Source organism: Salmo salar, unplaced genomic scaffold (assembly GCF_905237065.1).
Source record: "Salmo salar unplaced genomic scaffold, Ssal_v3.1, whole genome shotgun sequence".
Lineage (NCBI taxonomy): Eukaryota > Metazoa > Chordata > Actinopteri > Salmoniformes > Salmonidae > Salmo > Salmo salar.
Window position 1 is genome coordinate 98187 of NW_025548882.1, and position 144179 is coordinate 242365.

A 144179-nucleotide genomic window follows, 5' to 3' on the forward strand; every position below is an offset into this window, starting at 1 on the left:
CACATCACCACTGTAGATGTCATGTATTGTCATGTCATGTTCTCTATAATGAAACATCACCACTGTAGATGTCATGTATTGTTATGTTCTCTATAATGAAACATCACCAAGTGAAATAAAGTTGATCAGATATTCTTAATAGACATTAAATAAAAAATGGTTGTTCAGAAATCATTAATTATCATGTTGCTCTGATGAAATGAACTAAATATTTCACAATCATTACCACTGCTGATATTCACAGAGAATAATTACAAGGATCATATTTCACAATCATTACCACTGCTGATATTCACAGAGAATAATTACAAGGATCATATTTCACAATCATTACCACTGCTGATATTCACAGAGAATAATTACAAGGATCATATTTCACAATCATTACCACTGCTGATATTCACAGAGAATAATTACAAGGATCATATTTCACAATCATTCCCACTGCTGATATTCACAGAGAATAATTACAAGGATCATATTTCACAATCATTCCCACTGCTGATATTCACAGAGAATAATTACAAGGATCATATTTCTCAGCTGCATTGACCTGCAGACATCAGACGCCACCTCTCCCTTATGCACATGTGACTGAAATGGAACCAATCACAAAAATCCCTGACACAGCTTTGATGGCCCAATAAAAACGAAACTGCACGTTTCTGCCAGCCAATGGGATAATTCCAGTGCAGTACATGTGTAGAGTGATAATTCCAATTCAGGAAGTTCCTACCGTTTAACTTTTTGTCTGAACATTATAATATACATTTTACTCAACTGCGTTACCCACTCCAGTCAGCAGATGGCGGTCTGGGAATGTAAGGTAATGCTGTTGGTGTGACGTATAATCTAGTGGACGGAACGCTTCTTTCAACAGCAACAACAGTTATTCAGCCACCTCGGTAGCTTGCTAGACAAAATAGCCAAACCAATAAAGCTCTTTAGATGCTTTCGTGTATATTAGCCACTGTGTTTTAAACCCTCTTCTGTCGTCTAGTTAGTTATCAGATTTAATTTCATATTTACGGTGTTGTTGTTATTATTCAGCTAGCGGGCTGGTTAAGTTATCATTAGCCTAGCTAGCTAACATCTCCGACCATGCGGTCACTGAGCTACTGTCCTGCTAAAGAAGAGGCCTGCTGGACGGAGAAAGAAGCTCTTGTGAAAGAGGAGGAGGAAGAGAAAGATGTTACAATACAAAAACAAGTGGAGGGTGAGGCTGTTACAGTGAAAGAAGAAGAGAAAGATGCGTTCAGAGTAAAAGAGGAGGAGGATGTTACAGTAAAAGAAGAGGAGGAAGATGCAGTTTATGGAGTGGAAGAGGAGGGGGAGATGACTGTCACATCGAAAAAGGAAGAAGAGGAGGAAACTGTATATCTGGGCCCGGTTTCCCAAAGGCATGATAAGGCATCCAATGGTTTTAACAATGAACGGGCCCTGATAAACACTAGTAAGTACTGTCTTAAATACAGAGGCACAAACTCTGCAGTTGTTGAACTGATGTGTGGTGTTAAAGGGGAAATCTGCAATTGCTACATCCATATTGTGACTTTATAATTATTAATTTATAGCCATTGATTCTTGAAGAATATACCACATGCCTCATGAGCTTAGTTCAACTGTTGTACCCCATCAGAACCACCAAAGAAACTTTTTTTACTCCAATGTTTAGAAACAATGTAAATCAACATTGTATAGCCTCAACATGGTTAAAACTATAATGTTGATATCATGGATGGTCAGTCCTTGCATCCATAGGTCTGTCTATGAATTTGAAAGTAGTTACATTTCTCCAACCCCATAATCATCTTATAACCAAAACAGTGGTGGAATGACAGCTTTGTTGTTGTATGAACTGCAGATTGCTGGGTTGTGTGGGTTTTTTAAAACAGTAACAAAATGGCTGCCCAGAGGCTTGGTTTGGTAAACAGCTGAGGGATGGGGGAAGGAGAAATGTAACCACTCTCAAATTCATAGGGACCTCGTCAAGAAGTTCAGACATCTTGGCGTAACAGTTATAAGGTGTTGGCTTGACAGTCACTGGACCCAGGTTTGAGTTCAGCTCAGGGCCTCCCCCTGAATTCACTACACTATGAATACAAGGACTGGCCATCCATGATGTCATAATGATAGTTTAACCAGGTTTCTAGGCTATATAGTATATTCTAGAATTCATCCATGATGTTATAATGATAGTTTACCCTGTTTGGGATAGGGGCAGTATTTTCACGTCCGGATAAAAAACGTACCCGATTTAATCTGGTTACTACTCCTGCCCAGAAACTAGAATATGCATATAATTAGTAGATTTGGATAGAAAACACTCTAAAGTTTCTAAAACTGTTTGAATGGTGTCTGTGAGTATAACACAACTCATATGGCAGGCAAAAACCTGAGAAGATTCCATACAGGAAGGCCCTGTCTGATAATTTGTTGTCCTTCTGCATCTCTATCGACATTACAGCATCTGTGCTGTAACGTGACACTTTCTAAGGCTTCCATTTGCTCTCTAAAGCCACCAGAAAGTGGAATGGGGTGTCTGCTGTCTCTGGGCAAAGTACAGCAGCTCTGTTTGTGATCAGTCAGCCTGGGGACAGTGAGACTGAGATGCGCGTTCACGAGAATTCAATTTTTTTTCTTTCAGCCTTTGAATGAATACAACGTTGCCCGGTTGTAATATTATCGCTATTTTACGAGAAAAGTAGCATAAAAATTGATTTTAAACAGCGTTTGATATGTCACAAAAACCAAAACCACAGCTAAATGCAGCACTAACCTTTGATAATCTTCATCAGATGACACTCCTAGGACATTATGTTATACAATACATGCATGTTTTGTTCAATCAAGTTCATATTTATATCAAAAACCAGCTTTTTACATTAGCATGTAAAAAGCCCATAGAGGTTAACCTCTATGGGCTAGGTGGGACGAATTCGTCCCACCTACGTAACAGCCACTGGCAGCCTGTGGCGCGATTTTCAAAACGTTAAAAATCCTATTACTTCAATTTCTCAAACATATGACTATTTTACAGCTATTTAAAGACAAGACTCTCGTTAATCTAACCACACTGTCCGATTTCAAAAAGGCTTTACAACGAAAGCAAAACATTAGATTATGTCAGCAGAGTACCAAGCCAGAAATAATCAGACACCCATTTTTCAAGCCAGCATATAATGTCACCAAAACCCAGAAGACAGCTAAATGCAGCACTCACCTTTGATGATCTTCATCAGATGACAACCCTAGGACAATATGTTATACAATACATGCATGTTTTGTTCAATCAAGTTCATATTTATATCAAAAACCAGCTTTTTACATTAGCATGTGACGTTCAGAACTAGCAAACTTCCGGGGAATTCGCTAACATTTTACTAAATTACTCACGATAAACGTTCACAAAAAGCATAACAATTATTTTAAGAATTATAGATACAGACCTCCTCTATGCACTCGATATGTCCGATTTTAAAATAGCTTTTTGGTGAAAGCACATTTTGCAATATTCAGAGTACATAGCCCAGGCATCACGGGCTCGCTATTTAGACACCCGGCAAGTTTAGCACTCACCATAATCATATTTACTATTATAAAAGTTTGATTACCTTTTGTTGTCTTCGTCAGAATGCACACCCAGGACTGCTACTTCAATAACAAATGTTGGTTTGGTCCAAAATAATCCATCGTTATATCCGAATAGCGGCGTTTTGTTCGATGCGTTCCAGACACTATCCGAAATAGTAAAGAAGTGTCGCGCATGGCGCAATTCGTGACAATAAAATTCTAAATATTCCATTACCGTACTTCGAAGCATGTCAACCGCTGTTTAAAATCAATTTTTACGACATTTTTCTCGTAGAAAGCGATAATATTCCGACAGGGAATCTCCTTTTCGGCAAACAGAGGAAAAAATCCCAAAGGCTGGGGCGGTCGGGGTCACGCGCATAAGCCCAGTGTCCCTTGATCGGCCACTTGAGAAAGGCGATAATGTGTTTCAGCCTGGGGCTGGAATGACGACATTCTGTTTTTTCCCGGGCTCTGAGCGCCTATGGACGACGTGGGAAGTGTCACGTTAGAGCAGAGATCCTTAGTAAATGATAGAGATGGAAAAGAAGTTCAAGAAATGGTCAGACAGGCCACTTCCTGTAAAGGAATCTCTCAGGTTTTGACCTGCCATTTGAGTTCTGTTATACTCACAGACACCATTCAAACAGTTTTAGAAAATTTAGGGTGTTTTCTATCCATATGTAATAAGTATATGCATATTCCAGTTACTGGGTAGGAGTGGTAACCAGATTAAATCGGGTATGTTTTTTATCCAGCCGTGTCAATACTGCCCCCTAGCCCTAACAGGTTAACAGATCTTGACTCTACCAATAGCACGGTTCCCTGCAAACTACCATGTTGTCTTGAACAATGTGTGCCATCATTCCCTATTCAATGGGAGTGACAGCTACATTTCATTTGGTCATTACATCACGTCCCAGCAGGTTCACAGTTTGGATATCAAGACAGGGACGGTTGCCTCCCCTCCAGACTGCTCATGTTTTAAATTGATTGGTGAGGACAACCTTTCCATGAATTGATGTCCTGAAGCTGAGCGAACTATAATCTTTTCCCCATATATTCTTACTCCCTCAGGTTTATCAGCAGCACAGATCGCTGCATGGCATGCTCCTTTGTCACAAAGAAATTGTATTTTCTTTCCCATTACCGTCAATATCAACTGTGGTTTCTGTTCCTGTTGTAATGCCAAATCAATGGTTGCCAATTCAAACACTTCACAATTTGGTTCTGTTACCCCCTCGTCTAGTTCACTCAGATCTTCCCCCTCCTCTGAATCTAGTCATGCCTCATCCTCTTTTTCCTCCTTCCCTGAATCGGGCTGTGGGCGCCTATTGTTCTTCTCTCCTTTCCCACCCCGATTGTCACGCCTGCCTTTCCCCTTATGTCTGCAGATACGGTGATTGTGTCCTACTTGGTTACAGTATTTGCAGGGTGTTTTACAGTCCCTGGCGAAATGTCCTGTTTTATCACAGTTAAAACACCGCTTCTCTCCGTCTCTGTCATCGTGTTTCCCTGTTTTTCCCCTCCTGTCTACAGAGTCTCTGCTCCTCCCCGCCATTTCCCCTAGGGTTGCTACCAGGTACTCTGCTCTTTTCTGTTCTTTTATCATTCTGTCGTTTTTCCCCATCCTGCTCATAGTGAACGGCATATTTCTTTACCTCTGCCAGAGTTGCTGTTCCCTACCCTACTAGAGTCTTTTTATGGTACGACTTATCTCTGGGCGCATTCCACTGAGGAAAGCTATTTTCAGTTGTTGGTGATATGCTGTATCGTTCCCCTGGGCTACTGATGGCTCTATTAACCCACTGTTGGCATTGAAAACATATTTCAGCCTCTCTAGGTACTGACTTATGGTCTCACTGTCTCCCTGCTTACATTCGTGGACCTTGGAAAAATCGGCATGTCGGTGATAGTGTTCCCTCAGATTATTACACAGCTGTGCTATTTTGTCGGCATATGGCCCATCTGCTGCCCAGGGCAATACCACCAAATCATTATGTCCAGGTACCCACTGTCCCCGGACTGCTGCCCAGTCCTTCCCCACCAGCTGTCTTACTGCTCTCTCAATCTCCCCTGTGTCTAGCTTAAAGCTGGCTGCTAGACCTTCCAGATCTCTTCTGAACCCTTCTATACCTGTTTTAGGATGCACTACACCTTCTACGGCTCGGACCACATCTCTCTGTGTCCATGCCCTGTATACATCCAGAGTGGCCAGTGCCCCATCATCCCCAGCCCGTGGGTTTGGCAATGCTATCATAGGGTACTGGCCACTCTCCCCATCCTCCTCTATCCATTCTGAATCTCCCTGGCTTCTTTCTCTCCCTGGACTCTGATTATGGGGATCCAGTCTACTGAGGGCCTTAGGTCTTCCACACTTATGTCCTAGTCCCCGTCTATCTTTTTCCCATTCTTGGGTTAATTTTCTGAACTCTCTATCCTCACTCTTTCTCCTTACTAGCTTAGTACTCTCCTCTCTCAACTTCAGTAGTTCCTCTCTCTCCTTTCGCTGTTCTTCCAGCAGCCTTCTCAGGGCTTTGACTGTCCTGTCCTCTTCACTATCTTCATGTCTATGTTTTACCATTAACTCTAGCTTTTCTACATCTAAACGTCCATCAAGTTCGTACTTCTTTCTCCATTTTGGGCCAAAATAAATGTTCCTTTTATCCTTGGATTCCATATACCTCTCATCCCCGGTTAATTCCGGGACCTCCTTTGAGGATTTACCACCCATGTTATTCAATTACCTTCCTTGTTATTATGCTTATTCTCACAATCTATGTGTGTGCTTTTACTGTTTTTATACTTAAATCTTACAATCTATATATTTTAACTTGTCCCAGACAACTTCCCATATACTTTTACTAGTCCCAGATGACTTCCCATATACCCCTAATAGTCCCAGACTATTTCCCATATATTTTGAATAGTCCCAGACTACTTTCCATATATTTTTAATAGTCCCAGACTACTTCCCATATACCCCTAATAGTCCCAGACTATTTCCCATATATTTTTAATAGTCCCAGACTACTTCCCATATTCCTCTAATAGTCCCAGACTATTTCCCATATATTTTTACTAGTCCCAGACTACTTCCCATATTCCTCTAATAGTCCCAGACTATTTTGATACGGGGTAGTTTCTTTTGGTAATGGCCTCAACTACCTTGAGACATTGCGGACCCAATTTTGTTCAATACTCAGCCCCCCGTTTTATATTTATCTAGATACTTTGTTACTTTTGAACTTTCTCTATATAAACTTTTTTTTAAACGGTATACTGAATATGAATCCTCCTGGACTTTAGTAATTATCACCTTACCTACACAAGATTTATACCGATGTATACGTCTAATGCAAGTTTAGATCCTACCCCCAAAATCCATGAATAAAGACTACTGACCTTATTCTTGCAGCTAAAAATTAAATGTAGGTTGGATCTTGTCACCACCTCTGTCGTGTACCAGTTCACCACTGGCCTGAAATAAACCCTCAATTCAGAGGTCAGGTCTTTGTCTTACGGATCCTGGATCCACCCGTGCACAGTTTCCAGCAGTTCCTTGGGACGACAGAGGCAGGTATTGAGATCCGGCTCGAAGGACCAAGTTGTCACGAGAATTTTCATCCCAATGTTATTAACTCAAAACTCACTATATGCTTTGACCAATTCCCCGGGGGTTGTAAGGCCCCGGTTAATAGAAGAATTCGACAAAGTCCCAGAAGTCAGCAAAAGGTTAGTTCTTTATTGAGAGAGCTCTTAATATCATACAATGTACACAGCCTTTTATACCTAACATTTGGTCATAACATACGTCATACTCCTTACAAATGCCCCTCCTCTTCTTTAACCTGTCTGGGATAGGGGGCAGTATTTTCACGGCCGGATAAAAAACGTACCCGATTTAAACTGGTTACTACTCTTTTCCAGTATATTCGGATATAAAATACTCCAAAGTTTCTAAAATTGTTTGAATGGTGTCTGTGAGTATAACAGAACTCATAGGGCAGGCCAAAACCTGAGAAGATTCCATACAGGAAGTGCCCTGTCTGGCCCATTCTTCTGCTTCTGTGGCATCTCTATTGAAAATACAGCATCTCTGCTGTAACGTGACAATTTCTAAGGCTCCCATAGGCTCTCTGAAGGCACCTGAAAGTGGACCGAGATCTCTGCTGTCTCTGGGCAGGGTCCAGCAGCTCTGTTTGTGAGTGGTCAGGCTGGTGGCTCAGAGACAGGAGATGCGCGGCCCCGAGAAGTGGCCATGTTTTTCTTTCAGCCTTTGAACGAAAACAACGACGGCCGGTTGGAATATTATCGCTATTTTATGAGAAAAATAGCATAAAAATTGATTTTAAACAGCGTTTGACATGCTTCTAAGTACGGTAATGGAATATTTTGAATTTTTTTGTCACGACATACATCATATGAATCACATAAAGTCATATGTTTGAGAAATTGAAGTAATAGCATTTTTAAGGTTTTTCGTATTTCGCGCCACTCAATTCCACTGGCTGTTGACTAGGTGGGACGATTTGTCCCACATACCCGAGAGAGGTTAACCTGTCTAGGCGATGGTCAACAGCCAGTGGAATCGTGTGGTGCGAAATACAAATACCTCAAAAATGCTATAACTTACATTTCTCAAACATATTACTATTTTACACCATTTTAAAGACAAGACTCGTTAATCTAACCACATTGTCCGATTTCAAAAAGGCTTTACAGCGAAAGCAAAACATTAGATTGTCAGGAGAGTACCCAGCCAGAAATAATCAGACACCCATTTTTCAAGCTAGCATATAATGTCACAAAAACAAAACCACAGCTAAATGCAGCACTAACCTTTGATGATCTTCATCAGATGACACTCCTAGGACATTATGTTATACAATACATGCATGTTTTGTTCAATCAAGTTCATATTTATATCCAAAAACCAGCTTTTTACATTAGCATGTGACTTTCAGAACTAGCATACCCACCGAAAACTACCGGTGAATTTACTAAATTACTCACGATAAACGTTCACAAAAAACATAACAATTATTTTAAGAATTATAGATACAGAACTCCTTTATGCAATCGCGGTGTCCGCTTTTCGGTGAAAGCACATTTTGCAATATTCTGAGTAGATAGCCCGGCCATCACAGGCTAGCTATTTTGACACCTACCAATTTTGGCACTCACCAAACTGAGATTTACTATAAGAAAAATTGGATTACCTTTGCTGTTCTTCGTCAGAATGCACTCCCAGGACTTGTACTTTACACCCAATGTTGTTTTGGTTCCAAATAATCCATAGTTATATCCAAATAGCGGCGTTTTCTTCTTGAGTTCAAGACACTATCCGAAGGGTGATGAGCTGGCGCGTATCGTGACAAAAGATTTCAAAATATTCCATTACCGCACTTCGAAGCATGTTTAAAATCAATTTTTATGTGATTTTTTCGTAAAATAGCGATAATATTCCGACCGGGAGACATTGTTTTCGTTCAAAGACTGACAGAAGAAATGGTGTCTTCATGTGCACGCGCGCACCCGTGTCATTGTTCTCAGATCGACCACTATCCAAATGCGCTACTGTTTTTAGCCCAGGGACTGCAGAGTCAACATTCAACATTCTGGCGCCTTCTGAGAGCCTATGGGAGCCTTAGAAAATGTCACGTTACAGCAGAGATCCTCTGTTTTCGATAAAGAGGCTATAGAAGGCCAAGAAATGGTCAGAGGGCACTTCCTGTATAGAATCTTCTCAGGTTTTGGCCTGCCATATGAGTTCTGTTATACTCACAGACACCATTCAAACAGTTTTAGAAACTTTAGGGTGTTTTCTATCCAAATCAAACAATTATATGCATATTCTAGTTTCTGGGCAGGAGTAATAACCAGATTAAATCGGGTACATTTTTTTATCCGGCCGTGAAAATACTGCCCCCTATCCATAACAGATTAACAAACCTACAAATGAGCTTCAATGCCATTCAATGCAATACCAAACTCCTTCTGTGGCCACCAACTGCTCTTAATTGCTAGTAAAATTAAATGCATGCTCTTCAACCAATCTTCTCTGCACCCGCTGCCTGACTAGCATCACTACTCGACGATTCTGACTTAGGTATTTGTTGTTGTCCACATATTCTAAGTGTCTGGTAAACTCTCCTTCCAGACTCATATTAAGCATCTCCAATCCAAAATTAAATCTAGAATCGGCTTCCTATTTCGCAAACAAAGCCTCCTTCACTCACACTGCCAAACATACCCTAGTAAAACTGACTATCTTATAAATCCTTGACTTCGGCGATGTCATTTTCAAAATAGCCTCCAACACTCTACTCAGCAAACTGGATGCAGTCTATCACAGTGCCATCCATTTTGTCACCAATCCCCATGTAGCACCCACCACTGCAAACTGTATGCTCTCGTCGGCTGACCCTCGCTACATATTCGTCGCCAAACCCACTGGCTCCAGGTCATCTATAAGTCTTTGCTAGGCCGCCTTAACTCAGCTCACTGGTCACCATAGCAGCACCCATCCATAGCACGCACTCCAGCAGGTATATCTCACTGGTCATCCCTAAAGCCAACACCTACTATGGCCGACTTTCCTTCCAGTTCTCTGCTGCCAATCACTGGAACAGGAAAAAAATGTATGAAATGTATGCATTCACTACTGTAAGTCGCTCTGGATAAGAGCGTCTTCTAAATGACTAAAATGTAAAAAAATGGAAGGAATTGCAACAATCGCTGACTTTAAAGACTTATATCTCCCTCACTAACTTTAAGCATCAGCTATCTGATCAGCTTACCGATCGCTGCAGCTGTACACAGCCCATATGTAAATAGCCCATCCAACTGCCTACCTCATCCCCATGTTTTTATATACTTTTTCTTCTCTTTTGCACCCCAGTATTTCTACTTGCACATCATCTGCACATCTATCACTCCAGTGTTAATTTGCTAAATTGTAATTACTCTGCTACTATGGCCTATTTATTGCCTTACCTCCTTAATCCATTTGCACACACTGTATATGGATTTTTCTGTCGTGTTATTGACTGTACGTTTGTTTATCCCACTTGTAACTCTGTCGTTGTTTGTGTCGCACTGCTTTGCTTTATCTTGGCCAGGTCGCAGTTGTAAATGAGAACTTGTTCTCAACTGGCCTACCTGGTTAAATAAATAAATAAAATCTGAACTTTATTGACAACACCCAAATGGATACTGTCATTAACGCAGTTCTTCAATAATTACACATAATTCTTAATGCTTTAGCAAACATTTTATTAAACAGGACATTCAAAAATATCCTTACAATTATAATCCAAAGTAGTGTGAAATGAACTCATCATCAACCTGGAAATGGAGGTTACTCCCCTGAGTTTCCCCCATTCACATTCAGAATACATTGTGAAAAACTAAAATCTTTGCTCACCATTTTTGCTCCAGGCAGATATAGTACATCCGTAACTATCGGTTTCCTCATTAGCAGGGAGGAGTTTCTGCAATCAAATTGCCCTCGTGCTGCAATTTTAGAAAACACAGAAAGGGGCCTATATTGGAGACCAAAAGTCGTCTGGCACACTGCTTAGAGTTTCAACAACATGAATAACTTATTTCTAGCCTACAATCTTAGATGTTACTACTAATGTGAAAACAAGACAAAATATGACTATTCTTGCTCATTTTAAGGCAAATATCAAATAATTTTAACATTCATTACAGACGTCAATTGTTGTCCAACATCATGGCTCCGCTGTTGGCATCACCTTTTACAGTGGATTACCGCTGTTGTGGACCTTTAATCATCTGTCTGACTTTGTTATTCACACAGGAGAGAAACTTCACTATTGTGGATCCTCTGGGGCGCCTCAACAACATCATGATGCTGAAGAGGCAGAGAAGAGTCTCTCCACATCAGAACACCTCAAGAAACACCTGCAGAGATCCACAGGGAAGAGAACTCACTGCTGCTCTGACTGTGGGAAGAGATTTACTTCCTCATCAGGCATTAAAATTCATCAGAGAACGCACGCAGGAGAGAAACCTTATATCTGTGGTCAATGTGGGAAGAGTTTTAGTCAATCTAGCTATCTGACAATGCACCAGAGAAGGCACACAGGAGAGAAATCTTATAGCTGTGGTCAATGTGGGAAGAGGTTTGCTGCATCTAGCACTCTGACTCAACACCAGAGAACACACACAGGAGAGAAATCTTATAGCTGTGGTCAATGTGGGAAGAGGTTTGCTGCATCTAGCACTCTGACTCTACACCAGAGAACACACACAGGAGAGAAACCTTATAGCTGTGATCAATGTGGGAAGAGTTTTACTACATCTAGCACTCTGACTCTACACCAGAGAACACACACAGGAGAGAAACCTTATAGCTGTGATCAATGTAACAAGAGATACTCTGATAAAAGACATCTGATCAAACATCAGAAAATTCATGAATGAGTTGTTTCATGATATCAATGAATTAATGTCTCAATGTAGAATGTTTTAACATTGTAGAAGGAGTATTTTAATGATGTCACAATGTAGAACCCTAAACGTTTGTCCCCTGTTCTATTGATTTCAACATGATATGGATATTAGCCTCAGGGGGAAAATCCAGGCTCTGAAATGGAAGAGTTACTATTTATGTGATTTAACAAAAAGTGACTAACAAAAAAAGAGTTGTGTTATACTTACCATGTTGGTGACCCACTGGAATCAAAATGCAACACTTCAAAATGTAGCTAGCTGTTTTCTACAAATTGTCCTCTAACCAGGGATGTACACATTACTCCCATATTCCATGTGGATTTTGAGCTGTTAGTTTAACAGGACGTGCAACCTCATCTCCCTCCTCTCACACAATTGATTTCAACATGATATCGATGAGTGATGACATAAATGTTGTGTTCCTTTGTTTAGCGACCCCTACATTTAAATGTTTCACTCCAAAATGTAGCTGACTGTCTTCTGCTGGTTGTCCTCTAATCAGTGAGGTAAAAGACATCTCCCATTTCCATGTGTTTTTTAGTTGTGCTAGTTTCAACATCACGTACAACCTGATTTCACCCTTAATCGATATCAGTGATTTATTGCTACTTGTCAAAACAACAGTGTTTCTGGTGCTTGTGCAGTTTATAAGGAGCTTGTTTTTAAAAAGTAATATGATTATTGTGGCAGATGTTTGTGTATGTAGCACATGTTATGTTTAGGTTTTCAATTTATCACAAACTGTTTCTGCATATTGGTTATTGATTTGTACATGTTAAAACTGTGTTTTGACATCGGGGATATCCCACCTAGAAAAATGTCATTGAAAATACCTTGAAAAAAGGACTATGCAACCAAATATTTATTTATGCAACCAACTGACAATTTTTGGTACAATTATATTGACATTGTTGCCCTGCTTTTAGAATATCAGGGTTCATTCTCAGATGTGCCAACCCAAATGTACTAGAGCATGACATTGGGGACTGGGCCCCGATCCAACAACATGCCTATTTAGTGAACCCTGAGAAGAGAGAGAAGCTCGAAATGAGACATGTCCCTGGTAAGGACAACTTGGTTGCTGATTGTGGGCAGTTAATAAGTTTTGCGTTAGCCAGTGCCATTGATTACAATTTATTTTGACTGGTTTTTTGGCGATGAGTTTTATCTCTTATTCTTTTCCGTATTTTTCGTTCCAAGGGGACCAGAGTTCTAGAAGCTAGTGGGGAAAAAAAATATAAAAAATGTGTTCCAGAAGCGAGGTTTTTTTCTTGTTGTTTTTAATTGTTGACAGCCAGTAGACACCATGTTTATATTGTAGAAGGTGAAGCATTGTAGTTGATTATAATGAGAAATGGAAGTTGTTTTCTGTTGGTGGTAAGCATTCTATTAAGGTGTTAGTCTTTGGTTTTTCCATTTTGTTTTGAGGTTGGACTTTAGCACGTCTAGCTCGTTAGCACGTCTAGCTCGTTAGCACGTCTAGCTCGTTAGCACGTCTAGCTCGTTAGCCCGTCTAGCTCGTTAGCATGTATAGCTCGTTAGCCCGTCTAGCTCGTTAGCATGTATAGCTCGTTAGCACGTCTAGCTCGTTAGCCCGTCTAGCTCGTTAGCCCGTCTAGCTCGTTAGCACGTCTAGCTCGTTACCACGTCTAGCTCGTTAGCACGTCTAGCTCGTTAGCACGTAGGACGCACTGATTGGTGTCACCTCGTTAGTCAGTATGTGTTACACCTGTGCTGGCTTGTCCATCTCGTTAGTGGGAAGGTGTTTCACCTGAGCTGGTCCAGGTTCTATTTAAGAGTGTCTGGCCCAGTGCTCCAGTTGTCTTGATACATGTGGAGAGTCAACATCTTTAGTTGCTCCACCTTTTTGGTTTGCTTCCTGTCTTTAAGTTTGGTGTGGGTTTTTCTTTTGTTTTCCTCTTCTTGGGCAGATTTAGTGGGTCTCATGGTGGGTGTCTTTTAGGTCCCAGTTGTTGTTACTAGTCAACTTTCAGTGGACACTGAGAGAGCAAAACTGCAACATTGTTATAATACTTTTATTGCATCAAATGGTGGTTTTATGCAACAGAATAGAGGGTTCTTAGAACTATTGTGTCTGTGTTCTACTGAGGATGGGCCTCTGGGAGAAAACACTGTCAGGAGATTTACAATGTCTTTTGGGTGATAAAACCTAAAGAGACCACATTCCAGAGCATGAGTTAATGTTTCTGTTCTATATGGTACCAGGGAGAGATGACCCCAGGGCCAGACCCTGGTCTCTACACAAAGAGTACTGTTTTTACAGCAGATACTGTCTGCTGAGAATTATAAGTATCTTTCATACAAATCTTAACCTTGTGACCCATTCTATACATCTGTTGTTCATCATGTAGGTTGAAAGGGCTATAAAAGACCTTTGTACTTTTGTCCCGTGGGTCCACCAGCCATCATTATTGTAGGGCACTCAATTGATTCACTTTATATGTGTACGTTATATTGACCTGCTCCCTTATAAGTGAATAAATATTTAGTTTAAGAATAACTCTGACTTGTGTGATAAGTTTGTCTCCTCAATTGATATTAAAGAAATGAACCACCACATTTGGCAATGGGGATGTGAATCTTCACTTGGCTCCTGACGACCTGGGTCAATGACCTGACTCCTGACGACCTGGGTCAATGACCTGGCTCCTGATGACCTGGGTAAATGACCTGGCTCCTGATGACCTGGGTAAATGACCTGACTCCTGACGACCTGGTAAATGACCTGGCTCCTGACGACCTGGGTAAATGACCTGACGACCTGGGTAAATGACCTGACTCCTGATGACCTGGGTAAATGACCTGGCTCCTGATGACCTGGGTAAATGACCTGACTCCTGACGACCTGGTAAATGACCTGGCTCCTGATGACCTGGGTAAATGACCTGACGACCTGGGTAAATGACCTGACTCCTGATGACCTGGGTAAATGACCTGGCTCCTGATGACCTGGGTAAATGACCTGACTCCTGATGACCTGGGTAAATGACCTGACTCCTGACGACCTGGGTAAATGACCTGGCTCCTGATGACCTGGGTAAATGACCTGACTCCTGATGACCTGGGTAAATGACCTGATGACCTGGGTAAATGACCTGATGACCTGGGTAAATGACCTGGCTCCTGATGACCTGGGTAAATGACCTGACGACCTGGGTAAATGACCTGATGACCTGGGTAAATGACCTGGCTCCTAATGACCTGGGTAAATGACCTGGGTAAATGACCTGATGACCTGGGTAAATGACCTGGCTCCTGATGACCTGGGTAAATGACCTGGCTCCTGATGACCTGGGTAAATGACCTGACGACCTGGGTAAATGACCTGGCTCCTGATGACCTGGGTAAATGACCTGGCTCCTGATGACCTGGGTAAATGACCTGATGACCTGGGTACATGACCTGGCTCCTGATGACCTGGGTAAATGACCTGACTCCTGATGACCTGGGTAAATGACCTGGCTCCTGACGACCTGGGTAAATGACCTGATGACCTGGGTAAATGACCTGGCTCCTGACCGACCTGGGTAAATGACCTGGCTCCTGACGACCTGGGTAAATGACCTGGCTCCTGACGACCTGGGTAAATGACCTGGCTCCTGATGACCTGGGTAAATGACCTGATGACCTGGGTAAATGACCTGACTCCTGATGACCTGGGTAAATGACCTGGCTCCTGATGACCTGGGTAAATGACCTGGCTCCTGACGACCTGGGTAAATGACCTGGCTCCTGACGACCTGGGTAAATGACCTGGCTCCTGACGACCTGGGTAAATGACCTGGCTCCTGACGACCTGGGTAAATGACGTAATGACCTGGCTCCTGATGACCTGGGTAAATGACCTGGCTCCTGATGACCTGGGTAAATGACCTGACTCCTGATGACCTGGGTAAATGACCTGGCTCCTGATGACCTGGGTAAATGACCTGGCTCCTGATGACCTGGGTAAATGACCTGGCTCCTGATGACCTGGGTAAATGACCTGGCTCCTGATGACCTGGGTAAATGACCTGGCTCCTGACGACTTGGGTAAATGACCTGGCTCCTGATGACCTGGGTAAATGACCTGGCTCCTGACAACCTGGGTAAATGACCTGACGACCTGGGTAAATGACCTGGCTCCTGACGACCTGGGTAAATGACCTGACGACCTGGGTAAATGACCTGGCTCCTGATGACCTGGGTAAATGACCTGACAACCTGGGTAAATGACCTGGCTCCTGACGACCTGGGTAAATGACCTGGCTCCTGATGACCTGGGGAAATGACCTGGCTCCTGATGACCTGGGTAAATGACCTGGCTCCTGATGACCTGGGTAAATGACCTGGCTCCTGACGACCTGGGTAAATGACCTGGCTCCTGATGACCTGGGTAAATGACCTGGCTCCTGACAACCTGGGTAAATGACCTGGCTCCTGACGACCTGGGTAAATGACCTGACGACCTGGGTAAATGACCTGGCTCCTGATGACCTGGGTAAATGACCTGACGACCTGGGTAAATGACCTGGCTCCTGATGACCTGGGTAAATGACCTGGCTCCTGACGACCTGGGTAAATGACCTGGCTCCTGATGACCTGGGTAAATGACCTGGCTCCTGATGACCTGGGTAAATGACCTGGCTCCTGATGACCTGGGTAAATGACCTGGCTCCTGACGACCTGGGTAAAACCTGGCTCCTGATGACCTGGGTAAATGACCTGGCTCCTGGCGACCTGGGTAAATGACCTGGCTCCTGATGACCTGGGTAAATGACCTGGCTCCTGACAACCTGGGTAAATGACCTGGCTCCTGATGACCTGGGTAAATGACCTGACGACCTGGGTAAATGACCTGGCTCCTGACGACCTGGGTAAATGACCTGACGACCTGGGTAAATGACCTGGCTCCTGATGACCTGGGTAAATGACCTGGCTCCTGACGACCTGGGTAAATGACCTGTCTCCTGACGACCTGGGTAAATGACCTGACGACCTGGGTAAATGACCTGGCTCCTGACGACCTGGGTAAATGGTCTGGCTCCTGACGACCTGGGTAAAACCTGGCTCCTGATGACCTGGGTAAATGACCTGGCTCCTGGCGACCTGGGTAAATGACCTGGCTCCTGATGACCTGGGTAAATGACCTGGCTCCTGACAACCTGGGTAAATGACCTGGCTCCTGATGACCTGGGTAAATGACCTGACGACCTGGGTAAATGACCTGGCTCCTGACGACCTGGGTAAATGACCTGACGACCTGGGTAAATGACCTGGCTCCTGATGACCTGGGTAAATGACCTGGCTCCTGACGACCTGGGTAAATGACCTGTCTCCTGACGACCTGGGTAAATGACCTGACGACCTGGGTAAATGACCTGGCTCCTGACGACCTGGGTAAATGGTGCACGAGGGATCCCTCTAACTTGGGATCTGAGGGAGACCACACTTGGGGAACAGAGCAGATGAACCCACCTTTAATCTGAGTGGATACCACAACTCAAACCTAGTTTTTTTTTAAAGAATGAGGTGAGCAAAACATGCAAGTGCAGGCTCAGAGTGTGTATTCCTGTGTGTGATATATTTAGGCTGAATATCGATATAAGATATATATCCTGATATTTTTTTTTCTGCAAAGTGAGAGCAAATGTTCAAAGTCAAAGCCAGATATGACATGTCTCAAGTAGTTTTATTGAAAGCGGCTATTTCAGTGAACAGTTGAAAAATCAAATGAATAAATAATAAACAGGGCTCTTCACCTGGTTCAGATTAAATGCTCAGCTGTTCAAATAACAACAACATGTAAACATAAACACTGTAGAACAACAGGACGACCTTTTTTTGAAATCAAAGCTCCATAAGGTGAACATTTAAATAAATACAAATATCTTAAACAAAAATAGCCTATAAAATAAAATAGGCCTATCTTTTCTGAAATAAATATTATATATATTTATGAGAAAAGTCAACTTTTTTTAGTTTGACAACTTTAAATGGCTTATTAAAATCAAATGACAGATTTCTTCTCCTTTCTAACAAATCCACAGATGCAAATAACGAACATTACAAAATAATAAAATATGACAAACCCTAGTAAGGGCAGCAATTATATATAAATAAAGAACAAAATAAAGTGCTCAGTTTGAGAAAATGTGTTTTAAACATCAGCCTGAGATTACCATTTGCTTTTTGTTAACTCAATTTCTTATCTGAACAGCCTCAACCAGTTGCACAAGAAACAGACTATCAACTCAATAAACATTTTCCCCCTCTTTTTTACTTTGATAAACAGTAATGCTGTCTTGAGGTAGACATTAGAAGACAAGCGTGTCCTCCTTCGTTTAAAGATTTTGTGCGAGAAACACCAGCCTGTCAACGGCATCCGGCTTCAGAGATGCTCTGTGGCAGGTCACGATATTGCCACTGCAGCTGAAAACCCTTTCGGAGGGTGAACTGGTAGCTGGTAGCAAGAGATACTTTTTTTGCCAGGTGGCTCAGAGCTGGAAAGACAACTTCATGATCCTTCCACCACTTGAGGGGATCAGTGTCACTCTCCACACTTGCTGACTGCAAGTAACTTGACAGTTCATTTTCAATAGCCTCCCTCTTGGTTGGTGGCGCAGTGGTGGTGGCTGTGCGCTGCTTGAAGAAGCTTGCCAGTGTCTTAGCTTTTGGTGCCACTGCTGCTTCTCCATCTGCAGGCTCAGTTGGCACACGTAGGTAAGGCGGTTGACAGCTGCTCTGATCAGCCAGTAGCGTCTCCACCTCCAAGACAGCTCTGTGCTTCAATGCATCAACTTTTTCACTTGGGATATAGGTGGCCCTGAAGCGTGGATCCACAAATGAAGCCATCTCCAATAGGTCAGTAGTGGCTGGGTCAGAATACTTGCGGTTGAGGTACTCAACAATGCTGGTCTTGATCGATTTGCAAAGCTCGCTATCACATGCCAGGAGACTGTCGTTAAAAAGGTGCAGCACAGGTTTTACATATGATAGAGTGACGTACTCCTCACCTGACAAAGCATCGGTAAAGTCCTGGAGAGGTTTCAGGACCTTTTGGACTGCTTCTAGGACCTCTAAGTCCTGCCAGGTAGGGACAAGGTGCCTGGTCTTTTTGTCATTAGACAGGACTTTGGCCAGTGCTCCTTCCTGCTCCAGGACTCTCTCTATCATCTGCTGCCTTGATCCCCAGCGTGTGGCAGACTCGGTTATGAGTTGGTGACTTGGCAGACCCAGCTGAATCTGGACTTCAGCAAGATGTCTCCTTTTCTTCCAGCTGTACCAAAAACAGCTTACAATTCTCTTGCACAGAGAAATGGCCCGGGTGACGCGCTTGTCATTCATGCCATGTCCTGTCAGAATCATAAAAAAACTATTAAACAAATGTGCTTATGCGAGAAAATTTGACTCTGTTTTCACTTTAACATACTCATACAACTAAGTGCTTTCCAAAATCAAGCTTTAGAAATATTCTACATTAATATTTTCTTGTTTCATAGTTTATTTTTTTAAATCAACGCCAGTCCTAATCATAAATATCAAATATTATATTCATTTATTTTGTGAATTTGAATCCTGTAAGTGATTTGTATGTATTATTATTTGTGTATAATTTATAAATGATGACTATTCTGTATGTACATTTACTGATGTTTCGTTCTTGTTGTTGTTCTTAGTATTTATGTTTAGTATTTAATGCTACTTCATATTTCTACTCCACTAAAAACTCCACAATGTTTAGGCCTACCTACGTGTCAACATTAGTTTCTAGTTACTTTGCAGTTGGCTCTTCAATCCAGAGAAAAAACTATAGTCTATCATAATAACTAAATATGTTACCTTGATGATATCAACAGGCTAACCAGCATTTTAAAGTCATAATTACCTCACCTTTACCAGCTGTAACATTAAAGTGGTAAACACATCAATGCATCACTAATTCTTATCCAATAACCTAATAAATATGGTTCTGAAATCTACCATCCTGTATTGTAAGTGATTTTACTTTTAGCACTTTATGTTTTGTGTTTTATTAATCCATTTTTGGCCAAGACAGCAGCATAAAACAAAAAGTTGCAGACAGACACAAAGGAAAATAATGAAAAACTAATATTTTAGTGTTTTTCTTTAAAGTAAAATATGTGAATAGTCCTTAATAAAACACTGCACTCCCCAATAGCCAAGTGTAGTCTGACCGAAGCACTGCATCCTCATCGTTCAGCTCCACCGCTCTGACCACGTCGCTCCCGTTGGCGGTTGTTATAGCAACCGGATGCTTTTCTTGGAGTTTCCCAGCTTGCGTCCTGCGAGGCCTCAGCTATATGCTCACCGGTGTGATCCTGGGGGAAATAACTTGTTTTGGAGACACGACGCTGTTTTCATCTCCCCAGTCGTTGAATGAAGTGAACATGTCACGCTTCATGTAAAGGCTCACATTGTCCTGCTCGACCCACATATCGCTGGTCAACGCCAAAATGGGTCCCGTTAGCGAGCCGGTCAGCAAGGCTCTGCCTGACTTCAGTGGACATTTGTGGCAGTGCTTCTCGTGTAAAGTAGTTGGGAAGCTCATATCTCGGGTCCATAGTTTTCAGTAGCTTTTTTGAATCCGACTTGTTCCACAGTTGCAACAGGGACCATATGTTTAGCAATGTGATAGGACACCGCTGTAGTTATAGTACACCACTTGCCAATTTTCTTTTCATTAGGCTCACTGCGGGAAAATGAAGTTTGCAGTGAGCTTTGTTTCGGGGCTTTTTCGGGTTGTCGACGGCTTGCGGCTGGGGCTTCTGCAGCGCGCAGTTTCACACACTCTTCGTATTGCAGTTTGTGCCACTGTTTTAGGTGGTGAAAAAGATTTGTAGTGCTTCCACCCCTGGCTGTAACTTTTTTTATGGCACTGCCTACATATAACGTGATTTTGTTGCTCATCTGATACTTTGAATCCGAACCATCTCCAAATGACTGAGCCAATGCTTTTTCTTTTACTAACCAATTCCTCGTCAAAACGCTCCGCAGACGCTGTTGCTTCCTCCATGTTTGTTGAAGTGTCTGTTCCTGCCCCTCCGCCCTCTGTGCATGAAAGAGGAGGCGCGGGGAGCAGCGCAGAGAGCTCCGGGTCTGCAGCTTGCTTGGAGCAAGGATCAAAGCGCAAATTTCAACTATATCGATATATGCGAAATGGTCTAATTTCATATCACATTTAAAATATATATCGATATATTTTTTATATCGATATATCGCCCAGCCCTACTGGTAGGCCCATTTAAATACCTTTTTTGGACATTTCAAGATAGCAGATGTTTGAGTTGGGTCTATTAACACAGCTGTGAGTTGTTATTTTTTTCATTTTTTCATTTTTGACAAAATGAGCACTCCTGGAAGTGACAGATTTTGACTCATATTGAGTGATAAGACTGAGCGATTTAAAAACAATTTTTCAACATTTCAAGATAGCAGTTAGTTCAGTTTGATCTTATTAAAGACAGCTGTATCATTTTTGTATTCATTTTGACATATTTTTGGGACCACTTCTTTTGCTCTGTTTGAAGGGTGTCAGCTTCTTCTCAGGAAGAGAATCACTTGACCTTTCGACAAATTTTGGGTTAGTTCGACTCATTTTGGATTAGTTCTCTCAAGAAGAGGAAGGACCTGATCCTAGATCATAATGAATCAGATTACATGGAGAGGGGGGGACCTGATCCTAGATCATAATGAATCAGATTACATGGAGAGGGGGACCTGATCCTAGATCATAATGAATCAGATTACATGGAGAGGGGGACCTGATCCTAGATCATAATGAATCAGATTACATGGAGAGGGGGGACCTGATCCTATATCATAATGAATCAGATTACATGGAGAGGGGGGACCCAATCCTAGATCATAATGAATCAGATTACATGGAGAGGGGGGGACCTGATCCTAGATCATAATGAATCAGATTACATGGAGAGGGGCGACCCGATCCTAGATCATAATGAATCAGATTACATGGAGAGGGGGGACCTGATCCTAGATCATAATGAATCAGATTACATGGAGAGGGGGACCTGATCCTAGATCATAATGAATCAGATTACATGGAGAGGGGGACCTGATCCTAGATCATAATGAATCAGATTACATGGAGAGGGGGGACCTGATCCTAGATCATAATGAATCAGATAACATGGAGAGGGGGGACCTGATCCTATGTCATAATGAATCAGATAACATGGAGAGGAGGACCTGATCCTAGATCATAATGAATCAGATTACATGGAGAGGGGGGACCTGATCCTATGTCATAATGAATCAGATTACATGGAGAGGAGGACCTGATCCTAGATCATAATGAATCAGATTACATGGAGAGGGGGACCTGATCCTAGATCATAATGAATCAGATTACATGGAGAGGGGGGACCTGATCCTAGATCATAATGAATCAGATTACATGGAGAGGGGGGAACTGATCCTAGATCATAATGAATCAGATTACATGGAGAGGGGGGGACCTGATCCTATGTCATAATGAATCAGATTACATTGAGAGGAGGGACCTGATCCTAGATCATAATGAATCAGATTACATGGAGAGGAGGGACCTGATCCTAGATCATAATGAATCAGATTACATGGAGAGGGGGACCTGATCCTAGATCATAATGAATCAGATTACATGGAGAGGGGGACCTGATCCTAGATCATAATGAATCAGATTACATGGAGAGGGGGGACCTGATCCTAGATCATAATGAATCAGATTACTTGGAGAGGGGGGACCTGATCCTATGTCATAATGAATCAGATTACATGGAGAGGAGGACCTGATCCTAGATCATAATGAATCAGATTACATGGAGAGGGGGGACCTGATCCTATGTCATAATGAATCAGATTACATGGAGAGGAGGACCTGATCCTAGATCATAATGAATCAGATTACATGGAGAGGGGGGACCTGATCCTAGATCATAATGAATCAGATTACATGGAGAGGGGGGGACCTGATCCTAGATCATAATGAATCAGATTACATGGAGAGGGGGAACTGATCCTAGATCATAATGAATCAGATTACATGGAGAGGGGGGACCTGATCCTATGTCATAATGAATCAGATTACATTGAGAGGAGGGACCTGATCCTAGATCATAATGAATCAGATTACATGGAGAGGAGGGACCTGATCCTAGATCATAATGAATCAGATTACATGGAGAGGGGGGACCTGATCCTAGATCATAATGAATCAGATTACATGGAGAGGGGGGACCTGATCCTAGATCATAATGAATCAGATTACATGGAGAGGGGGGACCTGATCCTAGATCATAATGAATCAGATTACTTGGAGAGGGGGACCTGATCCTATGTCATAATGAATCAGATTCCATGGAGAGGGGGACCTGATCCTAGATCATAATGAATCAGATTAAATGGAGAGGGGGACCTGATCCTAGATCATAATGAATCAGATTACATGGAGAGGAGGGACCTGATCCTAGATCATAATGAATCAGATTACTTGGAGAGGGGACCTGATCCTAGATCATAATGAATCAGATTAAATGGAGAGGGGGGACCTGATCCTAGATCATAATGAATCAGATTACATGGAGAGGGGGACCTGATCCTAGATCAGCAATCCAACTCTGGGACACTGCCTGTATGAAACAGAACACATAGTTATAAAGTGTAGTTACAGCAGGTATTTACTGCCATCTAGTGGAAGATACCAATAAAACACTTTATTTTCAGGGTGGGGAGACGGCTGATTGAAACCGAAAGTAAAGTTGTTCTTTTGTTCAGGATCCATTTTGAGACGACAGAGCAGAAAACACTACATGGAGATTATTGAAAAATAAAGTAAGTATTTCTGAACAATAATCTATTCTAATGGACAGAGTAAGAGAATGAATACTAGGAATGAGATATTACTAGTTAGTAGAACTGCTACTTGAGCTGAGTTGCTGACAGACAGCAGTTTTCAAAGTGGAAACTAATCAGTAGGTCTACATGTTATCAGTAAAACGTCTGGTAAAGATGGCGGAGGAGCTTTTACATTATATGGTTTTATGTTTATCTCAGGGTTTCTCAATCCTTTTGTTCTTACCAGCACGTACACACCTGATTCAACTAATCATTAAATATTTTATGACAGTTTAATATTTGAGGCATACAAATTAACATTCTCAAATAATTAAAACCTTTTGGGTTTGTAGGCCTGTTAACAATTATTATAGTCCTACAGTAACTCACATTCTGGAGGAAAAAACACAGCTAAACTTGGTTTCCAGTAAATTATATGTTTAGCTAAAATAATGTAAGAGAGATGTCTTGAAGAAACGCATCTGGGTTTAGAACTCTGTGTCTCAGTGCCCTGCGACAGTGGAAAGTTAGTTTTGCATGGCCCGGTGCTACAGGTGAGTGGAGTTTTTCTTTAAGGACCAATGGAATGGTCTAAAATGCGTAAACTCTGCGCACCCGGGGAGCCGGGCAATGCAAAACAAATTCACCCTGTGACCGTTGTTTTATTTCCTTATATGAAACTGAAAGTAACTTTGTAGCCCACGCAGTTACAAAATGTCTGTTGAAACTGTGGCTCATATGTCTCTAGAACGTTAGAACAGTGGTGGAAAAAGTACTCAATTCTCATACTGGAGTAAAAGTAAAGACACCTTAATAGAAAATGACTCAATTAAAAGTGAAAGTCACCCAGTAAAATACTTCTTCAGTAAAAGTCAAAGTATTTGGTTTCAAATATAATTAAGTATCAAAAGTAAATGTAATTGCTAAAATATACTTAAGCATCAAAAGTAAAAGTAAAGTAGTGATAATTTAAAATTCCTTTTATTAAGCAAACCAGACGGCACAATTTTCTTGTTATTTTAATTTACGGATAGCCAGGGTCACACTCCAACACTCAGACATCATTTAAAAATGAAGCATTTGTGTTTAGTGAGTCCTCCAGATCAGAGGCAGGGATGACCAGGGATGTTCTCTGTTTAGTGAGTCCTTCAGATCAGAGGCAGTAGGGATGACCAGGGATGTTCTCTGTTTAGTGAGTCCTCCAGATCAGAGACAGTAGGGATGACCAGGGATGTTCTCTGTTTAGTGAGTCCTCCAGATCAGAGGCAGTAGGGATGACCAGGGATGTTCTCTGTTTAGTGAGTCCGCAGTAGGGATGACCAGGGATGTTCTCTGTTTAGTTAGTCCTCCAGATCAGAGGCAGTAGGGATGACCAGGGATGTTCTCTGTTTAGTTAGTCCTCCAGATCAGAGGCAGTAGGGATGTTCTCTTGATAAGTGTTCAAATTGGACCGTTTTCTGTCCTGCTAAGCATTCAACATGTAACGAGTACTTTTGGGTGTCAGGGAAAATGTATGGAGTAAATAGTACATCTTTTTCTTCATGAATGTAGAGAAGTAAAAGAGAAAGTTGTTAAAAATATATTTCTCAAAGAGATAATGAATGAATGAGAACAATTGACATTCAAGAATTAGTCACTGTGTTGACCACAACCAACATGCTGGATCTCTGTTTAGTTGTCACTGTGTTGACCACAACCAACATGCTGGATCTCTGTTTAGTTGTCACTGTGTTAACCACAACCAACATGTTGGATCTCTGTTTAGTTGTCACTGTGTTAACCACAACCAACATGCTGGATCTCTGTTTAGTTGTCCCTGTGTTGACCACAATCAACATGTTGGATCTCTGTTTAGTTGTCACTGTGTTAACCACAACCAACATGTTGGATCTCTGTTTAGTTGTCACTGTGTTAACCACAACCAACATGCTGGATCTCTGTTTAGTTGTCACTGTGTTAACCACAACCAACATGCTGGATCTCTGTTTAGTTGTCCCTGTGTTGACCACAACCAACATGCTGGATCTCTGTTTAGTTGTCCCTGTGTTGACCACAATCAACATGTTGGATCTCTGTTTAGGGGTCAGTGCTCTAAAATGAGTCTCTCTGGGGAGAGAGAGGAGGGGGGCCCTGCCTCTAAAATGCATCTCTCTGGGGGACATGACACCAAAGCTAAGAGGTAAGATGACAATTTTATGAAGAATTTATTAACTTTATTTCCAAAATAAATAGCTATCTTAAGATGAATGCAGTTACTGTAAATCTCTCTGGATAAGAGCATCTGCTAAATCAGGGGTTCTCAATCCGGGGTCTGTGGAGGTACTGCAGGGGTTCTCAATCCGGGGTCTGTGGAGGTACTGCAGGGGCTCCACGGCACCCTGACTGTACTCGTTGCAATGTAACACATTTGATAGAATTTTCACATGACACGACCACTTTGCCTACTCTTAATTATTGCCTAATATAATGGAATGCATATTTTCTTTACCAATTCTGATCGTTGTTACAAGAAGAATTTTGACAATATTCCCGTTATATCAACACACTCTTCACACCCGTTTAACAACTCTAAATAGCTTTGGCATAGTAGGCATCAAGTCCCTTGCCAATAATGTTGCCTGCAACGTTGCATACAATGTTCATTTTCATCGAACACAGATTACGCCCTAGATGTCTTCAATTGCCCAATTTATAGCCATGCCAAATTTAGGATAATTTTTTTAACAATGTGATGTTGCGCTCCCAAAGGGATAACTTGAAATAACATGATGTAGATAATTAAATAATCAAAAGATAAACGTGTTAATTTTACACTCTTAGAAAAGAAGGTTCCTTATTGAACCAAAAAGGCTTCTATCACTTCCTTAATATATGGAATTACTAAAAGTTATATATATTTAGGTTCAGTGAAGAAGAACCTCTAGAGTTCTGATCAACGAAAGGTGAACGTTTTGAGGATGTGAACCCAGCAGACCTCCAGGGGTCAGATCAATTCCTCACGTTTTTTCCAGCGCCCGGCCCGGGATATAAACCAGCCACCTTTGGACCACAGGTCCAACTCCTGCCACAGCTCCAACTCCTTAGCCGCTGGACGAAAACCTGAGTTAATCTTGAGAAATTAGCATAAATTAATCTGCCAAAATGAAGACAAAACGCTTTGGAGACATACATGGTATCACTTGTTATACATAAGTATTATACATAAATCATTGCCAAAAGCACAAGACATATATTATTTATGGATTGACCATATAGAGATATAAAACATTATTTTTAACTACTGCAAAGCAATTACATGTGGCTCAGGAACCACTGACTCGCTGCATTATTCTATTGTATTATCAAGACACCTGCTGTTAACTCTTAACTACTTAGGACAGCTCACGAGGTGTTCTAAATATCTGCCGACTAGGTGGGACTAGAGACTTCATGCATAGCTTTAATTTATACCCATAAGTGTAACATAAGTGTAAAATGTCTTTATTCTCAGTACTTATACGACCAATTTTCTACTCTGAGACGCTTTGTGGACATGGGCCTAGATCTGAAAATATTGTTATAAAAAAACGTAGAATGTTTGTTTAACATAATAATAAAAAATGAATATTACTAATTTAACCCACTGTAAACATTGGGTTTAGTTGATTGTGTTGCACTGCTCATGTCCACGTTCTGAAACTGCCCGCATCCCTGTACAGAAACAGATCTGTCCGCGTCCACGTACAGTGTGGCGCAAAGCATATTGTACCGGTTACGCGCAGAGTGGGCTGAGGTGATCTTGGGGAATAACGACAGAGTTTGTTACAGTGTTGAAACGCCGAAGTTTTATTGTTCAATTTCCTTTTTTGCTTTACGGTCAGGGACCGTATGAGTGTAGCCAGATCCTTTTCACTCTCTATCCTTGTTTCATTTTGTGGTTCACTGGATTCGTCGTCATCATCGAGATGAGGGACAGACGAACGTCCTGCTAGCTAGCCAAGCTAGTCGGTACAGCTAGGTAAGCTAGCTAGCTACTCTACCAGCAGGATCCTAGTTATCCTAGCTTGTTGGTACAGTTAGGTAAGCTAGCTAGCTACTCTACCAGCAGCATCCTAGTTATCCTAGCTAGTCGGTACAGCTAGGTAAGCTAGCTAGCTACTCTACCAGCAGCATCCTAGTTATCCTAGCTAGTCGGTACAGCTAGGTAAGCTAGCTAGCTAGCTACTCGACCAGCAGCATCCTAGATATCCTAGCTAGTCGGTACAGCTAGGTAAGCTAGCTAGCTACTCTACCAGCAGCATCCTAGTTATCCTATCTAGTCGGTACAGCTAGGTAAGCTAGCTAGCTACTCTACCAGCAGCATCCTAGTTATCCTAGCTAGGTAAGCTAGCTAGCTACTCTACCAGCAGCATCCTAGTTATCCTAGCTGGTCGGTACAGCTAGGTAAGCTAGCTAGCTACTCTACCAGTAGCATCCTAGTTATCCTAGCTAGTCGGTACAGCTAGGTAAGCTAGCTAGCTACTCTACCAGCAGCATCCTAGTTATCCTAGCTAGTCGGTACAGCTCGGTAAGCTAGCTAGATACTCTACCAGCAGCATCCTAGCTAGTCGGTACAGCTAGGTAAGCTAGCTAGCTACTCTACCAGCAGCATCCTAGTTATCCTAGCTAGTCGGTACAGCTAGGTAAGCTAGCTAGATACTCTACCAGCAGCATCCTAGTTATCGTAGCTAGTCTTTACAGCTAGGTAAGTTAGCTAGCTACTCTACCAGCAGCATCCTAGTTATCCAAGCTAGTCGGTACAGCTCGGTAAGCTAGCTAGCTACTCTACCAGCAGCATCCTAGTTATCCTAGCTAGGTAAGCTAGCTAGCTACTCTACCAGCAGCATCCCAGTTATCCTCGCTAGTCGGTACAGCTAGGTAAGCTAGCTAGCTACTCTACCAGCAGCATCCTAGTTATCCTAGCTAGTCGGTACAGCAGGTAAACTAGCTAGCTACTCTACCAGCAGCATCCTAGTTATCCTATCCTCCCTCTCTCGTTGACGGATGCTGGCTACCTCTGTCCGGTTCTCCTCTCTTCACTAGATGGACAGTAACTTTAATGTTTAACCCCTCTGTGTCCAAGGACCAAACTTTTGAATATTATTTTCAGGGCGCCTCAAGTAGGCTGGACATATTCCATTTTTAACAATGTTTTTTTTCTGATGAAAACTAGTTAATTACATGGAGCCCAATTTCATAACATTACCTTATGTCCCTAGTAAGTAGTTCATTCCATCCACAAGAAGGCATAGTGCTGACACAAGCTTTTTGGCGGGGCTGAGATTCTCTACTTTTCTAGGCTACCGCAGGTTAGAGCGCTGGACTTGTAACCGAAAGGAAAGGTTGGTAGATTGAATCCCTGAGCTGACAAGGAAAAAAAAAAATCTGTCTTTCTGCCACTGAACAAGGCAGTTAACCCACTGTTCCTAGGCCATCATTGTAAATAAGAATTTGTTCTTAACTGACTTGCCTAGTTAAATAAAGGTAAAATTATCTAATGTAAAAAACACTATTTCAAATGTTGCTACATACGACCGAATTGAGACGGTCGGTCACATTTGACTGTAAAACCTAGCAGTACTACTGATTTCTCTGACAGTGAGGCAGAGATATATTATTACTGTGTATGTAGCATTTAGAAAAAAACATGATTATTTGTCTCTGAAATGAAACCATCAAGTGATAGATTTTAAACAAATACATGTCTGTCATTGAACAACCCCATGCCATGATTAGATTGTCATAATTACAGCCGTGTTGAAGAGACCAAACTGCAGCAGGTGAAATGTAGATACTCATCTTTTTAATATATAAGAGCAAAGTATCCACGGGAAAAAACAATAAACAACAACAAAAAAAAACGACTAACAGGCTACGTACCAAAAGACTATCACTATCTAACAGGAGCCTATCACTATCTAGCAGTAGCCTATCACTATCTAACAGGAGCCTATCACTATCTAGCAGTAGCCTATCACTATCTAACAGGAGCCTATCACTATCTAGCAGTAGCCTATCACTATCTAACAGGAGCCTATCACTATCTAGCAGTAGCCTAGCACTATCTAACAGGAGCCTATCACTATCTAGCAGTAGCCTATCACTATCTAACAGGAGCCTATCACTATCTAGCAGTAGCCTATCACTATCTAACAGTAGACTATCACTATCTAACAGTAGCCTATCACTATCTAACAGGAGCCTATCACTATCTAGCAGTAGCCTATCACTATCTAACAGGAGCCTATCACTATCTAGCAGTAGCCTAGCACTATCTAACAGGAGCCTATCACTATCTAGCAGTAGCCTATCACTATCTAACAGGAGCCTATCACTATCTAGCAGTAGCCTATCACTATCTAACAGGAGCCTATCACTATCTAACAGGAGCCTATCACTATCTAACAGTAACCTATCACTCGTTTTTATGTTTAACTTTAAATCAGTTAACGGTGTATCAATGAAAATCTGATACAGAGTGGAATGTACTGTTGACCAACCCATATATTTCAGCAGGGAAGTGTTCCTCACACCATCATTTCAAATGGTAGGACATGTGTCCTGTTGAAGCTAACTGGCTGATGGTAGGACATGTGCCCTGTTGAAGCTAACTGGCTGATGGTAGGACATGTGTCCTGTTGAAGCTAACTGGCTGATGGTAGGACATGTGTCCTGTTGAAGCTTACTGGCTGATGGTAGGACATGTGTCCTGTTGAAGCTTACTGGCTGATGGTAGGACATGTGTCCTGTTGAAGTAAACTGGCTGATGGTAGGACATGTGTCCTGTTAAAGCTAACTGGCTGATGGTAGGACATGTGTCCTGTTGAAGCTTACTGGCTGATGGTAGGACATGTGTCCTGTTGAAGCTTACTGGCTGATGGTAGGACATGTGTCCTGTTGAAGCTTACTGGCTGATGGTAGGACATGTGTCCTGTTGAAGCTAACTGGCTGATGAAGTACAATAACCTAGTATGCCTATTTACAGCAGCATATTAGTAACGGTTGTTGCTGTGTTGAATGGACCAAACTGCAGACGGAATGTGGATACTCATCTTTTTAATATATACGAGCAAAGCATCCACAGGAAAAACAATAACTACTAACTACAGGCTAACAGGCTACATACAAACAAAAGACTAGCGGTGTTAGCACAACCACCCACAAACCCAAGTGACAAACATACTCCTAATTATATGACTCCCAATCAGGAACAATGATCACCAGCTGTCCCTGTTCGGGAGCCACACAGACCCACATAGAAATACAACACCCAGAACACACATACAGACATACTCTGCCACGTCCTGACCAAAACTACACAACACCCTCTGCTGGTCAGGACGTGACAGTACCCCCCCTAAAGGTGCCTACCCCGAATGCACCTAAAAAAGAAACCACAAAATCCCCCAAAACCACAAGAAAAACAAATACAAATACCCCTAAACAATAAGGGAGGGAAGGGAGGGTGGCTGCCGTCAACAACGGCACTGTGCTACACCCTCCCTCCCCAACTATCCTGGAGGTGGCTCTGGTTCCGGCCTCCTGCCCTCCAGGTTGTAGGCAGACTCATTGGGGTCCGGGTCGTAGACAGGCTCAATCCGCTGTGGATCGTGGGCAGGTTCCTTCATTTCCACGCTGTAGGCAAACTCATTCAATACACAGTTAGTCACATTCAGTTCTGAGTCGCAGGTAGACTCCTTCAGTTCCGGGTCGCAGGCAGACTCCCTCGGTTCCGGGTCGCAGGCAGACTCCCTCGGTTCCGGGTCGCAGGCAGTCTCCCTCGGTTCCGGGTCGCAGGCAGTCTCCCTCGGTTCCGGGTCGCAGGCAGTCTCCCTCGGTTCCGGGTCGCAGGCAGTCTCCCTCGGTTCCGGACTAGACACTGGTGCCGGATACTCTGGACTGCACACTGGTTCCGGATACTCTGGACTGCACACTGGTGCCGGATACTCTGGACTGCACACTGGTGCCGGATACTCTGGACTGCACACTGGTGCCGGATACTCTGGACTGCACACTGGTGCCGGATACTCTGGACTGCACACTGGTGCCGGATACTCTGGACTGCACACTGGTGCCGGGCTCTTGAGGCTGGGCCGACGCACTGGAAGCCTGGTGCGTGGGGCTGGTAGAGGTGGTACCAGGCTGAAGACACGCACCCTAGGGCTAGTGCGAGGAGCGGGAACAGGCTGAATAGGACTAGGCCAACTCATGGGAAGCTTGGTCCGGGTTGCTGGTACTGGTCGTGCCAGACTGGAGGAACTCACTTCTGAGATAGCACGAGAGGCAGGAACCGGATAGACTGGGCCATGGAGGCGCACAGGTGGCCGTGACCGCCCCACCTGCACAACCCATCCTGGCTGGATGGAACTAACAGCCCTGTACGAGCGGGGTGCTGGTACAGGGCGAACTGGGCTGTGCAGGGGCCTGATGGTTGCCGTGCATAGAGCGGGAGTAGGGTAGCCTGGTCCTAGGAGGCGTACCGGCGACCAGACGCGCTGCGCAGGCATCCTCCTACCAGGCTGGATGCCCACTCTAGCACGGCATCTGCGAGGGGCTGGAATGGCGCGCACCGGACTGTGCGTGCGTATGGGCGAGATAGTGCGCACCTCAGCGAAACACGGCGCCCTCCACTCCATACGCTCCTCCATGTACTCACGGGTAGCTGGCTTATGGCTCTTCCTAGGCCTAGCCAAACTACCCGTGTGCCCCCCAAAAAATTATTGGGGGTGCCTCTCCGGCTTCCTCGCCAGTCATGTACCCCGGTAGCGTTCCCGGTCCTCACCAGCCTTTCGCCCGGGCCCTCTCCGGCCAGAATCTGTTCCCAAGTCCATTTCTCACAAGTGTCCATGTCGAAGTCTATTTCCTCAGAATAGTCCATATATTCAGCGTCCTGCTCCCTTTTCCGCTGCTTGGTCTTGTTGTGGTGGGTGGTTCTGTCATAATTACAGCCATGTTGAAGAGACCAAACTGCAGCAAGTGAAATGTAGATACTCATCTTTTAATATATAAGAGCAAAGTATCCACGGGAAAAAACAATAAACAGAATGACTAATAACATGCTACGTACATCCCAAAAGACTAGCAGTGTCAGCACAACCACCCACAAACCCAAGTGACAAACATACTCCTAATTATATGACTCCCAATCAGGAACAACGATCACCAGCTGTCCCTGATCGGGAGCCATACAGACCCACATAGAAATACAACACCCAGAACACACATACACAGACATACTCTGCCACGTCCTGACCAAAACTACACAACACCCTCTGCTGGTCAGGACGTGACATAGATAGTGAAAAAACACACCAATCTCTTTCATAATTTCTTTAAACAATAAAAGCTAATTAAAGAACATTTCTGAAAATGGATATATAGCGTTTTGGAATGAACCTCTTCTTATGTTTCCCCATCTGAGCTCAGAGTAGATGAGAGATGTGATGTTTGTCTCTGTTGTGTTGAAGCCCAATCAAGCAGGAGAGACCAGCCTCCCCTGTACCCAGCTGTGTGTCCATGAAGAGTGACCGGTCTATGCTGCAACCTATAGCGTTTAGAGAGGGAGACTTTTCTACTGAACAAAGGTAAGAAGAACTCATGGGTCATGGTCAGTGAGTTAAAAAACACTCTCTCTAGTCATTTCTCCCATTTCTCCCATTATTTTTGTTGTTTTCATAATCCATCGGCTAATCCTTTTGTCCATTTTCGATGTCCTAAAACAATATTAAACAAAGACAACATTCCCTCCCTGTGTGTGTGTGTGTGTGTCTGAGACAAACAGTGACACATTTTATTATTATTATTATTGACAGTTAACATAGAGATGAAATGTCACAACTACATGTTCATGTGATGCATTAAATCACCTGACAGTTTCTATGTCTGTTAGTAAATATTTTATTTCTCAAAGAGATAATGAATACATGAGAACAATTGACATTAAAGAATTACTGTGTTAACCACAACCAACATGTTGGATCTCTGTTTAGTTGTCACTGTGTTAACCACAACCAACATGCTGGATCTCTGTTTAGTTGTCACTGTGTTAACCACAACCAACATGCTGGATCTCTGTTTAGTTGTTACTGTGTTAACCACAACCAACATGTTGGATCTCTGTTTAGTTGTCACTGTGTTAACCACAACCAACATGCTGGATCTCTGTTTAGTTGTCACTGTGTTAACCACAATCAACATGTTGGATCTCTGTTTAGTTGTCACTGTGTTAACCACAACCAACATGCTGGATCTCTGTTTAGTTGTCACTGTGTTAACCACAACCAACATGTTGGATCTCTGTTTAGTTGTCACTGTGTTAACCACAACCAACATGCTGGATCTCTGTTTAGTTGTCACTGTGTTAACCACAACCAACATGCTGGATCTCTGTTTAGTTGTCACTGTGTTAACCACAACCAACATGCTGGATCTCTGTTTAGTTGTCCCTGTGTTGACCACAACCAACATGCTGGATCTCTGTTTAGTTGTCCCTGTGTTGACCACAATCAACATGTTGGATCTCTGTTTAGGGGTCAGTGCTCTAAAATGAGTCTCTCTGGGGAGAGAGAGGAGGGGGCCCTGCCTCTAAAATGCATCTCTCTGGGGGACATGACACCAAAGCTAAGAGGTAAGATGACAATTTTATGAAGAATTTATTAACTTTATTTCCAAAATAAATAGCTATCTTAAGATGAATGCAGTTACTGTAAATCTCTCTGGATAAGAGCATCTGCTAAATCAGGGGTTCTCAATCCGGGGTCTGTGGAGGTACTGCAGGGGTTCTCAATCCGGGGTCTGTGGAGGTACTGCAGGGGCTCCACGGCACCCTGACTGTACTCGTTGCAATGTAACACATTTGATAGAATTTTCACATGACACGACCACTTTGCCTACTCTTAATTATTGCCTAATATAATGGAATGCATATTTTCTTTACCAATTCTGATCGTTGTTACAAGAAGAATTTTGACAATATTCCCGTTATATCAACACACTCTTCACACCCGTTTAACAACTCTAAATAGCTTTGGCATAGTAGGCATCAAGTCCCTTGCCAATAATGTTGCCTGCAACGTTGCATACAATGTTCATTTTCATCGAACACAGATTACGCCCTAGATGTCTTCAATTGCCCAATTTATAGCCATGCCAAATTTAGGAGAATTTTTTTAACAATGTGATGTTGCGCTCCAAAGGGATAACTTGAAATAACATGATGTAGATAATTAAATAATCAAAAGATAAACGTGTTAATTTTACACTCTTAGAAAAGAAAGTTCTGATCAACGAAAGGTGAACGTTTTGAGGATGTGAACCCAGCAGACCTCCAGGGGTCAGATCAATTCCTCACGTTTTTCCAGCGCCGGCCCGGGATATAAACCAGCCACCTTTGGACCACAGGTCCAACTCCTGCCACAGCTCCAACTCCTTAGCCGCTGGACGAAAACCTGAGTTAATCTTGAGAAATTAGCATAAATTAATCTGCCAAAATGAAGACAAAACGCTTTGGAGACATACATGGTATCACTTGTTATACATAAGTATTATACATAAATCATTGCCAAAAGCACAAGACATATATTATTTATGGATTGACCATATAGAGATATAAAACATTATTTTTAACTACTGCAAAGCAATTACATGTGGCTCAGGAACCACTGACTCGCTGCATTATTCTATTGTATTATCAAGACACCTGCTGTTAACTCTTAACTACTTAGGACAGCTCACGAGGTGTTCTAAATATCTGCCGACTAGGTGGGACTAGAGACTTCATGCATAGCTTTAATTTATACCCATAAGTGTAACATAAGTGTAAAATGTCTTTATTCTCAGTACTTATACGACCAATTTTCTACTCTGAGACGCTTTGTGGACATGGGCCTAGATCTGAAAATATTGTTATAAAAAACGTAGAATGTTTGTTTAACATAATAATAAAAAATGAATATTACTAATTTAACCCACTGTAAACATTGGGTTTAGTTGATTGTGTTGCACTGCTCATGTCCACGTTCTGAAACTGCCCGCATCCCTGTACAGAAACAGATCTGTCCGCGTCCACGTACAGTGTGGCGCAAAGCATATTGTACCGGTTACGCGCAGAGTGGGCTGAGGTGATCTTGGGGAATAACGACAGAGTTTGTTACAGTGTTGAAACGCCGAAGTTTTATTGTTCAATTTCCTTTTTGCTTTACGGTCAGGGACCGTATGAGTGTAGCCAGATCCTTTTCACTCTCTATCCTTGTTTCATTTTGTGGTTCACTGGATTCGTCGTCATCATCGAGATGAGGGACAGACGAACGTCCTGCTAGCTAGCCAAGCTAGTCGGTACAGCTAGGTAAGCTAGCTAGCTACTCTACCAGCAGGATCCTAGTTATCCTAGCTTGTTGGTACAGTTAGGTAAGCTAGCTAGCTACTCTACCAGCAGCATCCTAGTTATCCTAGCTAGTCGGTACAGCTAGGTAAGCTAGCTAGCTACTCTACCAGCAGCATCCTAGTTATCCTAGCTAGTCGGTACAGCTAGGTAAGCTAGCTAGCTAGCTACTCGACCAGCAGCATCCTAGATATCCTAGCTAGTCGGTACAGCTAGGTAAGCTAGCTAGCTACTCTACCAGCAGCATCCTAGTTATCCTATCTAGTCGGTACAGCTAGGTAAGCTAGCTAGCTACTCTACCAGCAGCATCCTAGTTATCCTAGCTAGGTAAGCTAGCTAGCTACTCTACCAGCAGCATCCTAGTTATCCTAGCTAGTCGGTACAGCTAGGTAAGCTAGCTAGCTACTCTACCAGTAGCATCCTAGTTATCCTAGCTAGTCGGTACAGCTAGGTAAGCTAGCTAGCTACTCTACCAGCAGCATCCTAGTTATCCTAGCTAGTCGGTACAGCTCGGTAAGCTAGCTAGATACTCTACCAGCAGCATCCTAGCTAGTCGGTACAGCTAGGTAAGCTAGCTAGCTACTCTACCAGCAGCATCCTAGTTATCCTAGCTAGTCGGTACAGCTAGGTAAGCTAGCTAGATACTCTACCAGCAGCATCCTAGTTATCGTAGCTAGTCTTTACAGCTAGGTAAGTTAGCTAGCTACTCTACCAGCAGCATCCTAGTTATCCAAGCTAGTCGGTACAGCTCGGTAAGCTAGCTAGCTATTCTACCAGCAGCATCCTAGTTATCCTAGCTAGTCGGTACAGCTCGGTAAGCTAGCTAGCTAGCTACTCTACCAGCAGCATCCCAGTTATCCTATCCTCCCTCTCTCGTTGACTGATGCTGGCTACCTCTGTCCGGTTCTCCTCTCTTCACTAGATGGACAGTAACTTTAGTGTTTAACCCCTCTGTGTCCAGGACCAAACTTTTGAATATTATTTTCAGGGCGCCTCAAGTAGGCTGGACATATTCCATTTTTAACAATGTTTTTTTCTGATGAAAACTAGTTAATTACATGGAGCCCAATTTCATAACATTACCTTATGTCCCTAGTAAGTAGTTCATTCCATCCACAAGAAGGCATAGTGCTGACACAAGCTTTTTGGCGGGGCTGAGAATCTCTACTTTTCTAGGCTACCGCAGGTTAGAGCGCTGGACTTGTAACCGAAAGGAAAGGTTGGTAGATTGAATCCCTGAGCTGACAAGGAAAAAAAAATCTGTCTTTCTGCCACTGAACAAGGCAGTTAACCCACTGTTCCTAGGCCATCATTGTAAATAAGAATTTGTTCTTAACTGACTTGCCTAGTTAAATAAAGGTAAAATTATCTAATGTAAAAAACACTATTTCAAATGTTGCTACATACGACCGAATTGAGACGGTCGGTCACATTTGACTGTAAAACCTAGCAGTACTACTGATTTCTCTGACAGTGAGGCAGAGATATATTATTACTGTGTATGTAGCATTTAGAAAAAAACATGATTATTTGTCTCTGAAATGAAACCATCAAGTGATAGATTTTAAACAAATACATGTCTGTCATTGAACAACCCCATGCCATGATTAGATTGTCATAATTACAGCCGTGTTGAAGAGACCAAACTGCAGCAGGTGAAATGTAGATACTCATCTTTTTAATATATAAGAGCAAAGTATCCACGGGAAAAAACAATAAACAACAACAAAAAAAACGACTAACAGGCTACGTACCAAAAGACTATCACTATCTAACAGGAGCCTATCACTATCTAGCAGTAGCCTATCACTATCTAACAGGAGCCTATCACTATCTAGCAGTAGCCTATCACTATCTAACAGGAGCCTATCACTATCTAGCAGTAGCCTATCACTATCTAACAGGAGCCTATCACTATCTAGCAGTAGCCTAGCACTATCTAACAGGAGCCTATCACTATCTAGCAGTAGCCTATCACTATCTAACAGGAGCCTATCACTATCTAGCAGTAGCCTATCACTATCTAACAGGAGCCTATCACTATCTAGCAGTAGCCTAGCACTATCTAACAGGAGCCTATCACTATCTAGCAGTAGCCTATCACTATCTAACAGGAGCCTATCACTATCTAGCAGTAGCCTATCACTATCTAACAGGAGCCTATCACTATCTAACAGGAGCCTATCACTATCTAACAGTAACCTATCACTCGTTTTTATGTTTAACTTTAAATCAGTTAACGGTGTATCAATGAAAATCTGATACAGAGTGGAATGTACTGTTGACCAACCCATATATTTCAGCAGGGAAGTGTTCCTCACACCATCATTTCAAATGGTAGGACATGTGTCCTGTTGAAGCTAACTGGCTGATGGTAGGACATGTTTCCTGTTGAAGCTAACTGGCTGATGGTAGGACATGTGTCCTGTTGAAGCTTACTGGCTGATGGTAGGACATGTGTCCTGTTGAAGCTTACTGGCTGATGGTAGGACATGTGTCCTGTTGAAGTAAACTGGCTGATGGTAGGACATGTGTCCTGTTAAAGCTAACTGGCTGATGGTAGGACATGTGTCCTGTTGAACCTTACTGGCTGATGGTAGGACATGTGTCCTGTTGAAGCTTACTGGCTGATGGTAGGACATGTGTCCTGTTGAAGCTTACTGGCTGATGGTAGGACATGTGTCCTGTTGAAGCTAACTGGCTGATGAAGTACAATAACCTAGTATGCCTATTTACAGCAGCATATTAGTAACGGTTGTTGCTGTGTTGAATGGACCAAACTGCAGACGGAATGTGGATACTCATCTTTTTAATATATACGAGCAAAGCATCCACAGGAAAAACAATAACTACTAACTACAGGCTAACAGGCTACATACAAACAAAAGACTAGCGGTGTTAGCACAACCACCCACAAACCCAAGTGACAAACATACTCCTAATTATATGACTCCCAATCAGGAACAACGATCACCAGCTGTCCCTGATCGGGAGCCATACAGACCCACATAGAAATACAACACCCAGAACACACATACACAGACATACTCTGCCACGTCCTGACCAAAACTACACAACACCCTCTGCTGGTCAGGACGTGACATAGATAGTGAAAAAACACACCAATCTCTTTCATAATTTCTTTAAACAATAAAAGCTAATTAAAGAACATTTCTGAAAATGGATATATAGCGTTTTTGGAATGAACCTCTTCTTATGTTTCCCCATCTGAGCTCAGAGTAGATGAGAGATGTGATGTTTGTCTCTGTTGTGTTGAAGCCCAATCAAGCAGGAGAGACCAGCCTCCCCTGTACCCAGCTGTGTGTCCATGAAGAGTGACCGGTCTATGCTGCAACCTATAGCGTTTAGAGAGCGAGACTTTTCTACTGAACAAAGGTAAGAAGAACTCATGGGTCATGGTCAGTGAGTTAAAAAAACACTCTCTCTAGTCATTTCTCCCATTTCTCCCATTATTTTTGTTGTTTTCATAATCCATCGGCTAATCCTTTTGTCCATTTTCGATGTCCTAAAACAATATTAAACAAAGACAACATTCCCTCCCTGTGTGTGTGTGTGTGTGTCTGAGACAAACAGTGACACATTTTATTATTATTATTATTGACAGTTAACATAGAGATGAAATGTCACAACTACATGTTCATGTGATGCATTAAATCACCTGACAGTTTCTATGTCTGTTAGTAAATATTTTATTTCTCAAAGAGATAATGAATACATGAGAACAATTGACATTAAAGAATTACTGTGTTAACCACAACCAACATGTTGGATCTCTGTTTAGTTGTCACTGTGTTAACCACAACCAACATGCTGGATCTCTGTTTAGTTGTCACTGTGTTAACCACAATCAACATGTTGGATCTCTGTTTAGTTGTCACTGTGTTAACCACAACCAACATGCTGGATCTCTGTTTAGTTGTCACTGTGTTAACCACAACCAACATGTTGGATCTCTGTTTAGTTGTCACTGTGTTAACCACAACCAACATGCTGGATCTCTGTTTAGTTGTCACTGTGTTAACCACAACCAACATGCTGGATCTCTGTTTAGTTGTCACTGTGTTAACCACAACCAACATGCTGGATCTCTGTTTAGTTGTCCCTGTGTTGACCACAACCAACATGCTGGATCTCTGTTTAGTTGTCCCTGTGTTGACCACAATCAACATGTTGGATCTCTGTTTAGGGGTCAGTGCTCTAAAATGAGTCTCTCTGGGGAGAGAGAGGAGGGGGCCCTGCCTCTAAAATGCATCTCTCTGGGGACATGACACCAAAGCTAAGAGGTAAGATGACAATTTTATGAAGAATTTATTAACTTTATTTCCAAAATAAATAGCTATCTTAAGATGAATGCAGTTACTGTAAATCTCTCTGGATAAGAGCATCTGCTAAATCAGGGGTTCTCAATCCGGGGTCTGTGGAGGTACTGCAGGGGTTCTCAATCCGGGGTCTGTGGAGGTACTGCAGGGGCTCCACGGCACCCTGACTGTACTCGTTGCAATGTAACACATTTGATAGAATTTTCACATGACACGACCACTTTGCCTACTCTTAATTATTGCCTAATATAATGGAATGCATATTTTCTTTACCAATTCTGATCGTTGTTACAAGAAGAATTTTGACAATATTCCCGTTATATCAACACACTCTTCACACCCGTTTAACAACTCTAAATAGCTTTGGCATAGTAGGCATCAAGTCCCTTGCCAATAATGTTGCCTGCAACGTTGCATACAATGTTCATTTTCATCGAACACAGATTACGCCCTAGATGTCTTCAATTGCCCAATTTATAGCCATGCCAAATTTAGGATAATTTTTTTTAACAATGTGATGTTGCGCTCCAAAGGGATAACTTGAAATAACATGATGTAGATAATTAAATAATCAAAAGATAAACGTGTTAATTTTACACTCTTAGAAAAGAAAGTTCTGATCAACGAAAGGTGAACGTTTTGAGGATGTGAACCCAGCAGACCTCCAGGGGTCAGATCAATTCCTCACGTTTTTCCAGCGCCGGCCCGGGATATAAACCAGCCACCTTTGGACCACAGGTCCAACTCCTGCCACAGCTCCAACTCCTTAGCCGCTGGACGAAAACCTGAGTTAATCTTGAGAAATTAGCATAAATTAATCTGCCAAAATGAAGACAAAACGCTTTGGAGACATACATGGTATCACTTGTTATACATAAGTATTATACATAAATCATTGCCAAAAGCACAAGACATATATTATTTATGGATTGACCATATAGAGATATAAAACATTATTTTTAACTACTGCAAAGCAATTACATGTGGCTCAGGAACCACTGACTCGCTGCATTATTCTATTGTATTATCAAGACACCTGCTGTTAACTCTTAACTACTTAGGACAGCTCACGAGGTGTTCTAAATATCTGCCGACTAGGTGGGACTAGAGACTTCATGCATAGCTTTAATTTATACCCATAAGTGTAACATAAGTGTAAAATGTCTTTATTCTCAGTACTTATACGACCAATTTTCTACTCTGAGACGCTTTGTGGACATGGGCCTAGATCTGAAAATATTGTTATAAAAAAACGTAGAATGTTTGTTTAACATAATAATAAAAAATGAATATTACTAATTTAACCCACTGTAAACATTGGGTTTAGTTGATTGTGTTGCACTGCTCATGTCCACGTTCTGAAACTGCCCGCATCCCTGTACAGAAACAGATCTGTCCGGCGTCCACGTACAGTGTGGCGCAAAGCATATTGTACCGGTTACGGCGCAGAGTGGGCTGAGGTGATCTTGGGGAATAACGACAGAGTTTGTTACAGTGTTGAAACGCCGAAGTTTTATTGTTCAATTTCCTTTTTGCTTTACGGTCAGGGACCGTATGAGTGTAGCCAGATCCTTTTCACTCTCTATCCTTGTTTCATTTTGTGGTTCACTGGATTCGTCGTCATCATCGAGATGAGGGACAGACGAACGTCCTGCTAGCTAGCCAAGCTAGTCGGTACAGCTAGGTAAGCTAGCTAGCTACTCTACCAGCAGGATCCTAGTTATCCTAGCTTGTTGGTACAGTTAGGTAAGCTAGCTAGCTACTCTACCAGCAGCATCCTAGTTATCCTAGCTAGTCGGTACAGCTAGGTAAGCTAGCTAGCTACTCTACCAGCAGCATCCTAGTTATCCTAGCTAGTCGGGTACAGCTAGGTAAGCTAGCTAGCTAGCTACTCGACCAGCAGCATCCTAGATATCCTAGCTGGTCGGGTACAGCTAGGTAAGCTAGCTAGCTACTCTACCAGCAGCATCCTAGTTATCCTATCTAGTCGGTACAGCTAGGTAAGCTAGCTAGCTACTCTACCAGCAGCATCCTAGTTATCCTAGCTAGGTAAGCTAGCTAGCTACTCTACCAGCAGCATCCTAGTTATCCTAGCTAGTCGGTACAGCTAGGTAAGCTAGCTAGCTACTCTACCAGTAGCATCCTAGTTATCCTAGCTAGTCGGTACAGCTAGGTAAGCTAGCTAGCTACTCTACCAGCAGCATCCTAGTTATCCTAGCTAGTCGGTACAGCTCGGTAAGCTAGCTAGATACTCTACCAGCAGCATCCTAGCTAGTCGGTACAGCTAGGTAAGCTAGCTAGCTACTCTACCAGCAGCATCCTAGTTATCCTAGCTAGTCGGGTACAGCTAGGTAAGCTAGCTAGATACTCTACCAGCAGCATCCTAGTTATCGTAGCTAGTCTTTACAGCTAGGTAAGTTAGCTAGCTACTCTACCAGCAGCATCCTAGTTATCCAAGCTAGTCGGTACAGCTCGGTAAGCTAGCTAGCTATTCTACCAGCAGCATCCTAGTTATCCTAGCTAGTCGGTACAGCTCGGGTAAGCTAGCTAGCTAGCTACTCTACCAGCAGCATCCCAGTTATCCTATCCTCCCTCTCTCGTTGACTGATGCTGGCTACCTCTGTCCGGTTCTCCTCTCTTCACTAGATGGACAGTAACTTTAGTGTTTAACCCCTCTGTGTCCAGGACCAAACTTTTGAATATTATTTTCAGGGCGCCTCAAGTAGGCTGGACATATTCCATTTTTAACAATGTTTTTTTCTGATGAAAACTAGTTAATTACATGGAGCCCAATTTCATAACATTACCTTATGTCCCTAGTAAGTAGTTCATTCCATCCACAAGAAGGCATAGTGCTGACACAAGCTTTTTGGCGGGGCTGAGAATCTCTACTTTTCTAGGCTACCGCAGGTTAGAGCGCTGGACTTGTAAACCGAAAGGAAAGGTTGGTAGATTGAATCCCTGAGCTGACAAGGAAAAAAAAAATCTGTCTTTCTGCCACTGAACAAGGCAGTTAACCCACTGTTCCTAGGCCATCATTGTAAATAAGAATTTGTTCTTAACTGACTTGCCTAGTTAAATAAAGGTAAAATTATCTAATGTAAAAACACTATTTCAAATGTTGCTACATACGACCGAATTGAGACGGTCGGTCACATTTGACTGTAAAACCTAGCAGTACTACTGATTTCTCTGACAGTGAGGCAGAGATATATTATTACTGTGTATGTAGCATTTAGAAAAAAAACATGATTATTTGTCTCTGAAATGAAACCATCAAGTGATAGATTTTAAACAAATACATGTCTGTCATTGAACAACCCCATGCCATGATTAGATTGTCATAATTACAGCCGTGTTGAAGAGACCAAACTGCAGCAGGTGAAATGTAGATACTCATCTTTTAATATATAAGAGCAAAGTATCCACGGGAAAAAACAATAAACAACAACAAAAAAAACGACTAACAGGCTACGTACCAAAAGACTATCACTATCTAACAGGAGCCTATCACTATCTAGCAGTAGCCTATCACTATCTAACAGGAGCCTATCACTATCTAGCAGTAGCCTATCACTATCTAACAGGAGCCTATCACTATCTAGCAGTAGCCTATCACTATCTAACAGGAGCCTATCACTATCTAGCAGTAGCCTAGCACTATCTAACAGGAGCCTATCACTATCTAGCAGTAGCCTATCACTATCTAACAGGAGCCTATCACTATCTAGCAGTAGCCTATCACTATCTAACAGGAGCCTATCACTATCTAGCAGTAGCCTAGCACTATCTAACAGGAGCCTATCACTATCTAGCAGTAGCCTATCACTATCTAACAGGAGCCTATCACTATCTAGCAGTAGCCTATCACTATCTAACAGGAGCCTATCACTATCTAACAGGAGCCTATCACTATCTAACAGTAACCTATCACTCGTTTTTATGTTTAACTTTAAATCAGTTAACGGTGTATCAATGAAAATCTGATACAGAGTGGAATGTACTGTTGACCAACCCATATATTTCAGGAGGGAAGTGTTCCTCACACCATCATTTCAAATGGTAGGACATGTGTCCTGTTGAAGCTAACTGGCTGATGGTAGGACATGTTTCCTGTTGAAGCTAACTGGCTGATGGTAGGACATGTGTCCTGTTGAAGCTTACTGGCTGATGGTAGGACATGTGTCCTGTTGAAGCTTACTGGCTGATGGTAGGACATGTGTCCTGTTGAAGTAAACTGGCTGATGGTAGGACATGTGTCCTGTTAAAGCTAACTGGCTGATGGTAGGACATGTGTCCTGTTGAACCTTACTGGCTGATGGTAGGACATGTGTCCTGTTGAAGCTTACTGGCTGATGGTAGGACATGTGTCCTGTTGAAGCTTACTGGCTGATGGTAGGACATGTGTCCTGTTGAAGCTAACTGGCTGATGAAGTACAATAACCTAGTATGCCTATTTACAGCAGCATATTAGTAACGGTTGTTGCTGTGTTGAATGGACCAAACTGCAGACGGAATGTGGATACTCATCTTTTTAATATATACGAGCAAAGCATCCACAGGAAAAACAATAACTACTAACTACAGGCTAACAGGCTACATACAAACAAAAGACTAGCGGTGTTAGCACAACCACCCACAAACCCAAGTGACAAACATACTCCTAATTATATGACTCCCAATCAGGAACAATGATCACCAGCTGTCCCTGTTCGGGAGCCACACAGACCCACATAGAAATACAACACCCAGAACACACATACAGACATACTCTGCCACGTCCTGACCAAAACTACACAACACCCTCTGCTGGTCAGGACGTGACAGTACCCCCTAAAGGTGCCTACCCGAATGCACCTAAAAAAGAAACCACAAAATCCCCCAAAACCACAAGAAAAACAAATACAAATACCCCCTAAACAATAAGGGAGGGAAGGGAGGGTGGCTGCCGTCAACAACGGCACTGTGCTACACCCTCCCTCCCCAACTATCCTGGAGGTGGCTCTGGTTCCGGCCTCCTGCCCTCCAGGTTGTAGGCAGACTCATTGGGGTCCGGGTCGTAGACAGGCTCAATCCGCTGTGGATCGTGGGCAGGTTCCTTCATTTCCACGCTGTAGGCAAACTCATTCAATACACAGTTAGTCACATTCAGTTCTGAGTCGCAGGTAGACTCCTTCAGTTCCGGGTCGCAGGCAGACTCCCTTGGTTCCGGGTCGCAGGCAGTCTCCCTCGGTTCCGGGTCGCAGGCAGTCTCCCTCGGTTCCGGGTCGCAGGCAGTCTCCCTCGGTTCCGGACTAGACACTGGTGCCGGATACTCTGGACTGCACACTGGTTCCGGATACTCTGGACTGCACACTGGTGCCGGATACTCTGGACTGCACACTGGTGCCGGATACTCTGGACTGCACACTGGTGCCGGATACTCTGGACTGCACACTGGTGCCGGGCTCTTGAGGCTGGGCCGACGCACTGGAAGCCTGGTGCGTGGGGCTGGTAGAGGTGGTACCAGGCTGAAGACACGCACCCTAGGGCTAGTGCGAGGAGCGGGAACAGGCTGAATAGGACTAGGCCAACTCATGGGAAGCTTGGTCCGGGTTGCTGGTACTGGTCGTGCCAGACTGGAGGAACTCACTTCTGAGATAGCACGAGAGGCAGGAACCGGATAGACTGGGCCATGGAGGCGCACAGGTGGCCGTGACCGCCCCACCTGCACAACCCATCCTGGCTGGATGGAACTAACAGCCCTGTACGAGCGGGGTGCTGGTACAGGGCGAACTGGGCTGTGCAGGGGCCTGATGGTTGCCGTGCATAGAGCGGGGAGTAGGGTAGCCTGGTCCTAGGAGGCGTACCGGCGACCAGGACGCGCTGCGCAGGCATCCTCCTACCAGGCTGGATGCCCACTCTAGCACGGCATCTGCGAGGGGCTGGAATGGCGCGCACCGGACTGTGCGTGCGTATGGGCGAGATAGTGCGCACCTCAGCGAAACACGGCGCCCTCCACTCCATACGCTCCTCCATGTACTCACGGGTAGCTGGCTTATGGCTCTTCCTAGGCCTAGCCAAACTACCCGTGTGCCCCCAAAAAATTATTGGGGTGCCTCTCCGGCTTCCTCGCCAGTCATGTACCCCGGTAGCGTTCCCGGTCCTCACCAGCCTTTCGCCCCGGGCCCTCTCCGGCCAGAATCTGTTCCCAAGTCCATTTCTCACAAGTGTCCATGTCAAGTCTATTTCCTCAGAATAGTCCATATATTCAGCGTCCTGCTCCCTTTTCCGCTGCTTGGTCTTGTTGTGGTGGGTGGTTCTGTCATAATTACAGCCATGTTGAAGAGACCAAACTGCAGCAAGTGAAATGTAGATACTCATCTTTTTAATATATAAGAGCAAAGTATCCACGGGGAAAAAACAATAAACAGAATGACTAATAACATGCTACGTACATCCCAAAAGACTAGCAGTGTCAGCACAACCACCCACAAACCCAAGTGACAAACATACTCCTAATTATATGACTCCCAATCAGGAACAACGATCACCAGCTGTCCCTGATCGGGAGCCATACAGACCCACATAGAAATACAACACCCAGAACACACATACACAGACATACTCTGCCACGTCCTGACCAAAACTACACAACACCCTCTGCTGGTCAGGACGTGACATAGATAGTGAAAAAACACACCAATCTCTTTCATAATTTCTTTAAACAATAAAAGCTAATTAAAGAACATTTCTGAAAATGGATATATAGCGTTTTGGAATGAACCTCTTCTTATGTTTCCCCATCTGAGCTCAGAGTAGATGAGAGATGTGATGTTTGTCTCTGTTGTGTTGAAGCCCAATCAAGCAGGAGAGACCAGCCTCCCCTGTACCCAGCTGTGTGTCCATGAAGAGTGACCGGTCTATGCTGCAACCTATAGCGTTTAGAGAGGGAGACTTTTCTACTGAACAAAGGTAAGAAGAACTCATGGGTCATGGTCAGTGAGTTAAAAAACACTCTCTCTAGTCATTTCTCCCATTTCTCCCATTATTTTTGTTGTTTTCATAATCCATCGGCTAATCCTTTTGTCCATTTTCGATGTCCTAAAACAATATTAAACAAAGACAACATTCCCTCCCTGTGTGTGTGTGTGTGTGTCTGAGACAAACAGTGACACATTTTATTATTATTATTATTGACAGTTAACATAGAGATGAAATGTCACAACTACATGTTCATGTGATGCATTAAATCACCTGACAGTTTCTATGTCTGTTAGTAAATATTTTATTTCTCAAAGAGATAATGAATACATGAGAACAATTGACATTAAAGAATTACTGTGTTAACCACAACCAACATGTTGGATCTCTGTTTAGTTGTCACTGTGTTAACCACAACCAACATGCTGGATCTCTGTTTAGTTGTCACTGTGTTAACCACAACCAACATGCTGGATCTCTGTTTAGTTGTTACTGTGTTAACCACAACCAACATGTTGGATCTCTGTTTAGTTGTCACTGTGTTAACCACAACCAACATGCTGGATCTCTGTTTAGTTGTCACTGTGTTAACCACAATCAACATGTTGGATCTCTGTTTAGTTGTCACTGTGTTAACCACAACCAACATGCTGGATCTCTGTTTAGTTGTCACTGTGTTAACCACAACCAACATGTTGGATCTCTGTTTAGTTGTCACTGTGTTAACCACAACCAACATGCTGGATCTCTGTTTAGTTGTCACTGTGTTAACCACAACCAACATGCTGGATCTCTGTTTAGTTGTCCCTGTGTTGACCACAACCAACATGCTGGATCTCTGTTTAGTTGTCCCTGTGTTGACCACAATCAACATGTTGGATCTCTGTTTAGGGGTCAGTGCTCTAAAATGAGTCTCTCTGGGGAGAGAGAGGAGGGGGGCCCTGCCTCTAAAATGCATCTCTCTGGGGGACATGACACCAAAGCTAAGAGGTAAGATGACAATTTTATGAAGAATTTATTAACTTTATTTCCAAAATAAATAGCTATCTTAAGATGAATGCAGTTACTGTAAATCTCTCTGGATAAGAGCATCTGCTAAATCAGGGGTTCTCAATCCGGGGTCTGTGGAGGTACTGCAGGGGTTCTCAATCCGGGGTCTGTGGAGGTACTGCAGGGGCTCCACGGCACCCTGACTGTACTCGTTGCAATGTAACACATTTGATAGAATTTTCACATGACACGACCACTTTGCCTACTCTTAATTATTGCCTAATATAATGGAATGCATATTTTCTTTACCAATTCTGATCGTTGTTACAAGAAGAATTTTGACAATATTCCGTTATATCAACACACTCTTCACACCCGTTTAACAACTCTAAATAGCTTTGGCATAGTAGGCATCAAGTCCCTTGCCAATAATGTTGCCTGCAACGTTGCATACAATGTTCATTTTCATCGAACACAGATTACGCCCTAGATGTCTTCAATTGCCCAATTTATAGCCATGCCAAATTTAGGATAATTTTTTTAACAATGTGATGTTGCGCTCCAAAGGGATAACTTGAAATAACATGATGTAGATAATTAAATAATCAAAAGATAAACGTGTTAATTTTACACTCTTAGAAAAGAAAGTTCTGATCAACGAAAGGTGAACGTTTTGAGGATGTGAACCCAGCAGACCTCCAGGGGTCAGATCAATTCCTCACGTTTTTCCAGCGCCGGCCCGGGATATAAACCAGCCACCTTTGGACCACAGGTCCAACTCCTGCCACAGCTCCAACTCCTTAGCCGCTGGACGAAAACCTGAGTTAATCTTGAGAAATTAGCATAAATTAATCTGCCAAAATGAAGACAAAACGCTTTGGAGACATACATGGTATCACTTGTTATACATAAGTATTATACATAAATCATTGCCAAAAGCACAAGACATATATTATTTATGGATTGACCATATAGAGATATAAAACATTATTTTTAACTACTGCAAAGCAATTACATGTGGCTCAGGAACCACTGACTCGCTGCATTATTCTATTGTATTATCAAGACACCTGCTGTTAACTCTTAACTACTTAGGACAGCTCACGAGGTGTTCTAAATATCTGCCGACTAGGTGGGACTAGAGACTTCATGCATAGCTTTAATTTATACCCATAAGTGTAACATAAGTGTAAAATGTCTTTATTCTCAGTACTTATACGACCAATTTTCTACTCTGAGACGCTTTGTGGACATGGGCCTAGATCTGAAAATATTGTTATAAAAAACGTAGAATGTTTGTTTAACATAATAATAAAAATGAATATTACTAATTTAACCCACTGTAAACATTGGGTTTAGTTGATTGTGTTGCACTGCTCATGTCCACGTTCTGAAACTGCCCGCATCCCTGTACAGAAACAGATCTGTCCGCGTCCACGTACAGTGTGGCGCAAAGCATATTGTACCGGTTACGGCGCAGAGTGGGCTGAGGTGATCTTGGGGAATAACGACAGAGTTTGTTACAGTGTTGAAACGCCGAAGTTTTATTGTTCAATTTCCTTTTTGCTTTACGGTCAGGGACCGTATGAGTGTAGCCAGATCCTTTTCACTCTCTATCCTTGTTTCATTTTGTGGTTCACTGGATTCGTCGTCATCATCGAGATGAGGGACAGACGAACGTCCTGCTAGCTAGCCAAGCTAGTCGGTACAGCTAGGTAAGCTAGCTAGCTACTCTACCAGCAGGATCCTAGTTATCCTAGCTTGTTGGTACAGTTAGGTAAGCTAGCTAGCTACTCTACCAGCAGCATCCTAGTTATCCTAGCTAGTCGGGTACAGCTAGGTAAGCTAGCTAGCTACTCTACCAGCAGCATCCTAGTTATCCTAGCTAGTCGGTACAGCTAGGTAAGCTAGCTAGCTAGCTACTCGACCAGCAGCATCCTAGATATCCTAGCTAGTCGGTACAGCTAGGTAAGCTAGCTAGCTACTCTACCAGCAGCATCCTAGTTATCCTATCTAGTCGGTACAGCTAGGTAAGCTAGCTAGCTACTCTACCAGCAGCATCCTAGTTATCCTAGCTAGGTAAGCTAGCTAGCTACTCTACCAGCAGCATCCTAGTTATCCTAGCTAGTCGGTACAGCTAGGTAAGCTAGCTAGCTACTCTACCAGTAGCATCCTAGTTATCCTAGCTAGTCGGTACAGCTAGGTAAGCTAGCTAGCTACTCTACCAGCAGCATCCTAGTTATCCTAGCTAGTCGGTACAGCTCGGTAAGCTAGCTAGATACTCTACCAGCAGCATCCTAGCTAGTCGGTACAGCTAGGTAAGCTAGCTAGCTACTCTACCAGCAGCATCCTAGTTATCCTAGCTAGTCGGTACAGCTAGGTAAGCTAGCTAGATACTCTACCAGCAGCATCCTAGTTATCGTAGCTAGTCTTTACAGCTAGGTAAGTTAGCTAGCTACTCTACCAGCAGCATCCTAGTTATCCAAGCTAGTCGGTACAGCTCGGTAAGCTAGCTAGCTATTCTACCAGCAGCATCCTAGTTATCCTAGCTAGTCGGTACAGCTCGGTAAGCTAGCTAGCTAGCTACTCTACCAGCAGCATCCCAGTTATCCTATCCTCCCTCTCTCGTTGACTAATGCTGGCTACCTCTGTCCGGTTCTCCTCTCTTCACTAGATGGACAGTAACTTTAGTGTTTAACCCCTCTGTGTCCAGGACCAAACTTTTGAATATTATTTTCAGGGCGCCTCAAGTAGGCTGGACATATTCCATTTTTAACAATGTTTTTTTCTGATGAAAACTAGTTAATTACATGGAGCCCAATTTCATAACATTACCTTATGTCCCTAGTAAGTAGTTCATTCCATCCACAAGAAGGCATAGTGCTGACACAAGCTTTTTGGCGGGGCTGAGAATCTCTACTTTTCTAGGCTACCGCAGGTTAGAGCGCTGGACTTGTAACCGAAAGGAAAGGTTGGTAGATTGAATCCCTGAGCTGACAAGGAAAAAAAAATCTGTCTTTCTGCCACTGAACAAGGCAGTTAACCCACTGTTCCTAGGCCATCATTGTAAATAAGAATTTGTTCTTAACTGACTTGCCTAGTTAAATAAAGGTAAAATTATCTAATGTAAAAAACACTATTTCAAATGTTGCTACATACGACCGAATTGAGACGGTCGGTCACATTTGACTGTAAAACCTAGCAGTACTACTGATTTCTCTGACAGTGAGGCAGAGATATATTATTACTGTGTATGTAGCATTTAGAAAAAACATGATTATTTGTCTCTGAAATGAAACCATCAAGTGATAGATTTTAAACAAATACATGTCTGTCATTGAACAACCCCATGCCATGATTAGATTGTCATAATTACAGCCGTGTTGAAGAGACCAAACTGCAGCAGGTGAAATGTAGATACTCATCTTTTTAATATATAAGAGCAAAGTATCCACGGGAAAAACAATAAACAACAAAAAAAAAACGACTAACAGGCTACGTACCAAAAGACTATCACTATCTAACAGGAGCCTATCACTATCTAGCAGTAGCCTATCACTATCTAACAGGAGCCTATCACTATCTAGCAGTAGCCTATCACTATCTAACAGGAGCCTATCACTATCTAGCAGTAGCCTATCACTATCTAACAGGAGCCTATCACTATCTAGCAGTAGCCTAGCACTATCTAACAGGAGCCTATCACTATCTAGCAGTAGCCTATCACTATCTAACAGGAGCCTATCACTATCTAGCAGTAGCCTATCACTATCTAACAGGAGCCTATCACTATCTAGCAGTAGCCTAGCACTATCTAACAGGAGCCTATCACTATCTAGCAGTAGCCTATCACTATCTAACAGGAGCCTATCACTATCTAGCAGTAGCCTATCACTATCTAACAGGAGCCTATCACTATCTAACAGGAGCCTATCACTATCTAACAGTAACCTATCACTCGTTTTTATGTTTAACTTTAAATCAGTTAACGGTGTATCAATGAAAATCTGATACAGAGTGGAATGTACTGTTGACCAACCCATATATTTCAGCAGGGAAGTGTTCCTCACACCATCATTTCAAATGGTAGGACATGTGTCCTGTTGAAGCTAACTGGCTGATGGTAGGACATGTTTCCTGTTGAAGCTAACTGGCTGATGGTAGGACATGTGTCCTGTTGAAGCTTACTGGCTGATGGTAGGACATGTGTCCTGTTGAAGCTTACTGGCTGATGGTAGGACATGTGTCCTGTTGAAGTAAACTGGCTGATGGTAGGACATGTGTCCTGTTAAAGCTAACTGGCTGATGGTAGGACATGTGTCCTGTTGAACCTTACTGGCTGATGGTAGGACATGTGTCCTGTTGAAGCTTACTGGCTGATGGTAGGACATGTGTCCTGTTGAAGCTTACTGGCTGATGGTAGGACATGTGTCCTGTTGAAGCTAACTGGCTGATGAAGTACAATAACCTAGTATGCCTATTTACAGCAGCATATTAGTAACGGTTGTTGCTGTGTTGAATGGACCAAACTGCAGACGGAATGTGGATACTCATCTTTTTAATATATACGAGCAAAGCATCCACAGGAAAAACAATAACTACTAACTACAGGCTAACAGGCTACATACAAACAAAAGACTAGCGGTGTTAGCACAACCACCCACAAACCCAAGTGACAAACATACTCCTAATTATATGACTCCCAATCAGGAACAATGATCACCAGCTGTCCCTGTTCGGGAGCCACACAGACCCACATAGAAATACAACACCCAGAACACACATACAGACATACTCTGCCACGTCCTGACCAAAACTACACAACACCCTCTGCTGGTCAGGACGTGACAGTACCCCTAAAGGTGCCTACCCGAATGCACCTAAAAAAAGAAACCACAAAATCCCCAAAACCACAAGAAAAACAAATACAAATACCCCTAAACAATAAGGGAGGGAAGGGAGGGTGGCTGCCGTCAACAACGGCACTGTGCTACACCCTCCCTCCCCAACTATCCTGGAGGTGGCTCTGGTTCCGGCCTCCTGCCCTCCAGGTTGTAGGCAGACTCATTGGGGTCCGGGTCGTAGACAGGCTCAATCCGCTGTGGATCGTGGGCAGGTTCCTTCATTTCCACGCTGTAGGCAAACTCATTCAATACACAGTTAGTCACATTCAGTTCTGAGTCGCAGGTAGACTCCTTCAGTTCCGGGTCGCAGGCAGACTCCCTCGGTTCCGGGTCGCAGGCAGACTCCCTCGGTTCCGGGTCGCAGGCAGACTCCTCGGTTCCGGGTCGCAGGCAGACTCCCCTCGGTTCCGGGTCGCAGGCAGTCTCCCCTCGGTTCCGGGTCGCAGGCAGTCTCCCCTCGGTTCCGGGTCGCAGGCAGTCTCCCTCGGTTCCGGGTCGCAGGCAGTCTCCCTCGGTTCGGACTAGACACTGGTGCCGGATACTCTGGACTGCACACTGGTTCCGGATACTCTGGACTGCACACTGGTGCCGGATACTCTGGACTGCACACTGGTGCCGGATACTCTGGACTGCACACTGGTGCCGGATACTCTGGACTGCACACTGGTGCCGGATACTCTGGACTGCACACTGGTGCCGGGCTCTTGAGGCTGGGCCGACGCACTGGAAGCCTGGTGCGTGGGGCTGGTAGAGGTGGTACCAGGCTGAAGACACGCACCCTAGGGCTAGTGCGAGGAGCGGGAACAGGCTGAATAGGACTAGGCCAACTCATGGGAAGCTTGGTCCGGGTTGCTGGTACTGGTCGTGCCAGACTGGAGGAACTCACTTCTGAGATAGCACGAGAGGCAGGAACCGGATAGACTGGGCCATGGAGGCGCACAGGTGGCCGTGACCGCCCACCTGCACAACCCATCCTGGCTGGATGGAACTAACAGCCCTGTACGAGCGGGGTGCTGGTACAGGGCGAACTGGGCTGTGCAGGGGCCTGATGGTTGCCGTGCATAGAGCGGGAGTAGGGTAGCCTGGTCCTAGGAGGCGTACCGGCGACCAGACGCGCTGCGCAGGCATCCTCCTACCAGGCTGGATGCCCACTCTAGCACGGCATCTGCGAGGGGCTGGAATGGCGCGCACCGGACTGTGCGTGCGTATGGGCGAGATAGTGCGCACCTCAGCGAAACACGGCGCCCTCCACTCCATACGCTCCTCCATGTACTCACGGGTAGCTGGCTTATGGCTCTTCCTAGGCCTAGCCAAACTACCCGTGTGCCCCCCCCAAAAAAATTATTGGGGGTGCCTCTCCGGCTTCCTCGCCAGTCATGTACCCCGGTAGCGTTCCCGGTCCTCACCAGCCTTTCGCCCCGGGCCCTCTCCGGCCAGAATCTGTTCCCAAGTCCATTTCTCACAAGTGTCCATGTCGAAGTCTATTTCCTCAGAATAGTCCATATATTCAGCGTCCTGCTCCCTTTTCCGCTGCTTGGTCTTGTTGTGGTGGGTGGTTCTGTCATAATTACAGCCATGTTGAAGAGACCAAACTGCAGCAAGTGAAATGTAGATACTCATCTTTTTAATATATAAGAGCAAAGTATCCACGGGAAAAAAACAATAAACAGAATGACTAATAACATGCTACGTACATCCCAAAAGACTAGCAGTGTCAGCACAACCACCCACAAACCCAAGTGACAAACATACTCCTAATTATATGACTCCCAATCAGGAACAACGATCACCAGCTGTCCCTGATCGGGAGCCATACAGACCCACATAGAAATACAACACCCAGAACACACATACACAGACATACTCTGCCACGTCCTGACCAAAACTACACAACACCCTCTGCTGGTCAGGACGTGACATAGATAGTGAAAAAACACACCAATCTCTTTCATAATTTCTTTAAACAATAAAAGCTAATTAAAGAACATTTCTGAAAATGGATATATAGCGTTTTGGAATGAACCTCTTCTTATGTTTCCCCATCTGAGCTCAGAGTAGATGAGAGATGTGATGTTTGTCTCTGTTGTGTTGAAGCCCAATCAAGCAGGAGAGACCAGCCTCCCCTGTACCCAGCTGTGTGTCCATGAAGAGTGACCGGTCTATGCTGCAACCTATAGCGTTTAGAGAGGGAGACTTTTCTACTGAACAAAGGTAAGAAGAACTCATGGGTCATGGTCAGTGAGTTAAAAAACACTCTCTCTAGTCATTTCTCCCATTTCTCCCATTATTTTTGTTGTTTTCATAATCCATCGGCTAATCCTTTTGTCCATTTTCGATGTCCTAAAACAATATTAAACAAAGACAACATTCCCTCCCTGTGTGTGTGTGTGTGTGTCTGAGACAAACAGTGACACATTTTATTATTATTATTATTGACAGTTAACATAGAGATGAAATGTCACAACTACATGTTCATGTGATGCATTAAATCACCTGACAGTTTCTATGTCTGTTAGTAAATATTTTATTTCTCAAAGAGATAATGAATACATGAGAACAATTGACATTAAAGAATTACTGTGTTAACCACAACCAACATGTTGGATCTCTGTTTAGTTGTCACTGTGTTAACCACAACCAACATGCTGGATCTCTGTTTAGTTGTCACTGTGTTAACCACAACCAACATGCTGGATCTCTGTTTAGTTGTTACTGTGTTAACCACAACCAACATGTTGGATCTCTGTTTAGTTGTCACTGTGTTAACCACAACCAACATGCTGGATCTCTGTTTAGTTGTCACTGTGTTAACCACAATCAACATGTTGGATCTCTGTTTAGTTGTCACTGTGTTAACCACAACCAACATGCTGGATCTCTGTTTAGTTGTCACTGTGTTAACCACAACCAACATGTTGGATCTCTGTTTAGTTGTCACTGTGTTAACCACAACCAACATGCTGGATCTCTGTTTAGTTGTCACTGTGTTAACCACAACCAACATGCTGGATCTCTGTTTAGTTGTCACTGTGTTAACCACAACCAACATGCTGGATCTCTGTTTAGTTGTCCCTGTGTTGACCACAACCAACATGCTGGATCTCTGTTTAGTTGTCCCTGTGTTGACCACAATCAACATGTTGGATCTCTGTTTAGGGGTCAGTGCTCTAAAATGAGTCTCTCTGGGGAGAGAGAGGAGGGGGCCCTGCCTCTAAAATGCATCTCTCGGGGGACATGACACCAAAGCTAAGAGGTAAGATGACAATTTTATGAAGAATTTATTAACTTTATTTCCAAAATAAATAGCTATCTTAAGATGAATGCAGTTACTGTAAATCTCTCTGGATAAGAGCATCTGCTAAATCAGGGGTTCTCAATCCGGGGTCTGTGGAGGTACTGCAGGGGTTCTCAATCCGGGGTCTGTGGAGGTACTGCAGGGGCTCCACGGCACCCTGACTGTACTCGTTGCAATGTAACACATTTGATAGAATTTTCACATGACACGACCACTTTGCCTACTCTTAATTATTGCCTAATATAATGGAATGCATATTTTCTTTACCAATTCTGATCGTTGTTACAAGAAGAATTTTGACAATATTCCCGTTATATCAACACACTCTTCACACCCGTTTAACAACTCTAAATAGCTTTGGCATAGTAGGCATCAAGTCCCTTGCCAATAATGTTGCCTGCAACGTTGCATACAATGTTCATTTTCATCGAACACAGATTACGCCCTAGATGTCTTCAATTGCCCAATTTATAGCCATGCCAAATTTAGGATAATTTTTTTTAACAATGTGATGTTGCGCTCCAAAGGGATAACTTGAAATAACATGATGTAGATAATTAAATAATCAAAAGATAAACGTGTTAATTTTACACTCTTAGAAAAGAAAGTTCTGATCAACGAAAGGTGAACGTTTTGAGGATGTGAACCCAGCAGACCTCCAGGGGTCAGATCAATTCCTCACGTTTTTTCCAGCGCCGGCCCGGGATATAAACCAGCCACCTTTGGACCACAGGTCCAACTCCTGCCACAGCTCCAACTCCTTAGCCGCTGGACGAAAACCTGAGTTAATCTTGAGAAATTAGCATAAATTAATCTGCCAAAATGAAGACAAAACGCTTTGGAGACATACATGGTATCACTTGTTATACATAAGTATTATACATAAATCATTGCCAAAAGCACAAGACATATATTATTTATGGATTGACCATATAGAGATATAAAACATTATTTTTAACTACTGCAAAGCAATTACATGTGGCTCAGGAACCACTGACTCGCTGCATTATTCTATTGTATTATCAAGACACCTGCTGTTAACTCTTAACTACTTAGGACAGCTCACGAGGTGTTCTAAATATCTGCCGACTAGGTGGGACTAGAGACTTCATGCATAGCTTTAATTTATACCCATAAGTGTAACATAAGTGTAAAATGTCTTTATTCTCAGTACTTATACGACCAATTTTCTACTCTGAGACGCTTTGTGGACATGGGCCTAGATCTGAAAATATTGTTATAAAAAAACGTAGAATGTTTGTTTAACATAATAATAAAAAATGAATATTACTAATTTAACCCACTGTAAACATTGGGTTTAGTTGATTGTGTTGCACTGCTCATGTCCACGTTCTGAAACTGCCCGCATCCCTGTACAGAAACAGATCTGTCCGCGTCCACGTACAGTGTGGCGCAAAGCATATTGTACCGGTTACGGCGCAGAGTGGGCTGAGGTGATCTTGGGGAATAACGACAGAGTTTGTTACAGTGTTGAAACGCCGAAGTTTTATTGTTCAATTTCCTTTTTGCTTTACGGTCAGGGACCGTATGAGTGTAGCCAGATCCTTTTCACTCTCTATCCTTGTTTCATTTTGTGGTTCACTGGATTCGTCGTCATCATCGAGATGAGGGACAGACGAACGTCCTGCTAGCTAGCCAAGCTAGTCGGTACAGCTAGGTAAGCTAGCTAGCTACTCTACCAGCAGGATCCTAGTTATCCTAGCTTGTTGGTACAGTTAGGTAAGCTAGCTAGCTACTCTACCAGCAGCATCCTAGTTATCCTAGCTAGTCGGTACAGCTAGGTAAGCTAGCTAGCTACTCTACCAGCAGCATCCTAGTTATCCTAGCTAGTCGGTACAGCTAGGTAAGCTAGCTAGCTAGCTACTCGACCAGCAGCATCCTAGATATCCTAGCTAGTCGGTACAGCTAGGTAAGCTAGCTAGCTACTCTACCAGCAGCATCCTAGTTATCCTATCTGAGTCGGTACAGCTAGGTAAGCTAGCTAGCTACTCTACCAGCAGCATCCTAGTTATCCTAGCTAGGTAAGCTAGCTAGCTACTCTACCAGCAGCATCCTAGTTATCCTAGCTAGTCGGTACAGCTAGGTAAGCTAGCTAGCTACTCTACCAGTAGCATCCTAGTTATCCTAGCTAGTCGGTACAGCTAGGTAAGCTAGCTAGCTACTCTACCAGCAGCATCCTAGTTATCCTAGCTAGTCGGTACAGCTCGGTAAGCTAGCTAGATACTCTACCAGCAGCATCCTAGCTAGTCGGTACAGCTAGGTAAGCTAGCTAGCTACTCTACCAGCAGCATCCTAGTTATCCTAGCTAGTCGGTACAGCTAGGTAAGCTAGCTAGATACTCTACCAGCAGCATCCTAGTTATCGTAGCTAGTCTTTACAGCTAGGTAAGTTAGCTAGCTACTCTACCAGCAGCATCCTAGTTATCCAAGCTAGTCGGTACAGCTCGGTAAGCTAGCTAGCTATTCTACCAGCAGCATCCTAGTTATCCTAGCTAGTCGGTACAGCTCGGTAAGCTAGCTAGCTAGCTACTCTACCAGCAGCATCCCAGTTATCCTATCCTCCCTCTCTCGTTGACTGATGCTGGCTACCTCTGTCCGGTTCTCCTCTCTTCACTAGATGGACAGTAACTTTAGTGTTTAACCCCTCTGTGTCCAGGACCAAACTTTTGAATATTATTTTCAGGGCGCCTCAAGTAGGCTGGACATATTCCATTTTTAACAATGTTTTTTTTCTGATGAAAACTAGTTAATTACATGGAGCCCAATTTCATAACATTACCTTATGTCCCTAGTAAGTAGTTCATTCCATCCACAAGAAGGCATAGTGCTGACACAAGCTTTTTGGCGGGGCTGAGAATCTCTACTTTTCTAGGCTACCGCAGGTTAGAGCGCTGGACTTGTAACCGAAAGGAAAGGTTGGTAGATTGAATCCCTGAGCTGACAAGGAAAAAAAAAATCTGTCTTTCTGCCACTGAACAAGGCAGTTAACCCACTGTTCCTAGGCCATCATTGTAAATAAGAATTTGTTCTTAACTGACTTGCCTAGTTAAATAAAGGTAAAATTATCTAATGTAAAAAACACTATTTCAAATGTTGCTACATACGACCGAATTGAGACGGTCGGTCACATTTGACTGTAAAACCTAGCAGTACTACTGATTTCTCTGACAGTGAGGCAGAGATATATTATTACTGTGTATGTAGCATTTAGAAAAAAAACATGATTATTTGTCTCTGAAATGAAACCATCAAGTGATAGATTTTAAACAAATACATGTCTGTCATTGAACAACCCCATGCCATGATTAGATTGTCATAATTACAGCCGTGTTGAAGAGACCAAACTGCAGCAGGTGAAATGTAGATACTCATCTTTTTAATATATAAGAGCAAAGTATCCACGGGAAAAACAATAAACAACAAAAAAAAAAACGACTAACAGGCTACGTACCAAAAGACTATCACTATCTAACAGGAGCCTATCACTATCTAGCAGTAGCCTATCACTATCTAACAGGAGCCTATCACTATCTAGCAGTAGCCTATCACTATCTAACAGGAGCCTATCACTATCTAGCAGTAGCCTAGCACTATCTAACAGGAGCCTATCACTATCTAGCAGTAGCCTATCACTATCTAACAGGAGCCTATCACTATCTAGCAGTAGCCTATCACTATCTAACAGGAGCCTATCACTATCTAGCAGTAGCCTAGCACTATCTAACAGGAGCCTATCACTATCTAGCAGTAGCCTATCACTATCTAACAGGAGCCTATCACTATCTAGCAGTAGCCTATCACTATCTAACAGGAGCCTATCACTATCTAACAGGAGCCTATCACTATCTAACAGTAACCTATCACTCGTTTTTATGTTTAACTTTAAATCAGTTAACGGTGTATCAATGAAAATCTGATACAGAGTGGAATGTACTGTTGACCAACCCATATATTTCAGCAGGGAAGTGTTCCTCACACCATCATTTCAAATGGTAGGACATGTGTCCTGTTGAAGCTAACTGGCTGATGGTAGGACATGTTTCCTGTTGAAGCTAACTGGCTGATGGTAGGACATGTGTCCTGTTGAAGCTTACTGGCTGATGGTAGGACATGTTTCCTGTTGAAGCTTACTGGCTGATGGTAGGACATGTGTCCTGTTGAAGTAAACTGGCTGATGGTAGGACATGTGTCCTGTTAAAGCTAACTGGCTGATGGTAGGACATGTGTCCTGTTGAACCTTACTGGCTGATGGTAGGACATGTGTCCTGTTGAAGCTTACTGGCTGATGGTAGGACATGTGTCCTGTTGAAGCTTACTGGCTGATGGTAGGACATGTGTCCTGTTGAAGCTAACTGGCTGATGAAGTACAATAACCTAGTATGCCTATTTACAGCAGCATATTAGTAACGGTTGTTGCTGTGTTGAATGGACCAAACTGCAGACGGAATGTGGATACTCATCTTTTTAATATATACGAGCAAAGCATCCACAGGAAAAACAATAACTACTAACTACAGGCTAACAGGCTACATACAAACAAAAGACTAGCGGTGTTAGCACAACCACCCACAAACCCAAGTGACAAACATACTCCTAATTATATGACTCCCAATCAGGAACAATGATCACCAGCTGTCCCTGTTCGGGAGCCACACAGACCCACATAGAAATACAACACCCAGAACACACATACAGACATACTCTGCCACGTCCTGACCAAAACTACACAACACCCTCTGCTGGTCAGGACGTGACAGTACCCCCCCTAAAGGTGCCTACCCGAATGCACCTAAAAAAAGAAACCACAAAATCCCCCAAAACCACAAGAAAAACAAATACAAATACCCCTAAACAATAAGGGAGGGAAGGGAGGGTGGCTGCCGTCAACAACGGCACTGTGCTACACCCTCCCTCCCCAACTATCCTGGAGGTGGCTCTGGTTCCGGCCTCCTGCCCTCCAGGTTGTAGGCAGACTCATTGGGGTCCGGGTCGTAGACAGGCTCAATCCGCTGTGGATCGTGGGCAGGTTCCTTCATTTCCACGCTGTAGGCAAACTCATTCAATACACAGTTAGTCACATTCAGTTCTGAGTCGCAGGTAGACTCCTTCAGTTCCGGGTCGCAGGCAGACTCCCTCGGTTCCGGGTCGCAGGCAGACTCCCTCGGTTCGGGTCGCAGGCAGACTCCCTCGGTTCCGGGTCGCAGGCAGACTCCTCGGTTCCGGGTCGCAGGCAGTCTCCCTCGGTTCCGGGTCGCAGGCAGTCTCCCTCGGTTCCGGGTCGCAGGCAGTCTCCCTCGGTTCCGGGTCGCAGGCAGTCTCCCTCGGTTCGGACTAGACACTGGTGCCGGATACTCTGGACTGCACACTGGTGCCGGATACTCTGGACTGCACACTGGTGCCGGATACTCTGGACTGCACACTGGTGCCGGATACTCTGGACTGCACACTGGTGCCGGATACTCTGGACTGCACACTGGTGCCGGATACTCTGGACTGCACACTGGTGCCGGGCTCTTGAGGCTGGGCCGACGCACTGGAAGCCTGGTGCGTGGGGCTGGTAGAGGTGGTACCAGGCTGAAGACACGCACCCTAGGGCTAGTGCGAGGAGCGGGAACAGGCTGAATAGGACTAGGCCAACTCATGGGAAGCTTGGTCCGGGTTGCTGGTACTGGTCGTGCCAGACTGGAGGAACTCACTTCTGAGATAGCACGAGAGGCAGGAACCGGATAGACTGGGCCATGGAGGCGCACAGGTGGCCGTGACCGCCCCACCTGCACAACCCATCCTGGCTGGATGGAACTAACAGCCCTGTACGAGCGGGGTGCTGGTACAGGGCGAACTGGGCTGTGCAGGGGCCTGATGGTTGCCGTGCATAGAGCGGGAGTAGGGTAGCCTGGTCCTAGGAGGCGTACCGGCGACCAGGACGCGCTGCGCAGGCATCCTCCTACCAGGCTGGATGCCCACTCTAGCACGGCATCTGCGAGGGGCTGGAATGGCGCGCACCGGACTGTGCGTGCGTATGGGCGAGATAGTGCGCACCTCAGCGAAACACGGCGCCCTCCACTCCATACGCTCCTCCATGTACTCACGGGTAGCTGGCTTATGGCTCTTCCTAGGCCTAGCCAAACTACCCGTGTGCCCCCCAAAAAATTATTGGGGGTGCCTCTCCGGCTTCCTCGCCAGTCATGTACCCCGGTAGCGTTCCCGGTCCTCACCAGCCTTTCGCCCGGGCCCTCTCCGGCCAGAATCTGTTCCCAAGTCCATTTCTCACAAGTGTCCATGTCGAAGTCTATTTCCTCAGAATAGTCCATATATTCAGCGTCCTGCTCCCTTTTCCGCTGCTTGGTCTTGTTGTGGTGGGTGGTTCTGTCATAATTACAGCCATGTTGAAGAGACCAAACTGCAGCAAGTGAAATGTAGATACTCATCTTTTTAATATATAAGAGCAAAGTATCCACGGGGGAAAAACAATAAACAGAATGACTAATAACATGCTACGTACATCCCAAAAGACTAGCAGTGTCAGCACAACCACCCACAAACCCAAGTGACAAACATACTCCTAATTATATGACTCCCAATCAGGAACAACGATCACCAGCTGTCCCTGATCGGGAGCCATACAGACCCACATAGAAATACAACACCCAGAACACACATACACAGACATACTCTGCCACGTCCTGACCAAAACTACACAACACCCTCTGCTGGTCAGGACGTGACATAGATAGTGAAAAAACACACCAATCTCTTTCATAATTTCTTTAAACAATAAAAGCTAATTAAAGAACATTTCTGAAAATGGATATATAGCGTTTTGGAATGAACCTCTTCTTATGTTTCCCCATCTGAGCTCAGAGTAGATGAGAGATGTGATGTTTGTCTCTGTTGTGTTGAAGCCCAATCAAGCAGGAGAGACCAGCCTCCCCTGTACCCAGCTGTGTGTCCATGAAGAGTGACCGGTCTATGCTGCAACCTATAGCGTTTAGAGAGGGAGACTTTTCTACTGAACAAAGGTAAGAAGAACTCATGGGTCATGGTCAGTGAGTTAAAAAACACTCTCTCTAGTCATTTCTCCCATTTCTCCCATTATTTTTGTTGTTTTCATAATCCATCGGCTAATCCTTTTGTCCATTTTCGATGTCCTAAAACAATATTAAACAAAGACAACATTCCCTCCCTGTGTGTGTGTGTGTGTGTCTGAGACAAACAGTGACACATTTTATTATTATTATTATTGACAGTTAACATAGAGATGAAATGTCACAACTACATGTTCATGTGATGCATTAAATCACCTGACAGTTTCTATGTCTGTTAGTAAATATTTTATTTCTCAAAGAGATAATGAATACATGAGAACAATTGACATTAAAGAATTACTGTGTTAACCACAACCAACATGTTGGATCTCTGTTTAGTTGTCACTGTGTTAACCACAACCAACATGCTGGATCTCTGTTTAGTTGTCACTGTGTTAACCACAACCAACATGCTGGATCTCTGTTTAGTTGTTACTGTGTTAACCACAACCAACATGTTGGATCTCTGTTTAGTTGTCACTGTGTTAACCACAACCAACATGCTGGATCTCTGTTTAGTTGTCACTGTGTTAACCACAATCAACATGTTGGATCTCTGTTTAGTTGTCACTGTGTTAACCACAACCAACATGCTGGATCTCTGTTTAGTTGTCACTGTGTTAACCACAACCAACATGTTGGATCTCTGTTTAGTTGTCACTGTGTTAACCACAACCAACATGCTGGATCTCTGTTTAGTTGTCACTGTGTTAACCACAACCAACATGCTGGATCTCTGTTTAGTTGTCACTGTGTTAACCACAACCAACATGCTGGATCTCTGTTTAGTTGTCCCTGTGTTGACCACAACCAACATGCTGGATCTCTGTTTAGTTGTCCCTGTGTTGACCACAATCAACATGTTGGATCTCTGTTTAGGGGTCAGTGCTCTAAAATGAGTCTCTCTGGGGAGAGAGAGGAGGGGGCCCTGCCTCTAAAATGCATCTCTCTGGGGGACATGACACCAAAGCTAAGAGGTAAGATGACAATTTTATGAAGAATTTATTAACTTTATTTCTAAAATAAATAGCTATCTTAAGATGAATGCAGTTACTGTAAATCTCTCTGGATAAGAGCATCTGCTAAATCAGGGGTTCTCAATCCGGGGTCTGTGGAGGTACTGCAGGGGTTCTCAATCCGGGGTCTGTGGAGGTACTGCAGGGGCTCCACGGCACCCTGACTGTACTCGTTGCAATGTAACACATTTGATAGAATTTTCACATGACACGACCACTTTGCCTACTCTTAATTATTGCCTAATATAATGGAATGCATATTTTCTTTACCAATTCTGATCGTTGTTACAAGAAGAATTTTGACAATATTCCCGTTATATCAACACACTCTTCACACCCGTTTAACAACTCTAAATAGCTTTGGCATAGTAGGCATCAAGTCCCTTGCCAATAATGTTGCCTGCAACGTTGCATACAATGTTCATTTTCATCGAACACAGATTACGCCCTAGATGTCTTCAATTGCCCAATTTATAGCCATGCCAAATTTAGGATAATTTTTTTAACAATGTGATGTTGCGCTCCAAAGGGATAACTTGAAATAACATGATGTAGATAATTAAATAATCAAAAGATAAACGTGTTAATTTTACACTCTTAGAAAAGAAGGTTCCTTATAGAACCAAAAAGGCTTCTATCACTTCCTTAATATATGGAACCACTAAAAGTTATATATATTTAGGTTCAGTGAAGAAGAACCTCTAGAGTTCTGATCAACGAAAGGTGAACGTTTTGAGGATATGAACCCAGCAGACCTCCAGGGGTCAGATCAATTCCTCACGTTTTTTCCAGCGCCGGCCCGGGATATAAACCAGCCACCTTTGGACCACAGGTCCAACTCCTGCCACAGCTCCAACTCCTTAGCCGCTGGACGAAAACCTGAGTTAATCTTGAGAAATTAGCATAAATTAATCTGCCAAAATGAAGACAAAACGCTTTGGAGACATACATGGTATCACTTGTTATACATAAGTATTATACATAAATCATTGCCAAAAGTACAAGACATATATTATTTATGGATTGACCATATAGAGATATAAAACATTATTTTTAACTACTGCAAAGCAATTACATGTGGCTCAGGAACCACTGACTCGCTGCATTATTCTATTGTATTATCAAGACACCTGCTGTTAACTCTTAACTACTTAGGACAGCTCACGAGGTGTTCTAAATATCTGCCGACTAGGTGGGACTAGAGACTTCATGCATAGCTTTAATTTATACCCATAAGTGTAACATAAGTGTAAAATGTCTTTATTCTCAGTACTTATACGACCAATTTTCTACTCTGAGACGCTTTGTGGACATGGGCCTAGATCTGAAAATATTGTTATAAAAAACGTAGAATGTTTGTTTAACATAATAATAAAAAATGAATATTACTAATTTAACCCACTGTAAACATTGGGTTTAGTTGATTGTGTTGCACTGCTCATGTCCACGTTCTGAAACTGCCCGCATCCCTGTACAGAAACAGATCTGTCCGCGTCCACGTACAGTGTGGCGCAAAGCATATTGTACCGGTTACGCGCAGAGTGGGCTGAGGTGATCTTGGGGAATAACGACAGAGTTTGTTACAGTGTTGAAACGCCGAAGTTTTATTGTTCAATTTCCTTTTTGCTTTACGGTCAGGGACCGTATGAGTGTAGCCAGATCCTTTTCACTCTCTATCCTTGTTTCATTTTGTGGTTCACTGGATTCGTCGTCATCATCGAGATGAGGGACAGACGAACGTCCTGCTAGCTAGCCAAGCTAGTCGGTACAGCTAGGTAAGCTAGCTAGCTACTCTACCAGCAGGATCCTAGTTATCCTAGCTTGTTGGTACAGTTAGGTAAGCTAGCTAGCTACTCTACCAGCAGCATCCTAGTTATCCTAGCTAGTCGGTACAGCTAGGTAAGCTAGCTAGCTACTCTACCAGCAGCATCCTAGTTATCCTAGCTAGTCGGTACAGCTAGGTAAGCTAGCTAGCTAGCTACTCGACCAGCAGCATCCTAGATATCCTAGCTAGTCGGTACAGCTAGGTAAGCTAGCTAGCTACTCTACCAGCAGCATCCTAGTTATCCTATCTAGTCGGGTACAGCTAGGTAAGCTAGCTAGCTACTCTACCAGCAGCATCCTAGTTATCCTAGCTAGGTAAGCTAGCTAGCTACTCTACCAGCAGCATCCTAGTTATCCTAGCTAGTCGGTACAGCTAGGTAAGCTAGCTAGCTACTCTACCAGCAGCATCCTAGTTATCCTAGCTAGTCGGTACAGCTCGGTAAGCTAGCTAGATACTCTACCAGCAGCATCCTAGCTAGTCGGTACAGCTAGGTAAGCTAGCTAGCTACTCTACCAGCAGCATCCTAGTTATCCTAGCTAGTCGGGTACAGCTAGGTAAGCTAGCTAGATACTCTACCAGCAGCATCCTAGTTATCGTAGCTAGTCTTTACAGCTAGGTAAGTTAGCTAGCTACTCTACCAGCAGCATCCTAGTTATCCAAGCTAGTCGGTACAGCTCGGTAAGCTAGCTAGCTATTCTACCAGCAGCATCCTAGTTATCCTAGCTAGTCGGTACAGCTCGGTAAGCTAGCTAGCTAGCTACTCTACCAGCAGCATCCCAGTTATCCTATCCTCCCTCTCTCGTTGACTGATGCTGGCTACCTCTGTCCGGTTCTCCTCTCTTCACTAGATGGACAGTAACTTTAGTGTTTAACCCCTCTGTGTCCAGGACCAAACTTTTGAATATTATTTTCAGGGCGCCTCAAGTAGGCTGGACATATTCCATTTTTAACAATGTTTTTTTCTGATGAAAACTAGTTAATTACATGGAGCCCAATTTCATAACATTACCTTATGTCCCTAGTAAGTAGTTCATTCCATCCACAAGAAGGCATAGTGCTGACACAAGCTTTTTGGCGGGGCTGAGAATCTCTACTTTTCTAGGCTACCGCAGGTTAGAGCGCTGGACTTGTAACCGAAAGGAAAGGTTGGTAGATTGAATCCCTGAGCTGACAAGGAAAAAAAAAAATCTGTCTTTCTGCCACTGAACAAGGCAGTTAACCCACTGTTCCTAGGCCATCATTGTAAATAAGAATTTGTTCTTAACTGACTTGCCTAGTTAAATAAAGGTAAAATTATCTCATGTAAAAAACACTATTTCAAATGTTGCTACATACGACCGAATTGAGACGGTCGGTCACATTTGACTGTAAAACCTAGCAGTACTACTGATTTCTCTGACAGTGAGGCAGAGATATATTATTACTGTGTATGTAGCATTTAGAAAAAAAACATGATTATTTGTCTCTGAAATGAAACCATCAAGTGATAGATTTTAAACAAATACATGTCTGTCATTGAACAACCCCATGCCATGATTAGATTGTCATAATTACAGCCGTGTTGAAGAGACCAAACTGCAGCAGGTGAAATGTAGATACTCATCTTTTTAATATATAAGAGCAAAGTATCCACGGGAAAAAACAATAAACAACAAAAAAAAAAACGACTAACAGGCTACGTACCAAAAGACTATCACTATCTAACAGGAGCCTATCACTATCTAGCAGTAGCCTATCACTATCTAACAGGAGCCTATCACTATCTAGCAGTAGCCTATCACTATCTAACAGGAGCCTATCACTATCTAGCAGTAGCCTATCACTATCTAGCAGTAGCCTATCACTATCTAACAGGAGCCTATCACTATCTAGCAGTAACCTAGCACTATCTAACAGGAGCCTATCACTATCTAGCAGTAGCCTATCACTATCTAACAGGAGCCTATCACTATCTAGCAGTAGCCTATCACTATCTAACAGGAGCCTATCACTATCTAGCAGTAGCCTAGCACTATCTAACAGGAGCCTATCACTATCTAGCAGTAGCCTATCACTATCTAACAGGAGCCTATCACTATCTAGCAGTAGCCTATCACTATCTAACAGGAGCCTATCACTATCTAACAGGAGCCTATCACTATCTAACAGTAACCTATCACTCGTTTTTATGTTTAACTTTAAATCAGTTAACGGTGTATCAATGAAAATCTGATACAGAGTGGAATGTACTGTTGACCAACCCATATATTTCAGCAGGGAAGTGTTCCTCACACCATCATTTCAAATGGTAGGACATGTGTCCTGTTGAAGCTAACTGGCTGATGGTAGGACATGTGCCCTGTTGAAGCTAACTGGCTGATGGTAGGACATGTGTCCTGTTGAAGCTAACTGGCTGATGGTAGGACATGTGTCCTGTTGAAGCTTACTGGCTGATGGTAGGACATGTGTCCTGTTGAAGCTTACTGGCTGATGGTAGGACATGTGTCCTGTTGAAGTAAACTGGCTGATGGTAGGACATGTGTCCTGTTAAAGCTAACTGGCTGATGGTAGGACATGTGTCCTGTTGAAGCTTACTGGCTGATGGTAGGACATGTGTCCTGTTGAAGCTTACTGGCTGATGGTAGGACATGTGTCCTGTTGAAGCTTACTGGCTGATGGTAGGACATGTGTCCTGTTGAAGCTAACTGGCTGATGAAGTACAATAACCTAGTATGCCTATTTACAGCAGCATATTAGTAACGGTTGTTGCTGTGTTGAATGGACCAAACTGCAGACGGAATGTGGATACTCATCTTTTTAATATATACGAGCAAAGCATCCACAGGAAAAACAATAACTACTAACTACAGGCTAACAGGCTACATACAAACAAAAGACTAGCGGTGTTAGCACAACCACCCACAAACCCAAGTGACAAACATACTCCTAATTATATGACTCCCAATCAGGAACAATGATCACCAGCTGTCCCTGTTCGGGAGCCACACAGACCCACATAGAAATACAACACCCAGAACACACATACAGACATACTCTGCCACGTCCTGACCAAAACTACACAACACCCTCTGCTGGTCAGGACGTGACAGTACTCCCTAAAGGTGCATACCCCGAATGCACCTAAAAAAAGAAACCACAAAATCCCCCAAAACCACAAGAAAAACAAATACAAATACCCCTAAACAATAAGGGAGGGAAGGGAGGGTGGCTGCCGTCAACAACGGCACTGTGCTACACCCTCCCTCCCCAACTATCCTGGAGGTGGCTCTGGTTCCGGCCTCCTGCCCTCCAGGTTGTAGGCAGACTCATTGGGGTCCGGGTTGTAGACAGGCTCAATCCGTTGTGGATCGTGGGCAGGTTCCTTCATTTCCACGCTGTAGGCAGACTCATTCAATACACAGTTAGTCACATTCAGTTCTGAGTCGCAGGTAGACTCCTTCAGTTCCGGGTCGCAGGCAGACTCCCTCGGTTCCGGGTCGCAGGCAGACTCCCTCGGTTCCGGGTCGCAGGCAGACTCCCTCGGTTCCGGGTCGCAGGCAGTCTCCCTCGGTTCCGGGTCGCAGGCAGTCTCCCTCGGTTCCGGACTAGACACTGGTGCCGGATACTCTGGACTGCACACTGGTGCCGGATACTCTGGACTGCACACTGGTGCCGGATACTCTGGACTGCACACTGGTGCCGGATACTCTGGACTGCACACTGGTGCCGGATACTCTGGACTGCACACTGGTGCCGGGCTCTTGAGGCTGGGCCGACGCACTGGAAGCCTGGTGCGTGGGGCTGGTAGAGGTGGTACCAGGCTGAAGACACGCACCCTAGGGCTAGTGCGAGGAGCGGGAACAGGCTGAATAGGACTAGGCCAACTCATGGGAAGCTTGGTCCGGGTTGCTGGTACTGGTCGTGCCAGACTGGAGGAACTCACTTCTGAGATAGCACGAGAGGCAGGAACCGGATAGACTGGGCCATGGAGGCGCACAGGTGGCCGTGACCGCACCACCTGCACAACCCATCCTGGCTGGATGGAACTAACAGCCCTGTACGAGCGGGGTGCTGGTACAGGGCGAACTGGGCTGTGCAGGGGCCTGATGGTTGCCGTGCATAGAGCGGGAGTAGGGTAGCCTGGTCCTAGGAGGCGTACCGGCGACCAGGCGCGCTGCGCAGGCATCCTCCTACCAGGCTGGATGCCCACTCTAGCACGGCATCTGCGAGGGGCTGGAATGGCGCGCACCGGACTGTGCGTGCGTATGGGCGAGAGAGTGCGCACCTCAGCGAAACACGGCGCCCTCCACTCCATACGCTCCTCCATGTACTCACGGGTAGCTGGCTTATGGCTCTTCCTAGGCCTAGCCAAACTACCCGTGTGCCCCCCCAAAAAAAATTATTGGGGGTGCATCTCCAGCTTCCTCGCCAGTCATGTACCCCGGTAGCGTTCCCGGTCCTCACCAGCCTTTCGCCACGGGCCCTCTCCGGCCAGAATCTGTTCCCAAGTCCATTTCTCACAAGTGTCCATGTCGAAGTCTATTTCCTCAGAATAGTCCATATATTCAGCGTCCTGCTCCCTTTTCCGCTGCTTGGTCTTGTTGTGGTGGGTGGTTCTGTCATAATTACAGCCATGTTGAAGAGACCAAACTGCAGTAAGTGAAATGTAGATACTCATCTTTTTAATATATAAGAGCAAAGTATCCACGGGAAAAAACAATAAACAGAATGACTAATAACATGCTACGTACATCCCAAAAGACTAGCAGTGTCAGCACAACCACCCACAAACCCAAGTGACAAACATACTCCCTAATTATATGACTCCCAATCAGGAACAACGATCACCAGCTGTCCCTGATCGGGAGCCATACAGACCCACATAGAAATACAACACCCAGAACACACATACACAGACATACTCTGCCACGTCCTAACCAAAACTACACAACACCCTCTGCTGGTCAGGACGTGACATAGATAGTGAAAAAACACACCAATCTCTTTCATAATTTCTTTAAACAATAAAAGCTAATTAAAGAACATTTCTGAAAATGGATATATAGCGTTTTGGAATGAACCTCTTCTTATGTTTCCCCATCTGAGCTCAGAGTAGATGAGAGATGTGATGTTTGTCTCTGTTGTGTTGAAGCCCAATCAAGCAGGAGAGACCAGCCTCCCCTGTACCCAGCTGTGTGTCCATGAAGAGTGACCGGTCTATGCTGCAACCTATAAGCGTTTAGAGAGGGAGACTTTTCTACTGAACAAAGGTAAGAAGAACTCATGGGTCATGGTCAGTGAGTTAAAAAACACTCTCTCTAGTCATTTCTCCCATTTCTCCCATTATTTTTGTTGTTTTCATAATCCATCGGCTAATCCTTTTGTCCATTTTCGATGTCCTAAAACAATATTAAACAAACACAACATTCCCTCCCTGTGTGTGTGTGTGTGTGTGTGTGTGTGTGAGACAAACAGTGACACATTTTATTATTATTATTATTGACAGTTAACATAGAGATGAAATGTCACAACTACATGTTCATGTGATGCATTAAATCACCTGACAGTTTCTATGTCTGTTAGTAAATATTTTATTTCTCAAAGAGATAATGAACACATGAGAACAATTGACATTAAAGAATTACTGTGTTAACCACAACCAACATGCTGGATCTCTGTTTAGTTGTCACTGTGTTAACCACAACCAACATGCTGGATCTCTGTTTAGTTGTTACTGTGTTAACCACAACCAATATGCTGGATCTCTGTTTAGTTGTCACTGTGTTGACCACAACCAACATGCTGGATCTCTGTTTAGTTGTCACTGTGTTAACCACAACCAACATGCTGGATCTCTGTTTAGTTGTCACTGTGTTAACCACAACCAACATGCTGGATCTCTGTTTAGTTGTCACTGTGTTAACCACAACCAACATGCTGGATCTCTGTTTAGTTGTTACTGTGTTAACCCCAACCAACATGTTAGATCAATGTTTAGTTGTCACTGTGTTAACCACAACCAACATGTTAGATCTCTGTTTAGTTGTCACTGTGTTAACCACAACCAACATGCTGGATCTCTGTTTAGTTGTCATTGTGTTAACCACAACCAACATGCTGGATCTCTGTTTAGTTGTCACTGTGTTAATCACAACCAACATGCTGGATCTCTGTTTAGTTGTCACTGTGTTAACCACAACCAACATGCTGGATCTCTGTTTAGTTGTCACTGTGTTAACCACAACCAACATGCTGGATCTCTGTTTAGTTGTCACTGTGTTAACCACAACCAACATGCTGGATCTCTGTTTAGTTGTCACTGTGTTGACCACAACCAACATGCTGGATCTCTGTTTAGTTGTCACTGTGTTGACCACAACCAACATGCTGGATCTCTGTTTAGTTGTCACTGTGTTAACCACAACCAACATGCTGGATCTCTGTTTAGTTGTCACTGTGTTGACCACAACCAACATGCTGGATCTCTGTTTAGTTGTCACTGTGTTGACCACAACCAACATGCTGGATCTCTGTTTAGTTGTCACTGTGTTAACCACAACCAACATGCTGGATCTCTGTTTAGTTGTCACTGTGTTAACCAACATGCTGGATCTCTGTTTAGTTGTCACTGTGTTAACCAACATGCTGGATCTCTGTTTAGTTGTCACTGTGTTAACCACAACCAACATGTTGGATCTCTGTTTAGTTGTCACTGTGTTAACCACAACCAACATGCTGGATCTCTGTTTAGTTGTCACTGTGTTAACCACAACCAACATGCTGGATCTCTGTTTAGTTGTCACTGTGTTAACCACAACCAACATGCTGGATCTCTGTTTACAGGGGTCAGTGCTCTAAAATGAGTCTCTCTGGGGAGAGAGAGGAGGGGGGCCCTGCCTCTAAAATGAGTCTCTCTGGGGAGAGAGAGGAGGGGGGCCCTGCCTCTAAAATGAGTCTCTCTGGGGAGAGAGAGGAGGGGGGCCCTGCCTCTAAAATGAGTCTCTCTGGGGAGAGAGAGGAGGGGGGCCCTGCCTCTAAAATGAGTCTCTCTGGGGAACATGAGACCAAAGCTAAGAGGTGAGACAACAATACTGTTTCAGAATGTATTACGTTTATTTCCAATATTTCCACAATTTTTATCACATTTGTGTTTTTTCAATATCAAGTGTGACATTTTAAACTGGAAATTACAAACTTTAGAAGCCTTTTTAAACCTCAAATACACTACCATTTTGCATTTTCTGCTGTGCAGGAACATTTCTGACACAATAGATTATCAAATTAATATACGGCAACTTTACTGTAAGTCTCTCTGGGGACGGTTTCCTGAAAGTGATGGCATTTAGGCTTACAGGTGTTTTAAAGATGTATCTTTCCTACAGAAGAAATAACATGAGTTTCCTAAAACAGAGAATGGTCGCTATGTGCGTCGTTGGAGCATGTGTCGATACTGATAACCTCAGTCAGAGTTCATATCCTCAGTCAGACCAGTAGAAACTGGATCAGCAGCACAACAAGGTATCACGTCTGGTGAACAGGTCAGAGTTCATATCCTCAGTCAGACCAGTAGAAACTGGATCAGCAGCACTACAAGGTATCACATCTGGTGAACAGGTCAGAGTTCATATCCTCAGTCAGACCAGTAGAAACTGGATCAGCAGCACTACAAGGTATCACATCTGGTGAACAGGTCAGAGTTCATATCCTCAGTCAGACCAGTAGAAACTGGATCAGCAGCACTACAAGGTATCACGTCTGGTGGAGCATGTATCAATTCTGATAGGATGGAAAGAAAGGGAGCGCTGCTCTCAGATCAGTTTTCTCCATTTAAATCTTTACTTAACATTATAATTATTTCACAATACTGATGAAGGATCAGCTTCTAGACAATAAAAGTACTTACAGCAATTACACAGTACAAGTAATTACAGCAGTTACACAAAAGTAATTACAGCAATCACACAATAAAATGAATACAGCAATTACACAATAAATGTAATTACTGCAATCACACAATTAAAGTTACAACCCTTTTTGTGGCTATAAACATCCCTTTGTTATGGTTCTTTATAGAACCTTTATGGAGGTCAATCTCAAAGGTTCTTTATAGATTATTTTGAAGAACCTGACATTTGTTTTGCATTCTGGTTAGCCATAATATATTGTTAACATTCCATAGGTGTTATTATCGTGTTTAAATGTAACATTTTAGTCATTTAGCAGACACTCTGATCCATAGCAACTAGGGTTAAGTGCATTGCTCAAGGGCACATCAAAAGATTTGTCATCTAGTCAGCTCGGGGATTTAAACCAGCGACCTTTCAGTTACTGCCCCAATGCTCTTAACTCTAGGCTACCTGCCGTGACGAGATGAATCAGATGTGCTAGCTCTCAAACTGCTGGGGGTCACTGCAGTGATGTTGAAACAAAGCTTCCTGTCAAGGTATGCGTGAAGGGCTGTAGGAAGTCAGGCGCAGGAGAGCAGATATTTGGTAGCAAAACGGAGCCTTTTATTTGGCGAACCAAAAGCACACGGCACAAACGAACACGAAAATACAAATATGGGTTGAACATAACCCAGCGCAACCAGCCTAACGTGCACGTACATGAACAGATAAACAATACCACACAAAGACATGGGGGAAACAGAGGGTTAAATACACAACACATAATGAGGGAAATGAGAACCAGGTGTGTGGGAAAACGAGACAAAACAAATGAAAAATGGATCGGCGATGGCTAGAAGACCGGCGACGTCGACCGCCGAACAAGGAGAGGCATCGACTTCGGCAGAAGTCGTGACACTTCCTGAAGCATTGAGGCTTTCCAGCCAACTGTGTCAAATAGGTTTATTACTCAGAGCTTCATTATTCGTTCACAATGCACATTAGTTATATCTTCTGGGCAGCAATAAATAGCAGAGTGTGATTATCAGATAGAGGTATTTTTTTGTCCATAGATTTGATCAAAACTCTGTCTGTGAACAGAGTATACTGTTACCAGCTGTCTGTCTATGAACAGAGTATACTGTTCCCAGCTGTCTGTCTATGAACAGAGTATACTGTTCCCATCTGTCTGTCTGTCTATGAACACAGTATACTGTTCCCATCTGTCTGTCTATGAACACAGTATACTGTTCCCAGCTGTCTGTCTGTCTATGAACACATTATACTGTTCCCAGCTGTCTGTCTATGAACACAGTATACTGTTCCAAGCTGTCTGTCTATGAACACAGTATACTGTTCCCAGCTGTCTGTCTGTCTATGAACACATTATACTGTTCCCAGCTGTCTGTCTATGAACAGAGTATACTGTTCCCAGCTGTCTGTCTGTCTATGAACAGAGTATACTGTTCCCAGCTGTCTGTCTGTCTATGAACACAGTATAATGTTCCCAGCTGTCTGTCTATGAACACAGTATACTGTTCCCAGCTGTCTGTCTATGAACAGAGTATACTGTTCCCATCTGTCTGTCTATGAACACAGTATAATGTTCCCAGCTGTCTGTCTATGAACACAGTATACTGTTCCCAGCTGTCTGTCTATGAACAGAGTATACTGTTCCAAGCTGTCTGTCTATGAACACAGTATACTGTTCCCAGCTGTCTGTCTGTCTATGAACACAGTATACTGTTCCCAGCTGTCTGTCTGTCTATGAACACATTATACTGTTCCCAGCTGTCTGTCTATGAACAGAGTATACTGTTCCCAGCTGTCTGTCTGTCTATGAACAGAGTATACTGTTCCCAGCTGTCGGTCTGTCTATGAACACAGTATAATGTTCCCAGCTGTCTGTCTATGAACACAGTATACTGTTCCCAGCTGTCTGTCTATGAACACAGTATACTGTTCCCAGCTGTCTGTCTATGAACAGAGTATACTGTTCCCAGCTGTCTGTCTATGAACACAGTATACTGTTCCCAGCTGTCTGTCTATGAACACAGTATACTGTTCCCATCTGTCTGTCTATGAACACAGTATAATGTTCCCAGCTGTCTGTCTATGAACAGAGTATACTGTTCCCAGCTGTCTGTCTGTCTATGAACACAGTATACTGTTCCCAGCTGTCTGTCTGTCTATGAACAGAGTATACTGTTCCCAGCTGTCTGTCTGTCTATGAACACAGTATAATGTTCCCAGCTGTCTGTCTGTTTATGAACACAGTATACTGTTCCCAGCTGTCTGTCTATGAACACAGTATACTGTTCCCAGCTGTCTGTCTGTCTATGAACACAGTATAATGTTCCCAGTTGTCTGTCTGTCTATGAACACAGTATACTGTTCCCAGCTGTCTGTCTGTCTATGAACAGAGTATACTGTTCCCAGCTGTCTGTCTATGAACACAGTATACTGTTCCAAGCTGTCTGTCTATGAACAGAGTATACTGTTCCCAGCTGTCTGTCTGTCTATGAACACAGTATAATGTTCCCAGCTGTCTGTCTGTCTATGAACACAGTATACTGTTCCCAGCTGTCTGTCTATGAACAGAGTATACTGTTCCCAGCTGTCTGTCTATGAACACATTATACTGTTCCCAGCTGTCTGTCTATGAACACATTATACTGTTCCCAGCTGTCTGTCTATGAACAGAGTATACTGTTCCCAGCTGTCTGTCTGTCTATGAACAGAGTATACTGTTCCCAGCTGTCTGTCTGTCTATGAACAGTGATTTCTCCATGGATCATCCTGTCAACTCCAATGGTGGTGGATCAGTTACCTTTGACCTGTCACTAGTCAGAATAATATTAATAGTGAAGAGGAGAATCTTCAAGATGTCATATAGATTTGTTTTGTAATGTGTAGTTTGTTTGAACTAAGTTTATTAGAGGAATTACTGCCCCCTCTTTTAACTCTGTAGGGGATGGTCTACTCTGTTAGAGGATCAGTAGTAACATCTAGAAGTCTCTCTCTCTCCTTTATCTCTGTAGTGGATGGTCTACTCTGTTAGAGGATCAGTATCTCTCTCTCCTTTATCTCTGTAGTGGATGGTCTACTCTGTTAGAGGATCAGTATCTCTCTCTCTCCTTTATCTCTGTAGTGGATGGTCTACTCTGTTAAAGGATCAGTATCTCTCTCTCCTTTATCTCTGTAGTGGATGGTCTACTCTGTTAGAGGATCAGTATCTCTCTCTCCTTTATCTCTGTAGTGGATGGTCTACTCTGTTAGAGGATCAGTATCTCTCTCTCTCCTTTATCTCTGTAGTGGATGGTCTACTCTGTTAAAGGATCAGTATCTCTCTCTCCTTTATCTCTGTAGTGGATGGTCTACTCTGCCAGAGGATCAGTCCAGGTGTGCAGTGTGCCAGCAGGTTCTGAGGGATCCGGTCTCTATCACCTGTGGACACAGGTTCTGCAGACAGTGCATCACCAGATACTGGGAGAAACCTGCTCCTTCAGGAGACTATGACTGTCCTCAGTGTAGAAAGAGATCCAGAACACTTCCTGTACTACAGCACCTGAGGGAACCCAATGATTCAAGAGGCTCTGAAAACAGTAAGAACACTTGCAGACCTGTGCTAAGTCAATACCTCAATATGATTTAAATGTAGTTAACTACAATAATATGAGATAATATAAATTACTGTAGTTGTGGAAGATCCACTTTTCATCCTGTCAATGAATATGTCTGATACACATCCTTTTACTCCTCCCTTGTAGTGGATGACAGCCTGCAGAGAGCTATAGTAAACCATAAAGCCAGTCTAAAAAGGAGGTATGAATGTGTGATAGAAGGCATGGAAACAGCAGGGAACCAAACTCCCCTCAACAGGATTTACACAGAGCTGTACATCACAGAAGGAGAGAGTGAAGGGGTTAACAATGAACATGAGGTGTGGCAGCTAGAGACAGCATCCAGGACACCAACCTCACATGACACAGCAATCCACTGCAATGACATCTTTAAACCCTTACCTGGCCAAGAGAGAAGCATCAGAACTGTGCTGACGAAGGGCATCGCTGGCATCGGAAAAACAGTCTCTGTGCAGAAGTTCATCCTAGACTGGGCTGAAGGGAAGGCAAACCAAGATGTGGAGATCATATTTGTGCTTCCTTTCCGGGAGCTGAACTTGATCAAAGATCGTCAGTACAGTCTTCTCAGACTTTTAAATGACTTCCACACAGAACTAGACATAGGCAATGCAAAGAAACTCACTGCCTGTAAAGCTATGTTCATCTTTGATGGTTTGGATGAAAGCAGACTTCCATTAGATTTCCAGCACAATGAAAAGGTGTCTGATGTCACCCAGACATCATCTGTTGATGTTCTGCTGACAAACCTCATCAAGGGGAATCTGCTTCCCTCTGCTCTCCTATGGATAACCTCCCGACCTGCAGCAGCCAATCAGATCCCCCCTAAGTGTATTGACCAGGTGACAGAGGTACGAGGGTTCAATGACCCACAGAAGGAGGAGTACTTCAGGAAGAGATTCAGTGATGAGGGCCTGGCCAGCAGAATCATCTCACACATAAAGACATCAAGGAGCCTCCACATCATGTGCCACATGCCGGTGTTCTGTTGGATTTCTGCAATAGTCCTTGAACACATGTTGAGTACAGACAAGAGGAGAGAGATGCCCACGACTCTGACTGAGATGTCCATACACTTCCTGCTCATTCAGACCAGCCTGAAGAACCAGAAATATCATGGAAGAGATGAGATGGATCAAGAGGAGCTCATGGAGTCAGATAAGGAAATTCTTCTGAAGCTGGGGAGGCTGGCGTTTGAAAATCTGGAGAAGGGTAATCTCATGTTCTATGAAGAAGACCTGAAAGAGTGTGGCCTTGATGTCAAAGAAGCCTCAGTGTACTCAGGAGTGTGCACACAAATCTTTAAAGAAGAGTCTGTGTTATTTCAGAGAGTGGTGTACTGCTTTGTTCATCTCAGCATTCAGGAGTTTCTCTCAGCTGTCTACATGTACCATTGTTACACAGCCAGGAACATGGATGCACTGAATCCCTTCCTCAAGAGAAAGTCTAGAGTTGTGTCTGAAGAGCTAACCTTGCATGAGCTGCTGAAGAGTACCGTGGATAAAGCCTTGGAGAGTAAGAATGGACACCTGGACCTTTTTGTCCGCTTCCTTCATGGCATGTCACTGGAGTCCAATCAGAAACTCCTACGAGGTCTGGTGGCACAGACAGAAAGCAGTCCAGAGAGCGTCCAGAAAACAATCCGATCCCTTAAGGTGATGCAGAGGAAGAACATGTCCCCTGAGAGGTGCATCAATCTCTTCCACTGTCTGATAGAGATGAAAGACCATTCAGTACAGGAGGAAATCCAAGAGTACTTGAGGTCAGAGAACAGATCCAAAAACCTCTCCCTTGCTCAGTGTTCAGCACTGGCCTACATGCTGCAGATATCAGAGGAGGTTCTGGATGTGTTTAACCTGAAGGAATACAAGACATCAGAGGAGGGTCGTAGGAGACTGCTCCCAGCTGTGAGAGGCTGCAAGAAAGCTCTGTAAGTATCACTGTAAATATCGCACACCAAAATAAATTGTAGTTATAGCAGTATTTTCATTGGCTGACTGGCTCTGTAAGTAATCATGAGACTATCCCTCAGACCAAACTTTACTGAATGTAGGAACAACAGTATTTTCATTGGCTGACTAAACTTTCTATCAGCTGAAAACTCTTAAACTACAAAACAAACTGATCAGTAAAGTTGTAGCATTGAGCCATGAATGCACAGCCTGTACATTATTCGTGCACCATAACGGTGTAAGCTAGGAAAGCTGAGAATAACTTTTTAATACAACCTGTCTGTCATTGTATTTCTTCTGTGTTTGCAGACTAGCTGGCTGTAAACTCACAGACACATCCTGTAAAGTGTTGGCCTCAGTTCTCAGTTCAAACCCCTCACACCTGAGAGAGCTGGACCTGAGTAACAATGACCTGAAGGATTCAGGAGTGAAGCTGCTCTCTGCTGGACTGGAGGATCCACACTGCAGACTGGAGACTCTGAGGTCAGTATTATATATAGTGTGGACTGTATACTCAATACAATCTAAATCTGATACCTCACTGTCTGTCTTTTGACTGATACTGCTTTTAAACTGGTCTGGTCAGTCAACCCAAATATTTGTACAATACATGTTTCTCTCTACAAGCAATACTTCCATAATTTGTCATTTCTTATAATGATACATTCATTCATTTATAAATATATATGGCAGGTTTCAGGACACTGATTTATCTGAACATGTTGAACAAATATATATTTTCACCACCAAAGAATATCAGTGTGATTTTAATATGATTTGACTCTTTGCAGGCTGTCAGGCTGTCTAGTCACAGAGGAAGGCTGTGCTTCTCTGGTCTCAGCTCTGAAGTCAAACCCCTCACACCTGAGAGAGCTGGACCTGAGTAACAATGACCTGAAGGATTCAGGAGTGGAGCTGCTCTCTGCTGTACTGGGGAATCCCCACTGCAAACTGGAGACTCTGAGGTCAGTATTCCTGTAGTTGGTCAACAAGTGATAACTGTTCACCAGATCCACATGTGTTTACCAGACACACATAGTCCACACCATATGTGTTTGGACAGTGAAGCTTACAGTTTTAAATGTGGTGCTATGCTCCAGCATTTTGGATTTGAGATGTTTCATATTAGGTGACAGTACAGAATGTGACCTTTTATTTGAGGGTATTTTCATACATAGCTGTGTTACTGTTAAGAAAGGAAAGCACTTTATGTATTTAGTTCTCCCATTTGAAAAAGTTGTACATATTCGGACAAATTCACTTATATTGTATTAAAGTTGTCATAAGTTTAGTATTTAGTCCCATGTTCCATGCCTGCAGTGATTACATCAAGCTTGTGATTCTACAAACTTGTTGAATTCATTTGCAGTTTGTCTTGGTTGTGTTTTGGATGATGTTTTTCCTAATAGAAACTGAATGGTGAATAATGTCCTGTCATTTTGGAGTCACTTCACTTGTATTGTCAGTAAGAATAGAAGATGTTTCTGAACACTTCTACATTAATGTGGATGCTACCATGATTATGAATAATCATGAATGAATCGTGAATGATGATGAATGAGAAATTTACAGAGGCACAAAGATCAGACCCCCTCTGTTATTGGTGTTATTCTGTAAACTTCTGGCCCTTCTTTGGACACTGTGTTAACTAACCTCCAGACGAGCTTCAATGCCATACACCTCTCCTTCCGTGGCCTCCAACTGCTCTTAAATACAAGTAAAACTAAATGCATGCTCTTCAACCGATCGCTGCCTGCACCTGCCCGCCTGTCCAGCATCACTACTCTGGACGGTTCTGACTTAGAATATGTGGACAACTACAAATACCTAGGTGTCTGGTTAGACTGTAAACTCTCCTTCCAGACTCACTATAAGCATCTCCAATCCAAAGTTAAATCTAGAATTGGCTTCCTATTTCGCAACATAGCATCCTTCACTCATGTTGCCAAACATACCCTTATAAAACTGACCATCCTACCGATACTCGACTTCGGCGATGTCATTTACAAAATAGCCTCCAATACCCTACTCAATAAATTGGATGCAGTCTATCACAGTGCCATCTATTTTGTCACCAAAGCCCCATATACAGTGGGGGAAAAAAGTATTTGATCCCCTGCTGATTTTGTACGTTTGCCCACTGACAAAGAAAGGATCAGTCTATAATTTTAATGGTTTATTTGAACAGTGAGAGACAGAATAACAACAAAAACATCCAGAAAAACTCATGTCAGAAATGTTATAAATTGATTTGCATTTTAATGAGGGAAATAAGTATTTGATCCCTCTGCAAAACATGACTTAGTACTTGGTGGCAAAACCCTGATCATTTCTTTGTAAGTGGGCAAACGTACAAAATCAGCAGAGGATCAAATACTTTTTTCCCCCCACTGTACTACCCACCACTGCGACCTGTACGCTCTCATTGTCTGGCCCTCGCTTCATACTCGTCGCCAAACCCACTGGCTCCAGGTCATCTACAAGACCCTGCTAGGTAAAGTCCCCCCTTATCTCCGCTCACTGGTCACCATAGCAGCACCCACCTGTAGCACGCGCTCCAGCAGGTATATCTCTCTGGTCACCCCCAAAGCCAATTCCTCCTTCGGCCACCTCTTCTTCCAGTTCTCTGCTGCCAATGACTGGAACGAACTACAAAAATCTCTAAAACTGGAAACACTTATCTCCCTCACTAGCTTTAAGCACCAGCTGTCAGAGCAGCTCACAGATTACTGCACCTGTACATAGCCCATCTATAATTTAGCCCAACTACTTCTTCCCCTACTGTATTTATTTATTTAGCTCCTTTGCACCCCATTATTTGTACTTTGCACTTTCTTCCACTGCATATCTACCATTCCAGTGTTTTACTTGCTATATTGTATTTACTTTGCCACCATGGCCTTTTTTTTTGCCTTTACCTCCCTTATTTAACTTAATTTGCTCACATTGTATATAGACTTATTTTTCTACTGTATTATTGACTGTATGTTTGTGTAATACCCTTGTTTGAACCAAGTATTGAGTTTATTTGTTATAATTAATTGGTATTATATTTAAAAGATGATTGAATTGCTCCTAAACTGTAATGTTGTTAATGCATTATGCTTTTTGAAGAAATATTTATTTAATGTATAAGTGAATAGTTTGTTTTACTTTGAAGTTTACGTTTTGACCAATAAGGTCGCTTGTTAAGTTGTGGCCAATGGGAGTTGACCTGGTTAACGGGAGGGGAAAAGACGTTGATGAAAGGATGGACGTTTTACCTCAGGACGGTTGGTGAAGAAAAATTATAAAAGAAGACGACAGAACTACAACAAAACCCATAGTTACTAAGACATGAAGGGAAATACATGTTTTATTTAATAAAAGAGTTGTTATAATTTAGTTAAAACTTAGTAAAGACTGAAGCTACCGTCTCGTTGTGGAGGTATTAGCCAGCCTAGAGGTTAGCCTAGCATCGTGTGACACCGGGAGATAATTGCTTGGGAAGTTTAACGAGTTCATGTTGCCATGGGGATATCGGTTACTAAGGAGTACTGTCTGCATGGGTAGCTGTGTTGCCATGGGGATATCGGTTACTAAGGAGTACTGTCTGCATGGGTAGCTGTGCTGCCTTGGACTTGGTGAGGAAACCTGCATGGAACTGCCATACTTCGCTGAGGGAATAACTACCAAGTCGTGAGTAACCACAATGTGAGGTGCTTAATTTGGACACGGGTTGTGCACGACTCATTGGGGTTTATTATTATTTTTTTCTTGTGATGTTGTGTCTGAACATGTATTTGTGTTTGAAAATGTTTTAATACACATATGGAACATTATGTATGTCGCCTTGGTGGAGCCATTAATTGTTTTAATTTAATGCATGGGATGGTTTATCCTGATTCAATAACAGAAACCTATAATCATTTCATCTGAAGTTAATACCCTATTGTCATAACCCTAGATAGTTTACAATAGGAATTCTTATTGGAGATGTCCTTCTCACCTAACATCCCATGCTGCTGAGATACTCTACATATGTTAATATTGTGAGAGTCATATTCAAGCCTGGTGAGAGGGTTACATTTGTTTAACTCCATGTGTTACTCTGTGTTGTTATGTGTCGAACTGCTTTGCTTTATCTTGGCCAGTTCGTAATTGTAAATGAGAACTTGTTCTCAACTTGCCTACCTGGTTAAATAAAGGTGAAATAAATAAATAAATTGGTAATGATGAGAGGTTAGCATGTTTTGTTGTAGCCTCTGTTATTGGTAATGGTGAGAGGTTAGCATGTTTTGTTGTAGCCTCTGTTATTGGTAATGGTGAGAGGTTAGCATGTTTTGTTGTAGCCTCTGTTATTGGTAATGGTGAGAGGTTAGCATGTTTTTGTTGTAGCCTCTGTTATTGGTAATGGTGAGAGGTTAGCATGTTTTGTTGTATCCTCTGTTATTGGTAATGGTGAGAGGTTAGCATGTTTTGTTGTAGCCTCTGTTATTGGTAATGGTGAGAGGTTAGCATGTGTTGTTGTAGTCTCTGTTATTGGTAATGGTGAGAGGTTAGCATGTTTTGTTGTAGCCTCTGTTATTGGTAATGGTGAGAGGTTAGCATGTTTTGTTGTATCCTCTGTTATTGGTAATGGTGAGAGGTTAGCATGTTTTGTTGTATCCTCTGTTATTGGTAATGGTGAGAGGTTAGCATGTTTTGTTGTATCCTCTGTTATTGGTGATGGTGAGAGGTTAGCATGTTTTGTTGTAGCCTCTGTTATTGGTAATGGTGAGAGGTTAGCATGTTTTGTTGTGGCCTCTTGTAACTTTCTCACTCATTATGATTCATGATTCATTCATGATTCTTCTTAATCATGGCATCATCAGAATGTAAGTTTTAATTGTGAATCACATACCGTTGAAGTCGGAAGTGTACATACACTTAGGTTGGAGTCATTAAAACGTGTTTTTCAACCACTCCACAAATTTCTTGTTAACAAACTATAGTTTTGGCAAGTCGGTTAGGACATCTACTTTGTGCATGACACAAGTAATTTTTGAAACAATTGTTTACAGACAGATTATTTCACTTATAATTCACTCTATCACAATTCCAGTGGGTCAGAAGTTTACATACACTAAGTTGACTGTGCCTTTAAACAGCTTGGAAAATTCCAGAAAATGATGTCATGGCTTTAGAAGCATCTGATAGACTAATTGACATAATTTGGATGTATTTCAAGGCCTACCTTCAAAATCAGTGGCTCTTTGCTTGACATCATGGGAAAATGAAAAGGAATCAGCCAAAATCTCAGCAAAAAAAATTGTAGACCTCCACAAGTCTGCTTCATCCTTGGGAGCAATTTCCAAATGCCTGAAGGTAACACGTTCAATCAATAGTATGCAAGTCTAAACACCATGGGACCACACAGCCGTCATACCATCCCAACTGTGAAGCACGGCGGTGGCAGCATCATGTTGTGGGGGTGCTTTGCTGCAGGAGGGACTGGTGCACTTCACAAAATAGATGGAATCATGAGGCAGGAGAATTATGTGGATATATTGAAGCAACATCTCAAGACATCAGTCAGGAAGTTAAAGCTTGGTCACAAATGGGTCTTCCAAATGGACAATGACCCCAAACATACTTCCAAAGTTGTGGCAAAATGGATTAAGGACAACAAAGTCAAGGTATTGGAGTGGCCATCACAAAAGCCTGACTTCAATCCTATAGAAAATTTGTGGCCAGAATTGGAAAAGCGTGTGCGAGCAAGGAGGCCTACAAACCTGACTCAGTTACACCAGCTCTGTCAGGAGGAATGGGCCAAAATTCACCCAACTTGTTGTGGGAAGCTTGTGGAAGGCTACCGAAACGTTTAACCCAAGTTAAACCATTTAAGGCAATGCTACCAAATACTAATTGAGTGTATGTAAACTTCTGACCCACTGGGAATGTGATGAAAGAAATAAAAGCTGAAATAAATCATTCTCTCTACTATTATTCTGACATTTCACATTCTTAAAATAAAGTGGTGATCCTAACTGACCTAAGACAGGGAATTTTTATTAGGATTAAATGTCAGGAATTGTAAAAATTGAGTTTAAATGCATTTGGCTAAGGTATATGTAAACTTCTGACTTCAACTGTATGTATTAAAATACCCTCAAATAAAAGGTGACATTATATACTGTCACCTCATATGAAACATTTGATCTGAAATCCAAAATGTTGGAGTTTAGAGCCACATTTAAAATGTTATCTTCACTGTCAAAATAGATATGGTTTGGACTGTATACTCAATACAATCTAAATCTGATACCTCACTGTCTGTCTTTTGACTGATACTGCTTTTAAACTGGTCTGGTCAGTCTACTCAAATATTTGTATTATACATGTTTCTATCTGCAGGCAAAACGTTGATAATTTGTCATTTTTAATGATGATACATTCATTTACGAATAGATATGGAAGGTTTCAGGACACTGATATCTGAATATGTTGAAAAATGATACTGCCACTATTTTCACCACCAAAGCATAGCAGTGTGATTTTAATATGATTTGACTCTTTGCAGGCTGTCAGGCTGTGGAGTCACAGAGGAAGGCTGTGATTCTCTGGTCTCAGCTCTGAGGTCAAACCCCTCACACCTGAGAGAGTTGGATCTGAGTAACAATGACCTGAAGGATTCAGGCGTGAAGCTGGTCTCTGCTGGACTGGAGGATCCACACTGCAGACTGGAGACTCTGAGGTCAGTATTCCTGTAGTTGGTCAACAAGTGATAACTGTTCACCAGATCCACATGTGTTTACCAGACACACATAGTCCACACCATATGTGTTTGGACAGTGAAGCTTACAGTTTTAAATGTGGTGCTATGCTCCAGCATTTTGGATTTGAGATAGAATGTTTCACATTAGGTGACAGTACACAATGTCACCTTTTATTTGAGGTTAAAGGTGAGAGGTTAGCATGTTTTGTTGTAGCCTCTGTTATTGGTAATGGTGAGAGGTTAGCATGTGTTGTTGTAGCCTCTGTTATTGGTAATGGTGAGAGGTTAGCATGTTTTGTTGTAGCCTCTGTTATTGGTAATGGTGAGAGGTTAGCATGTTTTGTTGTAGCCTCTGTTATTGGTAATGGTGAGAGGTTAGCATGTTTTGTTGTAGCCTCTGTTATTGGTAATGGTGAGAGGTTAGCATGTTTTGTTGTAACCTCTGTTATTGGTAATGGTGAGAGGTTAGCTGTTTTGTTGTAGCCTCTGTTATTGGTAATGGTGAGAGGTTAACATGTTTTGTTGTATCCTATGTTATTGGTAATGGTGAGAGGTTAGCATGTTTTGTTGTAGCCTCTGTAATTGGTAATGGTGAGGTTAGCATGTTTTGTTGTAGCCTCTGTTATTGGTAATGGTGAGAGGTTAGCATGTTTTGTTGTAGCCTCTGTTATTGGTAATGGTGAGAGGTTAGCATGTTCTGTTGTGGCCTCTGTAACTTTCTCACTCATTCTGATTCATGATTTATTCATGATTTTTCTTAATCATGGCATCATCAGAATTTAATTTTTAATCGTCAATCACATACAGTTGAAGTCGGAAGTGTACATACACTTAGGTTGGAGTCATTAAAACGTGTTTTTGAACCTCTCCACAAATTTCTTGTTAACAAACTATATAGTTTTGGCAAGTCGGTTAGGACATCTACTTTGTGCATGACACAAGTAATTTTTGAAACAATTGTTTACAGTCAGATTATTTAACTTATAATTCACTGTATCACAATTCCAGTGGGTCAGAAGTTTACATACACTAAGTTGACTGTGCCTTTAAACAGCATGGATAATTCCAGAAAATCATGTTATGGCTTTAGAAGCATCTGGTAGACTAATTGACATCATTTGGATGTATTTCAAGGCCTACCTTCAAACTCAGTGCCTCTTTGCTTGACATCATGGGAAAATGAAAAGAAATCAGCCAAGATCTCAGAAAAAAAATTGTAGACCTCCACAAGTATGGTTCATCCTTGGGAACAATTTCCAAACGCCTGAAGGTAACACGTTCATCTGTTCAAACAATAGTACGCAAGTCTAAACACCATGGGACCACACAGCCGCCATTCCGCTCAGGAAGGAGACGCGTTCTGTCTCCTAGAGATGAACTTACTTTGGTGCAAATCAATCCCAGAACAACAGCAAAGGACCTTGTGAAGATGTTGGAGGAAACAGGTACAAAAGTATCTATATCCACAGTAAAACGAGTCCTATATCGACATAATCTTAAAGGTTGCTCAGCAAGGAAGAAGCCACTGCTCCAAAACCACCATAAAAAAGCCAGACTACGGTTTGCAACTGCACATGGGGACAAAGATCGTACTTTTTGGAGAAATGTCCTCTGGTCAGATGAAACAATACAAGAACTGTTTGGCCATAATGACCATCGTTATGTTTGGAGGAAAAAGGGGGAGGCTTGCAAGCCAAAGAACACCATCCCAACCGTGAAGCCCGGGGGTGGCAGCATCATGTTGTGGGGGTGCTTTGCTGCAGGAGGGACTGGCGCACTTCACAAAATAGATGGCATCATGAGGCAGGAAAATTACGTGGATATATTGATGCAACATCTCAAGACATCAGTCAGGAAGTTAAAGCTTGGTCACAAATGGGTCTTCCAAATGGAAAATGACCCCAACGATACTTCCAAAGTTGTGGCAAAATGGCTTAAGGACAACAAAGTCAAGGTATTGGAGTGGCCATCACAAAGCCCTGACCTCAATCCTATAGAAAATTAGTGGGCAGAACTGAAAAAGCGTGTGCGAGCAAGAGGCCTACAAACCTGACTCAGTTACACCAGCTCTGTCAGGAGGAATGGGCCAAAATTCACCCAACTTATTGTGGGAAGCTTGTAGAAGGCTACCCGACACGTTTAACCCAAGTTAAACCAATTAAAGGCAATGCTACCAAATACTAATTGAGTGTATGTAAACTTCTGACCCACTGGGAATGTGATGAAAGAAATAAAAGCTGAAATAAATCATTTTCTCTACTATTATTCTGACATTTCACATTCTTAAAATAAAGTGGTGATCCTAACTGACCTAAGACAGGCGATTTTTACGAGGATTAAATGTCAGGAATTGTAAAAATTGAGTTTAAATGTATTTGGCTAAGGTGTATGTAAACTTCTGACTTCAACTGTATGTATTAAAATACCCTCAAATAAAAGGTGACATTATATACTGTCACCTCATATGAAACATTTGATCTGAAATCCAAAATGTTGGAGTACAGAGCCACATTTAAAACGTTTGCTTCACTGTCAAAATAGCTATGGTGTGGACTGTATACTCAATACAATCTAAATCTGATACCTCACTGTCTGTCTTTTGACTGATACTGCTTTTTAAACTGGTCTGGTCAGTCTACTCAAATATTTGTACTATATATGTTTCTATCTGCAGGCAATACTTTGATCATTTGTCATTTTTAATGATGATACATTAATTTACGAATAGATATGGCAGGTTTCAGGACACTGATATCTGAAAAATGTTGAAAAATTATACTGCCACTATTTTCACCACCAAAGAATAGCAGTGGGATTTTAATATGATTTGACTCTTTGCAGGCTGTCAGGCTGTCTAGTCACAGAGGAAGGCTGTGCTTCTCTGGTCTCAGCTCTGAGGTCAAACCCCTCACACCTGAGAGAGCTGGACCTGAGTAACAATGACCTGAAGGATTCAGGAGTGAAGCTGCTCTCTGCTGGACTGGGGAATCCCCACTGTAAACTGGAGACTCTGAGGTCAGTATTCCTGTAGTTGGTCAACAAGTGATAACTGTTCACCAGATCCACATGTGTTTACCAGACACACATCGTCCACACCATATGTGTTTGGACAGTGAAGCTTACAGTTTTAAATGTGGTGCTATGCTCCAGCATTTTGGATTTGAGATACAATGTTTCATATTAGGTGACAGTACAGAATGTGACCTTTTATTTGAGGGTATTTTCATACATAGCTGTGTTACTGTTAAGAAAGTAAAGCACTTTATGTATTTAGTTCTCCCATTTGAAAAAGTTGTACATATTCGGACAAATTCACTTATATTGTATTAAAGTAGTCATAAGTTTAGTAGTTGTACCATATTCCATGCCTGCAGTGATTACATCAAGCTTGTGATTCTACAAACTTGTTGAATGCATTTGCAGTTTGTCTTGGTTGTGTTTTGGAAGATGTTTTTCCTAATAGAAACTGAACGGTGAATAATGTCCTGTCATTTTGGAGTCACTTCACTTGTATTGTCAGTAAGAATAGAAGATGTTTCTGAACACTTCTACATTCATGTGGATGCTACCATGATTATGAATAATCATGAATGAATCGTGAATAATGATGAATGAGAAAGTTACAGAGGCACAAAGATCAGACCCCCTTTGTTATTGGTGTTATTCTGTATACTTCCTGGCCCTTCTTTGGACACTGTGTTAACTAACCTCCAGACGAGCTTCAATGCCATACAACTCTCCTTCCGTGGCCTCCAACTGCTCTTAAATACAAGTAAAACTAAATGCATGCTCTTCAACCGATCGCTGCCTGCACCTGCCCGCCCGTCCAGCAGCACTACTCTGGACAGTTCTGACTTAGAATATGTGGACAACTACAAATACCTAGGTGTCTGGTTAGACTGTAAACTCTCCTTCCAGACTCACTATAAGCATCTCCACTCCAAAGTTAAATCTAGAATTGGCTTCCTATTTCACAACATAGCATCCTTCACTCATGCTGCCAAACATACCCTTATAAAACTGACCATCCTACCGATCCTCGACTTCGGCGATGTCATTTACAAAATAGCCTCCAATACCCTACTCAATAAATTGGATGCAGTCTATCACAGTGCCATCCGTTTTGTCACCAAAGCCCCATATACAGTGGGGAAAAAAGTATTTGATCCCATGCTGATTTTGTACGTTTGCCCACTGACAAAGAAAGGATCAGTCTATAATTTTAACCTCTATGGGCTAGGTGGGACGCTAGCGTGCCACCCGTGGTGCACTCCATCAACAGCAGGTGCATTTCAAGAGCGGCAAATTTGAATCCAAATAAATGTCAAAATTCAAATTTTAAAAAATACAACTATTTTACACCATTTGAAAGATAAACATCTCCTTAATCTAACCACGTTTTACGATTTCAAAAAGGTTTTACGGCGAAAGCATAAATTTAGAGTATGTTAGGACAGTACATTTACAAGAGTTGTGTGTAATGTTTTGTCAAGTCAAAGACAGGGTCACCAAAACCATAAAACCAGCTAAAATGATGCACTAACCTTTTACAATCTCCATCAGATGACACTCCTAGGACATTATGTTAGACAATGCATGCATTTTTAGTTCTATCAAGTTCATATTTATATCCAAAAACAGCGTTTTACTATGGCATTGATGTTGAGGAAATCGTTTCCCTCCAATAACCGGCAGTCAAGTCAGCGTCACAAATTAAATAATTAAAATTAGAAAACATTGGTAAAATATTATATTGTCATTTAAAGAATTATAGATTTACATCTCTTGAACGCAATCAACTTGCCAGATTTAAAAATAACCTTACTGGGAAATCACACTTTGCAATAATCTGAGCACTGCGCCCAGAAAAATACGGCGTTGCGATACAGACTAGACGTCATGTTGGGGAGATCTAAAATCGAAAATACTATGTAAATACTCCATTACCTTTGATTCTCTTCATCAGATGTCACTTCCAGGTATCACAGGTCCATAACGAATGTAGTTTTGTTCAAAAAAGCTCATCATTTATGTCCAAAAATCTCCGTCTTGTTAGCACATGATCTAAGCCAGCCGGACTTCTCGTCATGAACGAGGGGAAAAAATATATTTCCGTTCGTTCAAACATGTCAAACGTTGTATAGCATAAATCATTAGGGCCTTTTTAACCAGAACATGAATAATATTCAAGGTGGACGAATGCATACTCTTTTATAACGTATTGGAACGAGGGTACCCAACATGAACTCGCGCCAGGTGTCTAATGGGACATCATCGTTCCATGGCTCTTGTTCGGTCAGATCTCCCTCCAGAAGACTCAAAACACTTTGTAAAGGCTGGTGACATCTAGTGGAAGCAATAGGAAGTGCCAAAATATTCCTCAGCCCCTGTGTTTTTCAATGGGATAGGTTTAAAGTCAATACAACACATCAGGTATCCACTTCCTGTCAGAAAATGTCTCAGGGTTTTGCCTGCCAAATGAGTTCTGTTATACTCACAGACACCATTCAAACAGTTTTAGAAACTTTAGAGTGTTTTCTATCCATATATAATAAGTATATGCATATTCTAGTTACTGGGTAGGATTAGTAACCAGATTAAATCGGGTACATTTTTTTTATCCAGACGTGCAAATGCTGCCCCCTAGCCCTAACAGGTTAATGGTAGGTTTATTTGAACAGTGAGAGACAGAATAACAACAAAAACATCCAGAAAAACTAATGTCAGAAATGTTATAAATTGATTTGCATTTTAATGAGGGAAATAAGTATTTGACCCCCTCTCAATCAGAAAGATTTCTGGCTCCCAGGTGTCTTTTATACAGGTAACGAGGCTGAGATTAGGAGCACACTCTTAAAGGGAGTGCTCCTAACCGCAACTTGTTACCTGTAAAAAAAGACACCTGTCCACAGAAGCAATCAATCAATCAGATTCCAAACTCTCCACCATGGCCAAGACCAAAGAGCTCTTCAAGGATGTCAGGGACAAGATTGTAGACCTACACAAGGCTGGAATGGGCTACACGACCATCGCCAAGCAGCTTGGTGAGAAGGTGACAACATTTGGTGCGATTATTCGCAAATGGAAGAAACACAAAATAACTGTCAATATCCCTCGGCCTGGGGCTCCATGCAAGATCTCACCTCGTGGAGTTGCAATGATTGAGAACGGTGAGGAATCAGCCCAGAACTCCACGGGAGGATCTTGTCAATGATCTCAAGGCAGCTGGGACCATAGTCACCAAGAAAACAATTGGTAACACACTACGCCGTGAAGGACTGAAATCCTGCAGCGCCAGCAAGGTCCCCCCTGCGCAAGAATACATATACATGCCCGTCTGAAGTTTTCCAATGAACATCTGAAAGATTCAGAGGACAACTGGGTGAAAATGTTGTGGTCAGATGAGACCAAAATGGAGCTCTTTGACATCAACTCAACTCGCTGTGTTTGGAGGAGGAGGAATGCTGCCTATGACCCCAAGTACACCATCTCTACCATCAAACATGGAGGTGGAAACATTATGCTAAAGGTGTGTTTTTCTGCTAAGGGGACAGGACAACTTCACTGCATCAAAGGGACGATGGACGGGGCCATGTACCGTCAAATCTTGGGTGAGAACCTCCTTCCCTCAGCCAGGGCATTGAAAATGGGTCGTGGATGGGTATTCCAGCATGACAATGACCCAAAACACACGGCCAAGGCAACAAAGGAGTGGCTCAAGAAGAAGCACATTAAGGTCCTGGAGTGGCCTAGCCAGTCTCCAGACCTTAATCCCATAGAAAATCTGTGGAGGGAGCTGAAGGTTTCGAGTTGCCAAACGTCAGCCTCGAAACCTTAATGACTTGAATCTTTCTGATTGAGAGGGGGTCAAATACTTATTTCCCTCATTAAAATGCAAATAATTGTATAACATTTTTAACATGCGTATTTTCTGGATTTTTTGCTGTTATTCTGTCTCTCACTGTTCAAATAAACCTACCATTAAAATTATAGACTGATCATTTCTTTGTAAGTGGGCAAACGTACAAAATCAGCAGGGGATCAAATACTTTTTTCCCCCACTGTACTACCCACCACTGCGACCTGTACGCTCTCGTTGGCTGGCCCTCGCTTCATACTCGTCGCCAAACCCACTGGCTCCAGGTCATCTACAAGACCCTGCTAGGTAAAGTCCCCCCTTATCTCCGCTCACTGGTCACCATAGCAGCACCCACCTGTAGCACGCGCTCCAGCAGGTGTATCTCTCTGGTCACCCCCAAAGCCAATTCCTCCTTCGGCCGCCTCTTCTTCCAGTTATCTGCTGCCAATGACTGGAACGAACTACAAAAATCTCTAAAACTCGAAACACTTATCTCCCTCACTAGCTTTAAGCACCAGCTGTCAGAGCAGCTCACAGATTACTGCACCTGTACATAGCCCATCTATAATTTAGCCCAACTACTTCTTCCCCTACTGTATTTATTTATTTAGCTCCTTTGCACCCCATTATTTCTACTTTGCACTTTCTTCCACTGCATATCTACCATTCCAGTGTTTTACTTGCTATATTGTATTTATTTTGCCACCATGGCCTTTTTTTGCCTTTACCTCCCTTATTTCACTTCATTTGCTCACATTGTATATAGACTTATTTTTCTACTGTATTATTGACTGTATGTTTGTGTAATACCCTTGTTTGAAACAAGTATTGAGTTTATTTGTTATAATGAATTGGTATTATATTTAAAAGATGATTGAATTGCTCCTAAACTGTAATGTTGTTAATGCATTATGCTTTTTGAAGAAATATTTATTTAATGTATAAGTGAATAGTTTGTTTTACTTTGAAGTTTACGTTTTGACCAATAAGGTCGCTTGTTAAGTTGTGGCCAATGGGAGTTGACCTGGTTAACGGGAGGGAAAAAGACGTTGATGAAAGGATGGACGTTTTACCTCAGGACGGTTGGTGAAGAAAAATTATAAAAGAAGACGACAGAACTACAACAAAACCCATAGCTACTAAGACATGAAGGGAAATACATGTTTTATTTAATAAAAGAGTTGTTATAATTTAGCTAAAACTTAGTAAAGACTGAAGCTACCGTCTCGTCGTGGAGGTATTAGCCAGCCTAGAGGTTAGCCTAGCATCGTCTGACACCGGGAGATAATTGCTTGGGAAGTTTAACGAGTTCGTGTTGCCATGGGGATATCGGCTACGGCTAAGGAGTACTGTCTGCATGGGTAGCTGTGCTGCCTTGGACTTGGTGAGGAAACCTGCATGGAACTGCCATACTTCGCTGAGGGAATATCTACCAAGTAGTGAGTAACCACAATGTGAGGTGCTTATAAATAAATACATTGGTGATGGTGAGAGGTTAGCATGTTTTGTTGTAGCCTCTGTTATTGGTAATGGTGAGAGGTTAGCATGTTTTGTTGTAGCCTCTGTTATTGGTAATGGTGAGAGGTTAGCATGTTTTGTTGTAGCCTCTGTTATTGGTAATGGTGAGAGGTTAGCATGTTTTGTTGTAGCCTCTGTTATTGGTAATGGTGAGAGGTTAGCATGTTTTGTTGTAGCCTCTGTTATTGGTAATGGTGAGAGGTTAGCATGTTTTGTTGTATCCTCTGTTATTGGTAATGGTGAGAGGTTAGCATGTTTTGTTGTAGCCTCTGTTATTGGTAATGGTGAGAGGTTAGCATGTTTTGTTGTAGCCTCTGTTATTGGTAATGGTGAGAGGTTAGCATGTTTTGTTGCAGCCTCTGTAACTCTCTCACTCATTATTATTCATGATCTTTCTCAATCATGGCAGTCACAGGCTTGATGTAGTCATTGCAGTCAAAGAATATGGGACCAAATACTAAACCTTTGACTAATTTAACACACTTTAACCTCTATGGGCTAGGTGGGACGCTTGCGTCCCACCTACTCAACAGCCAGTTGAATCCTGTGGCGCGTTATTCAAATACCTTAGATATGATATTACTTCAATTTTTTAAAAATATGACTATTTTACACCATTTTAAAGATAAGACTCTCGTTAATCTAACCACACTGTCCGATTTCAAAAAGGTTTTACAACGAAAGCAAAACATTAGATTATGTCAGCAGAGTACCCAGCCAGAAATAATCAGACACCCATTTTTCAAGCTAGCATATAATGTCACATAAACCCAAACCACAGCTAAATGTAGCACTAACCTTTGATGATCTTCATCAGATGACAACCCTAGGACATTATGTTATACAATACATGCATGTTTTGTTCAATCAAGTTCATATTTATATCAAAAACCAGCTTTTTACATTAGCATGTGACTAGCATGTGACTAGAATTCCCACCGAACACTGCCGGTGAATTTACTAAATTACTCACGATAAACGTTCACAAAAAGCATAACAATTATTTTAAGAATTATAGATACAGAACTCCTCTATGCACTCGATATGTCCGATTTTAAAATAGCTTTTCGTTGAAAGCACATTTTGCAATATTCTCAGTAGATAGCCCGGCATCACAGGGCTAGCTATTTAGAAACCCAGCAAGTTTAGCACTCATCAAAGTCAGATTTACTATAAGAAAAATGTTATTACCTTTGTTGTCTTCGTCAGAATGCACTCCCAGGACTTCTACTTCAATAACAAATGTTGGTTTGGTCCAAAATAATCCATCGTTATATCCGAATAGCGGCGTTTTGTTCGTTCGTCCCAGACACTATCCGAAATGGTAAATCAGCTCGCGCGCATGGCGCAATTCGTGACAAAAAAATTCTAAATATTCCATTACCGTACTTCGAAGCATGTCAACCGCTGTTTAAAATAAATTTTTATGCCATTTTTCTCATAAAAAAGCGATAATATTCCGACCGGGAATCTGCTTTTAGCTAAACAGACAAAGGAAAAGAAATCATTCGGTCGAAGCGGGCACGCGCCTAAGCCTATAGTACTCTGAGTGGCCACTTGCCAAAAGCGATAAAGTGTTTCAGCCAGAGCCTGCCTCGATATCGTTCAACTTTTTCCCGGGCTCTGAGACCCTATGGAAGCCGTAGGAAGTGTCACGTTATTGCACAGATCCTGAGTCTTCAATAAAAAGAGCCAAGATGAAACACTACTTCTCAGACAGGCCACTTCCTGCTTGAAATCTTCTCAGGTTTTGGCCTGCCATAGGAGTTCTGTTATACTCACAGACACCATTCAAACAGTTTTAGAAACGTTAGGGTGTTTTCTATCCAAAGCCAATAATTATATGCATATTCTAGTTACTGGGCAGGAGTAGTAACCAGATTAAATCGGGTACGTTTTTTATCCAGCCGTGTCAATACTGCCCCTAGCCCTAACAGGTTTAAGTGAATTGGTCAGAAAACATATGACTTCTTTAAATAGGGGACTAGATGCATAAAGTGCTTTCATTTTTCTAAATGGTGAAACAGATATGTATGAAAATATCCTCAAATAAAAGGTGACATTATATACTGTCACCTCATATGAAACATTTGATCTGAAATCCAAAATGTTGGAGTTTAGAGCAACATTTTAAATGTTATCTTCACTGTCAAAATGGATATGGTGTGGACTGTATGCTCAATCCAATCTAAATCTGATACCTCACTGTCTGTCTTTTGACAGATACTGCTTTTAAACTGGTCTGGTCAGTCTACTCAATTATTTGTACTATACATGTTTCTATCTGCAGGCAAAACGTTGATAATTTGTAATTTATAATATGATACATTAATTTCTAAATAGATATTGCAGGTTTCATGACTGATATATCTGAATATGTTGAAGAAATATACTGCCACTATTTTCACCACCAAAGAATAGCAGTGTGATTTTAATATGATTTGACTCTTTGCAGGCTGTCAGGCTGTCTAGTCACAGAGGAAGGCTGTACTTCTCTGGTCTCAGCTCTGAGGTCAAACCCCTCACACCTGAGAGAGCTGGACCTGAGCTACAATCACCCAGGAGACTCAGGAGTCAGACTGCTCTCTGCTGGACTGGAGGATCCACACTGCAGACTGGAGAAACTCAAGTATGTGGAGGGTTTACGTCAATGTTCATATCAGACATGTTTGACTTTTCAGGCTAGTTAAGACAAACATTCTGACCACCACTTGGACAAAGTTATGTATGTATGTATGATGTGTGTGTGTGTGTGTGTGTGTGTGTGTGTGTGTGTGTGTGTGTGTGTGTGTATCCCTCAATGACTGTTTGTTTTTCTGCTTACCGCTACAGTGTGGAACATGGTGGAGAGAACAGAATGAAACCTGGGCTTAGAAAATGTGAGTGTTGACTGCTGTGAAGAATATGACTAAGAATAAGTCTTAATTCAAGTTAAGTCAAAGACCATCATTACTGACGTGGTCATATTAAATATCATCTGTAGTTCTACAGAAGCACAAATCAGGGACACCAAAGTTTACATAGAGTTGATTTGACAACGTGTGTGTGTGTGTGTGTGTGATTATTGTGAATAAGTGTGTTTTATATTACCACAGTATAAGATATGATCATTCAACAAGTCTCAAGTTACCTTAACTTCTCATTTTGATACCTAGAAACATCTACATTAAATGAATTAGTGAAAAGTGAGTTAACATTCTAATGTGAATGATGATGATTTCTAATATTGTGTCTGGTTTCATCCATCAGATGTCTGTGATCTCACACTGGACCCAAACACAGTAAACAGACTCCTCTCTCTGTCTGAGGAGAACAGAAAGGTGACCTGTAGGAGAGAGGAGCAGCCGTATCCTGATCACCCAGAGAGATTTGAGGACTGGGTACAGGTGCTGTGTAGAGAGGGTCTGACTGGGCGCTGTTACTGGGAGGTAGAGTGGAGTGGGAGAAGGGCTGGTATAGGAGTGACATATAAAGGAATCAGCAGGAGAGGAAGGGGTAAGGACTGTTGTCTTGGATGGAATGACAAGTCCTGGAGTCTGTTCTGCTCTGACAACAGATACTCTGCCAGGCACAATAATAATGACACTACCATAGACGTCCCCTCCTCCAGCTCCCACAGAGTAGGAGTGTATCTGGACTGGCCAGCCGGCACTCTGTCCTTCTATAGAGCCTCCTCTGACACACTGACCCACCTGATCACATTCACCTCCACATTCACTGAGCCCCTCTATCCAGGGTTTAGGGTTCATTATGTTGACTCTTCAGTGTCCCTGAAATAATAACTGGACACACACACACACACACACACACACACACACACACACACACACACACACACACACACACACACACACACAAACACTGACACACACAAACACTGACACACACACACACACACAAACACTGACACACACAAACACTGACACACACAAACACTGACACACACACACACACACACTGACACACATAAACACAGACACACACACACACACACAAACCCACTGGACACACACACACACACACACCCACACACACTGGACACACACACACACTGGACACACACTCACTGGACACACACACACACACTGGACACACACACACACACACACTGACACAAACCCACTGGACACACACACACACACACACACACCCACACACTGGACACAGACACACACACTGAACACACACACACACTGAACACACACACACACTGGACACACACACACACACTCACTGGACACACACACACGCTTGACACACACACGCTTGACACACACACGCTTGACACACACATGCTTGACAAACACTCTGGACACACACACACAAACACTGACACACACACACACACACACTGACACAAACCCACTGGACACACACACACACACACACACACACACACCCACACACTGGACACAGACACACACACTGAACACACACACACACTGAACACACACACACACTGGACACACACACACACACTCACTGGACACACACACACACGCTTGACACACACACGCTTGACACACACACGCTTGACACACACATGCTTGACAAACACACTGGATACACACACACACACACACACACACTCTGGGGACACACACACACACACACACACACACTGACACACATAAACGCAGACACACACACACACACTGAATACACACACACACACAAACCCACTGGACACACACACACACACACACAGACACACACACTGGACACAGACACACACACTGAACACACACACACACTGGACACACACTCACTGGACACACACACACTCACTGGACACACACACACACGCTTGACACACACATGCTTGACAAACACACTGGATACACACACACACACACACTCTGGACACACACACACAAACACTGACACACACACACAAACACTGACACACACACACACACTGACACACACACACTGACACACTGACACACAGACACACTGACACACACACACACTGACACACACACACACTGGACACACACACACACACTCACTGGACACACACACACACGCTTGACACACACGCTTGACACACACACGCTTGACACACACATGCTTGACACACACATGCTTGACAAACACACTGGATACACACACACACACACACACACACTCTGGGGACACACACACAAACACTGACACACACACACACACACACACTGACACACATAAACACAGACACACACCACAAACTGAACACACACACACACACAAACCCACTGGACACACACACACACACACACACACACACACACACACACACTGGACACAGACACACACACTGAACACACACACACTGGACACACACAATGGACAAACACACACTGGACACTCACACATGACAGGCTTGTAATATTTTCTGATCTTTTTCCATTTTGCCTTTTTATGATATATTTTACTGTTTGTATTTGTACCACAGGAGGTTGGTGGGACCTTATTTAGGGAGGACAGGCTTGTAATGGCTGGAGTGGAATAAGTGGAATGGTATTGTCATGACGTTGGCCTGTGGGTAAGGTTTATGACCCCCCCCCATAAATACCTTTCTCCCTTCCCCTCTCTGACCCTACTGAAGGACTTGAATAGCCTGTGTTAAATATAGAGAGTCTGGGAACATCAAACAAATGGGGAAAGGAACCATATTTTGGTAATAAAACCAGTTGGAAATATGCTTGGGAACGTAATGAGTATGCATGTAAGGTTCGGTTGTCATCTGAGACATTATGACTGATGACAGGATGACATAAACTGTACCTGAGAAAGTATACACCCTCTAGTTATCAGAGTAACATGGAATTGTTATGCAATTGAAATGTTTGATATTGGAATTGTTTGTTAGGAGATTAAATGTCATTTTAGCTTCCAAATGAGAGAATTGGGTTTTCATAAGGAAAGTGCCCTGCTTGATCAGTGGCCCACCCCTGTGAAGAGGAGGGGTTATAAACGATGAAACACATCCTTCCCCCTCTCCACTATATAAGCCTTTGACGAAAAGATAATCACGTTGTTCCAGTACGGGAGGTCTGCAGCCTCTACGTTAGAAGGACACACATGTCAAGTACAGAACTAAGCCAACCTCGGCGTGAGCTTTGGTGGCGAATGGTATGAACTTTGAGCTTATTCACTACAGAAGTGATACTTCCTAGCCGTTGAGTTAGCAGCGGCCGCTGTAACGTGGGCTAGGAAAGGACGGACGACGGATCCAGTCTAACAGACGGACGAAGATACCACCACGTATCCAATTTACCACCAGAGACATTCTCCCGAGTACAGGAAGATCTGTTGGCCAACCCGGCCAGCATCTACGACCAATCTACCGAAGCGCAGCTCAGAGTAAATATTTATTGCATTTTCCTTCTCCAAATGGGCGGTAATTTAGAATGCATAAGATAATGTATTTACGATAGCATAGCTGCTGTTTCTTTGTTCCCAAGTCTTCCCGCTCTTTCATTCAAGCCCAACCCCCTTTCCTTTGTGTAACCAGCCATCATACAGGTTCCGTCCACCAGGGGTGAATTCTGTATGACATCATTGTATTCTGTGTATTTGTAATTCTGTGTGATTAGTTTAGGTATTTAGTAAATAAATAATTAAACCCAATTTTGTATTGCTGATTCAACTTGTTAGCCAGGGTTCGTGAAGATAGCCAAGAATTTACAACTTTCATTATGAGACTGAAAATAAGATAAGGGTTAATATTGACTGCTATCGATGTAAAATATGACTAAGTATTTTAAGAGTTTATTCGGAAGATAACGGCTCTATAAACGTTCTTCCGTGGTGCCCCGACTTTCTAGTTAACCTCTCTGGGCTAGGCGGGACGAATTCGTCCCACCTACGTAACAGCCAGTTGAATCCTGTGGCGCGATTTTCAAAACATTTGAAATGCTATTACTTCAATTTCTCAAACATATGACTATTTTACAGCTATTTAAAGACAAGACTCTCATTAATCTAGCCACACTGTCCGATTTCAAAAAGGCTTTACAACGAAAGCAAAACATTAGATTATGTCAGCAGAGTACCAAGCCAGAAATAATCAGACACCCATTTTTCAAGCTAGCATATAATGTCACAAAAACCCAGAAGACAGCTAAATGCAGCACTAACCTTTGATGATCTTCATCAGATGACAACCCTAGGACATTATGTTATACAATACATATATGCATGTTTTGTTCAATCAAGTTCATATTTATATCAAAAACCAGCTTTTTACATTAGCATGTGACGTTCAGAACTAGCATACCCCCGCAAACTTCCGGGGAATTCGCTAACAATTTACTAAATTACTCACGATAAACGTTCACAAAAAGCATAACAATTATTTTAAGAATTATAGATACAGAACTCCTCTATGCACTCGATATGTCCGATTTTAAAATAGCTTTTTGGTGAAAGCACATTTTGCAATATTCTAAGTACATAGCCCAGCCATCACGGGCTAGCTATTTAGACACCCGGCAAGTTTAGCACTCACCAATATCAGATTTACTATTATAAAAGTTTGATTACCTTTTGTTGTCTTCGTCAGAATGCACTCCCAGGACTGCTACTTCAATAACAAATGTTGGTTTGGTCCAAAATAATCCATCGTTATATCCGAATAGCGGCGTTTTGTTCGTGCGTCCCAGACACTATCTGAAATGGTAAATCAGGGTCGCGCGCATGGCGCAATTCGTGACAAAAAAAATCTAAATATTCCATTACCGTATTTCGAAGCATGTCAACCGCTGTTTAAAATCCATTTTTATGCCATTTTTTCTCGTAAAAAAGCGATAATATTCAGACCGGGAATGTCCATTTAGCTAAACAGAGGAAAGAAAACAAAGCTTTCGGTCGACGCGGGCACGAGCCTGAGTCTCACAGTACTGTAACCAGCCACTACCCAAACGCTACTTTGTTTCAGCCAGAGCCTGCAAAGCCACGATTCAGCGTTTTGCCGCCTTCTGAGAGCCTATGGCAGCCGTAGGAAGTGTCACGGGACACTAAGATCCTCACTCTTCAATAAACAGAGACAAGAAGAACGACACCTTGTCAGACAGGCCACTTCCTGCATGAAATCTTCTCAGGTTTTTGCCTGCCATATGAGTTCTGTTATACTCACAAACACCATTCAAACAGTTTTAGAAACTTTAGGGTGTTTTCTATCCAAAGCCAATAATTATATGCATATTCTAGTTACTGGGCAGGAGTAGTAACCAGATTAAATCGGGTACGTTTTTTATCCAGCCGTGAAAATACTGCCCCCTAGCCATAACAGAGTCACAAGGTTGCGCTAACTACAGTAGTGTTGCAAAATCCTTTACACTCCACTCTTCCCCATCAGTCTTAAGAACAAAACATGTGGTTTAATGTAGATACATTTAGATACAACAGAAACAATATGTGGTATTGTCCACTTCTCTTTTAACAGAACAGAGACATTCAGAGGAGGCTGGTGGGAAGTGTTATAGGAGGACGGGTTCATTTTTATGGCTGAAATGGAATAAATAAATTAATTCCATGTATTCCATTCCAGTCTTTACACTGAGCCTGTCCTCATATTGCTCCTCCACCAGCCTCCTCTGGTTTGTATGTGAAAGTATGCAGGTATTCATGTTGTTGTGGAGGCAAATTATATTTAAACAAAATACTTTTAAAAAAGGTACAAATGCAGCCGTAAAAATAAAATAAAATCAGATGTGAAAATGGTGCATTTCTAAGTTTTGTAGAAAAAATATGAAGTTAAAAAGTTCTACCTGATGACATCATCAAAAGTTGAATGATTTTAAAAGCAGTGATTTTTCAAACACAATTAGATTGTCAGTGGTGTGGGGAGCAATAAAATGTCCTCTACTGGGCTAGAAACTCATTGCAGGTTTTAAAATCACGTTTTATTTTTCTCATTTTTTTAACTACAGATCATAGAAATGTGAAAGGTGCTGTTTTCAGAAATATAGATACTGTTTTGGTGCTGGAGAGGATGAATATGAGGTTGAAAAGTGCAGGACTTGCCTTTTAACACTAGAATCAGACCTGCTCCTTGACTTTTAACACTAGAATCAGACCTGCTCTCTGACTTTTAACACTAGAATCAGTCCTGCTCCCTGACTTTTAACACTAGAATCAGTTCTGCTCCCTGACTTTTAACACTAGAATCAATCCTGCTCCCTGACTTTTAACACTAGAATCAGTCCTGCTCCCTGACTTTTAACACTAGAATCAGTTCTGCTCCCTGACTTTTAACACTAGAATCAATCCTGCTCCCTGACTTTTAACACTAGAATCAGTCCTGCTCCCTGACTTTTAACACTAGAATCAGTCCTGCTCCCTGACTTTTAACACTAGAATCAGACCTGCTCCCTGACTTTTAACACTAGAATCAATCCTGCTCCCTGACTTTTAACACTAGAATCAGACCTGCTCCCTGACTTTTAACACTAGAATCAGACCTGCTCCCTGACTCTTTAACACTAGAATCAGTCCTGCTCCCTGACTTTTAACACTAGAATCAGTCCTGCTCCCTGACTTTTAACACTAGAATCAGTCCTGCTCCCTGACTTTTAACACTAGAATCAGTCCTGCTCCCTGACTTTTAACACTAGAATCAGTCCTGCTCCCTGACTTTTAACACTAGAATCAGACCTGCTCCCTGACTTTTAACACTAGAATCAGTCCTGCTCCTCCTAAATGTTTGTATTTTACACTGCTCATTTGTGTGAATTTTGAAATCAAGAAGAGAAAAGAGCCTTTTGACCAGTTTATTTCCCACCTACTACCTGCCCACCAAGACAATGTGCTGTTGGACCTTGGTACCCAGCCAGCCACTAATGAGTCTCCCTTTCCTCACTGAATAAATGGGCCGTAATTGTGCACCTTATATGATAATATAAGTTTTTACCTTTATTTAACTAGGCAAATGAGTTTTAGAACAAATTCTTATTTTCAAAGACGGCCTAGGAACAGTGGGTTAACTGCCTTGTTCAGGGGCAGAACGACAGATTTTTACCTTCTCAGCTCAGGGATTCGATCCAGCAACCTTTCAAGTACTGGCTCAACACTTTAACCACTAGGCTGCCTGCCGTCTCCACTCTAACCACTAGGCTCCTGCCGCCCTCCACTCTAACCACTAGGCTACCTGCCGCCCTCCACTCTAACCACTAGGCTACCTGCCGCCCCACTCTAACCACTAGACTACCTGCCGCCACTCTAACACTGGCCCTGCCCTCCACTCTAACCACTAGGCTACCTGCCGCCCTCCACTCTAACCACTAGCTACCTGCCCCCACTCTAACCACTGGGCTACCTGCCGCCCACACTCTAACCACTAGGCTACCTGCCCCCCTCCACTCTAACCACTAGGCTACTGCCCCACTCTAACCACTAGGATACCTGCCGCCCCTCCACTCTAACCAGAGGCTACCTGCTGCCCTACACTCTAACCACTAGGCTACCTGCAGCACCTCCACTCTAACCACTAGGCTACCTGCCCCCCTCCACTCTAACCACTAGGCTACCTGCCCCCTCCACTCTAACCACTAGGCTACCTGCCGCCTCTACACTCTAACCACTAAGCTACCTGCCGCCCTCCACTCTAACCACTAGGCTACCTGCCGCCTACTTACCATGGCGCCCTCCACTCTAACCACTAGGCTACCTGCCGCCCCACTCTAACCACGTTCCTGCGCCCTCCACTCTAACCACTAGGCTACCTGCCGCCTCCACTCTAACCACTAGGCTACCTGCCGCCCTCCACTCTAACCACTAGGTTACCTGTCGTCCCCAAATGAGGCCTAACTGAATGATAAGAAGGATGAAGGGGTTGATGTAATGTAGAAAGACAAAAGTGTAATGATGAGTTTGTGTTATGCCTATTTATCAGCAGCAAATCATTTGACCACACCCCCTTGTGGGTTAATAATATTCTCTTTTATGTTTTACTTTCCACAAATAAACTGTTGTGGGTCTGTTTTATTGACTGTAACTCGAACACTAATCACATGTATTGTAAGGAAATGAACACATGCTATGAGTTACAGTAGGCCTTTAGAGTGATGTAAAACATGTCCTGGACTCTGTCCAAGTTGATGAGCGGGAAACAAATGATAGCAGTCAACCTTCACAGCCGGCCCATCGACACTACTCCTAAACTGTACCAAAACTAATTTCACACATGATAAGAGTTATCCTGATCAGCTGGCCCATCGACACTACTCCTAAACTGTACCAAAACTAATTTTACACATGATAAGAGTTATCCTGATCAGCTGGCCCATCGACACTACTCCTAAACTGTACCAAAACTAATTTCACACATGATAAGAGTTATCCTGATCAGCTGGCCCATCGACACTACTCCTAAACTGTACCAAAACTAATTTCACACATGATAAGAGTTATCCTGATCAGCTGGCCCATCGACACTACTCCTAAACTATACCAAAACTAATTTCACACATGATAAGAGTTATCCTGATCAGCTGGCCCATCGACACTACTCCTAAACTGTACCAAAACTAATTTCACACATGATAAGAGTTATCCTGATCAGCTGGCCCATCGACACTACTCCTAAACTATACCAAAACTAATTTCACACATGATAAGAGTTATCCTGATCAGCTGGCCCATCGACACTACTCCTAAACTGTACCAAAACTAATTTCACACATGATAAGAGTTATCCTGATCAGCCGGCCCATCGACACTACTCCTAAACTATACCAAAACTAATTTCACACATGATAAGAGTTATCCTGATCAGCCGGCCCATCGACACTACTCCTAAACTATACCAAAACTAATTTCACACATGATAAGAGTTATCCTGATCAGCTGGCCCATCGACACTACTCCTAAACTATACCAAAACTAATTTCACACATGATAAGAGTTATCCTGATCAGCTGGCCCATCGACACTACTCCTAAACTGTACCAAAACTAATTTCACACATGATAAGAGTTATCCTGATCAGCTGGTCCATCGACACTACTCCTAAACTGTACCAAAACTAATTTCACACATGATAAGAGTTATCCTGATCAGCTGGCCCATCGACACTACTCCTAAACTATACCAAAACTAATTTCACACATGATAAGAGTTATCCTGATCAGCTGGCCCATCGACACTACTCCTAAACTGTACCAAAACTAATTTCACACATGATAAGAGTTATCCTGATCAGCCGGCCCATCGACACGCTGCGTTTTGGTCCCCCTTTTTCGACGTATGTGACAAAATGAGCATCTATTTACCAAATCCTCCTTCAGAGTCATGTGCAGGTAAAATACTTTTATTTCTATATAATACTGTATCTGAAAGAGCAGATTCTGCAGGTTAAAAAGAATTGTGATGTCTATATAGTACTGTATCTGAAAGAGCAGATTCTGCAGTTTCCTTGACACTTACCTTTATCAAATAACTCTCAACATTCAAGAGGTGCAGCTTTATTTCCAAAGTTCAATTTTTCTTCAACAATATCCGTGTTGTCCATGTTTTAATCACATGACCACTCCAGCAGCAGCATTGATCTGGCGACTAAGCAAAAACTATTAACATAATCAAATTAAAATCTGCTATTCTGTCGTCAATGGATGAACGGCCAATAGAAACCAGATAGAAACTGATAGTGGTGCATGTGACTTCAGTTCTGGTTAGCTGCAGATGTCCAAACCAACTTGCTCAAGGTCTTTCCATGTCTGGGGAAAGATGAAACCAGGCCAGCGGGTGACTGTCTGAGACTGTCTGAGACTGTGGTTTTGAGTCACGTGGAGCCTTACATGGGCAAATGCAGAAATGTGACCATGGACAGCTTCTTCACATCAATTTCCCTCAGACAAGTTGATTGCGAAGAAGACTAGCATGCTAGGACAGTGAACACACAAAGAAGACTAGCCTGCTATGAACAGTGAACACACAAAGAAGACTAGCCTGCTATGAACAGTGAACACACAAAGAAGACTAGCCTAGCCAGGTCATTACAGTATATACAGTATCTCTACCATATACAGACACCAACTAGTATCCCCTTTATGATCTAGCCAGGTCATTACAGTATATACAGTATCTCTACCATATACAGACACCAACTAGTATCCCCTTTATGATCTAGCCAGGTCATTACAGTATATACAGTATCTCTACCATCTAGCCAGGTCATTACAGTATATACAGTATCTCTACCCTATACAGACACCAACTAGTATCCCCTTTATGATATAGCCAGGTCATTACAGTATATACAGTATCTCTACCATATACAGACACCAACTAGTATCCCCTTTATGATCTAGCCAGGTCATTACAGTATATACAGTATCTCTACCATCTAGCCAGGTCATTACAGTATATACAGTATCTCTACCATCTAGCCAGGTCATTACAGTATATACAGTATCTCTACCATATACAGACACCAACTAGTATCCCCTTTATGATCTAGCCAGGTCATTACAGTATATACAGTATCTCTACCATATACAGACACCAACTAGTATCCCCTTTATGATCTAGCCAGGTCATTACAGTATATACAGTATCTCTACCATATACAGACACCAACTAGTATCCCCTTTATGATCTAGCCAGGTCATTACAGTATATACAGTATCTCTACCATATACAGACACCAACTAGTATCCCCTTTATGATCTAGCCAGGTCATTACAGTATATACAGTATCTCTACCGTGTTCCCCTTTTATCTAGCCAGGTCATTACAGTATATACAGTATCTCTACCATATACAGACACCAACTAGTATCCCCTTTATGATAAAGCCAGGTCATTACAGTATATACAGTATCTCTACCATATACAGACACCAACTAGTATCCCCTTTATGATCTAGCCAGGTCATTACAGTATATACAGTATCTCTACCATATACAGACACCAACTAGTATCCCCTTTATGATCTAGCCAGGTCATTACAGTATATACAGTATCTCTACCATATACAGACAGCAACTAGTATCCCCTTTATGATCTAGCCAGGTCATTACAGTATATACAGTATCTCTACCATATAGCAGACAGTATACTAGTATCCTTTATCATCTAGCCAGGTCATTACAGTATATACAGTATCTCTACCATATACAGACACCAACTAGTATCCCCTTTATGATCTAGCCAGGTCATTACAGTATATACAGTATCTCTACCATATACAGACACCAACTAGTATCCCCTTTATGATCTAGCCAGGTCATTACAGTATATACAGTATCTCTACCATATACAGACACCAACTAGTATCCCCTTTATGATCTAGCCAGGTCATTACAGTATATACAGTATCTCTACCATATACAGACACCAACTAGTATCCCCTTTATGATCTAGCCAGGTCATTACAGTATATACAGTATCTCTACCATATACAGACACCAACTAGTATCCCCTTTATGATCTAGCCAGGTCATTACAGTATATACAGTATCTCTACCATATACAGACACCAACTAGTATCCCCTTTATGATCTAGCCAGGTCATTACAGTATATACAGTATCTCTACCATATACAGACACCAACTAGTATCCCCTTTATGATCTAGCCAGGTCATTACAGTATATACAGTATCTCTACCATATACAGACACCAACTAGTATCCCCTTTATGATCTAGCCAGGTCATTACAGTATATACAGTATCTCTACCACATACAGACACCAACTAGTATCCCCTTTATGATCTAGCCAGGTCATTACAGTATATACAGTATCTCTACCATATACAGACACCAACTAGTATCCCCTTTATGATCTAGCCAGGTCATTACAGTATATACAGTATCTCTACCATATACAGACACCAACTAGTATCCCCTTTATGATCTAGCCAGGTCATTACAGTATATACAGTATCTCTACCATATACAGACACCAACTAGTATCCCCTTTATGATCTAGCCAGGTCATTACAGTATATACAGTATCTCTACCATATACAGACACCAACTAGTATCCCCTTTATGATCTAGCCAGGTCATTACAGTATATACAGTATCTCTACCATATACAGACACCAACTAGTATCCCCTTTATGATCTAGCCAGGTCATTACAGTATATACAGTATCTCTACCATATACAGACACCAACTAGTATCCCCTTTATGATCTAGCCAGGTCATTACAGTATATACAGTATCTCTACCATCTAGCCAGGTCATTACAGTATATACAGTATCTCTACCCTATACAGACACCAACTAGTATCCCCTTTATGATATAGCCAGGTCATTACAGTATATACTGTATCTCTACCATATACAGACACCAACTAGTATCCCCTTTATGATCTAGCCAGGTCATTACAGTATATACAGTATCTCTACCATATACAGACACCAACTAGTATCCCCTTTATGATCTAGCCAGGTCATTACAGTATATACAGTATCTCTACCATCTAGCCAGGTCATTACAGTATATACAGTATCTCTACCCTATACAGACACCAACTAGTATCCCCTTTATGATATAGCCAGGTCATTACAGTATATACAGTATCTCTACCATATACAGACACCAACTAGTATCCCCTTTATGATCTAGCCAGGTCATTACAGTATATACATTATCTCTACCATATGCCAGACACCAACTAGTATCCCCTTTATGATCTAGCCAGGCCATTACAGTATATACAGTATCTCTACCATATACAGACACCAACTAGTATCCCCTTTATGATCTAGCCAGGTCATTACAGTATATACAGTATCTCTACCATCTAGCCAGGTCATTACAGTATATACAGTATCTCTACCATCTAGCCAGGTCATTACAGTATATACAGTATCTCTACCATATACAGACACCAACTAGTATCCCCTTTATGATCTAGCCAGGTCATTACAGTATATACAGTATCTCTACCATATACAGACACCAACTAGTATCCCCTTTATGATCAAGCCAGGTCATTACAGTATATACAGTATCTCTACCATATACAGACACCAACTAGTATCCCCTTTATGATCTAGCCAGGTCATTACAGTATATACAGTATCTCTACCATATACAGACACCAACTAGTATCCCCTTTATGATCTAGCCTGGTCATTACAGTATATACAGTATCTCTACCATATACAGACACCAACTAGTATCCCCTTTATGATCTAGCCAGGTCATTACAGTATATACAGTATCTCTACCATATACAGACACCAACTAGTATCCCCTTTATGATCTAGCCAGGTCGTTACAGTATATACAGTATCTCTACCATATACAGACACCAACTAGTATCCCCTTTATGATCTAGCCAGGTCATTACAGTATATACAGTATCTCTACCATATACAGACACCAACTAGTATCCCCTTTATGATCTAGCCAGGTCATTACAGTATATACAGTATCTCTACCATATACAGACACCAACTAGTATCCCCTTTATGATCTAGCCAGGTCATTACAGTATATACAGTATCTCTACCATATACAGACACCAACTAGTATCCCCTTTATGATCTAGCCAGGTCATTACAGTATATACAGTATCTCTACCATATACAGACACCAACTAGTATCCCCTTTATGATCTAGCCAGGTCATTACAGTATATACAGTATCTCTACCATATACAGACACCAACTAGTATCCCCTTTATGATCTAGCCAGGTCATTACAGTATATACAGTATTTCTACCATATACAGACACCAACTAGTATCCCCTTTATGATCTAGCCTGGTCATTACAGTATATACAGTATCTCTACCACATACAGACACCAACTAGTATCCCCTTTATGATCTAGCCAGGTCATTACAGTATATACAGTATCTCTACCATATACAGACACCAACTAGTATCCCCTTTATGATCTAGCCAGGTCATTACAGTATCTCTACCATATACAGACACCAACTAGTATCCCCTTTATGATCTAGCCAGGTCATTACAGTATATACAGTATCTCTACCATATACAGACACCAACTAGTATCCCCTTTATGATCTAGCCAGGTCATTACAGTATATACAGTATCTCTACCATATACAGACACCAACTAGTATCCCTTTTATGATCTAGCCAGGCCATTACAGTATATACAGTATCTCTACCATCTGCCAGACACCAACTAGTATCCCCTTTATGATCTAGCCAGGTCATTACAGTATATACAGTATCTCTACCATATACAGACACCAACTAGTATCCCCTTTATGATCAAGCCAGGTCATTACAGTATATACAGTATCTCTACCATATACAGACACCAACTAGTATCCCCTTTATGATCTAGCCAGGTCATTACAGTATATACAGTATCTCTACCATATACAGACACCAACTAGTATCCCCTTTATGATCTAGCCTGGTCATTACAGTATATACAGTATCTCTACCATATACAGACAGCAACTAGTATCCCCTTTATGATCTAGCCAGGTCATTACAGTATATACAGTATCTCTACCATATACAGACACCAACTAGTATCCCCTTTATGATCTAGCCAGGTCATTACAGTATATACAGTATCTCTACCATATACAGACACCAACTAGTATCCCCTTTATGATCTAGCCAGGTCATTACAGTATATACAGTATCTCTACCATATACAGACACCAACTAGTATCCCCTTTATGATCTAGCCAGGTCATTACAGTATATACAGTATCTCTACCATATACAGACACCAACTAGTATCCCCTTTATGATCTAGCCAGGTCATTACAGTATATACAGTATCTCTACCATATACAGACACCAACTAGTATCCCCTTTATGTTCTAGCCAGGTCATTACAGTATATACAGTATCTCTACCATATACAGACACCAACTAGTATCCCCTTTATGATCTAGCCAGGTCATTACAGTATATACAGTATCTCTACCATCTGCCAGACACCAACTAGTATCCCCTTTATGATCTAGCCAGGTCATTACAGTATATACAGTATCTCTACCATCTGCCAGACACCAACTAGTATCCCCTTTATGATCTAGCCAGGTCATTACAGTATATACAGTATCTCTACCATATACAGACACCAACTAGTATCCCCTTTATGATCTAGCCAGGTCATGATACAGTATCTCTACCATATACAGACACCAACTAGTATCCCCTTTATGATCTAGCCAGGTCATTACAGTATATACAGTATCTCTACCATCTGCCAGACACCAACTAGTATCCCCTTTATGATCTAGCCAGGTCATTACAGTATATACAGTATCTCTACCATATACAGACACCAACTAGTATCCCCTTTATGATCTAGCCAGGTCATTACAGTATCTCTACCATATACAGACACCAACTAGTATCCCCTTTATGATCTAGCCAGGTCATTACAGTATATACAGTATCTCTACCATCTGCCAGACACCAACTAGTATCCCCTTTATGATCAAGCCAGGTCATTACAGTATATACAGTATCTCTACCATCTGCCAGACACCAACTAGTATCCCCTTTATGATCTAGCCAGGTCATTACAGTATATACAGTATCTCTACCATATACAGACACCAACTAGTATCCCCTTTATGATCTAGCCAGGTCATTACAGTATATACAGTATCTCTACCATCTGCCAGACACCAACTAGTATCCCCTTTATGATCTAGCCAGGTCATTACAGTATATACAGTATCTCTACCATATATAGACACCAACTAGTATTCCCTTTATGATCTAGCCAGGTCATTACAGTATATACAGTATCTCTACCATCTGCCAGACACCAACTAGTATCCCCTTTATGATCTAGCCAGGTCATTTCAGTATATACAGTATCTCTACCATATACAGACACCAACTACTATCCCCTTTATGATCTAGCCAGGTCATTACAGTATATACAGTATCTCTACCATCTGCCAGACACCAACTAGTATCCCCTTTATGATCTAGCCAGGTCATTACAGTATCTCTACCATATACAGACACCAACTAGTATCCCCTTTATGATCTAGCCAGGTCATTACAGTATATACAGTATCTCTACCATCTGCCAGACACCAACTAGTATCCCCTTTATGATCTAGCCAGGTCATTACAGTATATACAGTATCTCTACCATATACAGACACCAACTAGTATCCCCTTTATGATCTAGCCAGGTCATTACAGTATCTCTACCATATACAGACACCAACTAGTATCCCCTTTATGATCTAGCCAGGTCATTACAGTATATACAGTATCTCTACCATCTGCCAGACACCAACTAGTATCCCCTTTATGATCAAGCCAGGTCATTACAGTATATACAGTATCTCTACCATCTGCCAGACACCAACTAGTATCCCCTTTATGATCTAGCCAGGTCATTACAGTATATACAGTATCTCTACCATATACAGACACCAACTAGTATCCCCTTTATGATCTAGCCAGGTCATTACAGTATATACAGTATCTCTACCATCTGCCAGACACCAACTAGTATCCCCTTTATGATCTAGCCAGGTCATTACAGTATATACAGTATCTCTACCATATATAGACACCAACTAGTATTCCCTTTATGATCTATCCAGGTCATTACAGTATATACAGTATCTCTACCATCTGCCAGACACCAACTAGTATCCCCTTTATGATCTAGCCAGGTCATTTCAGTATATACAGTATCTCTACCATATACAGACACCAACTACTATCCCCTTTATGATCTAGCCAGGTCATTACAGTATATACAGTATCTCTACCATCTGCCAGACACCAACTAGTATCCCCTTTATGATCTAGCCAGGTCATTACAGTATATACAGTATCTCTACCATATACAGACACCAACTAGTATCCCCTTTATGATCTAGCCAGGTCATTACAGTATATACAGTATCTCTACCATATACAGACACCAACTAGTATCCCCTTTATGATCTAGCTAGGTCATTACAGTATATACAGTATCTCTACCATCTGCCAGACACCAACTAGTATCCCCTTTATTATCTAGCTTGGCCATTACAGTATATACAGTATCTCTACCATATACAGACACCAACTAGTATCCCCTTTATGATCTAGCCAGGTCATTACAGTATATACAGTATCTCTACCATCTGCCAGACACCAACTAGTATCCCCTTTATGATCTAACCAGGTCATTACAGTATATACAGTATCTCTACCATATACAGACACCAACTAGTATCCCCTTTATGATCTAGCCAGGTCATTACAGTATATACAGTATCTCTACCATATACAGACACCAACTAGTATCCCCTTTATGATCTAGCCAGGCCATTACAGTATATACAGTATCTCTACCATATACAGACACCAACTAGTATCCCCTTTATTATCTAGCCAGGTCATTACAGTATATACAGTATCTCTACCATATACAGACACCAACTAGTATCCCCTTTATGATCTAGCCAGGTCATTACAGTATATACAGTATCTCTACCATATACAGACACCAACTAGTATCCCCTTTATGATCTAGCCAGGTCATTACAGTATATACAGTATCTCTACCATATACAGACACCAACTAGTATCCCCTTTATGATCTAGCCAGGTCATTACAGTATATACAGTATCTCTACCATATACAGACAGCAACTAGTATCCCCTTTATGATCTAGCCAGGTCATTACAGTATATACAGTATCTCTACCATATACAGACACCAACTAGTATCCCCTTTATGATCTAGCCAGGTCATTACAGTATATACAGTATCTCTACCATATACAGACACCAACTAGTATCCCCTTTATGATCTAGCCAGGTCATTACAGTATCTCTACCATATACAGACACCAACTAGTATCCCCTTTATGATCTAGCCAGGTCATTACAGTATATACAGTATCTCTACCATCTGCCAGACACCAACTAGTATCCCCTTTATGATCTAGCCAGGCCATTACAGTATATACAGTATCTCTACCATATACAGACACCAACTACTATCCCCTTTATGATCTAGCCAGGTCATTACAGTATATACAGTATCTCTACCATCTGCCAGACACCAACTAGTATCCCCTTTATGATCTAGCCAGGTCATTACAGTATATACAGTATCTCTACCATATACAGACACCAACTAGTATCCCCTTTATGATCTAGCCAGGTCATTACAGTATATACAGTATCTCTACCATATACAGACACCAACTAGTATCCCCTTTATGATCTAGCTAGGTCATTACAGTATATACAGTATCTCTACCATCTGCCAGACACCAACTAGTATCCCCTTTATTATCTAGCTTGGCCATTACAGTATATACAGTATCTCTACCATATACAGACACCAACTAGTATCCCCTTTATGATCTAGCCAGGTCATTACAGTATATACAGTATCTCTACCATCTGCCAGACACCAACTAGTATCCCCTTTATGATCTAACCAGGTCATTACAGTATATACAGTATCTCTACCATATACAGACACCAACTAGTATCCCCTTTATGATCTAGCCAGGTCATTACAGTATATACAGTATCTCTACCATATACAGACACCAACTAGTATCCCCTTTATGATCTAGCCAGGCCATTACAGTATATACAGTATCTCTACCATATACAGACACCAACTAGTATCCCCTTTATGATCTAGCCAGGTCATTACAGTATATACAGTATCTCTACCATATACAGACACCAACTAGTATCCCCTTTATGATCTAGCCAGGTCATTACAGTATATACAGTATCTCTACCATATACAGACACCAACTAGTATCCCCTTTATGATCTAGCCAGGTCATTACAGTATATACAGTATCTCTACCATATACAGACACCAACTAGTATCCCCTTTATGATCTAGCCAGGTCATTACAGTATATACAGTATCTCTACCATATACAGACACCAACTAGTATCCCCTTTATGATCTAGCCAGGTCATTACAGTATATACAGTATCTCTACCATCTGCCAGACACCAACTAGTATCCCCTTTATGATCTAGCCAGGTCATTACAGTATATACAGTATCTCTACCATATACAGACACCAACTAGTATCCCCTTTATGATCTAGCCAGGTCATTACAGTATATACAGTATCTCTACCATCTAGCCAGGCAGCAGACACCAACTAGTATCCCCTTTATGATATAGCCAGGTCATTACAGTATATACAGTATCTCTACCATATACAGACACCAACTAGTATCCCCTTTATGATCTAGCCAGGTCATTACAGTATATACAGTATCTCTACCATCTGCCAGACACCAACTAGTATCCCCTTTATGATCTAGCCAGGTCATTACAGTATATACAGTATCTCTACCATATACAGACACCAAATAGTATCCCCTTTATGATCTAGCCAGGTCATTACAGTATATACAGTATCTCTACCATATACAGACACCAACTACTATCCCCTTTATGATCTAGCCAGGTCATTACAGTATATACAGTATCTCTACCATATACAGACACCAACTAGTATCCCCTTTATGATCTAGCCAGGTCATTACAGTATATACAGTATCTCTACCATATACAGACACCAACTAGTATCCCCTTTATGATCTAGCCAGGTCATTACAGTATATACAGTATCTCTACCATATACAGACACCATCTAGTATCCCCTTTATGATCTAGCCAGGTCATTACAGTATATACAGTATCTCTACCATCTAGCCAGGTCATTACAGTATATACAGTATCTCTACCATATACAGACACCAACTAGTATCCCCTTTATGATATAGCCAGGTCATTACAGTATATACAGTATCTCTACCATATACAGACACCAACTAGTATCCCCTTTATGATCTAGCCAGGTCATTACAGTATATACAGTATCTCTACCATATACAGACACCAACTAGTATCCCCTTTATGATCTAGCCAGGTCGTTACAGTATATACAGTATCTCTACCATATACAGACACCAACTAGTATCCCCTTTATGATCTAGCCAGGTCATTACAGTATATACAGTATCTCTACCATATACAGACACCAACTAGTATCCCCTTTATGATCTAGCCAGGTCATTACAGTATATACAGTATCTCTACCATATACAGACACCAACTAGTATCCCCTTTATGATCTAGCCAGGCCATTACAGTATATACAGTATCTCTACCATATACAGACAGCAACTAGTATCCCCTTTATGATCTAGCCAGGTCATTACAGTATATACAGTATCTCTACCATATACAGACACCAACTAGTATCCCCTTTATGATCTAGCCAGGTCATTACAGTATATACAGTATCTCTACCATATACAGACACCAACTAGTATCCCCTTTATGTTCTAGCCAGGTCATTACAGTATATACAGTATCTCTACCATATACAGACACCAACTAGTATCCCCTTTATGATCTAGCCAGGTCATTACAGTATATACAGTATCTCTACCATCTGCCAGACACCAACTAGTATCCCCTTTATGATCTAGCCAGGTCATTACAGTATATACAGTATCTCTAACATCTGCCAGACACCAACTAGTATCCCCTTTATGATCTAGCCAGGTCATTACAGTATATACAGTATCTCTACCATATACAGACACCAACTAGTATCCCCTTTATGATCTAGCCAGGTCATTACAGTATATACAGTATCTCTACCATCTAGCCAGGTCATTACAGTATCTCTACCATCTAGCCAGGTCATTACAGTATATACAGTATCTCTACCATATACAGACACCAACTAGTATCCCCTTTATGATCTAGCCAGGTCATTACAGTATCTCTACCATATACAGACACCAACTAGTATCCCCTTTATGATCTAGCCAGGTCATTACAGTATATACAGTATCTCTACCATCTGCCAGACACCAACTAGTATCCCCTTTATGATCTAGCCAGGTCATTACAGTATATACAGTATCTCTACCATATACAGACACCAACTAGTATCCCCTTTATGATCTAGCCAGGTCATTACAGTATCTCTACCATATACAGACACCAACTAGTATCCCCTTTATGATCTAGCCAGGTCATTACAGTATATACAGTATCTCTACCATCTGCCAGACACCAACTAGTATCCCCTTTATGATCTAGCCAGGTCATTACAGTATATACAGTATCTCTACCATATACAGACACCAACTAGTATCCCCTTTATGATCTAGCCAGGTCATTACAGTATATACAGTATCTCTACCATCTGCCAGACACCAACTAGTATCCCCTTTATGATCTAGCCAGGTCATTACAGTATATACAGTATCTCTACCATATATAGACACCAACTAGTATTCCCTTTATGATCTAGCCAGGTCATTACAGTATATACAGTATCTCTACCATCTGCCAGACACCAACTAGTATCCCCTTTATGATCTAGCCAGGTCATTTCAGTATATACAGTATCTCTACCATATACAGACACCAACTACTATCCCCTTTATGATCTAGCCAGGTCATTACAGTATATACAGTATCTCTACCATCTGCCAGACACCAACTAGTATCCCCTTTATGATCTAGCCAGGTCATTACAGTATATACAGTATCTCTACCATATACAGACACCAACTAGTATCCCCTTTATGATCTAGCCAGGTCATTACAGTATATACAGTATCTCTACCATATACAGACACCAACTAGTATCCCCTTTATGATCTAGCTAGGTCATTACAGTATATACAGTATCTCTACCATCTGCCAGACAGCAACTAGTATCCCCTTTATTATCTAGCTTGGCCATTACAGTATATACAGTATCTCTACCATATACAGACACCAACTAGTATCCCCTTTATGATCTAGCCAGGTCATTACAGTATATACAGTATCTCTACCATCTGCCAGACACCAACTAGTATCCCCTTTATGATCTAACCAGGTCATTACAGTATATACAGTATCTCTACCATATACAGACACCAACTAGTATCCCCTTTATGATCTAGCCAGGTCATTACAGTATATACAGTATCTCTACCATATACAGACACCAACTAGTATCCCCTTTATGATCTAGCCAGGCCATTACAGTATATACAGTATCTCTACCATATACAGACACCAACTAGTATCCCCTTTATTATCTAGCCAGGTCATTACAGTATATACAGTATCTCTACCATATACAGACACCAACTAGTATCCCCTTTATGATCTAGCCAGGTCATTACAGTATATACAGTATCTCTACCATATACAGACACCAACTAGTATCCCCTTTATGATCTAGCCAGGTCATTACAGTATATACAGTATCTCTACCATATACAGACACCAACTAGTATCCCCTTTATGATCTAGCCAGGTCATTACAGTATATACAGTATCTCTACCATATACAGACAGCAACTAGTATCCCCTTTATGATCTAGCCAGGTCATTACAGTATATACAGTATCTCTACCATATACAGACACCAACTAGTATCCCCTTTATGATCTAGCCAGGTCATTACAGTATATACAGTATCTCTACCATATACAGACACCAACTACTATCCCCTTTATGATCTAGCCAGGTCATTACAGTATATACAGTATCTCTACCATATACAGACACCAACTAGTATCCCTTTATGATCTAGCCAGGCCATTACAGTATATACAGTATCTCTACCATATACAGACACCAACTAGTATCCCCTTTATGATCTAGCCAGGCCATACAGTATATACAGTATCTCTACCATATACAGACACCAACTAGTATCCCCTTTATGATCTAGCCAGGTCATTACAGTATATACAGTATCTCTACCATATACAGACACCAACTAGTATCCCCTTTATGATCTAGCCAGGTCATTACAGTATATACAGTATCTCTACCATCTGCCAGACACCAACTAGTATCCCCTTTATGATCTAGCCAGGTCATTACAGTATATACAGTATCTCTACCATATACAGACAGCAACTAGTATCCCCTTTATGATCTAGCCAGGTCATTACAGTATATACAGTATCTCTACCATCTGCCAGACACCAACTAGTATCCCCTTTATGATCTAGCCAGGCCATTACAGTATATACAGTATCTCTACCATATACAGACACCAACTAGTATCCCCTTTATGTTCTAGCCAGGTCATTACAGTATATACAGTATCTCTACCATATACAGACACCAACTAGTATCCCCTTTATGATCTAGCCAGGTCATTACAGTATATACAGTATCTCTACCATATACAGACAGCAACTAGTATCCCCTTTATGATCTAGCCAGGTCATTACAGTATATACAGTATCTCTACCATATACAGACACCAACTAGTATCCCCTTTATGATCTAGCCAGGTCATTACAGTATATACAGTATCTCTACCATATACAGACAGCAACTAGTATCCCCTTTATGATCTAGCCAGGTCATTACAGTATATACAGTATCTCTACCATATACAGACACCAACTAGTATCCCCTTTATGATCTAGCCAGTTCATTACAGTATATACAGTATCTCTACCATATACAGACACCAACTAGTATCCCCTTTATGTTCTAGCCAGGTCATTACAGTATATACAGTATCTCTACCATATACAGACACCAACTAGTATCCCCTTTATGATCTAGCCAGGTCATTACAGTATATACAGTATCTCTACCATCTGCCAGACACCAACTAGTATCCCCTTTATGATCTAGCCAGGTCATTACAGTATATACAGTATCTCTACCATCTGCCAGACACCAACTAGTATCCCCTTTATGATCTAGCCAGGTCATTACAGTATATACAGTATCTCTACCATATACAGACACCAACTAGTATCCCCTTTATGATCTAGCCAGGCCATTACAGTATATACAGTATCTCTACCATATACAGACACCAACTAGTATCCCCTTTATTATCTAGCCAGGTCATTACAGTATATACAGTATCTCTACCATATACAGACACCAACTAGTATCCCCTTTATGATCTAGCCAGGTCATTACAGTATATACAGTATCTCTACCATATACAGACACCAACTAGTATCCCCTTTATGATCTAGCCAGGTCATTACAGTATATACAGTATCTCTACCATATACAGACACCAACTACTATCCCCTTTATGATCTAGCCAGGTCATTACAGTATATACAGTATCTCTACCATATACAGACACCAACTAGTATCCCCTTTATGATCTAGCCAGGTCATTACAGTATATACAGTATCTCTACCATCTAGCCAGGTCATTACAGTATATACAGTATCTCTACCATATACAGACACCAACTAGTATCCCCTTTATGATCTAGCCAGGTCATTACAGTATCTCTACCATATACAGACACCAACTAGTATCCCCTTTATGATCTAGCCAGGTCATTACAGTATATACAGTATCTCTACCATCTGCCAGACACCAACTAGTATCCCCTTTATGATCTAGCCAGGTCATTACAGTATATACAGTATCTCTACCATCTGCCAGACACCAACTAGTATCCCCTTTATGATCTAGCCAGGCCATTACAGTATATACAGTATCTCTACCATATACAGACACCAACTACTATCCCCTTTATGATCTAGCCAGGTCATTACAGTATATACAGTATCTCTACCATCTGCCAGACACCAACTAGTATCCCCTTTATGATCTAGCCAGGTCATTACAGTATATACAGTATCTCTACCATATACAGACACCAACTAGTATCCCCTTTATGATCTAGCCAGGTCATTACAGTATATACAGTATCTCTACCATATACAGACACCAACTAGTATCCCCTTTATGATCTAGCTAGGTCATTACAGTATATACAGTATCTCTACCATCTGCCAGACACCAACTAGTATCCCCTTTATTATCTAGCTTGGCCATTACAGTATATACAGTATCTCTACCATATACAGACACCAACTAGTATCCCCTTTATGATCTAGCCAGGTCATTACAGTATATACAGTATCTCTACCATCTGCCAGACACCAACTAGTATCCCCTTTATGATCTAACCAGGTCATTACAGTATATACAGTATCTCTACCATATACAGACACCAACTAGTATCCCCTTTATGATCTAGCCAGGTCATTACAGTATATACAGTATCTCTACCATATACAGACACCAACTAGTATCCCCTTTATGATCTAGCCAGGCCATTACAGTATATACAGTATCTCTACCATATACAGACACCAACTAGTATCCCCTTTATGATCTAGCCAGGTCATTACAGTATATACAGTATCTCTACCATATACAGACACCAACTAGTATCCCCTTTATGATCTAGCCAGGTCATTACAGTATATACAGTATCTCTACCATATACAGACACCAACTAGTATCCCCTTTATGATCTAGCCAGGTCATTACAGTATATACAGTATCTCTACCATATACAGACACCAACTAGTATCCCCTTTATGATCTAGCCAGGTCATTACAGTATATACAGTATCTCTACCATATACAGACACCAACTAGTATCCCCTTTATGATCTAGCCAGGTCATTACAGTATATACAGTATCTCTACCATCTGCCAGACACCAACTAGTATCCCCTTTATGATCTAGCCAGGTCATTACAGTATATACAGTATCTCTACCATATACAGACACCAACTAGTATCCCCTTTATGATCTAGCCAGGTCATTACAGTATATACAGTATCTCTACCATATACAGACACCAACTAGTATCCCCTTTATGATCTAGCCAGGTCATTACAGTATATACAGTATCTCTACCATCTAGCCAGGTCATTACAGTATATACAGTATCTCTACCCTATACAGACACCAACTAGTATCCCCTTTATGATATAGCCAGGTCATTACAGTATATACAGTATCTCTACCATATACAGACACCAACTAGTATCCCCTTTATGATCTAGCCAGGTCATTACAGTATATACAGTATCTCTACCATCTGCCAGACACCAACTAGTATCCCCTTTATGATCTAGCCAGGTCATTACAGTATATACAGTATCTCTACCATATACAGACACCAAATAGTATCCCCTTTATGATCTAGCCAGGTCATTACAGTATATACAGTATCTCTACCATATACAGACACCAACTACTATCCCCTTTATGATCTAGCCAGGTCATTACAGTATATACAGTATCTCTACCATATACAGACACCAACTAGTATCCCCTTTATGATCTAGCCAGGTCATTACAGTATATACAGTATCTCTACCATATACAGACACCAACTAGTATCCCCTTTATGATCTAGCCAGGTCATTACAGTATATACAGTATCTCTACCATATACAGACACCATCTAGTATCCCCTTTATGATCTAGCCAGGTCATTACAGTATATACAGTATCTCTACCATCTAGCCAGGTCATTACAGTATATACAGTATCTCTACCATATACAGACACCAACTAGTATCCCCTTTATGATATAGCCAGGTCATTACAGTATATACAGTATCTCTACCATATACAGACACCAACTAGTATCCCCTTTATGATCTAGCCAGGTCATTACAGTATATACAGTATCTCTACCATATACAGACACCAACTAGTATCCCCTTTATGATCTAGCCAGGTCGTTACAGTATATACAGTATCTCTACCATATACAGACACCAACTAGTATCCCCTTTATGATCTAGCCAGGTCATTACAGTATATACAGTATCTCTACCATATACAGACAGCAACTAGTATCCCCTTTATGATCTAGCCAGGTCATTACAGTATATACAGTATCTCTACCATATACAGACACCAACTAGTATCCCCTTTATGATCTAGCCAGGTCATTACAGTATATACAGTATCTCTACCATATACAGACACCAACTAGTATCCCCTTTATGATCTAGCCAGGCCATTACAGTATATACAGTATCTCTACCATATACAGACAGCAACTAGTATCCCCTTTATGATCTAGCCAGGTCATTACAGTATATACAGTATCTCTACCATATACAGACACCAACTAGTATCCCCTTTATGATCTAGCCAGGTCATTACAGTATATACAGTATCTCTACCATATACAGACACCAACTAGTATCCCCTTTATGTTCTAGCCAGGTCATTACAGTATATACAGTATCTCTACCATATACAGACACCAACTAGTATCCCCTTTATGATCTAGCCAGGTCATTACAGTATATACAGTATCTCTACCATCTGCCAGACACCAACTAGTATCCCCTTTATGATCTAGCCAGGTCATTACAGTATATACAGTATCTCTAACATCTGCCAGACACCAACTAGTATCCCCTTTATGATCTAGCCAGGTCATTACAGTATATACAGTATCTCTACCATATACAGACACCAACTAGTATCCCCTTTATGATCTAGCCAGGTCATTACAGTATATACAGTATCTCTACCATCTAGCCAGGTCATTACAGTATCTCTACCATCTAGCCAGGTCATTACAGTATATACAGTATCTCTACCATATACAGACACCAACTAGTATCCCCTTTATGATCTAGCCAGGTCATTACAGTATCTCTACCATATACAGACACCAACTAGTATCCCCTTTATGATCTAGCCAGGTCATTACAGTATATACAGTATCTCTACCATCTGCCAGACACCAACTAGTATCCCCTTTATGATCTAGCCAGGTCATTACAGTATATACAGTATCTCTACCATATACAGACACCAACTAGTATCCCCTTTATGATCTAGCCAGGTCATTACAGTATCTCTACCATATACAGACACCAACTAGTATCCCCTTTATGATCTAGCCAGGTCATTACAGTATATACAGTATCTCTACCATCTGCCAGACACCAACTAGTATCCCCTTTATGATCAAGCCAGGTCATTACAGTATATACAGTATCTCTACCATCTGCCAGACACCAACTAGTATCCCCTTTATGATCTAGCCAGGTCATTACAGTATATACAGTATCTCTACCATATACAGACACCAACTAGTATCCCCTTTATGATCTAGCCAGGTCATTACAGTATATACAGTATCTCTACCATCTGCCAGACACCAACTAGTATCCCCTTTATGATCTAGCCAGGTCATTACAGTATATACAGTATCTCTACCATATATAGACACCAACTAGTATTCCCTTTATGATCTAGCCAGGTCATTACAGTATATACAGTATCTCTACCATCTGCCAGACACCAACTAGTATCCCCTTTATGATCTAGCCAGGTCATTTCAGTATATACAGTATCTCTACCATATACAGACACCAACTACTATCCCCTTTATGATCTAGCCAGGTCATTACAGTATATACAGTATCTCTACCATCTGCCAGACACCAACTAGTATCCCCTTTATGATCTAGCCAGGTCATTACAGTATATACAGTATCTCTACCATATACAGACACCAACTAGTATCCCCTTTATGATCTAGCTAGGTCATTACAGTATATACAGTATCTCTACCATCTGCCAGACACCAACTAGTATCCCCTTTATTATCTAGCTTGGCCATTACAGTATATACAGTATCTCTACCATATACAGACACCAACTAGTATCCCCTTTATGATCTAGCCAGGTCATTACAGTATATACAGTATCTCTACCATCTGCCAGACACCAACTAGTATCCCCTTTATGATCTAACCAGGTCATTACAGTATATACAGTATCTCTACCATATACAGACACCAACTAGTATCCCCTTTATGATCTAGCCAGGTCATTACAGTATATACAGTATCTCTACCATATACAGACACCAACTAGTATCCCCTTTATGATCTAGCCAGGCCATTACAGTATATACAGTATCTCTACCATATACAGACACCAACTAGTATCCCCTTTATTATCTAGCCAGGTCATTACAGTATATACAGTATCTCTACCATATACAGACACCAACTAGTATCCCCTTTATGATCTAGCCAGGTCATTACAGTATATACAGTATCTCTACCATATACAGACACCAACTAGTATCCCCTTTATGATCTAGCCAGGTCATTACAGTATATACAGTATCTCTACCATATACAGACACCAACTAGTATCCCCTTTATGATCTAGCCAGGTCATTACAGTATATACAGTATCTCTACCATATACAGACAACAACTAGTATCCCCTTTATGATCTAGCCAGGTCATTACAGTATATACAGTATCTCTACCATATACAGACACCAACTAGTATCCCCTTTATGATCTAGCCAGGTCATTACAGTATATACAGTATCTCTACCATATACAGACACCAACTACTATCCCCTTTATGATCTAGCCAGGTCATTACAGTATATACAGTATCTCTACCATATACAGACACCAACTAGTATCCCTTTATGATCTAGCCAGGCCATTACAGTATATACAGTATCTCTACCATATACAGACACCAACTAGTATCCCCTTTATGATCTAGCCAGGTCATTACAGTATATACAGTATCTCTACCATATACAGACACCAACTAGTATCCCCTTTATGATCTAGCCAGGCCATTACAGTATATACAGTATCTCTACCATATACAGACAGCAACTAGTATCCCCTTTATGATCTAGCCAGGTCATTACAGTATATACAGTATCTCTACCATATACAGACACCAACTAGTATCCCCTTTATGATCTAGCCAGGTCATTACAGTATATACAGTATCTCTACCATATACAGACACCAACTAGTATCCCCTTTATGTTCTAGCCAGGTCATTACAGTATATACAGTATCTCTACCATATACAGACACCAACTAGTATCCCCTTTATGATCTAGCCAGGTCATTACAGTATATACAGTATCTCTACCATCTGCCAGACACCAACTAGTATCCCCTTTATGATCTAGCCAGGTCATTACAGTATATACAGTATCTCTAACATCTGCCAGACACCAACTAGTATCCCCTTTATGATCTAGCCAGGTCATTACAGTATATACAGTATCTCTACCATATACAGACACCAACTAGTATCCCCTTTATGATCTAGCCAGGTCATTACAGTATATACAGTATCTCTACCATCTAGCCAGGTCATTACAGTATCTCTACCATCTAGCCAGGTCATTACAGTATATACAGTATCTCTACCATATACAGACACCAACTAGTATCCCCTTTATGATCTAGCCAGGTCATTACAGTATCTCTACCATATACAGACACCAACTAGTATCCCCTTTATGATCTAGCCAGGTCATTACAGTATATACAGTATCTCTACCATCTGCCAGACACCAACTAGTATCCCCTTTATGATCTAGCCAGGTCATTACAGTATATACAGTATCTCTACCATATACAGACACCAACTAGTATCCCCTTTATGATCTAGCCAGGTCATTACAGTATATACAGTATCTCTACCATCTGCCAGACACCAACTAGTATCCCCTTTATGATCTAGCCAGGTCATTACAGTATATACAGTATCTCTACCATATACAGACAGCAACTAGTAACCCCTTTATGATCTAGCCAGGTCATTACAGTATATACAGTATCTCTACCATCTGCCAGACACCAACTAGTATCCCCTTTATGATCTAGCCAGGCCATTACAGTATATACAGTATCTCTACCATATACAGACACCAACTAGTATCCCCTTTATGTTCTAGCCAGGTCATTACAGTATATACAGTATCTCTACCATATACAGACACCAACTAGTATCCCCTTTATGATCTAGCCAGGTCATTACAGTATATACAGTATCTCTACCATATACAGACAGCAACTAGTATCCCCTTTATGATCTAGCCAGGTCATTACAGTATATACAGTATCTCTACCATATACAGACACCAACTAGTATCCCCTTTATTATCTAGCCAGGTCATTACAGTATATACAGTATCTCTACCATATACAGACAGCAACTAGTATCCCCTTTATGATCTAGCCAGGTCATTACAGTATATACAGTATCTCTACCATATACAGACACCAACTAGTATCCCCTTTATGATCTAGCCAGTTCATTACAGTATATACAGTATCTCTACCATATACAGACACCAACTAGTATCCCCTTTATGTTCTAGCCAGGTCATTACAGTATATACAGTATCTCTACCATATACAGACACCAACTAGTATCCCCTTTATGATCTAGCCAGGTCATTACAGTATATACAGTATCTCTACCATCTGCCAGACACCAACTAGTATCCCCTTTATGATCTAGCCAGGTCATTACAGTATATACAGTATCTCTACCATCTGCCAGACACCAACTAGTATCCCCTTTATGATCTAGCCAGGTCATTACAGTATATACAGTATCTCTACCATATACAGACACCAACTAGTATCCCCTTTATGATCTAGCCAGGCCATTACAGTATATACAGTATCTCTACCATATACAGACACCAACTAGTATCCCCTTTATTATCTAGCCAGGTCATTACAGTATATACAGTATCTCTACCATATACAGACACCAACTAGTATCCCCTTTATGATCTAGCCAGGTCATTACAGTATATACAGTATCTCTACCATATACAGACACCAACTAGTATCCCCTTTATGATCTAGCCAGGTCATTACAGTATATACAGTATCTCTACCATATACAGACACCAACTACTATCCCCTTTATGATCTAGCCAGGTCATTACAGTATATACAGTATCTCTACCATATACAGACACCAACTAGTATCCCCTTTATGATCTAGCCAGGTCATTACAGTATATACAGTATCTCTACCATATACAGACACCAACTACTATCCCCTTTATGATCTAGCCAGGTCATTACAGTATATACAGTATCTCTACCATATACAGACACCAACTAGTATCCCTTTATGATCTAGCCAGGCCATTACAGTATATACAGTATCTCTACCATATACAGACACCAACTAGTATCCCCTTTATGATCTAGCCAGGCCATTACAGTATATACAGTATCTCTACAATATACAGACACCAACTAGTATCCCCTTTATGATCTAGCCAGGTCATTACAGTATATACAGTATCTCTACCATATACAGACACCAACTAGTATCCCCTTTATCATCTAGCCAGGTCATTACAGTATATACAGTATCTCTACCATATACAGACACCAACTAGTATCCCCTTTATGATCTAGCCAGGTCATTACAGTATATACAGTATCTCTACCATATACAGACACCAACTAGTATCCCCTTTATGATCTAGCCAGGTCATTACAGTATATACAGTATCTCTACCATATACAGACACCAACTAGTATCCCCTTTATGATCTAGCCTGGTCATTACAGTATATACAGTATCTCTACCATATACAGACACCAACTAGTATCCCCTTTATGATCTAGCCAGGCCAGTATCTCTACCATATACAGACCGTCTTCCATCTGCCAGACACCAACTAGTATCCCCTTTATTATATTACATTCATATTATTACTTTTAGATGTCAAGACTCTGTAAAATGAGGTACTTGCTGCTGGACTGTTGCAGTGTTCTACAATGTGCTCGACATGGCTGCTATCAACACGTGTTGTACAAGCAATGCCTTGTCAAGACAGTCAGCAGGAGAGATTTCATGATGGATCTGGCATGTGAGCTTTGTGAGAACCACATGAACGCAGAGAAAGAAGCTACAGTCACCAAGCAGGAAGCATGTCCTGCTCTCCCTTTTCCCCAAGCACCACATCTCCCTCGGGGGAGAAAGAAGCTACAGTCACCAAGCAGGAAGCAGGTCCTGTTCTCCCTCTTCCCCCAGGCACCACATCTCCCTCGGGGGAGAAAGAAGCTACAGTCACCAAGCAGGCAGCAGGTCCTGTTCTCCCTTTTCCCCCAGGCACCACATCTCCCTCGGGGGAGAAAGAAGCTACAGTCACCAAGCAGGAAGCAGGTCCTGTTCTCCCTTTTCCCCCAGGCACCACAGCTCCCTCGGGGGAGAAAGAAGCTACAGTCACCAAGCAGGCAGCAGGTCCTGTTCTCCCTTTTCCCCCAGGCACCACATCTCCCTCGGGGGAGAAAGAAGCTACAGTCACCAAGCAGGAAGCAGGTCCTGTTCTCTCTTTTCCCCCAGGCACCACATCTCCCTCGGGGGAGAAAGAAGCTACAGTCACCAAGCAGGAAGCAGGTCCTGTTCTCCCTTTTCCCCCAGGCACCACATCTCCCTCGGGGGAGAAAGAAGCTACAGTCACCAAGCAGGAAGCAGGTCCTGTTCTCCCTTTTCCCCCAGGCACCACATCTCCCTCGGGGGAGAAAGAAGCTACAGTCACCAAGCAGGCAGTAGGTCCTGCTCTCTCTTTTCCCCCAGGCACCACATCTCCCTCGGGGGAGAAAGAAGCTACAGTCACCAAGCAGGAAGCAGGTCCTGTTCTCCCTTTTCCCCCAGGCACCACATCTCCCTCGGGGGAGAAAGAAGCTACAGTCACCAAGCAGGAAGCAGGTCCTGTTCTCCCTCTTCCCCCAGGCACCACATCTCCCTCGGGGGAGAAAGAAGCTACAGTCACCAAGCAGGCAGCAGGTCCTGTTCTCCCTCTTCCCCCAGGCACCACATCTCCCTCGGGGGAGAAAGAAGCTACAGTCACCAAGCAGGAAGCAGGTCCTGTTCTCCCTTTTCCCCCAGGCACCACATCTCCCTCGGGGGAGAAAGAAGCTACAGTCACCAAGCAGGCAGCAGGTCCTGTTCTCCCTCTTCCCCCAGGCACCACATCTCCCTCGGGGGAGAAAGAAGCTACAGTCTCCAAGCAGGCAGCAGGTCCTGCTCTCCCTCTTCCCCAAGCACCACAGCTCCAAGCAGGCAGCAGGTCCTGCTCTCCCTCTTCCCCAAGCACCACAGCTCCAAGCAGGCAGCAGGTCCTGCTCTCCCTCTTCCCCAAGCACCACAGCTCCAAGCAGGCAGCAGGTCCTGCTCTCCCTCTTCCCCAAGCACCACAGCTCCAAGCAGGCAGCAGGTCCTGCTCTCCCTCTTCCCCAAGCACCACAGCTCCAAGCAGGCAGCAGGTCCTGCTCTCTCTCTTCCCCAAGCACCACAGCTCCAAGCAGGCAGCAGGTCCTGCTCTCCCTCTTCCCCAAGCACCACAGCTCCAAGCAGGCAGCAGGTCCTGCTCTCCCTCTTCCCCAAGCACCACAGCTCCAAGCAGGCAGCAGGTCCTGCTCTCCCTCTTCCCCAAGCACCACAGCTCCAAGCAGGCAGCAGGTCCTGCTCTCCCTCTTCCCCAAGCACCACAGCTCCAAGCAGGCAGCAGGTCCTGCTCTCCCTCTTCCCCAAGCACCACAGCTCCAAGCAGGCAGCAGGTCCTGCTCTCCCTCTTCCCCAAGCACCACAGCTCCAAGCAGGCAGCAGGTCCTGCTCTCCCTCTTCCCCAAGCACCACAGCTCCAAGCAGGCAGCAGGTCCTGCTCTCCCTCTTCCCCAAGCACCACAGCTCCAAGCAGGCAGCAGGTCCTGCTCTCCCTCTTCCCCAAGCACTACATCTCCCTCGGGGGAGAAAGAAGACACAATGACATGTCGGCAGGTGCACACCAAACAAGGCCAATGAAACCTGTGTGCAGGGCAACCGATTTGATTTGTTTGTGGACCCAAAGCATAAAGAGAAGACAGGATTGATTCATGTGTAAAGGCCCGGTACAGTGTCTGATACAATCAACAAATTATTGTTTTAATATATTTTTATAAATATATTTCCACCAATATTTTTTAATGCAATTCATCCTTTACAATTGTGCTTTTGTTTAGGAATACAGAATACATTTCTGCTCACCTTATTCAAATATTACTTTTTCGGTTGTTTCTAATTTGTCAAAAGAATCTGTAAATTGACTTTATTAATTACTATAACTCTTACTAATCAAATCTACAAGTACAGTTGATCAAATGGATTCCACTGTAGAGTTTTTATTGTAAGGGAGATAGGACAATTTATTTTCTACATTGTAGAATTAACAATTGTTGTTATTTTACTGATATATTTCCACTAATCTTTATTAATGTAATTAATATTTTACAGTAGTTTATACACTATTTATCAAGTATTTATTTAACAAACCATGTTTTCACACCTTGCAACTTTCTGGATGATATGCATCTGATGCATATGCTAAAGTGGACGCCTGGCAACTTTCTCTAGCAGGGACTTATATACTGAAAGACCAGGTGTGTAACGGCCGTCGTTCAAATGAGACCAAGGTGCAGCGGAGGATGTGTTCATCTTAAATGAATTTAATGGATCGATTGAACACTATACAAAAATAAACCAAAAAACGACCAGCAACAGTTCTGTCAGGATACAAAACTAAACAAGAAAATATTCACCCACAAACCCCAAAGGAAAAACAGGCTGCCTATGTATGACTGTCAATCAGCAACAACGATCTACAGCTGTTCCTGATTGAGAGCCATACACGGCCGAAACAAAGAAAACCACCAACATAGAAAAAGAAACCTAGAACGCCCACCCATGTCACACCCTGGCCTAACCAAAAATAGAGAACAAAAAACCCTCTCTATGGCTAGGGCATTACAAGGTGGTTCTAGTGTTAAGGACTGGTAGATGGGTGTTCTGATAGGCTGATAGACCAGGTGGTTCTAGTGTTAATTAATGACTGGTAGATGGGTGTTCTGATAGGCTGAAAGACCAGGTGGTTCTAGTGTTAAGGACTGGTAGATGGGTGTTCTGATAGGCTGATAGACCAGGTGGTTCTAGTGTTAAGGACTGGTAGATGGGTGTTCTGATAGGCTGAAAGACCAGGTGGTTCTAGTGTTAATTAATGACTGGTAGATGGGTGTTCTGATAGGCTGAAAGACCAGGTGGTTCTAGTGTTAATTAAGGACTGGTAGATGGGTGTTCTGATAGGCTGAAAGACCAGGTGGTTCTAGTGTTAAGGACTGGTAGATGGGTGTTCTGATAGGCTGATAGACCAGGTGGTTCTAGTGTTAAGGACTGGTAGATGGGTGTTCTGATAGGCTGAAAGACCAGGTGGTTCTAGTGTTAAGGACTGGTAGATGGGTGTTCTGAAAGACCAGGTGGTTCTAGTGTTAATTAATGACTGGTAGATGGGTGTTCTGATAGGCTGAAAGACCAGGTGGTTTTAGTGTTAAGGACTGGTAGATGGGTGTTCTGATAGGCTGATAGACCAGGTGGTTCTAGTGTTAAGGACTGGTAGATGGGTGTTGCTCATGCATTCACTCATGCTGACCGGCTCCAGTACTTTGTTCTTGACTAAAGCCTCCAAGTCAGCCTCCACTTTTGGTCTGATAGCAGAAGCTACAGGTCCTGCTTTCAGAACCTTTGGTTTGCTGTCTGGCTTAATGCCAAGCTTCCCTGTGATGTCGTTCATACAACCCTGCTGTCCATTAAATCCATCTGTTTCTTTAAGATGGCAGGTAGGTCTGTGTCTCCATGTGTCATTGTCTGCACTGATGGCCAGTCCAGTGTGATTTTCTCCAACTATGAACATCCCAGTAGTGACGCATAGTCTCCTTTCAGGAGGTAGAGTGGCAGCTTTCAGTTTGTCTGTATACCTGAACTGTGACATCAGTGATGTCTCTCAAGGTGACAGATTCACCTGTGTAAGTCTTTAACACGAGGTGCGCTGGTTGAAGTGGAAGGTGTTTCAGTGTGATTTCCTGGTCTGATGAGTCACTCACCTCAGTGTTCTCTTACTCAACAGTGTGAACATGTTTCTTGTTTCCCGTTTTGCATTTTCTGTTCTCTTTTTGTTTCTAGAGGATTTGTCAAGTGTGTATTTTTTTACCACAGGCTGGACAATCCATGTCCTTACACCAGCATGTAGAATCCTGACATCCCTTTATACCACAGGCTGGACAATCCATGTCCTTACACCAGCATGTAGAATCCTGACACCCCTTTATACCACAGGCTGGACAATCCATGTCCTTACACCAGCATGTAGAATCCTGCGATCCCTTTATACCACAGGCTGGGCAATCCATGTCCTTACACCAGCATGTAGAATCCTGACACCCCTTTATACCACAGGCTGGACAATCCATGTCCTTACACCAGCATGTAGAATCCTGACATCCCTTTATACCACAGGCTGGACAATCCATGTCCTTACACCAACATGTAGAATCCTGACATCCCTTTATACCACAGGCTGGACAATCCATGTCCTTACACCAGCATGTAGAATCCTGACATCCCTTTATACCACAGGCTGGACAATCCATGTCCTTACACCAGCATGTAGAATCCTGACATCCCTTTATACCACAGGCTGGACAATCCATGTCCTTACACCAGCATGTAGAATCCTGACATCCCTTTATACCACAGGCTGGACAATCCATGTCCTTACACCAGCATGTAGAATCCTGACATCCCTTTATACCACAGGCTGGACAATCCATGTCCTTACACCAGCATGTAGAATCCTGACATCCCTTTATACCACAGGCTGGACAATCCATGTCCTTACACCAGCATGTAGAATCCTGACATCCCTTTATACCACAGGCTGGACAATCCATGTCCTTACACCAGCATGTAGAATCCTGACATCCCTTTATACCACAGGCTGGACAATCCATGTCCTTACACCAGCATGTAGAATCCTGACATCCCTTTATACCACAGGCTGGACAATCCATGTCCTTACACCAGCATGTAGAATCCTGACATCCCTTTATACCACAGGCTGGGCAATCCATGTCCTTACACCAGCATGTAGAATCCTGACATCCCTTTATACCACAGGCTGGACAATCCATGTCCTTACACCAGCATGTAGAATCCTGACATCCCTTTATACCACAGGCTGGACAATCCATGTCCTTACACCAGCATGTAGAATCCTGACATCCCTTTATACCACAGGCTGGACAATCCATGTCCTTACACCAGCATGTAGAATCCTGACATCCCTTTATACCACAGGCTGGACAATCCATGTCCTTACACCAGCATGTAGAATCCTGACATCCCTTTATACCACAGGCTGGACAATCCATGTCCTTACACCAGCATGTAGAATCCTGACATCCCTTTATACCACAGGCTGGACAATCCATGTCCTTACACCAGCATGTAGAATCCTGACATCCCTTTATACCACAGGCTGGACAATCCATGTCCTTACACCAGCATGTAGAATCCTGACATCCCTTTATACCACAGGCTGGACAATCCATGTCCTTACACCAGCATGTAGAATCCTGACATCCCTTTATACCACAGGCTGGACAATCCATGTCCTTACACCAGCATGTAGAATCCTGACATCCCTTTATACCACAGGCTGGACAATCCATGTCCTTACACCAGCATGTAGAATCCTGACATCCCTTTATACCACAGGCTGGGCAATCCATGTCCTTACACCAGCATGTAGAATCCTGACATCCCTTTATACCACAGGCTGGACAATCCATGTCCTTACACCAGCATGTAGAATCCTGACATCCCTTTATACCACAGGCTGGACAATCCATGTCCTTACACCAGCATGTAGAATCCTGACATCCCTTTATACCACAGGCTGGACAATCCATGTCCTTACACCAGCATGTAGAATCCTGACATCCCTTTATACCACAGGCTGGACAATCCATGTCCTTACACCAGCATGTAGAATCCTGACATCCCTTTATACCACAGGCTGGACAATCCATGTCCTTACACCAGCATGTAGAATCCTGACATCCCTTTATACCACAGGCTGGACAATCCATGTCCTTACACCAGCATGTAGAATCCTGACATCCCTTTATACCACAGGCTGGACAATCCATGTCCTTACACCAGCATGTAGAATCCTGACATCCCTTTATACCACAGGCTGGACAATCCATGTCCTTACACCAGCATGTAGAATCCTGACATCCCTTTATACCACAGGCTGGGCAATCCATGTCCTTACACCAGCATGTAGAATCCTGACATCCCTTTATACCACAGGCTGGGCAATCCATGTCCTTACACCAGCATGTAGAATCCTGACATCCCTTTATACCACAGGCTGGACAATCCATGTCCTTACACCAGCATGTAGAATCCTGACATCCCTTTATACCACAGGCTGGACAATCCATGTCCTTACACCAGCATGTAGAATCCTGACATCCCTTTATACCACAGGCTGGACAATCCATGTCCTTACACCAGCATGTAGAATCCTGACATCCCTTTATACCACAGGCTGGACAATCCATGTCCTTACACCAGCATGTAGAATCCTGACATCCCTTTATACCACAGGCTGGACAATCCATGTCCTTACACCAGCATGTAGAATCCTGACATCCCTTTATACCACAGGCTGGGCAATCCATGTCCTTACACCAGCATGTAGAATCCTGACATCCCTTTATACCACAGGCTGGACAATCCATGTCCTTACACCAGCATGTAGAATCCTGACATCCCTTTATACCACAGGCTGGACAATCCATGTCCTTACACCAGCATGTAGAATCCTGACATCCCTTTATACCACAGGCTGGACAATCCATGTCCTTACACCAGCATGTAGAATCCTGACATCCCTTTATACCACAGGCTGGACAATCCATGTCCTTACACCAGCATGTAGAATCCTGACATCCCTTTATACCACAGGCTGGACAATCCATGTCCTTACACCAGCATGTAGAATCCTGACATCCCTTTATACCACAGGCTGGACAATCCTAAATAGCAGCAGGAATGGTTATACAGCTAGAGACACAATACTGTTAATATATATATCAGAACTAATAGCAGCAGGAATGGTTATACAGCTAGAGAAACAATACTGTTAAAATATATATTAGAATAAATAGCAGCAGGAATGGTTATACAGCTAGAGAAACAATACTGTTAAAATATATATTAGAATAAATAGCAGCAGGAATGGTTATACAGCTAGAGACACAATACTGTTAAAATATATATCAGAACTAATAGCAGCAGGAATGGTTATACAGCTAGAGACACAATACTGTTCAAATATATATCAGAATAAATAGCAGCAGGAATGGTTATACAGCTAGAGACACAATACTGTTAAAATATATATCAGAATAAATAGCAGCAGGAATGGTTATACAGCTAGAGACACAATACTGTTAAAATATATATCAGAACTAATAGCAGCAGGAATGGTTATACAGCTAGAGACACAATACTGTTAATATATATATAAGTATAATATGTAAACCAGGTATTGCAGGTAAAAACAATTATAATTAACCACATATACAATCACTCACCTGAGCTGCATCAACCCCTCCTGGGACCACCCCAACCCACCCTCCATCCCCTCCTGGGACCACCCCAACCCACCCTCCATCCTCTCCTGGGACCACCCCAACCCACCCTCCAACCCCTCCTGGTACCACCCCAACCCACCCTCCAACCCCTCCTGGGACCACCCCAACCCACCCTCCATCCCCTCCTGGGACCACCCCAACCCACCCTCCTACACCTCCTGGGACCAACCCAACCCACCCTCCAACACCTCCTGGGACAGATTTTGACTCATATTGACTGATAAGACTGAGCTATTTAAAAACACTTTTTCAACATTTCAAGATAGCAGTTAGTTCAGTTTGATCTTATTAAAGACAGCTGTATCATTTTTTATTCATTTTGACATATTGTTTGGGACCACTTTTTTTGCTCTGTTTGAAGGCTGTCAGCTTCTTCTCAGGAAGAGAATCCCTTAGCCTTTCGACTAATTTTGGGTTAGTTCGACTCATTTTGGGTTAGTTCTCTCAAGAAGAACTAACCCATCTCAACATGACAGAAAGTAAGACAGGAGAACCTATTTCAACATGACGGAGAGTAAGTCAGGAGTCCCTGACCTTATCTTCTCTCAAGAAGATGTCTGGTAGGCCCATTTAAATACCTTTTTTGGACATTTCAAGAGCCGTCCGCCAGTCCGGAGCCGCCAGAGCCGCCCGCCAGTCCAGAGCCGCCCGCCAGTCCGGAGCCGCCCGCCAGTCCGGAGCTGCCCGCCAGTCCAGAGCCGCCCGCCAGTCCAGAGCCGCCAGAGCCGCCCGCCAGTCCAGAGCCACCTAAGTGGGCGAAGCCTAGGGTGGAGCGGAGTCCACGTCCCGAACCTAAGCCACCTCCAGTATAGGTGGGTTGGGGAGGGGGGGTGTAGCACTAGTGCCGTCGTTGACGGCAGCCACCCTCCCTTCCCTCCCTTTTTGTTTAGGGGGTATTTGGGTTTTGTTTTTGTTCTTGTTTTGGGGGGGATTTTGGTTTTTCTTTTTAGGTGCATTCTGGGGTCTGCACCTTTAGGGGGAAGTACTGTCACGTCCTGACCAGCAGAGGGAGTAATTGTATTATATTTGGTCAGGACGTGGCAGAGGGGTATTTGTTTCATATGGTTCGGGTTGTGTGTGTTATTTAAGGGGTGTTTGATTTATGTAGTCTGGGGTTTAAGTTTTGTTCTAGTGTTGGTGTCACGTCCTGACCAGCAGATGGAGCTATTGTTTTAGTTTTGGGGTCAGGACGTGGCAGTTTTGTGTATGAGAATGTTTGTATTGTTGATTGGGACTTCCAATTGAAGGCAGGTGTGTTGAGTTGCCTTTGATTGGAAGTCCTATATAGGTGTGTGTGTTTTTCTTTGGGGTTGTGGGTGGTTGTTCTTGCACTGCGTTTTTGTATGCCTGTAAGACTGTCCCTGTTGTGTTTATTGTTTTTTCAGTGGATGCTTTACTCGTTTTTTTTAAAATTAAAATATGAGCATCCATATTCCCGCTGCGCCTTGGTCCTCCTTTCAACAGCACGAAGGATTTTGTGACAGAACCACCCACCAAAGGACCAAGCAGCAGAAGAGGAGGAAGCCACTGGAGAAAAAAATGGAGGAATGGACCTGGCAGGACGAAAGACAATTCTGGGAGGACAAGTTAAGGGAGCTAAGGGAACCTGAGAGGCAGCCCCAAGATTTTTTTTTTGTGGGGGGGCACACGAGTAGTTTGGCCAGGCCAGGGAAGAGCCATAAGCCAGCTACCCGTGACTACAGGGAGGTGCGTATGAGGTGGAGGGCGCCATGTTACGCTGAGGTACGCACCATCTCGCCTATACGGACGCACAGCCCAGTCCGCCCGGTACCAGCGCCCCGCAGGTGCCAGGGCAAGGTGAGCATCGAGCGGAAGGGGTGAAGCCAACCCTGCACTCAAGACCACCAGTGCGCCCTTTCGGTCCGGTGTTTCCCGCTAGACGCACTAGCATGGAGGTGCGTGTCTCCAGGCTGGCACGTCCAGTACCAGCCCCACGCATCAGGAGTCTAGTGCGTCAGCCCAGTCTCGCCAGGCGTAAGTCGCCAGAGCTGCCCGCAAGTCAACAGTCGCCAGAGCTGCCCGCCAGTCAACAGTCACCAGAGCTGCCCGCCAGTCGTACGTCGCCAGAGCTGCCCGCCAGTCGTACGTCGCCAGAGCTGCCCGCCAGTCGTACGTCGCCAGAGCTGCCCGCCAGTCGTACGTCACCAGAGCTGCCCGCCAGTCAGGAGTCACCAGAGCCGCCCGCTAGTCAGGAGCCGCCAGAGCCGCCCGCTAGTCAGAAGCTGCCAGAGTGGCCCGACCGCCCGGAACTGCCAGAGTGGCCCGACTGCCCGGTTCTGCCAGGGTGGCCAGACTGCCCGGTTCTGCCAGACTGCCCGGTTCTGCCAGAGTGGCCAGACTGCCCGGTTCTGCCAGAGTGGCCAGACTGCCCGGTTCTGCCAGAGTGGCCAGACTGCCCGGTTCTGCCAGAGTGGCCCGACTGCCCGGTTCTGCCAGGGTGCCCTGCCTGCCCTCCGGCCCAGCCCGAGTGGCCCTCCTGTCCTCCGGCCCAGCCCGAGTGGCCCTCCTGTCCTCCGGCCCAGCCCGAGTGGTCCTCCTGCCCCCCGGCCCAGCCCGAGTGGCCCGAGTGGCCCCCGGCCCAGCCCGAGTGGCCCTCCTGCCCTCCGGCCCAGCCCGAGTGGCCCTCCTGTCCTCCGGCCCAGCCCGAGTGGTCCTCCTGTCTCCGGCCCAGCCCGAGTGGCCCGCATGTCTTCCGACCCAGCCCGAGTGGTCGGTCTGCCAGGGTCAGCCCGAGTGGCCCGTCTGCCCGGTGCAGCTATCGGCGCCACCAAAGTGGGCGACGCCGAAGGTGGAGCGAGGTCCACGTCCTGCACCTGAGCCACCTCCAGGATAGGTGGGTTGGGGAGGGAGGGTGTAGCACAGTGCCGTCGGTGACAGCAGCCACCCCCCTTCCCTCCCTTATTGTTTAGGGGTTATTGTTTATGGGTTTTTTGTTGGTGTTTTCTGTTGGTAGGTGCATTCCGGGGTCTGCACCTTTAGGGGGGGGGGTACTGTCACGTCCTGACCAGCAGATGGAGCTATTGTTTTAGTTTTGGGGTCAGGACGTGGCAGTTTTGTGTATGGGAATGTTTGTATTGTTGATTGGGACTTCCAATTGAAGGCAGGTGTGTTGAGTTGCCTTTGATTGGAAGTCCTATATAGGTGTGTGTGTTTTTCTTTGGGGTTGTGGGTGGTTGTTCTTGCACTGCGTTTTTGTATGCCTGTAAGACTGTCCCTGTTGTGTTTATTGTTTTTTCAGTGGATGCTTTACTCCTTTTTTTTAAATTAAAATATGAGCATCCATATTCCCGCTGCGCCTTGGTCCTCTCAACAGCATGATGGATTTTGTGACAGTTGGTTTTCTATGGTTTATCTAGTTGTTCTGTTTCTTTGTTAGTCTGTGTGGCTCCCGATCAGGAACAGCTGTATGTCGTTGTTCCTGATTGGGAGTCATATATTAGGAGTGTGTTTTCACCTGGGGTTTGTGGGTTGTTGATTTTGCACTGCTGTATGTAAGTCCAAAAAATGACAAACCGACAGACAGGCTTTCTTGTTTTCCGTGTTCATTTTATTCTAATTAAATAGAAGAATGAGCATTCCCATCTGCGTTTTGTCATCCATTCACCACGACAGCCGTTACAACATGAGACAGGGAGAAGCAATGTAAAATCAATAATGAAATTGTTTCCACAGTTAACATGCTTTTTCTTGTTTCAAGTATGTTTTATTATGAAAAGTACAATATAACCATGTATACTTGTACAACTATGGAGCGTATGTCCACATAATTGTACAATTTGTTTTTCCAACATAAAAGACAAGAAATGATCACATTGGTATTTTAACAGTGTTATTGTAAGAGTTTAAATGTTTAAACAGAGGATACATCTAAAACAGGATAAAACAAGTGCAGTATGTTGTGAGAATGTTACTTTAACGTCGACTCATAACGTCACACTATAACTACATGGGAGTCTTGTGGAAAGACTGCATGTTGTTTTGGGTGGATTGAGTGACGTCTTCATCAACATTTTGCAGAATATTCCGGTAATATTTTCACCTCTTGTCGGCTGCAGACATTCATAAGGAGTTCCAGTAGTTTATTTGCCATTTGCAGGTATTAAAAGTAATACATACATTGTAATTCCTTGTTGGATCTCTCTCACATACAGGACAGTACATACCAGAGGAGGCTGCTGAGGGGAGGACGGCTCATAATAATGTCTGGAACAGAGTGAATGAAATGGAACACATGGAAACCACTTGTTTGATACCATTCCACTTATTCCACTCCAGCCATTACAAGCCTGTCCTCCCTAAATAAGGTCCCACCAGCCTCCTGTGGTACAAACACAAACAGTAAAATATATCATAAAAAATGCAAAGTGGTAAAAGATCAGAAAATATTACAAGCCTGTCATGTTTGTGTGTGTGTGTGTGTGTGTGTGTGTCCAGTTATTATTTCAGGGACACTGAGGATTCATAATCAACCCTAAACCCTGGATAGAGGGGCTCAGTGAATGTGGAGGTGAATGTGATCAGGTGGGTCAGTGTGTCAGAGGAGGCTCTATAGAAGGACAGAGTGCCGGCTGACCAGTCCAGATACACTCCTACTCTGTGGGAGCTGGAGGAGGGGACGTCTATGGTAGTGGAGTTATTATTATACCAGCTGGAGGAGGGGACGTCTATGGTAGTGGAGTTATTATTATACCAGCTGGAGGAGGGGACGTCTATGGTAGTGGAGTTATTATTATACCAGCTGGAGGAGGGGACGTCTATGGTAGTGGAGTTATTATTATACCAGCTGGAGGAGGGGACGTCTATGGTAGTGGAGTTATTATTATACCAGCTGGAGGAGGGGACGTCTATGGTAGTGGAGTTATTATTATACCAGCTGGAGGAGGGGACGTCTATGGTAGTGGAGTTATTATTATACCAGCTGGAGGAGGGGACGTCTATGGTAGTGGAGTTATTATTATACCAGCTGGAGGAGGGGACGTCTATGGTAGTGGAGTTATTATTATACCAGCTGGAGGAGGGGACGTCTATGGTAGTGGAGTTATTATTATACCAGCTGGAGGAGGGGACGTCTATGGTAGTGGAGTTATTATTATACCAGCTGGAGGAGGGGACGTCTATGGTAGTGGAGTTATTATTATACCAGCTGGAGGAGGGGACGTCTATGGTAGTGGAGTTATTATTATACCAGCTGGAGGAGGGGACGTCTATGGTAGTGGAGTTATTATTATACCAGCTGGAGGAGGGGACGTCTATGGTAGTGGAGTTATTATTATACCAGCTGGAGGAGGGGACGTCTATGGTAGTGGAGTTATTATTATACCAGCTGGAGGAGGGGACGTCTATGGTAGTGGAGTTATTATTATACCAGCTGGAGGAGGGGACGTCTATGGTAGTGGAGTTATTATTATACCAGCTGGAGGAGGGGACGTCTATGGTAGTGGAGTTATTATTATACCAGCTGGAGGAGGGGACGTCTATGGTAGTGGAGTTATTATTATACCAGCTGGAGGAGGGGACGTCTATGGTAGTGGAGTTATTATTATACCAGCTGGAGGAGGGGACGTCTATGGTAGTGGAGTTATTATTATACCAGCTGGAGGAGGGGACGTCTATGGTAGTGGAGTTATTATTATACCAGCTGGAGGAGGGGACGTCTATGGTAGTGGAGTTATTATTATACCAGCTGGAGGAGGGGACGTCTATGGTAGTGGAGTTATT

The 144179-nt window shown here is 42.8% G+C and overlaps 1 protein-coding gene across 1 annotated transcript; it reads left to right on the forward strand.

Moving 5' to 3' along the window:
- The first annotated feature begins 23803 nt into the window (after positions 1–23803).
- On the forward strand, positions 23804–80191 carry LOC106593087 (NLR family CARD domain-containing protein 3-like). Its single transcript, XM_045712807.1, has 5 exons — positions 23804–23913; positions 25997–26095; positions 39593–39709; positions 77986–78221; positions 78387–80191. The coding sequence occupies exons 2-5, from the start codon at positions 26013–26015 to the stop codon at positions 80189–80191; spliced, it is 2241 nt and encodes a 746-aa protein (XP_045568763.1). The 5' UTR covers positions 23804–23913; positions 25997–26012.
- Positions 80192–144179: the final 63988 nt, after the last annotated feature.

What these genes read in the sequence shown, in the direction of transcription:
- LOC106593087 (XM_045712807.1), top strand. Translation starts at nt 26,013, where the DNA reads ATGAGTCTCTCTGGGGAGAGAGAGGAGGGGGGCCCTGCCTCTAAAATG. An exon ending in CATGACACCAAAGCTAAGAG is followed by an intron (nt 26,096 to 39,592) that starts GTAAGATGACAA and finishes GTTGTGTTGAAG; the next exon opens with CCCAATCAAGCAGGAGAGAC. An exon ending in GACTTTTCTACTGAACAAAG is followed by an intron (nt 39,710 to 77,985) that starts GTAAGAAGAACT and finishes TTATCTCTGTAG; the next exon opens with TGGATGGTCTACTCTGCCAG.